General features: G+C 37.4%; 5 protein-coding genes and 1 long non-coding RNA gene across 18 annotated transcripts; 3 read left to right on the forward strand and 3 right to left on the reverse strand.

The window, feature by feature from the left end:
* The first annotated feature begins 9,984 nt into the window (after positions 1-9,984).
* Positions 9,985-33,091, forward strand: LOC110439447 (NLR family CARD domain-containing protein 3-like). 5 transcript variants are annotated; one of them, XR_015942020.1, is made up of 11 exons: positions 9,985-10,054; positions 10,479-10,573; positions 11,142-11,255; positions 14,779-16,806; positions 18,639-18,812; positions 19,294-19,467; positions 23,482-23,655; positions 26,202-26,248; positions 26,336-26,960; positions 31,129-31,285; positions 31,327-33,091. XR_015942020.1 is itself a non-coding variant. In NM_001445112.1 (10 exon segments), coding segments are annotated over 8 exon segments (3,285 nt in total). In that variant the 5' UTR covers positions 10,003-10,054; positions 10,479-10,523; the 3' UTR covers positions 26,860-26,959; positions 31,127-33,084.
* A 10,866-nt stretch (positions 33,092-43,957) lies between these two features.
* On the forward strand, positions 43,958-62,378 carry LOC103910470 (uncharacterized). 6 transcript variants are annotated; one of them, XM_087248857.2, is made up of 5 exons: positions 43,958-44,013; positions 44,441-44,590; positions 51,908-52,029; positions 53,059-54,685; positions 55,936-60,818. In XM_087248857.2, exon 5 carries the CDS (start codon positions 56,028-56,030, stop codon positions 57,138-57,140), a length of 1,113 nt encoding a protein of 370 aa, XP_087104983.1. In that variant the 5' UTR covers positions 43,958-44,013; positions 44,441-44,590; positions 51,908-52,029; positions 53,059-54,685; positions 55,936-56,027; the 3' UTR covers positions 57,141-60,818. The 6 variants fall into 6 exon arrangements, 5 of the variants coding, with proteins under 5 accessions (XP_087104983.1, XP_087104981.1, XP_087104982.1 ...); XM_087248855.2 differs by having other exon boundaries at positions 53,059-54,543; XR_015942473.1 differs by lacking the exons at positions 51,908-52,029; positions 53,059-54,685 and adding an exon at positions 61,060-62,378 and having other exon boundaries at positions 55,936-58,577.
* On the reverse strand, positions 54,779-62,448 carry LOC148680258 (uncharacterized). Its single transcript, XR_015942511.1, has 3 exons — positions 61,053-62,448; positions 56,619-58,566; positions 54,779-56,115 (listed from the first exon to the last, which is right to left on the reverse strand). It is a non-coding gene; the product is annotated as an uncharacterized LOC148680258 (long non-coding RNA).
* A 5,242-nt stretch (positions 62,449-67,690) lies between these two features.
* Positions 67,691-75,204, reverse strand: LOC101886275 (uncharacterized). Its single transcript, XM_088649876.1, is given in 6 exon segments — positions 67,691-69,734; positions 69,847-70,025; positions 70,104-70,252; positions 70,339-70,431; positions 70,509-70,936; positions 75,189-75,204. Coding segments are annotated over 6 exon segments (1,206 nt in total). The 3' UTR covers positions 67,691-69,393.
* Positions 74,712-87,471, reverse strand: znf1119 (zinc finger protein 1119). Of its 4 annotated transcripts, none has more exons than XM_087245739.2 (3): positions 87,330-87,471; positions 83,416-83,566; positions 74,712-76,530 (listed from the first exon to the last, which is right to left on the reverse strand). In XM_087245739.2, the coding sequence occupies exons 2-3, from the start codon at positions 83,498-83,500 to the stop codon at positions 75,797-75,799; spliced, it is 819 nt and encodes a 272-aa protein (XP_087101865.2). In that variant the 5' UTR covers positions 83,501-83,566; positions 87,330-87,471; the 3' UTR covers positions 74,712-75,796.
* Positions 86,836-106,084, forward strand: LOC137490874 (uncharacterized). The gene is made up of 3 exons (XM_087249200.2): positions 86,836-86,891; positions 88,743-88,892; positions 101,440-106,084. The coding sequence occupies exons 2-3, from the start codon at positions 88,808-88,810 to the stop codon at positions 102,393-102,395; spliced, it is 1,041 nt and encodes a 346-aa protein (XP_087105326.2). The 5' UTR covers positions 86,836-86,891; positions 88,743-88,807; the 3' UTR covers positions 102,396-106,084.
* Positions 106,085-111,057: the final 4,973 nt, after the last annotated feature.

The raw sequence follows: 111,057 nt of genomic DNA on the forward strand, positions 1-111,057 counted from the left end.
CCACTTCTTTGCACTGAACAAAAAAAAATCACTTGTCCACTTTTGAATAAGTACCCTGCACTCAGAATCAACCTTTCTCTTTCCCAACCGTTTGGCCATTTTGCTGTCGCTTTGAGTTTTCCTGCTTGCTCATCACCTGATTGATCTCAACAAAACAATGTTGAACTTACCATTCTATTGGTAGGTGAACTTATTAAATCATTAGGCTACATTAATAACTAGGATTATTTTTAGTTTGAAAGCCAATTTTTTTATCAAATATTTTTGATAAAAATAAACCATTTTTTATCAAGGGCCGGACCAAACGTGGCCTTAGTTTGGGGACCCCTGCTCTAAGATATACTCAGTAGGTTCAATTACAGTGTAATTTGTTTTATAAAATGCTAACCTTTTATGATTTGCGCTCAATGAACCTTTCCCTGAAAGTGAATCAAATGGATTTGTTTTCTGAATAATTTCAGACACTAAAGTCAAAGCAGTGCTATCAGGATTGCAGTTGTGCTGTTGTAGAACTTGGCTAATTTCCCTCTTGGAGGAATCTTGAGCTAAAAGACAGCTAAAAACTATCTCTTGAATAGCAGATTTAGATACATGCAAGACAGTTTGCATTCGCAAGAGCAATGATGCAAGACTTTGTTTAACTGAATCCTCATTGACATCATCATTATCAAAATCACTCTCCTCTTTCAAAAATGACTCCGAATGAAGTACAGGGTGTTCAGCCTCTACAATGCTACTGGGTCTGACCAATTGGGGTTCACAACGAAAAAGTTCATCTCGTATGTCTTGTACACCAGATGTACAATGATACCTACTTTTGTGAGCTTTAAAAGTATTATACACACTTGATTTGAAACAACACTGTTTAAAAGGTCAGACAACAGTTTCCTTGTTCTTTGTGTGTTTTCCCAGGTGAATGAAGTACTTAGTTAAATTAAAGGGCTCACAAAAATTACATAACTCACAGATAAGTTGGGTGTTTACTAGCCTGGTATCTGAATGTCTTTTATGGTGAGACAATAAGTGACGTTTTAAGGCCACATGAGTACTAAACGAACAAGGGCATTCTGAGTATATACAAAAGATCCGGCACAACCTTCCATATAGTCCATGCCTAACTTTTTGATGTCTGAGAAGAATCCTTTGATTTCCTGAAGTGAATGTACAAAACTTTCAGCTCCAAACCATAAACATGTCCAGTGTAAACACCCTTTCTGCAAAAAAAAAAAAAAGAAAAAAAAAAGATAAGACCGTGTTTTTAATAGTTTACTTATGTATTATTAAATAGTACTTTTTACTGTATTTTTAACATTAGGCAAATGTTCCTTGTGAAAGCTAACAAAATGTTATACAAAAATCTTAAAATAAATGTGAATGTAAAATGAAACTATTTACACCACGACATTGAAATTAAGATTGATAAAGGCCTGTTCCTGCCATGGATAATAACTATAAAGAAGTAGTTCTAAAAACATTCAAATGATAAAATAACAGTTCACACACCAACTATACAACAACGATTAATGATACAGAAGACCAATATCATTTTCAAAAATCACTTTCAAAAACTTTTTTTCCAGCTGATGAAAGATATAAAAGATGACCATCAGAATGCATTCTTTTCTAAAGGATTCACACATGTAAAATTACTAAAGACACTGCAGAAAGACTAATCACGGGGGAAATCCCAGTACTTCTCGAATAATACAGTAATCAAAATTATGTATGCGTATACACAGACAAAGGAATTCTTACATTGAAGAAACCAGAGCTGGACAAAATCTTAACAAATCTATAGACGAAATACTAATGTAGATTAGAGAAGCGGAAGGTGATGAACAGATACTGTATACCCTAAGACATCCTGATCCTGACAGGCAGCAGCACATGAGAATTAAAGAGAATTATAAGTAAATGTCATGTTTTTTAATACATTTTTTAGCAAGAGGCATCATTTACATTATATTGGGGCATACAAGTCTTGACAACCAGGGTTCTCTTTAAGCTGAATGACGTCCTATCACCAGGAAACAACTTTTGTGATGTCAAAGTTACAGAAAAATCATAATAATATTAAGTATAAAACAACAAATGAATAATAAAATAAATAAGGCACATACTCTTAAGATTTCTGAAAGATAAAGACATTAAATTTATTACTTAACATAAAATTTCTTTCTGCAGAAACACTGAAATCAGCAAACGGCTTCAAAAAGTCTGAAATGTCACATTAAAAGATTTGTTTGAATACTTATTGTTTCCAGAGCATCACTGTAACAAATCAATGGGCTATATGCACATAAGTGTTTTTCAGCCACCGGTAAACAATCAGCGACAACGTTATGTGACTGGCTTCAATTTCAAATGGTTTAACAACGTCAGTAATGTCATTTAATAATAACAAAAAAATAGTAAGTTAAATTGACCTAAGAGTTTTTTTGCTAGTTTAAGCATAACATTTTATCTGAGACCATTTAAAATTAACTACTATGAGGAGAAGCAGCTGAGGGAAAATACTGGGTAATACTGGGGTAAAAAAAATCATATTTTAAAATTAAGGTGTGGAAAATTTTTAACTAAATGCAGTGCTACTAGACAGGTCTGGCATCACTGTTGGGATACACCTTAGATTGGATCTTTAAAAAAAGAAATATATCAAAACTCTTTAGTCTTTTTTAGCAAGATGGTAATAGTCCAATCCGATTCAATAATCTATGCTGAGAAATAAAACAACAACTCAAGGCTGTATCTATCTAATAAAATGTAAAATGACACCAAGAAGATCATAATACTTACACCAAGATATCTGAACCCTGATTCCGATGCTTCTGTAACATGGAACACACTACTGGACACGATTATTCACATGAACGTGTCTGAGCTGTTACTAGATAAGTGCACACTTCACTCAAGCACGATAGTTTACATGTTAAATATCTTATGTTTATTATTTAGTAGATGTGTTGCAGTTTTGGCTTTGGTACTGACTAACTGAATGTATCTACTGAAATATTATTGTATATCAGCCAATAAATTTATTAAAAGATTTAAAGAGTGTACACAAAAGTAACCAACAACAAATAATTTCATTCTCCGTGTACGTGACAATCTCTCGCGTTCTATCTGCATGTAACCACGGAGCATTCAGTCAATAGTTGACGGGTCTGCAAGAGTATCCTGATCCGCTTAGAATTCTCTGATATTAACGGTGCTGTCAAGAAACGGACAGTGAATCAGTCAAGTTATAATGTATGTGCGCCGAACTTTTTCTAAACCAACGGTCCTACAGACTTTATCTAAACTCAGTCGTCAGCAGTAAAAATCTAACTTCAAAAATGTTGCGCTTTTACTTAGCAAACGCCATTTCTAAGCTTGCCCGCGCTTTATGTCCAAAGACATGTGGTATAGGTGAATTGGGTAGGCTAAATTGTCTGTATACCTTTGTGAATGAGTGTGTAAGGATGTTTCACAGTGATGGGTTGCGGCTGGAAGGCCATTCACTGCGTAAGACATAATGCTGGATAAGTTGGCGTTTCATTCCACGGTGGCGACCCCTGAAGAATAAAGGGATTAAGCCGAAAAGAAAATGAATGAAAGAATGAATGCTCAAAAATGACAGTAAATGATCAATATAGTTAAGACGCAGTGAAGAAAAAGTAACTGTTGGACCAATCTATAAAAAATCCACTTTCTCACATTAAAGTTTTGATTCCCATAATACATATACATTCATTTATTTATTCATTCATTTGTTTTCCTTCAGCTTAGTCCCTTTATTCATCAGTGGTCCCCACAGTGAATTGAACCGCCAATTTATCCAGCACATTTTACACAGCTGATGGTCATTGAAACCAGAGCACCCAAAGCAAACCCACGCCAACAGGGGGAGAACATACAAACTCCACACAGAAACACCAACTGACCCAACAGGACTCAAACCAGGGACCTTATTGCTGTGAGGCGACAGTGCTAACCACTGAGCCACCCTCACATATTTATTTATTTATTTTATTTAGAAAGGAATGTCGTGAAATGAGGAATACTGGCAGTAAAAAATACAACTAATTCAAAATAATACAAAATGGAGGAAATATGTATTGGAACAAATTGTCATGTTTTTTTCTTGGTACATGGAGTTGAACTTAATTTTGGCAAAATCCCAAACAGTACAAACTAAAAAATATATTATAAGCTAAATAAATATATAATAGCTATTTGTAATAACAAAGAAATGACACAATGAGAAAGTACTGAACTAATGAAATGTATTTATCACTTTTTATGTAAAATGCTTTTTTGGTGATGGTGTCGTAAATATTGACTTCTCATCAATTAGAAATTATCAGACCAGAGGTTTTGAATATCAGAAAATAGACTTTATTCTCCATAATAAAGCCGAGAAAGAGCAGAGCAGACCCAAGAGCATTCTGAAGTCTCTCCTGGACACCTTCTGAAGTCTCTCCTGCACCTTCTGAAGTCTCTCCTGCACCTTCTCCTTTATTTATGTTTTTGACACACCCCTATGTGTCTCTTTTTAACTTTTGACCATTTTTGAATAGGTTTTCTAGTCTAAGGGGTCCTGCTTTTCTTGGCTCTCAGCCCACTAGCTCATGTCAACAGAGATGTTACAGGTCTATGTCAGCAAAGTATAGATGCAACTTATGCAAAGGAACTAAGTGTTTACATACATTGTTATGATAGGATAATAACTTGATAATATGTTACTCATTCTAACTTCTGACACATATAGCTTCATACAAGTATTTAACATATATGATCAGTGCTTTACATATTCAGTTATTCTACACAATCAGTCACTCAGCCTTCTCCTAGTGTTGCTCCTGTGCAGGCATACTCAGCTTACACAGACATATCACTGTATTTTTAACACAGGCTGGCATGTTTGCTGCAAACACTTCATACATTTTGTGAAGAGAAAATTAACTGCTTTACACTTAGAAAATACTTTACACTGAGAGAATAAAAATCTTCTTCAATGGCAGCTTAAAGACACCTCTCATATGGAGAATAAAGTCAAATGCATTGCTCACATGGGATTTTTTTTTTCAGACCTCAAAAGAGTGTAAAAATGATGATGGTCCTGTGGGTCTCGTCTATCAAATCTGAGCTTTAATTTGTATTTTATATTGGATTGGAGTCAGGTGATTGGCTGGGCCATTCTACAGCTTGATTTTCTTTCTCTGATAGAATTTGAAAGTCTCCTTGGCTGTATTTTGGATCATTGTGTTGCTGAAATGTCCACTTTGGTTTCATCTTCCTGCTAATGTAGATGTTGGACTGAAGCAGCTGATCTTCATTTACACTGAGGAAGGGCAGAGGGTTGCAGAAAAACTACTGGAGTGATTTTTGCTGCTGTCTGGGCTTTCATAACCTTTCTACACCTCCCTTCATAAGTCATTTTATTTTATTACACATAACTTCATTTGTAAACTAATTTGTTTAGTTTTCTTTGCATATTAGGGTTTCTTTGGTAGTAAGTCAACAGCAGCTTTAAAAATATAATTTCTGAAAAAAAATGGTGACATGTTCAATACTTATTTCGCACACTGTGTGTATACAGTTGAAGTCAGAATTAATAGCCCCCTGAATTTTTAGCCCCCCTATTTATTTCCTCCCCCCATTTACTGTTTAACGGAGAGAAGTTTTTTTTTCTGACACATTTCTGAACATTTTAGTAACTCATTTCTAATAACTGATTTACTTTATCTTTGCCATGATGACAGTAAATAATATTTGACTAGATATTCTTCAAGACACTAGTATTCAGCTTAAAGAGACATTTAAAGGCTTAACTAGGTTAATTGGGTTAACTAGGCAGATTAGGGTGATAAGGCAAATCATTGTATGTAGATGGTTTGTTTTGCAGGCATTTGAAATAATATAGACATAGCTTAAAAGGACCTTGAAAAATTAAAAACTGCTCTTATTCTAGCCAAAATAAAACAAATAAGACTTTCACCAGAAGAAAAAATATTATCGGATATACTGTGACTTATTTTCCTTGCTCTGTTAAACATATTTTGGAAATTATAAAAAAAAAAGAAGAAAAAAATTCAGTTGGGGGCTAATAATTATAACTTGTATATGTAAACCTGCAAACTCTTTTTAAATACTCAGAGGTGTGCATCACAAGCCCTCGTGATCATGCTCTCATTTTAGTGCTCTGTATGTTTTCAGCTGTGTCCTTTATCTCGTGAGACCACTTTTATCAATTTGGCTGCTTCTCAATTGTATCAAGTTGTCTCAATCCTGTCTACTGCCTCGAGTAGGGCTTGGGAATCTTGGGAATTATGCTATATGTGATATTGTTGTTGAACAATGCGATAACTATATTTCTTGCAATAGCATTTCCCTAGAGTATGCAATTTTTGTTAGATTACAAAAAAATCATATATGGGTAATGATACACTTAAATATTTCAAACATATAAAATGTTAATTATACTAATGTTTTCAACTAATTTCTTCTAAATCGGTCCCACTTTATATTAAGTGTCTTTAACTACTATGTACTTACATCAAAAAATAAATACAATGTACTTACTGTGTTTGTAATGTATTTGAGAACACGTGGTGCTTTTGAGTTGGGATAGAGGTTGGGTTGGGGTGGGTTGAGGTGTAAGGCATGGTCAACAGTGTATTTAAAAATGTAATTACAAAAGTTAATTACAGATGTAATTACATGCATGAATTTAATCAAGCATAAGTACACAGTAAATACATTATTTACACAATAAGTACATTGTAACAAACTATTAATTCCTGTGTAAGTACATATTAGTTAAGGCCACTTAATATAAAGTGGGACCTCTAAATCTAATTCAAGCTAAAACAAAAAAAAGCTGTCAAGGAAGGTGCAAACATTTTGATTTTAAAACACAATGAATGACTAAAACCCTTGATAAACCCTAGATATTCTGATTTGGTTTTACCATAGACATGTAAACACAAAATGCATTAATCTCATAGATGGTTTTTATTCATATGGTACCACCTAGCATCTTAAAACTGGAGCATCTTTTAAGCAAAGTATTTCCTTGCCTGTCTTCATAAATAAAATATATGAATAAACAATTATAAGGAACAAATTAACAACACAAGTCAAATAATCTAAAATTATATTGATGCATCCCTAAATGTTAATAATGTTTACATGTTAATTCCTAACTATATTATTTAAGTGGTTGTTGACAAGATGTCAGTACTGTATATCCATACCAATTATTTAAAGGCTGTAAACTTTTTACAATTTATTCATAAAGACCTGCAAGGAAATATGTTGCTTAAAGATGGTAATTTTTAAAAAATTATTTGAGATAAATACATTTTGTGTTTAGATGTCTATGGTAAAGACAAACCAGAAATCAAAATATCTACCAAGGTTTTTAGTCATTCATTGTGTTTTAAAGTCAAAACATTTGCACCTTCCTGGACAGATTTGAATTAGATTTAAGATAATTTTAATATGTTGAATATTTTATGTGTTTAAAATATCTTTGTATGATCCCAACACAGATGATTTCCTTTACATTTCTCTATGTTATAGCAAAAAAATTCTTGTTGCAATATTCAACAACAATATTGCATATTTTCCCAATATTGTGCAGCCCTAATGTGTGTGTGTGTGTGTGTGTGTGTGTGTGTGTGTGTGTGTGTGTGTGTGTTAGGGGTGGGAATTAGTAGTGGGATAAATTCTTACATACAGTGCAGTGCGGACATTGACAATGATAATTATGACAATATGAAAATACATTTTTGACTTAAATAAATGCAAAAGGTGAAATTCTAAAGCAGGGGTCAACAATCCCGTTCCTGGACGTCCGGTGCCCTGCAGGGTTTAGCTCCAACTTACCTCAACACACCTGCCTGGGTGTTTCAAGTATACCTAAGATCTTGACTAGCAGGTGGGTTTTGATTAGAGTCGCAGCTAAAATCTGCAGGACACCGGCCCTCCAGGAACAAGTTTGGTGATCCCTGCTCTAAAGCATGATAGAAATACAAACCCATGCTCTGGATTTTGTTTGCAGTCATAAGTTTAAGACATATTTTATTATATTCATTTGTTAAATACTAAGTGTGCAGTTTTTGTTTGTTTGTTTATCAGAAGAATTCTGTAGCTAGTGTTTTGTTAGTGATGCAGATTATGGATCATATAACAAAATAAAAACTAAACGATTTAACAAGCTATTGGTGAAACAAAATATGATAACCTTGTCGCCTACTATTAAATTATTTTTTAATCGAATTTGCAGTTAAAATGTAAAGTGAAATAAAACAGGTTTTTATTTTAATTGTTGCCTTATGTTAGTTCAGACCTACTATTATATTGAGTTCACTCTTTGTGTCAGCTTTTTTAATTTAATAAATTTGTATTTTTGGAGCTTTGGTGTGGCCGCCTTTGATGAATATTTCATTTGCACCTTTTGCGTTTTTTGGCTGAGCACCCATAAGAGGGATGTGCGTGCTTTTGTACAGTTTTTCATTTCCTACAATGTATGTCAATGGCTAGTGGTATAGTCTTTCTTTAAAATATCTTTCTTTATGATCAAAAAATGAAAGAATTTATAACGGCTTATAACCACTTGATGTGAGTAAATACACTGTAAAAATATATGTTAATTAACAGTTTCTGTATTTTGCATTTTGTGTTTATTAACGGTTATTGCATTATGGGATTTTGATCTCTGCTCTGTCAACTTTTGATGTTGAAAATTCAACTCTACATTTTATGCAAAACTGACTCTTGACATTTTAGTAGTTTGAAATAATATAATATGTTTAAGAAATAATATATAGAGAAATAAGTCTGTAAAGTAGCAGGAAATGTACTGGCTGTTTATTACAAGGTGTTTGTTGCATAATATACAACACCAACATAGAGAATATTGACTTGACACTATTAAAAATGTTAATAAATGTTAAACTTTTTTAAGGATAAAAGTTGTCAAGTGAAAGATCAATGTCTCATACTGCGATTCAAAAGCATAATAAATGGGGGGGAAAAAAACATCACAAAATAGTAATCTGCTAATTTACTGATATGTTTGTATTGAGTACATTTTCATCTTTGAGTGAACTATGCACATAATGATGATGCCTTTTTCACTTGGTCTCATATCACATAATTGTGAATCTAGTACATTCTACGTCACTTGCGGGGTGTGGTACATTCCCTTTCCGCAGGGAATCTGTAATTGTAAATTTGTTTCGGGATTTGTAAAAGTGTTTTGAGTCTTGTTAATTTGTTTTCTAAAATGTAAATTAGTTTCGTCCTTTGTAAAATTGTTTTCCTATGTAATTGTGTCTGATGATAAGTAAAAATGTTTTTCAAAATGTACATTTGTCATGAGCTTTGTAAAAGTGTTTCAAATTTTGTAATGTTGTTTTGCACTTCCCGGCCACCGTAATACATGAATGCCACAGCATACTGTAGTATAGTAAACTGACTAACTGTAATAAATACTGCAGTGTAAACTGCATTGTATTGTTATGGTTTATGATTATAGCATAGCTTTCGATGTGTAATTTTGAGCATGAAATTAACCGTTTTGACAAATTTGTGAGGTGTGTTGCAGCTTTATGATTTTGGAACACTTATTATATGTATTGAAAAAAACTGTCATAGACATTGTAAAAAAATTCTAATAACAGCTATGCGCTGTAGTTTTGAAGGAATGGACACAACTTTAAAATCAAATGCTATCTGCTATAGCTGCGTTAATGAAACTCATCTTAAAACATTCCTTTAGGGGCCAGCACACACCTTGTGAAGTTGTGATGTAAAGCTGTAAGCATAAAAAATACTCTACATATATTTTATAACCACATCTTATTATTACATTTGTATCTTTAAACTTTTTTGATAATTGTGAATTTCATGGGTTTGAGAACATTTTGTGAGTCAACCCAGTGGATGGAACAATTGTGTTTACGCTTGTCGTTTAGTAGCTACTTTGTTGACGGTCCCTATCTGCGTATTTTCATTACAAAGTAGGTTGCCTTTCAAAGAAGCAGATTGACACAGAAACTACGCGGTGTGTTCTCTTGTGCATTTTCAAACACGCAACACAACCAGTTTTTATTCATATTGTGATTTTTTCTGGCTCTATTAGACTGTTTTAAAACTGATTCAACTTTACATCGGTGGTTTACCGTGTTTGTGACGACCGTTTATCACTGAACTCGCGATGTGCTGCTGCCTTTATAAACGAAAGTGAAAGTGTTTAGTTTTTGTCTCACCATTTTAAACATATTCCATCATTTACAATACAGCTTTAAATCTTTAATGTCTTGAGAAAATGAGTAAGGTTTATGTGATGCATTATATATTTTTCATCCTAAACAAACTGATGATGGCTGGATTTCAATGATTTTAGTGTCACAGCTGCTGAACTATTCCTGCATTCAGCTTAATTATGAAGGCTGCTCAAAGACTGGATATCTGTGATTGTTTATCAGTGTCTTCTAGAGTTTTTGCTGGAGATCAAACTCTTCAGATCCATCATGGAAGACCAACACACTTCTGGAGATCAGAATTTGCTTCCAGAATGCAGGTATTAGACCTAATCATTACCTTCTCACATTATTATTATTATTATTATTATTATTATTGTTGTTATTATTATTTGTTAGATTTATTTTAGTTTTTTTACAGAAGTGATTTTTTGATACTTGTTTGTGGCAAAATGTATTTTCATGATAATGTAACACAACCAGAAAGTTTTACAAATATAAACTAAACAATTATAAAGTGCAGTTTGAATTGATTTTAAATAATGACTGTATAACTGGTGTGTTTACATGGAGGTAAAGTGGGTTTTATATTCACACATTCGTTCATTTAGAGGTCTCTATATTGTTTACCATGTTATTTGAATATTCGATTGGAATTAGCATGCAGTGACTTGATAACAACATTAACACTGTTGATTTTAATGGGGACAATGTTTTACTTTGATAGTCATTGGCTGCTAATATGATTTCACTGAGTTTGCAAATAATACTTTCATAAAATTATATTTTTAAGGGGAAAGTCTGAATGTGCGAATATAAAACTAACTTTACCTCTATTGTGTTTACTCCAGTGTGCGCAGTGCTGAACGGTTATCTTTTCTGTTTTAGTTTAGTTCATCAGAAGAGAGCAGAAGCAGAGGCCAGCTGTGTATCTCTGAAGAGTGAGAGATCTATGGATCCACTAACTAATTTTAGGAGTGAAAACACACAACCAGCTCTCAGGTAAATCATCTCCTTTAGGTCTCCAACTAATGATTATTTTTATAATAAATAAATCAAGCAAGTGATTTGTTATTTAATTCATTGGATTTAAATGGTTAGAGCTTGTATCTGAGCTCTGCAGGATAGTGGGTCTCCAGGGTTAAAAAATCTTTTGCCATAAAGGACTTTTCCCTGCTGTTTCTCTGGTACTGATTAGATTTTTCTGATATGAGTCTTTCACTGAATCGCAGTCGTCAAACATGTTGTGTTTTGCTCATATGCCAGTTGATCATTCAGTTTTTATGAATAATATTTCACAAGTTCATTCACTTTTATTTAATCTTGCTCATTCAGTCATGATAGATGATGGTAAACAAATGTGTCTTGCTGTCCTCAAAGTCTAGAATTGAGGTACTGTATGCAGACAAGACCACAATAAGTGAACTTCTGAAGACTGAGTGATTAGAAGGACTGTACTGTCACTGCCAGATAGCAAAGGTAATACCGTTGTAAATTACCCTTGACTATGTTCCTGAAAATATCGCTCTGCTCATTCCTGAGTGTCAAGGATTTACTCACCATTATGACTGAAGCACAGACTCTTGTTCAGATTTGACTTAACTTTAAAAGTGAACTTTTAAAACCTGTGAAATCTGACATTAAATGCCAAACTTATGAGCGCACTCAACTTCAGGAGGGGCTGGAAGGACATCTTTCACTGTTTTAAAGAAAAATCTGTCATAAAGTCTCTTGGGTTTTTGTCCTCAATCCAAGACACCAAATCATCGACAACAGAGCCAAGCGTTTTGTAAAATCCAAAGCTACTGTTAGTTCGGCCTTTAAAGAAATAACATTATTTTTCTATCTCAGTAATCTTTTCACTGTGATCAGAGAGGGCCTTTTCCATCTCAGAGATAGTAGTGGTAAGAGAAGCCAGAGTGCTGTGGATGGACAAAGAAGAATTCAGAAAATTAGTAAAGTCCTCTGTTGAACTTCGCCTTGACTTAACAAACCCTGACACAAGCACCTTCTGCCATTAAAGGAGTAGATGGTGGCATTGCCTCCATGTCAGACACCTCAGGTTCTTTACCTGAAGTTTCCTGATTTTTACCACTACCAGGTTTAGTAGTCTTGACTATACCTTTTATTCATTTGCTCCCTGATCACTCAATCCAGGGGTCACCAATCTTGGTCCTGGAGGGCCGGTGTCCCTCCAGGGTTTAGCTCCAACTTGCCTCAACACACCTGCTTGGTTGTTTCAAGTATACCTAGTAAAGCCTGATTTATACTTCTGCGTCAGGTGACCGGCGTAACCCACGGCGCAGGCAACGCGCGTGGCTGTGCATTTATACTTCTGCGCGCTGTCTCTGCCGGTCTGCATTAACACTTCCGAAACGCTAGTTGGCAGTGAGGTGTTAATGTTCCTCTGTGTCAAGTTTCTTCGCTACTTTTTTGCATTTCCTGAACACTTCCGGGATGTACAAGTGGCTCAAACTCGCTCATTTTGAGGCAGGAACCGGCGGACGTGCAACAACTTTAACTATGAGGTAAACACAAAACAAAACTTTCCATCCGGAGCTCCTTCACGGGACTCCACACTTGTAAACAATCGCTCGCGCGGCGTCGCGCCATTCGCGCGCCTCTCGGTCCCGCCCAGACTCGTCAGCGCTACCAAGCCGACCAATCACAGAGCTTATGCTACGCGTCGTTGCGACGTGTAGTTACATTTTTTGAGAGGTGCACGTCAGTGACGGCGATGGCCACGGCGAAGGGCTATGCGTCAGCGCCGTAGCATACGCCGGTGTTTGACGCAGAAGTATAAATCAGGCTTAAGGCCTTGATTAGCTTATTCAGCTGTGCTTGATTAGGGTTGGAACTAAAATCTGCAGAACACCAGCCCTCCAGGAACAAGTTTGGTGACCACTGACTTAATCGTTCAGTGAGACAAAGGGTGCTTTCACACTTGGTTCAATACCTGGACTGAACCCAAGTTTGATTGTGTTCCCTTGCCATTTTCTCAGCTGGTTTGTGTTCACATTGTGATTTTTCCTTCTGAAACCTGATATGCTTGTGTCATCAAGCTGCTTTTGTGTGTCAGCTGTTGCTAGGTGACACCCACAAAGCCATCGCGCCAAAATGGAAAGACTTATGCACATCGCAGTCGATCAGCTTTATCGAATCTTTTGGTTTTGGTAACATACAGAGAGCCACTTGTATCTATCTGCTGCAAACATATTAAAACATTCAGAACATAACGCAATGTCTGCAGAAGTCATTTTTGGAGGAGACAAGCAGACATTATTACTGCATTTGCACTGGGTCAGTCCTGCTTGCCAGCAAGGCAACTTTAGGTGGTACACAAACAAGCACACACAGAAGAACATTGTGAAAATTAAAGTTTGTTGTATAGTTGGCAGTTCACATTCGTTGTTTGGTACGATTACATTAATTTCAGAAGTGAACAGAACCAGAGTTTGTGCAAGGCATTCCTCAGATCACATGTTTCAGGCAGACTTGGGGATGGTTTGTTGGTAGGTACCCGAGTTCAGAAGACAGCGTTCACACTAGCTAAACGCACTGAACTCTGACATCAAACAAACCCGGGTAAAGACCAAGCGAATATGAAAGCACCCAAAGAGTGAGAAGTGAGACAGCATTTCACCTCATAAATAATTATGGCCTCAACAGTTATTGATTTAAAATGGAACTATTTCAAAATCTTTGATTATTATCATATAATGCATTATGGGGAAGAAAGAATATGATGAACACAGCAGCAGTATTACAGTATATTAATGCTGAAGTTTGACTGAATCTGCTCGCTCTGACCATGAATTGTAAATATTCAACATGTTGAACATTTAATCAGAAATTCTAATCCTAAGAGTAAATGCTTGTATGATCTGGAGATTATTATATGAAACTAAAACGATATTCAGTCAGAAAGTGAGCTGACAGAAGCAGGACAAACACAGTCATGGTGAAGCACTGAAAGATTCAGACAGCAGAGATGGCAAATAATTATTATTTTCTCATTGATGGCAAAACATTTAACAAGGATATGATCATAACAACTTTGAAAACTCCAGATAGCAAAATGCAAGATATAGTGCAACATGAAAACAGGAAATCATACAATAACATATAATAGTATCAAAAGAATGATTTTTGTCCCCATATTGGAGGTCCCACATTTTCATCTTAAATGATTTTAAATGTCTTTTTTTGTGCATCCAGCATAATTGTAATCATCTTCTCTCAGGATATCAAATGATTCATTGGTTACATTTAACAAATTACAAATACTGTTACACATTTTACACCATTTTGACCAATAGATGTTTAGAACTGTAGATTTTGACCATCAGTTTAAAGTGCTTCACGGTAGAGCTATGTCATTTGAAGTTTGAAACCGGTTCTGGGACAGTTTCTGCATTATTATAGTTTGGTTCTGAATTATATCTGTGTATTTTGTCTCACAAAAACCAAACATGGCTTTACCAGAAGATCTTTCCCCCCATACTTTGTGTTGTTGTTCCTGCAGTGTGGATATAGATGATCAGACTGGAGACCTGCAGCAGGATTTACTCCAACCAGAACATGATGAACTGCAGAGAGTCAAAGAGCAGCACAAAACCAGCATGAAGAACAAGTATGAGAGATTATTTGAGGGAATCAACCATGGAGAGACTCAAACCCTCCTGAACAGGATCTACACACAGCTCTACATCATAGAAGGAGAGGTTGAAGGAGTGAATGAAGAACATGAGGTTTTACAGATGGAGAAAACAACCAGAACAAAACCCTCACAACACACTTCAGTCTACTGCAATGACATCTTTAAAGCCTCAGCTGGAGCAGCACTTAAGAAGAAAACAAGCAGAAGAAGAAACAAGAAGAAAACAAACCGGGATGTATCACAGATCAAGACTGTTCTCACTAAAGGCATCGCTGGAATCGGGAAAACCGTCTCTGTGCAGAAGTTCATTCTGGACTGGGCCGAGGGAAAAGCCAATCAGGATGTAGATTTCATGTTTGTGCTTCCATTTCGAGAGCTGAACTTGATCAGAGATCATCAGTACAGTCTTCACAGACTTCTGCTGGACTTTCATCCTGAACTTGAAGATCTGGAGCCCAAGATTTATGAGCAGTGTAGAGTTGTGTTCATCTTTGATGGTCTGGATGAAAGCAGAATCACACTCAACTTTTCAGATGAGGAGAAAGTTTGTGCTGTGACTGAATCTTCATCAGTGGCTGTGTTGATGTGGAGTCTCCTGAAAGGAGATCTGCTTCCCTCTGCTCTCATCTGGATCACCTCCAGACCAGCAGCAGCCCATCAGATCCCCTCCAGATACATCAAGCGTCTGACAGAAATTCAGGGATTCACTGAGCCTCAGAAGGAGGAATATTTCAGGAAGAAAATCAGCGACGAGCATCAAGCCAGCAGAATCATCTCCCACATCAGAAGAGCAAGAAGCCTCCAGATCATGTGCCACATACCCGTCTTCTGCTGGATCTCCTCCACTGTGCTTCAGAAGCTGCTGGAAGAGGATGTGAGTGCAGAAATCCCTCAAACTCTGACTGAGATGTACATCCACTTCCTGCTGATTCAGATCAACATGAGGAAGCAGAAGTATGACGAGAGAGATCCAGAGAAACTCCTGCAGTCCAACAGAGGAGTGATCCTCAAACTTGCTGAAGTGGCTTTCAGACAGCTGATGAAGGGCAATGTGATGTTCTATGAGGAGGACCTGATTGAGAGCGGCGTAGACGTCACTGATGCCTCAGTGTATTCTGGGATCTGCACTGAGATCTTCAAGGAGGAATCTGTGATTCATCAGAGGAAAGTCTACAGCTTCATCCATCTCAGCTTTCAGGAGTTTCTTACTACTTTTTATGTGTTTTACTGCCATTTAACAAAGAAGACAGAACAGCTGAAGTTGATTTTTGACACAGAATATTCTTATAATCAATATCTACAGGCCAACTCTCTATATGAGCCACTGACGTTGATTAATGAGAGAAAATATACAGATGAGGAAGATGAGTGTATGGATGGCATTGAATATGAAAATGAACATGAATCGTCAAGGCCCGAGATTGCTCTGTATGAACTGCTCAGATTGGCAGTAGATAAAGCTGTCAGGAGTAGTAATGGTCATCTGGATCTGTTCCTGCGGTTCCTGCTGGGCGTCTCACTAGAGTCCAATCAGAGACTCTTCCAGGATCTGCTGAGACACACAGAGGAGAGCTCAGAGAGCATCAGCAGAATCACACTGTACATTAAGGAAAAGATTAAAAGAGATTACCATCTCTCAGCTGAAAGATCCATCAATCTGTTCCTCTGTCTGCTGGAGGTGAAAGATCAGACTCTGGCCAGAGAGATTCAGGAGTTTGTGAAATCAGACAAACACTCAGAGGAGGAACTCTCTCCTGCTCACTGCTCAACAATTTCCTACATGATTGAGATGTCAGAGGAGCCGCTGGATGAGTTTGAGCTGCAGAAATTCAACACATCAGATGAGGGAAGATGGAGACTGATAGCAGCTGTGAGAAACTGCAGAAGAGCTCTGTGAGTATTCATTCATTGATCACAGAACACACACATCAGTTTGCAATGAAGATCAGTTTAGGTCAGGGGTCTCAAACTCAGTTCACCTGAGGGCTACTGGAGGCAGAGTCTGGGTGAGGCTGTCACATAAGGTTTTCTAAGAATTTTTTTTTTATTAATTATATTATTAAGTTTTGATCTCTATTTTTTTTTTCATTTTATTTTGTGTTAAAAAATAATAAAAGATTTGAGAAGATTGTAATTTTTTAAAACAAAGTAAAATGAACAAAATATAAAAAATTAACAAGAAAATAATTCAATTAGTATAAATAGTAACAATAATATTAATTAGATTTACTGTTATCTGCTGTGTTGTTAAAAAAAAGCAACACTGTGTTGTTGTTATTTGTTTTCACTACTTTTACATCATATAGAAGTATATGTTATGTTCATTGTGTGAGGCAATGAAAATACAATACAGGTAGTGATGCAAATGACCCACAAATAACGGTGCGACTCTGTAATTAGTCCGAATATCATAGACTCTTATTGAAGATGGAAGGGTGATGATATGTGACTGCAGACTACTACATTAGGCTGCATTGGGTTTCTTACTTTTCTTTTGTCATTGTATGCATCACTTTGATTTATTTTGTCTGAGAGAGAGAGAGAGAGAACTCACATTAAGTCTCTAAGTGCCATTTCAGTTCACTTCCAAGTTAAAAATTGTACTGACTCTCTTTGTCTAATCTTCAAGAAGAGCCCACAGTAGCTTCTCCATCATGTTCTGTAGCTGACTTGACCCGCGTTGCTTCTGTATCCCGCTATTCAGATTTAGGGAGGCAGTTCCAGCTTCTCGAGATCTCTTTTGATCAACCTCATTATTAGATTTACTTGTGGTTTTGAAAAAATGAAAATAAATTTGATTGCCTTTTTGCAATTTTGAAAATACTATTTGAAGATATTATATATCTTATTTAGGTAGGACGCTATGTCATTATTTATCTTCGCTGCTCACTGCGTGCGAAACAATGACCACCAACCAATGAGAGTGATTGTAAACATTAGAAAGATGACTGGCTAAAAATATTGTTCAGGACCAACAATTAGACGTGCCTTTTGCTTTAACATGGTGACTACCATTATGCGTGCACGCACACACAATCAGCCTTCGCATACACTCTCTCTCTCTCACACACACACACACGCATGCAGGTATTCACCACACTCAATTTACAGCTAAATCAATTAAAATAAATAGCGGAAAGCAAAACACGAATGGTAGGTTCATTCAGCCCTGCACACAACAAAGTAAAGCGCCATCCATATTAAACTCGTGGGCCGCACTGACATTAAATGTTTAAAATAAGGCGGGGGCCACAAACTATTGTCTGCGAGTTTGAGATCCCTGGTTTAGATCAAATTACTGTCCTGCTTTATAAGATTCATTCAAACACTGTTTATTTCTCATGTAAATATTGAAACAGACAGAAGAAGTTGAAAGCACTCTGGACAACAGACAGTAGAATCACCGCTGTGTGTGTGTGTGTTTAACATATTTTATGCTTGAATGACAAAATGGGACTCAATAGCAGCTGTCAAGAACATCTTTTTTAAAAAAAAAATTATTACTAAACATTGATTCTGTGATTCTGACATCTCTCACTTGTTCACTAGTCTCTATGTAGTTTGCATCAGTTAAGTGCACAATAGTAGCAAGTGATAAAATTCATTTTAAAATGTAAAATATTAAACCTTCTAAGTTACGTTATTACTGTATATTTTTCTCTATTGTTTCTTTTAACACTGCTGATTTTAAGCATAAATTGTTCCTTGTTGTGTCCTCTACACAGGCTACAGCGCTGTAATCTCAACGTTCAGTCCTGTGAGAGTTTGTCTTCAGCTCTACAATCCTCAAACTGTGTCCTGAGAGAGCTGGACCTGAGCAACAATGACCTGCAGGATTCAGGAGTGAAGCTTCTCTCTGATGCACTAAAGAGTCAACACTGTAAACTGGAGACGCTGAGGTCTGAGTTTAAGCACATGATTGGTTATTTAATTTATTTATTTAATTGTTTACATCAGATGAATTACTAAAAACGGTAACACAGTGGCGCAGTAGTTAGTGCTGTCGCCCTACAGCAAGAAGGTCGCTGGTTCGAGCCTTGGCTGGGGTCAGTTGGCGTTTCTGTGTGGAGTTTGCAGGTTCTCCCTGCATTCGCGTGGTTTCCCCCACAGTCCAAAGACATGTGGTACAGATTAATTGGGTAGGCTAAATTGTCCGTAGTGCATGAGCGTGAATGAGTGTGTATGGATTTTTCCCAGCGATGGGTTGCAGCTGGAAGGGCATCCGCTGCGAGAAAAACATATGCTAGATAAGTTGGTGGTTCATTCCGCTGTGGCGACCCCAGATTAATTAAGGGACTAATCTGAAAAGAAAATGAATGAATGAATGAATTACTAAAAACCACACTTGATGTAATTTGTGTTTCTTTTCTTCTTTTTCAGAATCGTTACATGTAAACTCACTGCCAAGTCTTGTCAGAGTTTGTCTTCAGCTCTACAATCCTCAAACTGTGTCCTGAGAGAGCTGGACCTGAGTAACAATGACCTGCAGGATTCAGGAGTGAAGTTTCTCTCTGATGGACTGAAGAGTCCAAACTGTAAACTGGAGACGCTGAGGTAAAAAAAAAAAACATATACATATACATAGAACAGTTCTGTCTGGTTCTTGAATCTGATTGGCTGATAGCCGTGCAATATTTTGCCAGTAACATCACACAAAGGCCTCTTCACTGTGTATTACTCTGCCCATATACAGCCAGCAACAAGCAGATGCTACAGTTTGATAAATATTACTGTTGTTAGACTACAAAATGTACTTTTGAGGCTTTTTTAGTCGAAAATGTAGTTGTTTAGATTGCAACTATGCAGCTAATTTGTAAGAATAGTGCCTATAAAGTATTTACAATTACTGAGAGACAGCTCGTTGGCGGCCAAAGACAGTTGACATTGTCTATCCAAAAGATGGCGCCAGGACCGCATACTAAGCCCTTGCTTGGTGTGTTTTCCTGAGCGCGAATAAGTTGAAAAACAGAAGCGTCGTGGTTTTTAAGGTGGACTGGATAGAGTCAATAAGAAGCTGTGAAAAAGAAGCTGAATTCAGCCTCGTTCCTCCTTATCGCAAACACAACAGCAGTCTGGTAGGTTAGTGATTGCTCTGTTTTTTTCAAGGTTAATTATTGTGATATTGTAACGATCGCTTAATATTCGATATGCAATGTGTATAAATGTCCAATTTAAGAGGACTATTCCTGTGGTTATTTTACCTTTTAGATGTAACCACACATGTATAGGAGCTTAGTTCAGTTCAGTGAGCTCTGAGGAAAAGTGTGATGGTCACTCTACTGCTGTATCATTCTTTTTTTCAATAATGTAACATTTTATTTTGCGACGGATGTTTGAGTGTATTTTTATTTTCCTTTTGCCTACTCATCGACATTGACTGGCATGTATGTAGTCGACAGCACTTGGGAGAAACGCATAAAGGCCAATATGAAGAGTGAAATAGTTTCTAGTCACAATACCGACAGCAACAGAGAAATACTGTAGACTGTATTAGATTGTAAGGAGAAATCTGTGTTGACGGATGGCATTTCGTGTAACGTTCAGCCTTATAATCTTAAAATGTGAGCAAAATCAGTTGTTTTGTCATCACCTTAAGGAGGTCACACACCAGAAGCGCCGCTTCACATTACGATATAGAGAGTCATTTAAATACTTGCTCTAAAGTGACGTTGGTGAATTAGTAATGGTTCTGCTGTTCTGACATCAGCTGCAGATGTAAATGAATGGCGGAAGAAAGCATTTCCTAATACAAAAGGGTTTTAGACTCTCTGTGTTTGATTTTCTTTTTTATGTACAAGACTGTAACGCAATATCACACAAGTAGCAGTGCGATATGGCTGTATATCAGCACTGGTGGGCGCTAAGGCACTCAGCCAACGCACTTCTCCCACCAGTGCTGATATTGCACTGCTACTTGTGTGATATTCCTCATATATATATATATATATATATATATATATATATATATATATATATATATATATATATATATATATATATTCAGTATGAGTGAGTATTAAGTGAAGTCAAATATGAGAAAATACTTTGTTTTAAGTAACTGTTTTTACATAATATACATATATAATTTTAATTAATTTACTGTTTTTACATTATATAATATTGCTCTTAAGTAACTGTGAAGCTTCTGCTCAAAATAATAATTTTCAGTTCAATACAAGGTTATTTGTATAGAGCTTTTAACAATAATGTTTGTTTCAAAGCAGCTTTACAAATGGTGCACATTATTGCATTTAAATCAAAATCAGAAAAGTCATTAGTTACCATAATTCTATTAGTTACTAATAACTTTAATTAACTAGTAACTATATCTTTTAACAGTTGATGCTATTATATATAAATATAGTTAACTTGCAGTTATAGAGTATATAGATGATGTCTGTGTACATGTTTAATGTGTTGTATTTTTGTATTATGTATATGTGTTGTCCGCGAAGTCTTCATTGGTTGGCATCATCTCTTCACAGGTCATGGATCTCATTAAGTGGCACTGCACAAGGCCTCGAGCTGGGTATCCCCAGGTGGAAATAGAGAATAAAGGAAATAATTAGCATAGTTGTTTTTCATAATGTATTTGAAAAAGAGATAAATGTTAAAGTGAAAATTAAGTGTTATAAATAAAAAAATGTGCCAACAAAGTGCCTAGCGTATTAAGATTGGAAGAGTGTGCCTTACAGGTAGTTTGTCAATACCACTCACTTGCATGGAGCACACTCATGTACCCCACAGTTATGTGATGCTTTGTGTGTATGCTTTACTAAAAAGATAGATTTTTAATCTTGTTTTAAACTAAGAGTGTGTCTGAGCCTCGTACATCATCAGAGAGGCTATTCTAAAGTTTAGGATCCACATATTAGAAGTTTCGACTTCCTTTAGTAAACTTCCTTGGGATTTTTGGAGCATGTCTAAAAAAAGCTATTTGGACTGAAATGTTTTCATTTTGAACAAAATCTGGCTAAAAGTTATTTTTGAGTTTTTATTTGTTAAATTTGAAATGGCTCCCCCAAAAGTTCACTCTGGCTCCTAAACACTTTTGAGCTGCCACTGGTCTGCAGGGTATATGCGTAGATGTCTTCTGGAGCTCTGCCTTCTTTGACCTGCAATTCAGGTATAAATAATTGATCAACAAAACTGTGACCACTTCATACATTTCCTTTCATTCTTTTTGTGTTGTAGTGCCGTGCCTTTTAACGCTTTTTTAGATGTTCACACCCAAAAAGTTAAATAACAAATACAAAAGTAATATTTAAACAAAATAAATGTACATCTTCAAAAAATGGCAACAACATTGTTCGTCTCTCTCAGCTGCCATCATCGATGTGTTATACATTGTGACATATTTACAGTTCCACATACTGCAGCGCAGGGCTATAGGTGTTGGAAATTAGTATACCATCACTCAGCGTTTTCCAACTTCTTTTTGTTTTCTAAGAAAGAAATAGAATTGTGAAGTATATTCCGACCTCAATTTCTTTCAGCTTATTCACTGCTTTATCAGGGGTTGCCATAGTGGAATAAACCACTAATTACACTGAGATGTTTTATGCAGAACGCCCTTTCAGCCACAACACAGCGCTGACAGTAGTGTGTTAGTAGTATTGGTTTGTTTTCATTATGTATATTTCTGCAACACAGTCCACACCAGTCCTTAGCATAGTAGTTAGAGCGATGAATTTTATGTTATTAAACTTGAGTTGTAACCTCATGTAGATCGACAAGGGTGGATCACTTGGCTATGGCGAGCCCTGTATAGTAGAGATAAAGCCAAAGCAAGGTTGTATAATGTCATTTTTACCCACAATCTCTCTCAAATTTCACTCTCTGCAGCCTGTGACATAAAGTGTCCCCTGCCTTATTATACCTAAAACTCGGAACAAGGAAAGAGTTAAGTATCAATAGCTCAGTTTTGTCATTTCAAATGCAAATCTTTATGTATTTATTACAACTTGACATAAACAAATACATTATAACCATTATAAGTCTTAGTTGTTGTCTTAACAACTTGGCATTGTGGCATTACCAAGACGCCAAAAATTGTCATAAATCTGTTAAAAACATGCCTATCAAGAGGTCATTATATTATACATTATATGTGTCATGGATTTTATAACAGAGTTATTATGATTTGATTAAATATTTTTACAAATTTATAATGTTGTTATACATTTATTTTTAACTTTAATGACCAATTCAGTTTGTTCCACTGAGAGAAGTGATCAAAAATATATTCATGACACATTTTAGTTGCCAAATGACAATCATGTTTATGACATAAATCTTAAGTTATATTGGCTTAATAAAGTCACATTGTTATAACACAGACGTAACTGAGCTAATGACACTTAATGACAGTTTTCATAAGCCTTCATAAAATATCATCCATCATGACAAATCATGACATCATGACTGTCTTTTGAAGATCCCTTCAAGTGAAGTGTGACTTTTTTTCTTTTGTGACTGAAACTAGAGCAAATATCAGCTTTTGAACAGGTGACTGGGATGTTTGGCTGTCAATCTAATGTGACGTCGACTGTTTGTGTGGGTTTGTAGATTGTCTGGCTGTATGGTGACAGAGGAAGGCTGTGGTTTTCTGTCTTCAGCTCTGACTTCAAACCCCTCACACCTGAGAGAGCTGGATCTGAGCTACAATCATCCAGGAGATTCAGGAGTCAAGCTGCTCTCTGAACAACTGGAGGATCCAAACTACACACTGGATAAACTCAAGTATGTGGAGCATAAACATGTTTTAGTTATTGTTTAGTTCACTTCCAGATTAAAAAAAAAAAAAAAACATCCTGATAATTTACTCGCTCTCTTATCATCCAAGATGGCAAGGGTGCACATAACTGCTATGCAGGTGCGCATGTGTGATAAAAAAAAAAGTGGACTACGTATGGCAATAAAAAATTGTTTATGCGTATAAGATTTAATTAATTTGGATGTGATTCAAATGGCACAAGACATAGTGCTGATACATCTTTGCCATGCTTGTGGTTTGGAAGAAGAATGTAGAATAAAGTTGGTCAAATCAAACAAATCACTGATGAAAGCCGCTGTTAATCATGTATGAGCTGGTTTAAAAACTTGCTTGTCGTACATTTGTACATCATCTCCAAATCAGTGGAGCAACATGTTAAATATATAGAGGTGCTAAAAGAAACAAAGACACCAAGGTGGACAGAAAAAGACTTGTGTGTTAGATAAGACCTGATCCTCTACAGCACAGAACCCAATATGTTCCAGCCAGGATATTATGATCACTGATATCAAATGCAGATGTCAGATATAAAAGCATAATAACACTTTTAAAAGTGTTATTTCTGCAGAAGTGTAGCACTCGGACAAACTATGGTGTGTACAATAGTAGGGATGCATCGATATCATGTTTTTGGAACTGACCAGTTTTACCTATTAAAACATTTCCTTGCTTAAACTCACCCTGAGTGAGGATTGAGAAAATGAAAGCACATCACCACTGAGAAAAAGTCAAATGCTCAAGACATAATCTTTAAAACAATGACTTATATTAAAAAAATGTAGCAAATATATGACAAAGGTTTGTTTAAAACGATAGCAGTTTAGCATTAATTAAGTCTTTATATTTTATTGAGAGAAGCAAATCATCCATCCACACAGTTGTTTATTGTTTAACTGTTGGTCAGTTATCTACAAAAGAAACAAGAAGCCTAGTGCTTAGCGCGCCAACATATGGTGCAGTAGCACATCAGGGCGTCTTGAGTTGGAATCCCAGCTTGAGAACATTTCCCAATTTTACCCCGCTCTTTCTTTTTTCAACTTAGCTTCCTGTCTCATTACTGTCCTATCTAATAAAGGCAAAAAGGGCAAAAATCTAATGTTGAAGAATTATTAGCCCTCCTTTGATTTTTTTTTTCTTTTTGTAAATATTTTCCAAATAATGTTTGACAGAGCAAATAAATTTTCACCGTAAGTCTAAGAATATTTTTGTTCTTCTGGAGAAAGTCTTATTTGTTATATTTTAGCTAGAATAAAAGCAGTTTTTAATTTTTTAAACACCATTATAAGGACAAAATTGTTAGCGCCTTATTATTTTTCGATAGTCTACAGAACAAACCATCGTTATGCAATAACTTGCCTAATTCCCCTAACCTGCCTAGTCAACCTAATTAACCTAGTTAAGCCTTTAAATGTCACTTTAAGCTGTATAGAAGTGTCTTGAAAAATATCTAGTCAAATATTATTTACTGTCATCATGGCAAAGGTAAAATAAATCAGTTATAAGTACTTTTTTTGAGATTTTAAAGAATGTGTGTGCATTGAGCATCAGCTGTAATTGTGGGAAAACTGGATAATTTTGAGCTTTTGTCAGCTAATTTCAGCTTCTGGGTTTAAAATAATTTTAAAATAATTTTTGATAATTCAGGATCAAAATCGGTGACGGAGCGCAGAACTGCAAGTGCAAAGATGATGCGTCGGTTTCTCATTATTATTCTTTGGGTAGTTTTTTTATCCTATGAGAAGAGCCGGCTTCTTAATTATTCATGACTGCGCAGGCTTTCTGAAGGCAAGACACAGACCTGCCACTGCCAAGCTGTGAGACCCTATATTGATGACTGGGTGAGACTGGTTCCACGGACTCACGGCACACAGTATTTGGCTGTTCATGAATGGTTGTATGTGTTTGTTTCTATGATCGTCGGGGTTTGTTGCATGTTTTTCTTCGCAATCCTGTCAGGGCCGATACAGTAAAGCTGTTTGTGTGTAGCAAGCATACTACAGCACGTGCTCCTTCTGCACTAGTGGCGCTACTGCACTCCTCTGCGTTCGGTAGTGCTCACAACGCACTCTAAAGCACCTGACCTCCTTGGTTGTTTGTATACATCTGACAATTTTTTGTCAACTTTATCTGGAGTAGCTGGATAGTATGTCCTGCATGATACATATTTCTTCACCACTTTTTTCACAGTGCGAGTCTGTCTTAATTTTTTTCATAGTCCTCCTCATTGTCATTTTCAACATTAATTCTTCTGTATTTGACCATTACATAAGCTAATCTGGTCTTTGAGTTCCTTGAGTCATGAACACGTGTTGATGAGAAATTTAACCTCGCTGTCAACAAAGCAGCTTGAAGATCTTGTTTCCAGTTGTTTGGAGAGCAAAGAATTGTCATTTTGGAGAGGTTACACGTTGTGCTGCTGTTTTATTACAGCTGGATATGTGTGTGTGCGTATGTGTGTGTACATTTTATAAGCCAATGTTTCCTGACTGAATGTGAATTTGTGTGTTTACAGTCTGGACCATGGAGGAGAGAAGATGATTAAAGCAGGACCACGCAAATGTACGTCTACACACACACACACACACACACACAGAAAGAGAGCTTTAGTGAGTGTTGTGTAATAAATGTGTCTCTTCTTGTGCTCAGGGGCATGTTTTCTCACACTGGATCCAAACACAGCAAACGATGAACTCATTCTGTCTGAGGACGACAGAAAGGTGACAAAAGTGGAAGAGAAACAGTCGTATCCTGATCATCCAGACAGATTTGAGGATCATCCTCAGGTGTTGTGCAGAGAGAGTGTGTGTGGACGCTGTTACTGGGAGATTGACTGGAGTGGAGATTATGTGTCTATATCAGTGTCATATAAGAGCATCATAAGAAAGGGGTACAGTGAAGAGTGTTGGTTTGGACGTAATGATCAGTCCTGGAGTTTGAGTTTCTCTCCCTCCAGTTGCTCATTCAGACACAACAACACACAGATTCGTCTCCCTGTGAAGTCAATCAGCAGGAGAATAGGAGTGTTTGTGGATCACAGTGCAGGAACTCTGACCTTCTACAATATCTATAAAGACACAATGAGCCTCATCCACTCAGTCCAGACCACATTCACCCAGACTCTCTATCCTGGGTTTATTGTTTACTCTGGATCATCAGTGAAATTCTGGTGACATCATCTCTCTGAATGGCTATTTTATCGAGGTTTTTGCAAGACCAAGATTTACAATTTGAAGAAGAGACAAAAACCTTGTTTTCAGTAGCTTGCCTGAAAGTATCTGTCACGGTATGGGGGTGATGAAGAGGAGGCGAGGACCCAAATGCAGGGAATGAAGAGTTTAATGAAAAATAAAACAAAAACAAAACTCAAATCTCCCCACGTGGGGAAAAACACAACATCATATTACACACTCAACTAGACTAGGTCTGGAACTTGACAAGACAATACTTAAACCACTGTTGTAGACTAGAAATCAGCAGATACAACAGTGAAGGGAACAATCAACAACGGACCAGCCCGGAACAGAGCACACTAGGAGAATAAATAGGAAAGACAAACCAATAAACAGACAGGCGGACAGGTGAAAATAATAATTACAAACAAGGTAACAAGGTGGGTGGGACAAGACAATAGACGGGAGAGCGCATGACACAGAGAGACAATACAAGCCATGCGCTCACACAACACAACACTGAAGCACACGACAAAAGCACGTGACCACAATGTAAACACCGAGCCACGTGCTTTGACAAAAGACGCAAGACACGAGCACACGATGAATGAAAGCACTCACCGTGCGCACACACACGCAGCGTGCATGCTTCATCCCAGCGCCGACCAAAACCGAAACCAACAAGACTAAGACGCTGGGAATGAAACACCACGCCGCTGACAAACGAAAACACAAACACGAGTACAAGAGCGCACGCGTCTGAGTGACGCAGAGCGCGCGCGCGGCCGCGTCAAGCAGGAGCGCGCACACTCTACGTACACCCACGACGGCGCGCGCTCACACAGAGACAGAAACAGGACCCGACATGAGAAGTGTCAGAGCTCTGCCACCAAAACAAGAATTTACAAGACCAAAGTGGCAGAACCCTGACACTAGCCCCCCCCAAAAGGGACGCCACCTGGCGTCCCTAAAGGGAACATCCAACAAGGTACAAGACAGACAAGAAACACTAGAAGACAACAAAACAGGCAACATCAACAGACACAAGACAGGGGGGTGAACAGGCAAGACAACATGAAGGGAGGGAGGGAGGGAAGCCAAGCCAGACCCAACAAGACAAACAAGGGAGGGATGGGAGGGCAAGACCAGGGAGGATCAGGAGGGACAGTCCAGGGTGGATTCAGTGGGTCGGGGGCCCCGGCAGGGAGCCAGGGTGGAGCCGGAGGGTCCGTCCAGGGTGCAGAGAGGGAACACCAGGGAGGAGCAGGAGGGACGACCCAGGGAGAGTCTATCAGGGGAGACAAGGCAGGAGGTCGGTGGGGAGCCGGCTGGGCTGGAGGCCTGTGGGGAGCCGGCTGGGCTGGAGACCAGAGGGGAGCCGGCAGGGCAGGAGACCAGAGGGGAGCCGGCAGGGCAGGAGACCAGAGGGGAGCCGGCAGGGCGAGGCGCCGGGCTGGGACCGGCAGGACGAGACGTCTGGGTGGGGCCAGCAGGGCAGGGTGCCGAGCTGGGACCGGCTGGGCGAGACGTCTGAGTGGCGCCGGCAGGGCGAGACGTCTGGGTGGCGCCGGCAGGGCGAGACGTCTGGGTGGCGCCGGCAGGGCGAGACGTCTGGGTGGCGCCGGCAGGGCAAGGAGCCGGGCTGGGGCCGGCTGGGCAAGGCATCTGGGTGGCGCCGGCAGGGCAAGGAGCCGGGCTGGGGCCGGCAGGGCTTGACGTCTGGGTGGTGCCGGCAGGGAAAGGAGCCGGGCTGAAGCCGGCAGGGAAAGGAGCAGGGCTGGGGCCAGCTGGGCAAGACGTCTGGGTGGCGCCGGCAGAGCAAGACGTCTGGGTGGCGCCGGCAGGGCAAGACGTCTGGGTGGCGCCGGCAGGGCAAGACGTCTGGGTGGCGCCGGCAGGGCAAGGAGCCGGGCTGGTGCCGGCAGGGCTAGACGTCTGGTTGATGCCGGCAGAGCAAGGAGCCGGGCTGGGGCCGGCAGGGCAAGACGTCTGGGTGGCGCCGGCAGGGCAAGGAGCTGGGCTGGTGCCGACACTGGAGGGCGCTCAGGGGCTGGAGCCGACACTGGAGGGCGCTCAGGGGCTGGAGCCGACACTGGAGGGCGCTCAGGGGCTGGAGCCGACACTGGAGGGCGCTCAGGGGCTGGAGCCGACACTGGAGGGCGCTCAGGGGCTGGAGCCGACACTGGAGGGCGCTCAGGGGCTGGAGCCGACACTGGAGGGCGCTCAGGGGCTGGAGCCGACACTGGAGGGCGCTCTGGGGCTGGAGCCGACACTGGAGGGCGCTCTGGGGCTGGAGCCGACACTGGAGGGCGCTCTGGGGCTGGAGCCGACACTGGAGGGCGCTCTGGGGCTGGAGCCGACACTGGAGGGCGCTCTGGGGCTGGAGCCGACACTGGGGGGCGCTCTGGGGCTGGAGCCGACACTGGAGGGCGCTCTGGGGCTGGAGCCGACACTGGAGGGCGCTCTGGGGCTGGAGCCGACACTGCAGCAGAGGTCTTCCTCTTTAACCTCCGCTTCTGAGTGCGGGTCAGCCCTTGAGGGCTGGACATGGGCTGGGAGGCGGCACTGGTGGTGGTGGTGCGAGAGATCCTCTCCTCCTGAAGGATCCCTTTCTCCTGCTGCTGAACCATGTGCTCTATAAATTGCTGGTATGACCAGCCCACCATTCTCTGGATTTGCAGAGGAAGAAGGGGCTTGTCCAGAGCAAAATTTAGGTGGGTCATAAGCAGCCAGTCATTAAAATTCAGCCCCTCAGCTGCCTTGCGGAATTTCTCCGCAAACTCCTCCAAATTCAAGCCACATTGTTTCAGTGACTGCAAATGCAGCAACTTAGTAATGCGGCTGGCGAAGGAGCCATCTTCACTCCGCTGGGTCCTCATTCTGGCTGGTCCGTTCTGTCACGGTATGGGGGTGATGAAGAGGAGGCGAGGACCCAAATGCAGGGAATGAAGAGTTTAATGAAAAATAAAACAAAAACAAAACTCAAATCTCCCCACGTGGGGAAAAACACAACATCATATTACACACTCAACTAGACTAGGTCTGGAACTTGACAAGACAATACTTAAACCACTGTTGTAGACTAGAAATCAGCAGATACAACAGTGAAGGGAACAATCAACAACGGACCAGCCCGGAACAGAGCACACTAGGAGAATAAATAGGAAAGACAAACCAATAAACAGACAGGCGGACAGGTGAAAATAATAATTACAAACAAGGTAACAAGGTGGGTGGGACAAGACAATAGACGGGAGAGCGCATGACACAGAGAGACAATACAAGCCATGCGCTCACACAACACAACACTGAAGCACACGACAAAAGCACGTGACCACAATGTAAACACCGAGCCACGTGCTTTGACAAAAGACGCAAGACACGAGCACACGATGAATGAAAGCACTCACCGTGCGCACACACACGCAGCGTGCATGCTTCATCCCAGCGCCGACCAAAACCGAAACCAACAAGACTAAAGGCTGATTTATACTTCTGCGTCAAACACCGGCGTATGCTACGGCGCTGACGCATAGCCCATCGCCGTGGCCGTCGCCGTCACTGACGTGCACCTCTCAAAAATTGTAACTACACGTCGCAACAACGCGTAGCGCAAGCTCTGTGATTGGTCGGCTTGCTAGCGCCGACGAGTCTGGGCGGGACCGAGAGCCGCGCGAATGGCGCGAGCGATTGTTTACAAGTGTGGAGTCCCGTGAAGGAGCTCCGGATGGAAAGTTTTGTTCTTTGTTTACCTCATGGTTAAAGTTGTTGCACGTCCGCCGGTTCCTGCCTCAAAATGAGCGAGTTTGAGTCACTTGTACATCCAGGAAGTGTTCAGAATAGCAAAACAGAAGCGAAGAAACTCGACACAGAGGAACATTTACACCTCACTGCCCACTAGCGTTTCGGAAGTGTTAATGCAGACCAACGGAGACAGCGCGCAGAAGTATAAATGCCCAGCCACACGCGTTGCCTGCGCCGTGAGTTACGCCGGTCACTTGACGCAGAAGTATAAACCAGGCTTAAGACGCTGGGAATGAAACACCACGCCGCTGACAAACGAAAACACAAACACGAGTACAAGAGCGCACGCGTCTGAGTGACGCAGAGCGCGCGCGCGGCCGCGTCAAGCAGGAGCGCGCACACTCTACGTACACCCACGACGGCGCGCGCTCACACAGAGACAGAAACAGGACCCGACATGAGAAGTGTCAGAGCTCTGCCACCAAAACAAGAATTTACAAGACCAAAGTGGCAGAACCCTGACAGTATCACCCAGCCATTTGTTTGTCAAAGACACAGCCGGGCCTTGAACTGACAATATGCATTTCTTTGGAGACATGAAACTGTATTTGACAAATAGGCAGTGCCTAGGACTTATTATTTGCATTATATTGGATAAATAAGACTGTCCCTTGCACAAAGGGTTTCAAACCTGCTCCCTCAGAATGCATTCTGAGGGAGCAGGTTTGACATCCTGTGTGCATGAGACAGTATAATTTATCCAATGTAATGCATTTTACATTTTTAAAAAATTGGTAATCTTTCAGTCACTTGCTGGAGATTCCTCCCACCATAGATATTAGTATCGATAGATATAATCTGGTGACTGCCCCAAAACCACCTGGTAATAGGGAAGAAAGGCTGCAGTCAATAATAATAAAATTACACCACTACAAAATCAAACAAGCAAATATACTTAGGGCTAAATAGGTACTAAAACAGAAGCAGATAAGCTTCCAGATACCGTTCCCAGCTAAACTTAAGGTGTGCTATGATGACAGGACACAATTGTACCAGACAGCAGATCAGGGGACTTCAGATGTGAAAGACAGGGGACTTCCCATCACACCTAAAGAAAGCCTCGCTGAACAGCTGTCCTATATCACATAGCTTAATTCAGGGTCATTTGTTAGAGACCCCAGCCTTGGAGTCATACTGTTATTTGTTATTGTGCTCTATATATTTTCTAGTTCTTATTTGTTTTGGGAGTGAATCGTGTAAGTTTCCTATAGCCAAATTTATAAGCATACAGTTGAAGTCAGAATTAATAAACCACCTGAATTATTAGCCCCCCTGTTTATTTTTTTTCCCCAATTTCTGTTTAACGAAGATATATTTTTCTACACATTTCTAAACATAAGTGTTAATAGCTTATTTCTAATATCTGATTTATTTTATCTTTGCCATGATGACAGTACATATTTTACTAGATATTTTTCAAGACACTTCTATACAGCTTGAAGTGACATTTAAAGGCTTAACTAGGGTAATTAGGTTAACTAGGCAGGTCAGGGTAATTAGGCAAGTTATTGTATAACGATGGTTTGTTCTGTAGACTACTGAAAAAAATAAAGCTTAAAGGGGCTAATCATTTTGAACTTAAACTTTAACATTCTTAAATTCTTAAAGCTTTTAAACAATGAAAAACTTCTTTTATTCTAGTCAAAATAAAACAAATAAGACTTTCTCCAGAAAAAACAAAAATGTATTATTAGACATACTGTGAAAAATTCCTTGCTCTGTTAAACATCATTTGGGAAATATTTAAAGAAAAGAATAAAAATAAAGAGGGTTTAATAATTCTGACTTCAACTGTATAACCTTCAGATGATTATGGTGAGAGAGAAAGTTAAAATAATATCCTTTAATGTCAATGGGATGTTGAGTCCAATCAAGCGTAGCAAGATTCTATCAAAAAATGAAGGCACAAGCTTATTTAATACACCTACAGGAAACTCATTTAAATGATAAAGATTATGAAAAAAAGTTAGGCTTTTCAAATGTATTTTTCTCTTCACATAAAACAGGACATAGGAGAGGAGTTGCTATATTTTTTCTGAATAAGCACAATTTTGAAAAACTCTGAAGAGAAAGACAAGGTAAAAATTAAAATATACATGAACTCAGTTACTCTTTTTAATATATGTGCCTCTAGGAAGTGATAATAGTTTTTTAGAAAATCACTAATGCTGTGACCATAGACTGTAAAATATATGGATGTAGTATCCGTGTCATCACCCATAGGTTACTGAAGAGCGCAAATAAAGCTACAAGTAGGTGTGGCCAACCGTCACCATCAGTGGAGTTACAGATGCATGACAGCACTTTGCTTAGGCAGGCTTTTCTTTGAGAAACGTTTAATACTTCATTACCTGCGACTTGTTTGTGTTCTGAATATGTGTGCTTGGTTGTTTGCTTTATTAATAAAGTGCTTAGACTTTTAAAAACACTGTTGTAATACTTTGGACCACTTGTTTTTATGACGTTTTACTGCAGTAGGAAAACACATACATAACACTGTTTTTTTTTTTTTTTTAAACAGTTTTTCCCAGAAATCTCTTATATTTCAGACCCATCTCCCGTTTTGTTCTGTGTACCAGAAAACTTCACAGAAAAAGAATATCACGTCAGCACTGCACTCATAACCCCCCCTCCCTGCAGTTCACACACCCCCAAATTCTCCCCTCCCACAATATTCAGTTCGCAAATCCACCCATAATAGCCCACCATTACAGGTCTAAAGAATATAAATGATAATTAATCTTAAATACAACAAATACACTTATAGATATAGGATATAATTTCACCCCCCTGGGAAACAGAAGCAATTTGAATGGTTTGTGAACACAGAGTGCCACATTATCGGACAATTGTAGGAAATAATTCCAAAATGCAATGGACTGTGTAAAGCCACAAAACAAAAATACAAATGTACATGCCGAGTACAGTGGCTAATCAGCCGAGGTGAGATGACGGTGACCAACGAGGCCTAGCTGTCTCTTAAGTGGCTACGCGCCTACTTATGCAGACTTATAACTTTAATATAAATTAAACGGAGGAGTTATAAAAAAACATTCACCCCCCCCCCCCCCCCCCCCCCCCCCCCAGTTGTCATTAAGGAAATATTAGCTATATGCACCAAAAGCATCTTTTGTACCAGACTGTAAACATGTTTTTACCAGCTGTAAAATTGGCCAGGCGACGCAGTGGCGCAGTAGATAGTGCTGTCACCTCACAGCAAGATGGTCGCTGGTTCGAGCCTCGGCTGTGTCAGTTGGCATATCTGTGTTGAGTTTGCATGTTGTACGAGTGTGTGTGGATGTTTCCCAGAGATGGGTTGCTACTGGAAGGGCATCCTTGCCAGATAAGTTGGCGGTTCATTCCGCTGTTGTGACCCCAGATTAAAAAAAAGGGAGTAAGCCGGAAAGAAAATGATAAATAAAAATTGGCCAATTTACCATTGCAATCTGTGAACATCTGGACTTCCTCGAGCTAGCCCCTAAAGGCAAGCCGATGAGTTGCAGTTACTTCCTTTTTGGCTTCATGAGGGAGAGCGGGAGGTTTCTGCTTGGTCATGACAATAAAAATATAAGAATTGTTAATATGTGGGGGGATTTAAATATACACTTTAATCCAAAATTACACTCCTTAAATGGCAACATTGGTCTGATCGATACATGTACAGATTTCTATCCTAACAGAAGAGATTACCTTAAACTTTCTATACACCAGAATATACTATTTTTGTAACATACCAGACAGAATACCAGAGGTGTGGGAAAACAAGGACAGTTTATTAGGTATAGTTCAACTACGCAATACCCAGGCTGTGCACAGTACTGGATAACTCAAAGTTCTTCAGATGAAAACAGATGAGTCCCGTAAGAGAGGTCAGAGAAAGAGTAGAGGAGGAGAGCTGGCGTAAGCTGACAAACCCCGGCTCGGGACCAGATGCAGACACTTGAAGACTGGTTAAGCAGAGCGTAGGTGACCACACACACACACGCACACGCGCACGCGCACACGCACACGCACACGCACACACACACACACACACACACACACAACAATTGTATGCAGGATAGGACTTACTGGACTGGACTGGACTGGACTGGACTGGACTGGACTGGACAAACGTGTAGCGATCCACAAACTGCGAGGTGAAACACAGAAGCGATATAATAATCTGACACAGAAACAGAGAACATAGAGGATTAAGTAGGGATGCTAATAGGCAATAAGTGGTGACAGGTGCTAATGCAATGATAGTTAATGAGGAGAACCTGCAGCTGCGACACCAAAGAGGCAATACAGAGTGATAGAATTAACGAGATCAAACCTGACTCATTACAATTTTATAATGTTTGGAAAATATTAAGCTAAAATACATACTTGTGAAATCGGAACTATATATATATATACATATATATATATATATATATATATATATATATATATATATATATATATATATATATATATATGAATGTATAAATATATTGATTTTGACCTAAAACCAAAGAACAATGATGCTGCGTTCACACCAGACGCGGCACGCGCGTCAAGCGCAAGTGATTTACATGTTAAGTCAATGCAAACGCGTGAATATACATCCTGCGGCGCGAATGACGCAAATTGCGCGAATGGCGCGAATTGAGGGTTTTGTCATAGTTCTGAAGTGAATTTGACACGCGAATGAAGCGGGGTTTGACGCGCAAATTAAGCGAGTAACCTCAAATGTTTACGCGGCTATTTACGTGCGAATATCGCGATTTATCCGTGCGTTCCGCGTCTGGTGTGAAAACAGCATCACACAAGTATATTTAATGACCTCTGTTTCAAAGAACAAGCTAAAAAGGAAATTAGTGCCTATCTGGAATTTAATGATAATGGTGAGGCTTTACATCCTATTTTATGTGATACTAAGAAGGCTGGCATAAGAGATAAACTCCTACCAATATCTTATAATATAATAACAAACTTATTCCTGTCCTACTTCCTACATTAAATTGGTTTCTAAAAAAGGCACAGGCTCCACCTATCTGGAAGAAAGCAATACAATCAGTCATACCAAAAATATTAAATAGAATGTGGGTCATTTAGACCAATATCTGTTTTTAATATAGAAAACAGAATATTTACTTCTATCATGTCAAAGCCAGTGGAAGAGCTTAAGCTGATACATAATAACCAGGCCGGTTTTATAAGATATCAGCGAACACAAGACAATATAAGAAGGACACTAAATATAATGAACTATACACAAAATAAAAATAAAAAAAACATTAAATGAGTGATCAAGTAGTGATGCTGAAAAAACATTTGACTCTTTTCTTTTTTCTTAAAAAAGTAATGGACTCAGAACATGAACAAGAAAATAAACAATAAACAAATAAATCTGTCCTTGCTAACAAAATTTTCATTGTTACATATGTGTCTTTTGACTGCTCTCACTTCTGACAGTGCAGTGCCGGGGAACTCTGACATCACTGTGTCTACCACAAAAACAAAAAAATGACATGACATAATTCTTATTTGTAAAGCATATACATTCATTCAGAATAGACAACTAATGCTTACAATATGCAACTGTTTTGTACAGATGCTTGATAGAAGCTACAATGATTAAACATAAAAGGGTTGGGGTATTGAAGCTAGGAGAAATGGCTAAAAGAAAAAAGAAAAATTTTATACAAACCAATGAGTGCATTCACTTTCTCTGGGTCTAGCTGCTGTTTTTGCGACCCACTCCCAGTCAGAATTGATGATTCCAGAACATCCATCCCAAACAGAAATACAGCAAGTTCCTGTGTGAAGAGGGACATCCTGCTGCGGTTGAGTCATCTAAAGCAGCTTTTGCTGACTTGAACAGCGGTGTTACCCAGTGTAACCTGTGCCCACGAAACAAAAATAAAAATCTACATAAATATACAAATTATGAACTACAAAGAAACTGTGGAAAAGACACTACAGTAGGTACAAAATGAAAATAGTATAAAAAAATACTAAGTCCATATTTCTGTAATAGATTGTGTAGCTTCTGTACTAACCTGTACTTTCAAGTAAAAGTTGCAATTAAAGTAAAAGATACCTTAAAAAACAATATCTTTAAGTCAAGGTACTAGGTGCAAGCAGTACCGCTGCTCCATATACGCATAGGGCACCAACTCCGGAGGGGGGCACCATGTCAGTTGGCTTAAAAAAAAAAAATTTATTAAGTAATATTAACATAAACTGGGTGTAAAAAAATAGATATATTGATAATACATTGATACTGTATATACATTTTAAAAATGTACTATATGACAAACACAAAACAATATGACTTTTTTTTTCTGTGCACGCATGCAGTACGCACACCCGCACACTTGTCTTTGTGGCTGCTTGCAGCATATGATTATAATTTATCAGGCATGATACTACTTATTCCACCTGATAAAAAAACTACTAGTCAGTCAAAAATGTGAACTATTTTAGGACATTACATTATTTAAAAGCCTTCACCAGCTGTCAAAAAATTTGCCTTTGAAGAACCAGAGTGTAGAGAATTCATGACTCTGGCCAAACTTAGTAGAATGCCTGGTGCAGAGTGTAAGCATCTGATCAGAGTTTATTCTGCTCCACTGTACATTCCTCTTGAGCCTCTTAAAGAAGAGTCTTTAAAGACAATGCAGAAAAAAGGGTTGATGTCCACTAACAGTGTCAGAATGCCTAAATCACTAAATCGACATCAGGAGAGGGAAACTGCTCTGTTTTTCCCGTTTTTCCAGAGAAACACAGAAGAGTCTGGAAGATTTATATATTTTTAAGTTTATTTAGGTAAAAGGAAAGATGATGCCTCTTTGATCACACAAGAGTGTCATTATATACATTGTTGGGACAACGGTATTGTATTTGTAAAGGAACAAAGAAGCAATACAAAGTGTCTTCACATATACATGGCAATGTGGTGGACATTTCAAGAGAGAGAAGACGACGCAATTGAAGGATCAAGAGCAGACAGCAACTTGTCAGGAGACTCGTCTGAGACTGAAGAATTTGAAGTTGGTGTTGGTGGAGATGGACTGACAAAAAAAGCAACTGGTTGCAATGACTAATTTTCTGTGTCAAAACAAAAGAATTCCTGAATATTTGCCACAAGAACTAAGGACATTTCCTTACATTTGTAGACATCTTTAAACAAAACAGCAATGCCTCCACCTCTCCTATTAGCTCTAAAACTTTCATAAAATCAATGTTGGGAGTTGGGGCTGCCTAATTTAAGACTGCTACACTACAACTCATTTAGCCAAGATTAATTTAATGAAATCCAGGCAATTTGTGTTGATAAAACTGTTCACTAAATGTGACTTTTTGCTAAGTAATCAGATACTTAAAAGTGCTAACTTAGCAGTTTTAGCTACTTTCCCTACCATAGTCTAGGACAGTGGTGCACTACCCTATTCCTGGAGATCGACCTTCCAGCAAAGTTCAGCTCCAACCCTAATCAAACACACCTGAACCAATTAATTAGGACCTGAACAGCACTTGATAATTACAGGCAGGTGTGTTTGATATGGATTGCAACTGAAACCTGCAGGAAGGTCGATCTACAGCAGTGGTCACCAAACTCGTTCCTGGAGGACCGGTGCCCTGCAAATTTTAGCTCCAACCCTAATCAAACACACCTGAACAAGCTAATCAAGGTATACTTGAAACATCCAGGCAGGTTTGTTGAGGCAAGTTGGAGCTAAACCCTGCATGGACACCGGGCCTCCAGGACTGAGATTGGTGCCCCCTGATCTACAGGAACAGGGTCACACCTATGTAGATCTAGGATCTACATTTATTCATTCAATCATTTTCTTGTCGGCTTAGTCCCTTTATTAATCTGGGGTCGCCACAGCGGAAAAAAAAAAAAACTTATCCAGCATATGTTTTACATAGCATATGCCCTTCCAGCCGCTACCCATCTCTGGGAAACATCCATACACACTCATACACTACGGACAATTTAGCCTACCCTAATCCCCCAGTACCGCATGTCTTTGGACTGTGGGGGAAACTGGAGCACCCGAAGAAAACCCTTGTGAACGCAGGGAGAACATGCAAACTCCACACAGAAACGCCAACTGACCTAACTAAGGCTCGAACCGGCAACCTTCTTGCTGTGAGGCAACAGCACTACTTACTGCGCCACTGCATCGCCCCGGGTCTACATTTCATAGATACCATATTTGAATGACTTGTAATACAACTTAAAATCGCCCTTGATTTTCTGTCACATAATAAAACACTTATCTGTGTTGAAGAAAGCTACAGGCATGCTAGGTTCCCGCTTGTTCTGTAAACATTTGACAAAGATACTGTTATCTAAGACCGAGTTCAGAATGCATGATTTTTAAAGTAGTCGTGTCACAGATGTTTACACACTGCATGACTATCTGAGCTAGCATTTTGTCGCTGCTTTGTTTACACTGTAAGATGGATCGGCGACAGGGGCTTTCACATTGCATGAGATGTTGTAGAAGATCCGAGTTCCTGCACTGTGATCCACAAACACTCCTATTCTCCTGTTGATGTGCTTTACTGAGAGATCAGTGTGTATGTTATTGTATCTGAATGAGAAACCGGAGGAAGAGCAGATCAAACTCCAGGACTGAGCATTATACCCAAACACACACTCATGACCTCTTCTCTTCCTCCTGATGCTCTTATATGACACTGATATAAACACACTATGATTATCTCCACTCCAGTCAATCTCCCAGTAACATCGTCCACACACATTCTCTCTGCACAACACCTGAGGATAAATACCAAATCTCTCTGGATGATCAGGATACAACTGTTTCTTCCACACACACTTCACCTCTCTGTTCTTCTCAGACAGAATAAGTTCAGTGTGTGCTGTGTTTGGATCCAGTGTGAGAAAACGGGCATCTGAACACAACAAGAGACACATTTATAACACAACACTCACTACAGTTGTGTGTTTGTGTGTGTGTGTGTGTGTAGTCGTACATTTGCGTGGTCCTAATTAATATAAAGCTTATAATAGTTTATAAGCTGATTCTTGATGTCTGTGTGTCTTATAGGTGATGGAGGTCTGAAAGTTTTGGGCATCAAACCTTTTAGAATTCCCTCAAGATAGTTTACAGAATCCTCATGAAAGCTCTATCATATCATTGACCTAAACAATCCACACCAGATCAACTATAAATGACTCAAACAGCCTATAAGAGCTATTTGATCATGTGATAATTCAGCATGTACAAATTCTCTGAGCTGTTCTTGTCATAACTGATCCGCTTCACAAATACAGCTATAAACGCCAGAGAAACATTGATGTGAATGAGTAAAGGTTAAAACTTACTTTTACTTGTTTAAACAAAAAACAACAGTAGGAGAGATGGAAAAAAAGGAATGTGATGAACAAATAAACGAGGAAGAAATAAAAAGAGCAATTAACGAGTTAAATAAAAATAAAAGTCCAGGAATAGATGGGTTGGGGAATGAGTTTTATATAGTTTTTAAAGATATTTTATGGAATTTTAAAAGAGGTATATGAGGAGATTTTTAAGGAAGGAGAATTAAATGTAAGAATGGGAATGTGATTAATGGAATTGATATATAAAAGGAAAGGAGAAAAAACAGATTCAAAGAATTACAGACCAATAACAATGCTAAATACAGATTTAAAAATTTTATCTAAAGTTTTAGCCAACAGACTTAAAGAAATAATGCCAGGTATAATAAAAACAAACCAGGTATACGGAGCAAAGGGAAGAGATATAGCGGACACAACAATTAGCATTAAAGACACAATAAGATACATGAACGAAAAGAAAAAAAGAGGCTTTTTAATTAGCTTGGATTTTGAAAAGACATTCGATAGAGTTGAGCACAGTTTTTTTTTTTTTTTTGAGATTTTACAGAGTTTTGGATTAGAAAAAAATGGATTAGTATTTTATACAAAGGGGCAACAACAAGGATTAAATGTAATGGTTTTTTAACAAAATATGTAAACATCACACGATCGATCAGACAAGGGTGTCCGCTATCAGCTCTTTTATATTCATTAGTGGCAGAACCCTTGGGATTAATGATAAAACAAGATGAGGAGATAAAGGGAATAGGACTGGATGGACAAGAAACTAAAATATTCCAATACGCAGATGATACAACTCTTTTAATGAAAGATATCAGAAGTGTAAAGAAAGCGATGCAAATAGTGCAAAAATACTGTCGAGGATCAGGAGCAAAAATAAATGAAAGTAAAACGGAATACATGAGATTAGGAGAGGTAGGGAATTTAGCAGAGCTGTTCACTTTTAAAGAAACTAAAGAAATCAAGAGTTTAGGAGTTTTAATGGGGAAGGATGAAAAGAAAGCAGATTATACAATGTGGGAGGAAGTGCTTGGAGGGATTGAGAAAAGACTAGTATTCTGGAAAAACAGAACATTAACATTAAAAGGGTAATATTCTTTTTTTATATACTTTTTCATGATTACATAATATATTTCACATGTCTGTGCTGATCAGCATTGCATTTGCACCTAAAATATTACCAAATAAATGACTTTTTCCCTCCCAAGTTTTTATTGTTTTGAGGTTTATATGTTTGTTTCTATTTCCATAAGATATATTTAATTCATACATTTTATATTTTTTGTAAATATTTCCTGATTTGTGTGCGTCCCAGTTTGACTTATCACACTGTCACACTAACTTGTTTCATCTATAAAAGATGTACTTTTGCTTTAAATGACATCACAAAAACAGAATTGACATCATATGGGCCCTGCACCCTTTCAAGACTAAAAGCAGGGAATTACGGAAATTCATTTACATTTCCTTTTTTTTGTTTTTTCTTGTAAGACAGGATCTGTCAAGCTCAACCCAACCACTCCGTCACGCAAAATAGATAGGGTAAACCTATTAATTTTTTTACATTTATAAAGCAAAGAAGAGTACATTTTCTGATTGAATGAAGGTATGTTAGGAGAGGAACTTGACCACATGTGATATTTGCAGCCATTTTTGGATGCATTTAACCACCCTGTCACATTTTTTATTGTGATGGGGTGGTAAGGGATGTGATGGCGTGGTTCTGCGCCCTATTTGAATGTGAAGATGTATGAAATCAAATATTCTTTAGGGCTAATCAATTAATTTAGTAATTTTTAAATCTAACCCTGTTTGGTCTCTCACCCGCTTCATTACTTTCTCTTTCACACACTCATTTTTAGACATTCACTCATTATCCTTCACTGAAATATTCATAATTTATCTGTTTTTAATTAAAATTTTCACATCTTATTACATAATTGCAGACAGATATGTTTCTATCGAGAGTAGCACACAGTTCAGAATTAACATTACTGGACATACAGTGCTCAGCATTCATTCTTTTTTGGTTTAGTCCCATTATTATTCTTGGGTTACCACAGCAGAATGAACCACCAACTAATCCAGCATACTGTATGTTTTACGCAGCGGATACCCTTCCATCATGGGAAACACCCATTCTCATTCACACACATACATTAAGGACAATTAAGCTTACCCAATTCACCTATACCACATGTGTTTGGACTTGTTGGGGAAACCTACACCAACAAGGGAAGAACATGCAAACTCCACACACAGAAATGCCAACTGATCCAGCCGAGGTGTTCCATCTTACCTCAATGGTCTAATTTTACATACCTCAAAATAAAAACTATAATATTATATATATATATATATATATATATATATATATATATATATATATATATATATATATATTTATTTATTTATTTTTTTTTTTACTTCACAAATGACCTTGTTTAAAGGTTTACACTGGTTGAATTACTTTTAAATACATTGTCCTTACCACCTTGTCACAGTAAACAACCCTGTCAAAGCAGATACCACCCCGTCACACTGTCATTTTCTTACAGGTTTATGGAAAGAAAATAAAATGTTACATAAATGAATGTTGAATGGTGTTCTTTCTGTGTGGACTAAAATAATAATGAATAAAAATGTAACTTGATTTGTACTTTTTAAGTTAATCTGTTTTTTCAGTGAAAACAATGAGGCAATTGAGATGCCAAATTTATATTTCAAAGTTAAAAATGTAATAATAAAAAAAATTATTAAACTACAGACTTTCTATTGATAGCTGCATAAAAGATTATTTGGAAAACATTTAAAATTAAAAAGCAATTAGTTATTTTACTTCTGTAATATCATACATATTGCCCGTAACGGTGTGGTACAAGAGAGGCTCTCTTGCCTAAAGAAAAGCAATATAATTATAATTATATATTATTACTATAATTAGCTGTTTTGGAGGGTTAAGATATATTTCAAGTTGTAGTTTTTTTTTTTTTTTTTTAAGTTTGTACTAATGAGAATTTAGAAAATTGCAATGTGGAAATGGCACCCACTTCATATGAATTGTTGTCTCTTATTATCTGTATTCTATGTTTCTTGCCATTCTTTAGCAGTACAATAATAGTAATAATATTGAATTTACCTTCACTTACAGAAGCATTAAAGGGGTAGTTCACACAAAAAAATGACAATTCTGTCATTTACTCATCCTCTACTTGATCCAAAACTGTTTGAGTTTATTTTGTTGAATGCAAATGAAGATATACTGAAGAATACAGCGGCAAACAAATAGCCACTATGGTTCAATGGCACAAAGTGTTCTTGAGACTCAATTACAATTAATTGATGGATGAGGAGATTCCCCCTATGTGTAAAGAGCTTTGAGTGCCCAGTAAAGTGCTATATAAATGTAAATGTACGGAATTATTAAAACACTAAAGTCACATTGACTGTTTTGACAATGTTTTTGGTTCCTTTTCTGGACTTTAAGCATCTCGGGACTCTCAGATTTCATCTAAAGTGTCTTCATTCATGTTCTGTTCCCAGGGGATTGAAACAACAGGTTGTGGACAATGCCTGAGTGCCTAGTGTACACCCTAGACTGCACTAAAACCCTAGATATAGCCTATAAAGTTGTAGAAATAGGAAAGTAGATGTCATAATTACAAGGATGAGCTTTGCATATTAATAGTAATGTGGTTTAGAGTCAAGTGGATTAAAAAAGTTTTTCAAAATTGTTTTTTTTTTTTTAATGTTTAGATTAAAGGTTTTGATCAACTTCAAATACTGTTTATCTGTGCCTGTGTGTGTGTGTGTGTGTGTGTGAGAGAGAGAGAGCTAGAGAGAGAGTAGTTATAGTGGAAAGTGGAAAACGAGGGAGAAATGTATCAATATAACTGCTACATTATGGCAAAGAAAACTAAACAAAAAAGACTTTTATTTTGGCGTGGCGTGTGACGTCATAAGGCTGCGCCGCTCCGGCGCTGGGATTCAGCTAGAAAAAGGTTTGTGTTTAAAACTTTTACATTAAAATAAACCGATTGATTAAAGTTTCAGGCTTTTTACCCGATGCTAAATTATGAACCTGCTGTTGACAATATTATTTAACCCTTTATACAACGTAGTACTGTTTTACTCAGAGTACTGAGGGCTATTGTTTGAATAAGTTAACAGAAATGTGTGTAATAAGTGTTTTAATTTATTAAATAGCATAATGTCATTCCATTCAAAGTATACAAGAAATGGAGTACTAGTTTTAATCAGGTCATTGTTTCTTATTCAGACTTACTCTTTTACCTGATTTCTTTTTGTTGATTACTCTGATATAAAGAAACTGTTGAAGCAAGCGTTGAAGAGAAGTTATTTTGTTTCTGTTTTTTGTTTTATTAATTTTAAACAGGACATTTATATTGTTTTGTTCATTTTAAACAGGATAAAGTGTCCAAACGCAGAGAAAAACTCCTGCTGAAGCGACTGATCTCCACACTGTTATAAAGATGGCGTTTATTAAAGAGGAGAGTGAAGATGTGAAGATTGAAGAAACATTCACAGTCAAACAGGAAGATCTGCAGGAACAAACAGGTTAGTTTTCATTCTCAAAGACCAACTCAGTCATTTGATCCTCATTCAGATATATTTTAATAATAAGAATACTAAATTAAATCCATCTTGCAGCTCTGAGTGTGCTGCCTAGTTCTCCTAAACGCACATAAGCACTCATTGAAAGAGGAATGAGTTTGTTTCTTGTTACTTGTGTCTTTTGTCATTATTTTTTATGTATTATTAATCTCCCATTTTCTCTACCTTCTTAAGTTTATTGCTTTTCTAGTTCTCCTACTGTTTTTAAAGAGTTCTTGAGCATTGGCGCTACATAAAATAAATAAAAACAATAAATTAAAAAAGTTTAACTGAGCTGACAATATTTGACCTACAGTATTCTCATAGAAGATATCTGCTATTACAGTGATAGTGTTGGCTTAGTACTTTGTACTAATGTCACGGTAATCACAATTCCCTTTATTTCATCAACTTTATGGGTTTAAACTTGTTTCTAGTAGTTGTTACTAGTTCTCACAGATAGTATCTGAGTTAAAATTACATTATTATAATAACTAGTTACCAGGGCTATTGTGTTTAAACATTGTTTTCACAGGGTCTTAAAATGTTGTAAATTCCAAAATCTAAATTTTAGGCCTTAAAAAATCTTAAATTTACTGAAATATTGTGTTGTAGGTCTTAAATATTTTTTAAACAAGTCTTCATTTTTCTTTGTTCATGTTTTGCTATCCAATCTGGCCAAAACCCATACAATCACTAACAATCCATCTCAGAAAAACCTTAAACTTTTAATTCAAAAAGGTCATTTTAACTCTATTTATCATAATGGTTTAATTAATTTAACTTGGTGAAACCTGCAGAAACCCTGGTTTAAAATATGTCAAAAAACGTGGAAGTCCCCAATTTTAAATGTGCTAAATTTTCTAAGTTTGTATTGTTTTGATTTTGCTATTGCTATTATTTTCATTGTGTATTTACTTGAACTGATTGTTCTAGCTGTCCTGGGGTCCATTCTTCGTACGTGGATTACTCAGTTAGCTGGATTTGGATATTGACGATTTGACAAGAACCAGGATCGTTTCGTTCTTCAAAGCTGATCCGAGAGCTGTTGTCATAGCAACAGTTCTGCTAGGTCAAACCTGATCGGGAGCAGGTTCAATTCACATAAACAGAATTAGATCAGCTTAGTTCAAACAAAGATAAAACAGAAAGTATGTTCTGAATTCTGATATTTTCTTACAGTAGTAGTTATATACACTTGGGAAAATGCTACATATTTTTTAACTATATATATAAAGTTATAGTTATTAATAAAATAAATAAAGTTATACATATTAATAAAACTTATGCAATCTGCACCCTCGAAATGAAAGTACAAAGACTGTCACCTGGTGGTGCAAAGAGAAAACTTATTTATATGAACTTTTTAGATCGCTTTAGTACAAATTGTGTATAATAGAAATGCACAATATGTGACTTTTTTTTTTTAAGCAATAATACATTTATGCAGTCATAAACATGTTTTGATAGTTAATATGCCAGTGTTTTGATGCTTCACAAAAGTTGCAGAAGCCTTTACCAATATGAAATTGCTTTTGTAAACAACCAGTTATTCTTTACACCGAATAAAAAATCTTTTCTAAATGTAGAACTAAATACATTGATTTGCATTGAAATACATGATGAATACTCTTGACACATGAAAGTGGAAAGCCTGCAGCTCACGACAAATGTGGAAGGTTATCGCGTGTCATATTTAACAAATCGTTTACTGCTAATTTGATGTAATTTTGCTCACATGGACAATTGAATATTAATCAGATGATGTCATTACGCTGCTGTGCCTTCAGCCAATCGCTGCATTGCTGATCATGATTTCGAGGATCGATAGATCTGTCCTTCACAACACAAGCAGCGATCTCAGACCAGTTTATCCAGACATTCTAATCTGATTCGCGAACTCGTTTGAAGAACCAAATTAGCGAGAGATCAGTTATCAAGATTAAAAGATCCAGGATCTGCAAAATAAACTTAGATCATTTAAGCGAGGTAGGAAGACGGACCCCTGTACGGTGACCTTGAGTGTCATGAAAGGCCCCTTTAAATAAAATGCGTTATTATTTTCTGCAAGCATCAGTGTTTATTGAGATTAAAATAAGATTTAAAAAACAAACAAATTGAAAGTGAGGTAAAAAAACAAAAATACTGTGTATATATATATATATATATATATATATATATATATATATATATATATATATATATATATATATATATATATATATATTGTTTTAGCAACCCATGTGACTGCTTTGGGAAATAACCATCATTGTAGACATCACAGGATGACTGAATGTGAAGGAACGTGTAGTCTGGCACATTTGCTACCCACGACAAGTCAAGATTTAAAAAGAAAAAAAAATTATCTGACGTAGTGACTTTCATAAACGACAGTAAAAATCATGTGATCGATATGTTTAAGTTTGTCCTTTTGCTAAATGTTTGTCATTTCTTTTCTGCAAATTAGATTTTTTTTTAAATCTGCTTGATTCTTTTAAAACCAAAAGCAGTCCCCGTCAATTGGTGTTTTTTTTCCCATAAGATACACCTTTGTGACTGTTTTATTTTATGTGTATAGTCTTTAATGTGCTTTTTAATAATTTTATTCTTTTCAAAGCAGCACACAGACGCAAATTTATCCTTGAAAACGTGGCATGAGAGCAATGCACGTGCAATCAATTCCTGAGCCTTTGCATACATTTTTAAAACAAAAGACAAGATAATTTAATTACTTTCAATGTGCTAAATATTTGTTAAACGAATATTTAAAAAAAAAGATTAGTAGGCCGCCGTCGGTCAGTGTTGACCATGAATGACGTATCATAGCTCTTATCTTGACGCATGACTGATTGTCTGAGACGGCGTCGTTGGTGGCTGAAGAGACCAATACGGGAGAGGCATTCTTTACCGCAGCAGTCGCATTGATAGTGGCTCCCTGGCTGACGCACTGCACCTTTCAGTGAACTCGCTTGTCCTCTGATGCACGCATCATGTTCTTCTCACCTGACTTGAGTTGTTTGGTCAGGGTGCACCTCCATTTCAGGCGGTCTGCTGCGAGGTCTTCCCAGGACTTGATGTTTATGTCGAGGGCCTTCATGTCCCTCTTCACGACATCTTTTAAACTGTAAAACTGTCTGCGCCAAAAGCCTAGTGGTTAGTGTGTCGACACATAGCTCCAAGGTGCTCACGGCGACCGAGTTTGATTCCTGGCTTGTGGTCCTTTGCCGATCCTTTCCCTATCTCTGATTACCACACTTTCCTGTCTGTAAAATCTCCCACTGTCCTATCCAAATAAAGGTGAAAACCCCTAAAAAATTATTATATATATAAAAAAAACTGTAAAACTGACTAAAGTGCATGGTAATCGTAAATAAAGGAAATTAGTAAATTAATCTATATCATTATTTAATGCATAAAATAGGCAATGTTTTTATAAATTGAGGTAATTCTGAAACTTTTAATTGCATTTTCTTTTCTTATAAATAATAAAAGTTGCATCAGATTGCTGAAAACTAACCTGAAAACCTGCGTAAACAGGGCCACAGTGACTTTTTATTTTTCAGTGAAACAATTGTATAGTCTTCTGTCTACATGACTGGCAAATGCTTCAGGAAAAACCTGCTAAATATCTGCAAATATTTTGTTAACAAATGTTTAGTAATGTTAGTAATGCATAGAAAACTGCAAAACAGATTTGTCCTGAGCTCATTAACCTACTGATGACAGCCACTTTGTGATGGTTTTTAAGGTGGTTAATGAGATTTGTTGTGTTACCTTGGGAAGTTTAGACTGAACAGGAGCAAAGTCTACCTGATCAACATTACATTACTCGAAAAAAACACTTGCAATCTAGACGCAGTCACCTTGTTTTGCAGTACAATCCGTAAACTCCACTCATTAAAATAACGGCTTGGTTATACTGTAAAATCGTGACGATATTTAAATATTGGTTGTGGGCTACAAATATCGTTATTGTGATAATAATATAATTAATCGTGCAGCCCTACACTCTTCCAATATGTTCCTGGCTGTTTTTAACCCATTGACTTCTATTATAACCACATTTTTTACCACAAAGACAAGACACCAAATAATCATGCATTCTAGATTGTTGCCGTTTTCCCTGTTGGGAAGAGGTCAAATGTGTCATTTTTACTGTTGATCATCAGTTGGCAGCATTAACCCTTTAAATAGGCATGTTCAAAAAGTTTCTGTCTTTTATATGGAGTTCAGTGGAGTAAAACAGTAGATTATAGTGTGCATGCATAAATACACTTTGTAGGGGGACCAACAGTTTTATCCCAAAAATCAGATGAAGAAGAGCAGGAGTCAGAGAATAAATTAAAAGAAAGTTTACTGTAGATAGTTTGCAGTTTTATCAGCAGAAACCAGCTTCAACACTCGCAAAAAGTTTGTAGACCGCTCTACATACAATCTCAGAATAACAACAATTACACTCTTACATAAGGGGGTTGAAGACCGCGTGTACACATTTTTATGCGTCTTCTCCTCATAATGCCAAAAAGAACTTGAATTACACTTTTAGTTTTGATCGTACAGATCAGATCAATACATCAATCGAATCTGTTAAGTGTCTAGTTTTTATTGTGTACACTCACAGTGACAACAAACTTGTGTGCTTTTGCAAAATAAGGAGTATTAACAGTGTAGGCATTCTCTCTTTTCTCTCTCCGCGTACTGTTTTACAGGCTTTGTTATTACAATCGTCTGCAAGAGACGCACACAACATGTAGACTGTGGTCAGAAAAAACACGTCATTAAAATGAACAGAAACTCTGCAAATACTCAACAAAGAGGCATGAGAGATATATCTATAGAAAGCTTGATGTGTATAGTTTTGCATTAACCAATTCAAGTCAAAAACAAATAATCTCTTTTCATGTAATCCGTATAAAAGTAGGGACTGGTACAGATTCTCCTGTATCGCCTCATTACAGCTATTGTGATCCCGCACTCTGTGAGCGCGCTGTTCATATGGAAATAAACTGAGGTGAGCCTGGTAATAATGTACACGCTTCCCGAGACATGGCATAAAACGACAAGCTTTATCATAGATGCACATGTTAGACGAGTGAAGAAGCACTTCGGATGGACGTCGATGAAGAATTTACTTTCGCCTCAAAGGAAGAGCACGACTCTGATGACAAACACATACATTTTGAAGAACGTCTACACCCAGCGGAGGATAGAATTCATGTCGGGTAAGTCTTTTATTCTTACCTTCTTGTAGTTTCATTGCTGTACAAAGTGTATCCTATTACTTATATAGCATATAATGATAAACATAGGCCTATATAATAAAAATGTTATATGAATAACTATTGAATTAATTAAACAAATATTTTCAAGTATTTTACTATAGTATGGTTCAAAACAACTTAATTATTCACTATAAATTACTAATATTTTTTTTCATGCGAGTATGATAATCTTATTTGTGGTTAATTGTGTTAAAATATAGTTTCTTTGTTATTTGCATTCTGTTCTCTCATCAAGTATGCATATGCTAAGCTATTGTAAAAAAATATACTGACCGTTGTTTACAGAACAGAAGTTGTTTAGTTTGTAATTCCTATGTGGTAACTGAGTTTATTAGGTAGATTTAGTACTAGTATCAGTGAACATCACAAAAATGTTAATAATGTAGTTCATGTAATCAGATTGCTTTTTTTTTCAGATGTGGAAAAGAGTAAAAAAAAGAGACTGATGCTGACATGGCTCCTCAGGCTCTGAGATTCTTCATGAATCTGGACGTCAGCTAAGATCATGTTATGCTCACACTCAGCTTTTACAAACCTTACACCCTTTATTATCTCACACTCTTCATATTTACATTGTTGATTTGCTTTGAATGTGTCTTCTGTACACAATGTGTCGTGTAAATTCCAGCGCATGCCTTAAGTTATACGTAAAGTGTATTTATCAGTAGATTTGCTTTATGTAATTATATATATCTTACAGAGTTGTATACAGTTTACTGACTCTCACAAGTGTATCAAGTTGTTTTGTGTGATAGTTAAATATATTTTAACAAATAAAAAAATATATATATAAATAAACTTTTTTTTTTTCCCTCAGATTCTTTCTTGAAACTCTTCCCCCTTACTGTACGTTCACAACGAAAGTGGCGAGTGCGTCAAAGGTCGCTCTGGCCGCCCTGGTGACAACGCTGTCTGTCTTTAGCTCTGGATGCAAGAGCGTCAAAATTTGCTACATTGATCTCGTATTTAAAGGGGCCGTTGCAGCATATCTTATCAGTTACATTACTGCATAAAACCATACTTTCTAGCTTGAAAATGTTGCTCACTTATTATCAAATTTGTTTAACAATGAGAGATCAAGTTGCATGTGATGTGGATTTGCTTCACTCAATTATCCAGTGTGTCCATATGTCTAAAATATCCTGAAGCAGCAATACTGTTTTGTATTGTCGCATGATATTCACGCTTTTTTTTAAGAAAAAAACATATAACTTGCAACATTAATGCACGCCAGTAACTTTTTAAAATATGTTCCAGTAATGAAACATTGCAAATAATTAGAAATTCGGCGACCGGAATAATCAAACTCTTGGGAACAACTGTGGTCGGAACCAAAGTTCACAGGAGAACTGTGTTCTCTGGACTCCTCTCAAGCGGTGGACTTCTACATTCTGATTGCTTGCCGCCAAACCACGTCATAGCTCATTACCATAAAGCTGACTTGATTTCAACCCTCCTCGACGCCCACACCGGCAAAGACGTGCCACTCCTCGCTGCTTATCGCCGCCGGCTCTCATTGAAAATAATTGACTTAAGGCTACATTGACGCTCTCGCCGCTTTCGGTGTCACATACCTGTCTGATGGCTCATTATTAGGCCCACAATGAATCTGCGCACGCAGAATTCCGCAGATTTTTACCCCATCATTACTTGTTTATTTGCTTGAGTAAATGTGTGTAAATCTATATTTATTCAGCTTTTAAATTAAAACAGTAATATTATTGACTAATATGAAAATGTTCATTTAATTTATATACAATGCAGTTTAAAAAAATAAAATAAAATTCCACAGAAATCCGCAGATTTTTACCAAAATTCTCTCCAGAAATAGCAAAAAAAAATGTCCGCAGATTCCGTCTGGCCCTACTCATTATGTAGGTCTTTGTCTTCTCAAATGTGAATCATTGCATTAGTAATGATAGTTCATGCCTTCAAAACAAAATATATAAAATGAGAATTTGAGCAAAAAAAACTAAACTTTTGCTTCTTACCCACGGAGCGGAGGGGTCAAGGGAAATGAGTGGAGAATGGCGAATGTGGAGGTGTGGATGTGAAGATTGAGTGCGTTGACGAACCCAGCCGGTGAGCCGGCAGCTGACTCCATGCCAGCGAAATAAATCGGTAAGTTGATTGTGTTCAGGACTCACTGCGCTGAAGTCTTTGGTGATGCACTCGTTCACAGACGTCACGAGCACGTTTACACTGCTCGTCTCGACCCGTGTCATTACTCGTTTCACCGCACTGCAACAGTTGTCAACTTCTATTTCTTACGCACACCACATAATGCTGCCCTCTTCAACTCTCCTCTTCTTCCTTTATACCAGTGGTCACCAAACTTGTTCCTGAAGGGCCCGTGTCCTGCAGATTTTAGCTCCAACACTGATCAAACACACCTGAACAAGCTAATCAAGGTCTTACTAGGTATACTTGAAACATTCAGGCAGGTGTGTTGAGGCAAGATGGAGCTAAACCCTGCAGGGACACCGGCCCTCCAGGACCAGGATTGGTGACCCCTGCTTTATACTCTCACCCAGGGGCAGACTGGGACAAAAATTCAGCCCTGGCACTGCAGCCACATCAGCCCACATTACCACACAGACTCACCCATTTGCCTTTTTGCCATCCCATGGGTAAAGACCAATGAAACAATGTTGACTGTCATCACAGAAAACACCAACAATTGTTAATGCATGATTATATGCTGTCATGGCTTTGCAATAAAACAATGTTATAATAGAGGCCAATTGAGAAAAAACTGCCAAGAATATAACGAAAAGGGAGTAAATTTGCCCAGAGTGTATTGAGGTTTTTTATTTATTTTTTATTTCAAAGCATTTTCCCAGAATATGTCGAAATAAGAAGTCCCCAAATATCGGTTCGTTTGCTGAAACACAGAGAAAGTTTCAATATACAATAACTTCTGTTAAGCAGCTTTGACACAATTTACATTGTAAAAGCACTAGATAAATAAAGATGAATTGAATCTGCTTAAATGTGTACACGTTAATAGACCAAACTAAATATGATCAGATTCATTTTACATTTAATGTGCATGAAAATTACGTGTGTAGTCAATGTGTCTTTACACGTTTAAGCTCTTGATGAGAGTTTTTAAGACTTCATGAAAAATAATGTTTTTTTTTATTTCAGACCTATTTGAAGAGTATGAGGGGAGTAAAGAGGAGGAACATCATGTCAAAATTGAGGAAAAAACTCATTTACAGACTGATGGTAGTTTGAAAAGGAGAGACAAGAATCGTTTCACCTACACTCAGTGTGGAAAGAGTTTGGCAAGCAATAGCAAACTTAAGATTCACATGAGGATCCACACTGGAGAGAGACCATTTAATTTCACTCAGTGTGGGAAGAATTTCAGCCAATCAGCATACCTTAATCAACACATGAGGATCAACACTGGAGAGAAACCATTTAATTTCACTCAGTGTGGGAAGAATTTCAGCCAATCAGCATACCTTAATCAACACATGAGGATCAACACTGGAGAGAAACTATTCAGATGCCCTCAGTGTGGGAAGAGTTTCAATTGCTTAGCACACCTTAATAAACACATGAGGATCCACACTGGAGAGAAACCATTCACATGCCCTCAATGCGGGAAGAGTTTCAGCCAATCGTCATTCCTTAATCACCACATGAGGATCAACACTGGAGAGAAACTTGCACTTAAGCCGTGGTCACACTGGACTTTTCTCCCCATAGACTTCTATTCATACGCACGAGAATGTGTCAAACTGGAAACGCAAGTTTGTGCGTCAAGTTTCGCAGTTCACTCCATTGCAAAGTTCAAGCTTGGTGAACTCTGACCTTCAAAATTGCATCACTTGACTGTGTGAGACCAATCGAAGATCAAAACATAACCTCTCTGGACAGAAATGTAAAATATGGACCAATCACTCACTTTTTTTAATGCCCAATCATGTTTTTTAATCCCGCCCCTTTTAGCAGCTCCATACAACATAATTTTGAATGCTCAAACTCTTGTGTGACCGCAGCTTCGGTGTGGGATAAGTTTCAGCAACTCATCAGACCTTAATAAACACATGAGGATCAACACTTGGAAACCATTCACATGAACTTAATGTGGGAAGAGTTTCAACCAATCAGCAAACCTTAATGAACACATGAAGATTCATACTGGTGTGAAAGAGTATGTGTGCTTGAGTGTGAGAAGACTTTTTTACAGCTCCAAAATTGAAACTGCACCAGATGATTCACACTGTTACAAGAGGTTTAATCAGTTAACAAATCTGAAAACACAAAAGGGGATTCACACTGGAGAGAAACCGTACAGATCTGATCAGTGTCTACAGAGTTTTGCTCACTCAGCGCAGCTTAAGAAACACATAGACAAAAAGTTGCACACATGACATGAACGCAGCAAAACATTTTCTCATGTGCAAAGGATGTGTCATGTCTGAATAATGTTTGAAAAGGCTGAGTGAAGGTGTACTGTTTTCCAACACTCCTACACTGCAGTAGGTGAGGTTGGAAATGTGTTGCGCTCCTCACGTTTACCGTAAACACAATGATGACGGCTGAGAGAAAAACAGTTTCATAAACATCTGGCAAACAGTGCCTCTGCAGCTTAAAATCTCTTTGCAAGTGATTGTACAGGTGCGGATACATTTGTACTCTACTCTCCAGTGTATTCATATAGCTAGTGTTGTTTTGGATGATGTTCTCTGTCTGACTCCCTGAATAAGAAACAAATCACTGGAAAGACACTGCACATCAAAGAAGGTGGAGCTTCAGGATGGTTAGTTTGCAATATACCAGGGCCTCAAGTTTAGAAAGCCCATTCAATTGTCCTGTGTTGCAGCTTTTTTTTAGTAAAGTTTCTTTACTTTTAGGTTCAAGATTCTTTCTGGTTTACTACATTTACTTTTTTGAGTAGAATACAAACTTGATGAATATTTGATGATTTAGGCAGAGCGACAGGTATTAAGTTTTACAATATTAATACACTGTGATGATCCCAAGACTCCTGATTGGAGTATGTGGTAAATCCTGATTGGAGTATGTGGAGTATCCTGTTTGGATGCCTGCATTACTCATTAATGGGTATATAAAAGTTGTTATGCTAGCTACCCTAGGACACTGTGGCCCCTTGGGAGTCCTCATGTCAAGACCTACCATCTCATTGTTTCTTTAATCTCATGGTTTTGTTTTGCATTACTTATATCATGTAGTTAAAGTGTTGTTGTGATTATATCCTGCTTTCGAGGCTCTTTTGGTCTACTTCACTTTGTCAGACAGGTCCTATTTAGGTGATTTCTTGATTGCGAACACATGTGTGGTAGTAATCAGGTCTGGGTGTGGCTAGAGAACTTGAAGCCAGTGTGGTAAATTAAATTTTTGTTTTAATAAGAAAAAAACATTTTAACATAGGTAGTATTTTGTCTTCCTGTTAATAATAAAAACCTTAATTTAAAAACTGCACAATGTGATTATGTTATCTTTGCATAATATTTACATTTGTTTAATGATCTGAAACCGTAGTGTTAGATTTCTTCATTGCATTTGTTACATGCACATTACTAAACCAGAGAACATTTGTCATTTTAAGGTGCAGATTTAAGGCTTTATGCAGATATGTCTCATGTCTGTGAGGCAAATATTCACAGAGATTCAGCAGTTTTTCTGACAGATTTACTAGTCAGGCACCGAATGAAAAACATTCCCTGTCTGCTTTACAAGTTTTACAAAAACATGTTGTTTTGTTGTGATTACAAAACTGGCCATTTACAGCTTTCAAATTTGTCTCATCAATATGACCAAAATTAATCTGGGATCAATCATATAAGAATCCGCTTAAATGTGTATGTGTGTAATGAACCCCAGGAGGTTGAAATGACGAGATCAATCTAAATATGATCTGCTATGTTTTTACATTTAATGTGCATACAAAATAAAGGTTTGTGTAGCCTTTGTTTTAGTGGCTTTTCACTTCAGCTTTTGATGAGAGTTTTAATGATTTACTAAAAACTGAACTTTTTTTTATTTCAGATCTAATTAACGAATATGAGAGGAGTAAAGAGGAGGAACATCGTGTCAAAATTGAGGACAAAACTCATTTAGAGACTGATGGTGTTTTAAAAATGAGAGACAAGAGTTGTTTTACCTGCACTCAGTGTGGAAAGAATTTGGCAAGCAAAAGCAAACTTAAGATTCACATGATGATCCACACTGGAGAGAAACCATTCACATGCACTCAGTGTGGGAAGAGTTTCAGCCAATCATCATCACTTAATAAACACATAAGGATCCACACTGGAGAGAAACCATTCACATGCACTCTGTGTGGGAAGAGTTTCAGCCAATCACCATCCCTTAAACTACACATGAGGATCCACACTGGAGAGAAACCATTCACATGCACTCAGTGTGGGAAGAGTTTCCGCCAATCACCATCCCTTTATTTACACATGAGGATCCACACTGGAGAGAAACCATTCACATGCACTCTGTGTGGGAAGAGTTTCAGCCAATCACCATCCCTTAATCAACACATGAGGATCCATACTGGAGAAAAACCATTCACATGCACTCAGTGTGGGAAGAGTTTCAGCCAATCGTCATACCTTAATCAACACATGAGGATCCACACTGGAGAGAAACCATTTGCATGCACTCTGTGTGGAAAGAGTTTCAGCCAATCACCATCCCTCGTTCTACACATGCGGATGCACACTGGAGAGAAACCATTCACTTGCACTCAGTGTGGGAAGAGTTTCATCCACTCATCACACCTTAATCAACACATGATGATCCACACTGGAGAGAAACCATTCACATGCCCTCAGTGTGGGAAGAGTTTCAGCAAATCATCATCCCTTAATCAACACATGATGATCCACACTGGAGAGAAACCATTCACATGCACTCAGTGTGGGATGAGTTTCAACCAATCATCAAACCTTAATAAACACATGAGGATCCACACTGGAGAGAGACCATTCACATGCACTCAGTGTGGGAAGAGTTTCATCCACTCATCATACCTTAAAATACACATGAAGATCCACACTGGTGTGAGAGAGTATATGTGCTTGGAATGTAAGAAGACTTTTATCACAGCTGCAGAATTGAAACGGCACCAGAGGATTCACACTAGAGAAAAACCGTACAAGTGTTCACACTGCAGTAAGATGTTTACTCACTCACGAACCCTGAAAACACATGAGAAAATTCACACTGGAGAGAAACCGTAGACATGATCAGTGTGTACAGAGTTTCACTCATTCGGGGCAGCTTAAGAAACCTATGGGATGGTACGTGCATGGCTTCGACACATGTAGCAGCATAGAAAGAGCGCTCCCATACACACTGGTATTAATCCTCCTTTTTACATCATATATGATAACCTAGACCATGTTTAAATAACACGGAGGGGGACAAAAACAAAAAGGCTAGAACAAAACAACCATTGAAACCTGAAAAAAAACGAGAAATCAACAGATGAAAAATCCGAGACAGACGGGGTAGCTAATAGCCTGTCAGCTAGCATTGCAGCAATACATACGGACATCAAAACTTTCTGGATGGATAATAAATCTGATTTAACCACCTTTCAAGATTCTCTCACAAAAGACATGAAAATGGAACTAAGTAACTTTAAACAAGAAGTCAATCAAAAACTGGATGGCCTTATTATGGACCTAAACGCAACAGCAGAAAAGGTCAACAAAGCGGAGCAGCGAGTTGGAGAATTGGAGGAGAACGTTGGTGAGATTTAATAAATGCTCGATCAAACCATCCAAATTTAAGAAAATTTACAAGAAAAACTGTTAGATCTAGAAACACGCTCCCTTAGAAATAATATTCTGATCTTTGGAATCCCGGAAGGAAGCGAAGGGAATGATATCCAAGACTTGGTGGAAACGATTATCAAACCGGAGCTGGACCCTAAAATCCAACGGTGTCACCCGGCAATCGGTCCAAAACCACCTGCTGACGCACATCCTAGATCAGCGATGGTATTCTTCCTGGAATACAAAACGAAGGACCTGTGGCCTCATGTATCAACGCTGCATACACACAAAAAAATTGCGTACGCCAGGTTTCACATTCACGTTTGGATTTACTAACGATGAAATGAACGCGAGAGTGTGTGTTGGTCCACGCCAACTTCATGCCTTGCATACGTGCATTTCTTGTGTGTGTTTATTTTATTTCCATTGGCAACTCCTAGAGGCAATTGTGTTAAATTGCACACTACAAATGGGGCGAGATCATCCGCATGTCTAGCAGGTATATAAGGTTTCCATACCATACAGTTGACTAGCCAAACATTGAAGCGTAACTTGAAGCGATTGTCGATTTTCCCAATGTAATCGGAGCGATCTACTGCACACACATTACTATAAAGGCACCATCTAAAGACGAATTTGCATACGTGAATCAGAAACATTTCTATTCAATAAATGTGCAGATAATATGTGATGCTCAAACGCCCTTAACATAATACACACACTTCCTACTTGTGTTCCTCGTGATGAAGAGTAGGCAAAATCTGATATGGAATGGGGAAAAAAGAATGAGTTCATCAGAGACTGGATTTGAACCGCAGAATGACAGTGTCAAAACATGTTGCCCTGCGTTTTACGAGCTACACCACTCACGCTGCTGATGTCCACCCTATTTACACTGTTAAAAATTGTCCCGTTAAAAAACAGTAAAATACTGGCAGCTGCAGTTGCCAGCAATGTACTGTTATTTTACAGTATGTTGCTGTAAAAATACATGGACTACATTGATTTACACAATACTCAAGTGAACTCATTTTGCTCACTGAAAGCAACTGCCTCAACTTGGTCAACTGCTGAATGAGTTTATGAAGTAATGTGCTATATATGCTTAGAAGCATACTTATAATGATAACTTATTTTAGTTAATTAGAAAAGTTCGGTTTAACTCTAATGTCTTATTTTTCACAACAGCACACATACATGTAAATCTGGATTCACCAGAGAGATTCTGACTGCATCAGCCACTAAACAGCCGCTATCTTTAAATAGAGAAACATGCAGAATAACATCAGCAGTTCATTGTTCATCTTTAACTCATACACTAGCTCTACTCTCCTCCACAACGGTGACACACAGAAGAAATTAGCTTCAGGTTTTACAGTAAAATACTGTTTTTTTCCTTGATTTAACGGTAATCTACTGGCAGCTGTGGTTGCCAGCAATATACTGTTTTTTTACAGTCTACTTCCGTAGTGTAAATTAACAGTATATTACTGTTAAAATACATTTTTACACTGTGTTTTTACCTCTCACACCTTTAACCCTTTAAACCCCAGAGCCTATACTTCAGTTTTAATTGAAGTGTCCACACTACTGAGTGTTCAAGAAACATGGAGCAAAGCTGAAGTAAATTCATTAATTAACTGACTAATTAAATGATAATTGAGGATTAACAATGAACAAATGAAGAAATACTGAAGGGAAAAAACAAGAACAGAACATACAAAACTTTAGTCACAGTTTTATAATAAAATAACCTGAAGAACAACAAATGATTAAATCATTTAAATGATCAGCGGATGATTAAACAACTCTACAAACATCATCACCAGCTACACTTATTACTTAATACATGTATTTTTGTATAACATCTACTAAAGTTCTTCTTGAGAAAAAGGTGAAAGTTTTACGTCACCATCATGGAGAACAGAGTTTGCTTTAGTTGGGCTCTTAGCCCTGTCATTTTTAACATTTATATATCTTGGCTGCTGCAATTGTTAAGAACTTTGTTTAAAAAGCTCCTTTGTTGAGGCAAGCCAGCCAAAAACCTAAATAAGATCTGGTGATGTTCATGTTGCTATTAAATGGCAGAGTCTGTTCTCATTTAGTATTATAAAATTTACTGCTCCTATTCAATGTTAAATCTATTGTTTTACATTATATGTATATATATATTGCAATGATTTCTGGAAGTTTTTAAGAATATCTTGGACAATAACACTGCTCTATGGTGTAAATCGCACTCAAAGAGACATCAATAATCAGCATATGAACCTCAATAATGGTGACAACAAATTTAACAAAATTAACAGTTTAACTCACAAACAGGCAACTGAAAGTCTAAACATAAACAACAGCAGAATCAAACACAAATAAAGAAAAGTGTAAGACCATTATACAACATTTATTTATACCGCAATGCATGCTGGGATATTTGTACAGTGCCACTCCCAGCATGCATTGCAGCATGAAACATTTGAGATGTTACCATTGTTGAGATACAAGGTCAGATTCATGAGGTCTGAGTGTGTATTTGTCATAACTGAACTGTTTTTGTATGTTATTTTTTAACTGTTAAGTAATTTCAGAGGTATCTTTTCTGTTTCCACTTCTCTTTAATTAAATTAATACCTGCAACTAAGCATAAAATCTATTGCATGAGGCCCTTCATCCAGATTTATACCAAAATATTTATCAGAACTGATTTCAGATAAATAGATTTCTCTATGTATTGACTTCCCAACTTTATTGCTATAGTACAAACATTTTGTAAACTCTGTATTAGAGCAGTTGGAAAGTCTTCTTAAATGAGTTCAAGGGTGAAGAACCCAACTAAATCAGCCCCTCACTCCATTACGGTGACACAAAAAACACCTTAATTTCTGTTGGATCTCAATGAGAATTGTATGGACATCAAATCAGTCAGTAATAAGTGTGTCTGCTGTTGTTTGTGAAGTTGTTTAATGATCCTCTGCTGAGACTGAAGCTGTTTTATTTTACTTGATTTTATTTAATGTTGTAACTCAAGTCACTGTTTGTGTTTCTTGTTTATTTTCTTCAGTAATTGTAATTATTAACAGCAGGTGTTCATCAGTGTCTGAATTCACTCGTTAGTGTTCATTAAAACTGTCTGGTGAACTATATTAGTTAACTAGTGTATGAAATAGTGAACAAGGACACAAAGCGTGATTTCAAACACAGACTTCAAAACATCGAATCTGAACTCTGTTAGCTCACAGTTTTCTGCAGTTGGTTACTTTCTCGAAAACAAAAATGTTACCCAGAAAGCACTGTTTTTAACAGAATATTACTGTTTTAGTGAAAAAACATTATTTTATCGTAGAATCTGACCGTTTTTTAACAGCAATTTTTTACAGTGTAGCTTTGTTGTCTCTGTCAATCAAACGGGTGGAAATCACTCAACTAGCTCATTCCAACGAAAAACTTGCAAATAACACCGTTTTTCTATAGTCTACCTCCGATAGCACATTCTGTCCAAAGTTTGTCTTCTTGCTTGCTTTTGCCATTGCTTTTTCGTTTGGTTTTACCAAAGTAGAGTCATTAGCATATTCATACGGGGGAGGAGGCAGGGAGGGGTTTTGCGCTTGTGCACATGCGCTCAGTTTCACGTTTCGGATGTACAAAGTGCGTACGCCAAATATTTCATACATCTGAATATTTTACTGCGTACGCACATTTACAGTGTGTACGCACATTTACATTTTACTTTGTGGGTATGCAATGTTTTAGTATGATTTCAACGCAAGTCTTCGTATATGAGGGCGCTGGAAAGTAATACACTGGAACGAAAAAAGGATTTTCTTTGACCAAGACTACCAACCTGAGATCCACCAGAAAAGATGGGCGTTTGTACCAATAAGAAAAATTCTGAAAGAAAAGGGAATAAAGTTCTAAACACCAACGCCGCCGAAACTTAGAATCTTTCTGGAAAACGGGCCTGTCATGTACATTTCGATGACGGGGGCATCATGAGATCTAAAAAAAAAAGGACTGATAAACAGCGAAGAAGAAACTATTATGGGAATCTCTGGGAAAGTGAAACCTTGGCAAAAGGTTGGAGTGACATTGAAGAAAAGTAAGGAAAAACAAGCAAAAATCCGAGAAGAACTACGGGAATTTGAAAGGGACAACACTAGCTGTGTTCGAAAGAAGGGTAAAACCTGACAGATCCTAACAAAGAACTCTGAGAGACTGGTAAAACTTCTTGACTTGATTCACCGATGATGGACATTTAAATCATTTGAAGGAAGAACGACACAAGATGAACGATTAAAGCACACCAAGACTCAAGTCATTGAGTAACATACTGGTAGGAAGACATAAAGGGATTCTAATTTATACACTTAAAATCCCTTGCTATAATTAGTAGAAATATTCAACTTGAAAACCTAGCCAGAAATACAAGAATATAATATTGGCAGATATGGGCGCTGAATATATGTTAGTTGAATTTTTTTGTGCAATAGGCACAGCAAGGAGGGGCCCTTTAGAGAAGGAAGAGCTTTCCCCTCACATTAAGAAGTTATTAAGACTTTAAGGTTTGGAGACCTTTTTCGTTTTTTTTTTTTTTTTTTTTTTTTTTTTTTTTTTTGTGGTTCAGGATATTCATATTTGTGTTTTTTTTTATGTTCCGTTCACCGTGATCTTCGCAATGACATCTGATTATAGTATATGCAAAAACAGGAATATAGAGTATTTACTTTGAATATTAATGGGTTACTAAATCCAATTAAAAGAAGCAAACTCATAGATAAAATGAAAAGAGAAAAGCAACAGATAATCTTCTAGCAAGAGGCACATCTTTCTGATACATAACATAAGAAATTAGGTAAAATGGGATTTAAGTAGGGATGTAACGGTATCAGAATTTCACGGTACGGTAATACCTCGGTATGAATGGCACGGTACGGTATTTATTAAATCATTTACAGGAAAAACAAAACTAATGAAAATACCCCCAAAAAGTGCCAAAAGTGTCAATGACATACAAATTAGCCATCTATCTGTAAGCTTTAAAACAGGAACTTCAATTTTTCCATTTTAATAACAAAAAATTATTAAACCATGTAAAAAAAATAAAGTTTCAATTTAGTATTGTTGAAAACTCATCACATTCAACATTTAATCACTCACTCACTTAGATAGAGATGGGTTTTTTAAGGAAAATTATATAACTATAATCTGGTAAAAGCTAGTATCTCTGGGTATTTACAATGTCCCCTGCAACAGAAAAAAACCCTCTCATTTGAGACTGAGGTTTCTGGGACAGAGATATGACTTGGCCCAGGTTGACAGCAGTGGGTAACGTTGTGCATTGTCTTTCCCCCACCTGAGAGGACAAGCCATGAGTGAGATAGAGGTCTCTTTGCGGTACAAGTCAATGTCTTCATCAATCTGAACAGTGTGCTGTATTCTGCAGTCCCCATGACTGTTATTAGTCGTATTCCCCAACTTGCAGGCAAGTGCACACATAGGGCTCAACCTGTGCAGTGCACATGCCCTTTTTAGTCTTGGATAGAAAGTGCCCTTCCAAAATGATCAAAAGTGCCCCTGCGACGCGACACACCCTCCGTCCCGCCCGACGTGACAACGCCGCTATTCAGTGCGCGCGCGGCATCAACAACAACACCCCCAACCGAAATGCTTCCACACATCCAATTTAAAACCCACTTTAGGTTCCATCAATTCCAGCTCTTTTTCATCCCCGCTACTAGCAGCACACTCCATTTCCGCATTACTGGATCTGTAGCGACAACAGATCATCAGATGATGATCAAAGGATGATGGCCACGCCTGGGATGATGGGAATTGTACTTTTCGCTACCTCCCGTTCGCTTCATTCGCCTGAGCAAATTTTCTCGGAAGACCTATAGTTTTACCGAGTCATGCGACTACGGTAATATTTAAAAAATTGCTATTGCGGTATGACGGTATTTACAATACCATTACATCCCTAGATTTAAGGTTTTCTTTTCCTCTTATAATAATGGTCGTAAACGAGGAGTAATGACATTAATCTCAAATAAAATCAACTTCCAATTAATTTCTAAGATTACTGATATAAAAGGACGACATAACCTAATTAAAGGAATTATCGACCAAAATGAAGTCACATTAGTTAATATATATATATATATATATATATATATATATATATATATATATATATATATATATATATATATATATATATAGACCACCTGAAAAAGACAAAGCTTTTCTTAAAAAATAAGGAGGTGTCAGGTATGTTCATCTGTGGAGAGACTGGAATGTACAACTTCAGCCTAAATTGGACTCATCTTCTAATAAGCAAATTAGTCAAGAAACTAGACAAATAAGATATATGATGAAAGAATTAGGCTTAATAGATGTATGGAGACACATATTTCCTCTTGAAAAAGAATATACTTTCTTCTATTCTGCCCATGTCTCATTCTAGAATTGATTATTTTTTTATGTTTGGGTCAGATCACCATAAATAAAAGACTGTAAAATAGGAACAAGGGACATCTCAGACCATGCAGGAGTATATTTGACAATCGTCCTGGACAATAAACCCAAAAAGACATTTTGGCGATTTAACCCTAATTATTTGAATGATTTAACATGTAGAATATGTTAAAAAAGAACTATTAGAATATTTAAAACATAATGATAATGCAGAGGTGTCACCTAGTATCCTTTGGGACGCAGCTAAAGCTCTTATGCGAGGTAAACTTATAATGTGGGGATCAAGGGAAAAAACTGAATTACATGAATAATCTGAATCTATACAACTTGAAGAATTAGAGACTAAATATGGTAATAAAGAAGATCCAGATATTTTTAATAAGATCAAAGAAGTTAAAGCATAACTCAATAAAAAATTTGATGAGCAAGTACTATTAAAACTTAAATTTTTTAATTTTATGAAAATGGTCCAGAAGCAAAAAAAAAAAAAAAACTCCTGGCATAGAAAATAAGGAAACAACAGGCAGAGAGGAGAATTTGAAAATCAAAAATCCCAAAACTAAAAAGATATGTCATAACTTTGGAGGACATACAACAGGCTTTTTTAAGGAATATATACCTTAAAAGATTGAACTTGCAAACATGCACACATTTTTACACACATTAGATTTACCATCAATTGGATCAATACAAAATATCCTAACTCAAAAAACAACCATAGAAGAAATAAGCAACGCTATACTTCAAACATCTGAAGTACCAGGCATAGACAGCTTCTCTGCAAAATGGTATATAATATTTAAAGAGCAATTGATGTCAATGCTTTTTAAATGATTTAATGGTCACACTTTACAATAAGGTTCATCAGTTAATGTTAAGTAATGCTTTTGATAACATGAACAAACAAGGAACAATACATTTACTACAGTATTTATGTACATAAACGTTAGTTAATGAAAATACAGTTGTTCATTGTTAGTTCATGTTAACTCATGGTGCTTTAATGTTAACAAGCATGAACTTGAATGTTAATAATGCATTAGTAAATGTTCAATTATGATTAATAAATGCTGTACAAGTGTTGTTTATGATTAGTTCATGTTAGTAAATGCATTAACTAATGAACCTTATTGTAAAGTGTTACCGATTTAATCATACCTTACATGAGGGCGACCCCTCGAGATCCTGGAGAGAAGCTGTCATATCTGTGATTCCAAAAGAAGGAAAAGAGAGTGTAATTCATATCTATTTCAGTCCTAAATATTGACTATAGACTCTATATACATCTATATTTAGCTGAATGATTAGAGGACATTCTTCCAGACCTAATAGATACTGATCAAACAGGTTTTATAAAACAAAGACAAGCATATGATAATATATGGCGAGCCCTTCACGTAATAGATTATATAGCTCAAAACAAGATTAGCACTCCTAATTAGTCTAGACACAGAAAAAGCCTTCGATTCAGTGAGTTGGGATTTTTTAATATTTATTTCTGCAACGATTTGGATTTGAGAATGACACTATAACATTTTTAAAATCTTTATATTTAGTATTGAACTCCTACAGCTACAATTAAAATGAATACAGATATTTCGAAGTATATTATATTGGAAAGAGGATGCCGACAAGGGTGCCCATTAAGTCCTTCCTTATTTGCGTTATTTATTGAAGCATTGGCACAACTAATCAGAGATGATACAGAAATAAGGGAAGTGAAAAATAAAGATGTAGAACATAAAATTGGTTCATATACTGATGATGTGTTACTGTTTCTTACATACCCAGAATTTATTTTACCCAAGGTGATGTATTCTCTTGAAAAATTTAGATTATATTCAGGATAAAGATTAAATATACTTAAAACACAAACTCGTATGTAACGATAATCCAGAAAATGTAATCCAGGTTCTTTATAACACCTAAAATAAAATACTTTCAAACTAGAGATCAAAAAATGGTGAATGCTGGAGAAAATGTTGAAATGTATTGGCAGATCATTTCCAAATATTTCGGGACAGTAATATTATACACACCTATCGGCAAGATTAAAATAATAAAGAGATAAATGCAATAATGCGATTGAATCAGGAATGTAATTTTAAAACTGAGAATTTATTCAGGTATTACTGTGTATCTTCTGAAAACACCACTAACAACTAGCAAAAAGGCCATTACAAAGAAATGAGTCAAGGAAGATCCTCCATCATAGGCGAATGGTATGATATTGTTAAAGAGGTATTTGACATGGAAGTATTGACATTTACCTTGAGACAACAAGCCTATAAAATCTCTGCATACTGGGGTAAATGGTTGAGAAGAAAAGTCCTGTTTTAATTTCATTGTGGTGCTTTTATTTTATATATGTTTGGAGCCTGTTGATCTTTGACAGGTAACCCTTACGAATGTAAATAAGATTGTATTCTGTGACCTTTGAAACTTGTATGTCTTTTTTGTTTCCATTTTCCTTTAAAAATGTCTGTTAGTTTGCTTGTTTTTATTTTTTGTTGCTGTTTTGTTCTAAACTGTTTTGAAAAATAAAAAAATAAAAGTCGGCTCATGTATCATCATCATCCTGACGCAAGCTCACAGCGTTCAGCGTGTAGTTTCGCTGCTGTTAGATCAAAAACAACAGCTGCCATTCATGTTCAAACACTCTAAAAATAATTCTATAGGCCTATCTGTCTTTATAAATAATGTCTTACATTTTACAATGAATTCCGTCCCAAATAGATTGACTTTTTTTTCTCTTTGCTAAAATAAATTATTATTGTGTTTGACTTTATCTTTTTTTAATTAGGCTAGCATCCTTATTCTCTTCAAAGAGCAGCTCTCATACAGAGACCATTATTTCAGTGTTTTTTCCAGGATCTTGTGGATATTTTTGGATTCCTTCTCTTTTTTTTGTCCTCAGCTGATCACATGGAAAAAGGAAAATAACTTTTCCTGGTCAATTTCTTTTTTTTTTTTCTTTTTTGGTTTTTAAACTATCACATCACTTTTCAGGTGAAGGGGGAAAAGTGTTGCACTTATCTGAAAAAGCTTCATATGTTTTAAATAATGAAATGTATTTTTTTTTTAAGTATTAAATTATGAAATGTTTGAAATAATTATAAAAATTACAGTATGAAAATGTTTAAATGATTTATAGGCGAGGCAGTGGCGCAGTGGGCAGCACGTTCGCCTCACAGCAGGAAGGTTGCTGATTCGAACCTTGGCTCAGTTGGCGTTTCTGTGTGGAGTTTGCATGTTCTCTCTGCCTTTGCGTGGGTTTCCTCCAGGTGCTCTGATTTCCCCCACAGTCCAAAGACATGCGGTACAGGTGAATTGGGTAAGCTAAATTGTCCGTAGGGTATGAGTGCGTGTGTGGATGTTTCCCAGAGATGGGTTGCGGCTGGAAGGGCATCCGCTGCTTAAAAAACTTGCTGGATAAGTTGGCGGTTCATTCCACTGTGGCGACCCTGGATTAATAAAGGGACTAAGCCGACAAGAAAATGAATGAATGAATGATTTGTTAAACATATGCCAAACACTGTGTCTTAGTTATTTTATTACTTTTATTTAATAAAAATTTGTTTAAAAAGCATAATATGAATCCACTGAAACAGAACTTTGTGACTCTGGGTCATTTCTGCAACTTTTTAAGAAGTATGTGAAATAACGGCACAGTAGAAGACTGTATATGTAGCATTCCCAGCTGAACAGATGCACTTTACTCTCAGGGACTGATGTTTATATAGTTTTTAATCTTCAAAATAAATAATCGTAAGAGCTGAATAAAAGAAACAAATAATATTCATTACACATATCCTTGAAATTGCATTAAACAAATGCTCATAACTAGCCAATAAACTGATAAATACACATTTACAGTCTCAAATTAACTGTACAGGCATAAAATATAAATGTATTTACCTGTATTGTGATAAGTCTAAATAATTTGAATTGCATAACACTAACAATGGCAACAAACTATAAACTTTCAAGATAAACAGTCTTTTTAAATTTCACTGATTAACATATAAACTACCTTGTGCCCTTCATCAGCCAGGAGCTAAATGTGAGAAAAACCTTTTTGACTGCCTTTACGATAGTTTTAACAGAGAGCACTCCAAAGTCCTTTCCTTTTCTAGCGCTAAACCTTCACCAAAAACTTCTTTAATATGTACACTACGGCCTGTTTTAAGACAACAGCACCCTCTACTGGATGGAGGTAGAAGTGTCCGTGATTGAACAATTTAAAGGTCATCTACATATAATAGTAATATCAAATAATTACACTAAAGAAACTAAATTACTTCCAGTACATACAAGTGCAAACAAATGAACAAAATCTGAACATTAATCAAACAACATAAAGACAACATAGGTGATGTCTTAAATGAAAAATAGCAGTGAATCCTAGGATGAATATACTATAGCTTGCTTTGAAGAATTAACAGTCCTGGTTAATTCTCAGCATTGAGGTCCTTGGTTGCTGACCTTAAAAGCCTCGGTAATCTGAAACAAAAAGAAGACGACAACCAGAAAGTGCACAATAATGTGGTTGAAACTTGAAGATGGATGGAAGGGAGGGTTAAGAGCAGTTTAAGCATACTTACCAGGCTGTAATTCCACATGTTGTACAGAATCCAGAGAGAGAGGAGAGAATATGGAGTAGCCTACTCACACTCTCACTATTCCATAAGGAAAACTTTTAAGAAAAAAAAGAGTGCAAAAAAAGCCAGTAAGAGAAAATACAATTCTCTGGAAGAAAAGGTGAATGGTTTGTAAGGCCCACTCATTCAGCCTATTACAACCAAGTTTCTATTTGGAGAGCAGTGTTGGTGCTTGGCAGTGCAGAAAGAGTACTTCAGGGTGAGAAGAGCAGTAATGGTTGTCCAGAGTCCAGAGAGAGAGGAGAGAACATGGCCACAGGTGGAAACTTGGGAGTTGGACATGTTAGAAGTGAGTGAGTATGGGGAATGGAAAGATGTTGTTTCACATCCAGTCCAATTCCAGTCCTTTCCCGGCAAAAGATCTCCTCTTTGAGCCATAATCATAGAGTAACTCCTCATCACTCATAATGTCTTTTGTAGCAATGAAGAGAATGATGTCTCTATCATTAAGGACATACAGCCTGGGCCGGATATTGGCTCTTTTGCTGGAGTGACGTATCAGGCGACCATAATTGAACTTCATGGGATGGCACTGGCAACTTTCTTCATGTGCGTCAATGCACATGGCTTCATGTTGCTTGTTCTTATAAAAAAACAAATTGCCAGCTCTGATGCCACTTATCGAAGCAATTGCCATGGCTAACCAGCTGGCCGTGGTATTCACAGACAACCTCCCTGATCTGAAAGGGTCTTTTGGTGAAAACACCATCGCTCTTGTCAGGGACGGGCCTGACAGTCAGTCCTTTCCAGCGTTGAGACAAAATCATTTTTTTCACAAAGCTGCTGTCGATGACCAAGTCCAACCTGGCAACGAGCTTCCACTGCTTCAGAACCACTGCAGCCTGTGGGACGTTTGAAGTCCAACCTTGTTTGTCCATCCAGCAGTTTATTTTGGACTCTAATGGCTGCTGTCCAGCAAAGTGTTCTAGAAACAAAAAACACATCAGTATAGTAAAAATAAATATTGAAGGAAGGAAAGGCAAGGCTGTGGGTTGCAAATTTAAAAATAAGGATAATCTCAGTTGTTAGATGCTTACGTTTTTTTTCCCCAGCGAGCTGATCTAGCACACTAAGAGCCAGAAACGGATCTGAAGATGTTCTCCTCATGTAGTTCCTTTCAGCTACCACCACATTTCTCTTCACTTCTGACAGGTTTTGTGCTGCTGCCTCAAATGCTCTCTGGGCATCACCACACATCACACTGGGGAGACTGTATCTGAAACACAAGGCATCGTAAGAAGGCAAAATGTGGACGGATGAACATTTAGAGTTAGACAGATGTAATGTTGCTTACTTGTCATGTAGTCTTTTTAAGTCGTTGGAGGAATCATAAATGGATCTCCAACTACTTGACACAAAAAATTAATCAGCTGCCACATCGTCACCAGTGCGGTTTTCTTGCAGTATTACTGGCCGCACCTCATTGAAGAACAAGTCGAACCACTAATTAGAGAAAGGGACAAATATAAGTCTAAATTTGACAAAATATATTTATTGATGTTATGATATAAAAGACAATATAAACGTACAAGTTCCTGTTCGTGTGACAACGGTACTTTGTGCTCCTTCACTGCAACACAGACACCATTCTCTATCCGGCTTCTCCCCTCCCAATCCTCAACCTGCAAACAGACAGTTTTGCACATTGATGAAGCATATAAGAACAAAGAAGACAATGTAGGGAAAAACAAACACTTACAGTCATGTGTGTCACTACTCCAGGCCGCTGGACTAGCTTTAGCATGATAACAGCCTCCAGGTAGTACAGGATGAGCAGCCGTTCATTTTTAGTCAAACAGTCCCCTGTGATGGCTCCTGGACCCTGAATTTTGCATATCACGGCCTGGAAATATTTGAATGCAGCCTCCAAAATAGCAAGGCAGTCCTTTGGCAAAACTTCTTTGCCACAACCAAACTCTGATTTTGTTGCTGTGACCTCCATGCTCACTTTTTTGGACATGCCACTATGTATTCCATACAGCGCATCCATAAAACTCTCACAGTCCTGGAACAGACATGGATTGTTGATGATTGTCAGATGATCTAAAACTCTCAGTGCGGTCCAGACAAATATGCAAAGCGAGAACTGGAAAAAGTAGGAATAGGGCCGGGGGCAGCACTTGCAGGCTCACTACCTGGTCTTTAACGGTGTGGTAGGAACCTTGGGCACATATCCTGGGCGGGGTCTCAGGAACGTGAGAGTAAGCCAGCCCGAATTATAGGCACGAGTCACTGACCAAAAAATGCCTCCAGGTCCCCGTCCTTCTAAATCGATATCAACACGACCAGAAGAGCTGTCTTCAAGGACAGAAATCTTAAAGATACTGAGTCGAGGATAGAAGGGATCTGATGCAGGCTTGTGAGAACGAGGGCGAGATCCTAAGAGGGCCTGAGAGGGGGGCGGGGTGGATTAATTCGCCTAGCGCCTCTGAGGAACCGGATGATGAGGTTATGCCTTCCCACAGTGCTGCCAGCCACCGTGTCATGAGAGCGGAGATGACAGGCACGTAACCTTGAGTGTGGAGGGCGACAGCCTGCTCTCCAGCTTCTCTCGGGATAAAGAAAGCACAACGCTGATCTGGTTATTTTCGTGGGTCTTCTCTGCGAGATACGCACCATTCAGTGAATAGACTCCATTTCAGGGCATGGGCGTGCTCGAGCAGTGGGCTCTAGCCCGAGTGACGGTATTAACCACCGCAATCGGTAGGTTACCCAAGTCTTCCTTGCGTCTAATGACCACACGTGGAGGATCCAAAGATCGAGGCGATGGTACCAGATGGTGCTCTGTCCCTGAGAGAGTAGGTGCTCTCTCAATGGGATCAGCCAGGGAGGACCATCGCGAGGAGGGAGAGCTCAGACATCCAGGTCCGGTTGGGCCAGAGGAGCGCAACCAACAACCTGTTCCTCGTCCTCCCTGACCTTGCACAGTAGCTGTGCGAGCAGGCTCACTGGGGGAAACGCATATTTGCGCATGCCAAGAGGCCAGCTGTGGGCCAGTGCATCCGTGCTGAGAGAGCCCTCGGTCAGGGAAAAGAACAACTGGCAATGAGCGATCTCGGGGGAAGCAAACAGTTCGATCTGGGCTTCCCCGAATCGCGCCCATATCAGCTGAACAGACTCGGGTGGAGTCTCCATTCTCCAGAACGTAAAGGCTGCCGTGAGAGCGCATCGGCTGCACGGTTGCCTGAAATGTGAATGGCGTGCAGCGATTTCAGCCGCGGATGACTCCAGAGGAGCAGACGGCTGGCGAGCTGAGACATGCGGTGAGAGCGAATACCCCCCATGCGGTTGAAATGCGCCACCGCTGCTGTGCTGTCCGTCCTGACCAGCACAAGATGCTGCCCCAACACCTGAAAAAAAAAAAAAGTGGTGGAGAGCGAGGAACACTGCCAACAGCTCCAGGCGATTGATATGCCAATGCAACTGGGTTCCTTTCCACAGGCCGAAGCTGCATGCCCACAGCACACAGCCTCCCTGCCCGTGCTGGAAGCATTTGTTGAAACAACAACATGACTGGACGCCTGTCCTAGAGGCACTCCGGCCTGTAGGAACGAGGGGTCATTCCAAGGGCTGAGGGCGTGGTGACACAGCCCAGTAACAGAGACTCGGTGAGCGCGTGCCATGTGCGTCTGGGGACTCAATCGTGAAGCCAGTGCTGGAGTGGTCTCATATGGAGTAATTCGAGTGGCGTGACAACGGCTGCGGATGCCATATGCCCCAGGAGCCTCTGAAACAATTTCAGTGGGACTACTTTTTTGCTGTCGAGCTCTCTCAGACAGTTCAGCATCAGCTCCATCAACTCTGGAGAGGCGCGCTGCCATGGTGACCGAGTCCAGCTCCAGCCCGAGAAAAGAGATCCTCTGCACGGGGGGTGAGTTTGCTGTTTTCTCGGTTGACCTGAAGCCCCAACAGGTGGAAGTGCCGGAGCACCTTGTCTCTATGCATAATCAATTGCGAGAGTGGGCTAAAATCAGCCAGTCGTCGAGATAATTGAGTATGCGGATGCCCGCGAGCCAAAGGGGCCATCGCATCAGACTGCTCTCTCACCGCCTTGAATTCCTGGGTGAATTCACAGACGGTGTCGCCGAACAGGCCAGCTTGGGACACGCAGCGGACTTAATGGTCCGAAGAGCATAGTCGGATGCGGTGCAAAGCTCACAAGCCTGGGTTAGACCCACCCTCGTGCAGCTCGGCCAGCGCCTGCGCTTGGTAGCGCTGGTAGGTGGCCATCGCGTGCCAGGCGGAAGCAGCCTGGCCCGCAGCCTTGTAAGCTCTAGCTCCGAGGGAGGCAGATAACCTACAGGCTTTGGACAGGAGACGAGGCGGACCCCGCCAAGAAGAGGCGCCATGCGGACAAAGACTGACCACAATCGCACGCTCGACCTGAGGAATCGCCACATACCCCCTAGCCGCTCCACCGTCAAGAGTGGTGAGGGCGGAGGGACACGCAGCACGGGCAGAAAAAATTGCCCTCCAAGACTGGGTGAGCCTATTGTGCACCTCCAGGAAGAAGGGGACGAGAGGCTTCGAAGGCTTAGCCCTCTGGTCCTCTACGTAGCACCCATCTAGTCGGTCCGGCCGCGGAGCCGGGGGACAAACCATCTCCAACCCACAGCCGAAGCAGCCCGCGAAAGCACGGCTAACATGTCCGTTTCAGTATCCATTTTGACAGCACTCACCTGCTCATAGGACAATGAAAGCCCACCCTCCGATGTAGCAGTGGACGTCTGGTCCCCGGTGTCATCTAACGTAAGGCTACCATCTGTTTAGACGGATCGCTTCCTCCGCTCGAAGCTTGGATGGAACGCTTGGAGGAGCGGGAGGTCCGCGGGCCCGGAGGTGACAGATTACCTCCCACTGGAACCCTCAGATCTGCCCGAGTGCCCACTGCAGTGCAGAGGACAGCTGGGGTGGCTCGCCCTTTTGTAAAGGCTAGCCGCGATCTTAACCGCGCAACAGTCATGGCATCGCAATGATGACATGAACTGCCCGCGAGCACCGCATTAACATGCTGGAACCCCAGACATGCAACGCAGTGCTCGTGCCCATCATCCGGGGACAGGAAACCACTGCATCCAGAAACTCACGGTCGGAGCCCCATCCTGAAAAGGACATGCTGCACGACTGTGTTGCTCTTTTTGTGAAGTTGCAACTTTATACGCACCGCTCTGGAGGACTGGACCCAAGGAACGCCAGGCAAGGGAGAAACCCAGCTCGACCATCTGCCGCTGTGTGCACACACTCTGGACCGGGAGAATGCTCTTGTTCGCTCGAAATCGCTGGATCACAGCAGGAGGAACCCTCATCGACTCTCTCAGAAGGCTGTAATAGTCTCTGAAGCGAAAAGGATGGCGTTTCCTTGCTTTCCCTGTGCTTATATGTGGAGATAATTGGCAATAAGCTTCAGGTGCACAAGCTTACGCTGCCAACTCATTTGGCATTTCATTGGCCCGTTATATACTCTTTCATACAATTGGCTTTCTAAAACGAAATCCCCCTTTCATGGATTAAAATCCACTTATAACATTGAAGTTTCCCATCCGAAGGGGAACCATGCTGCTTGACTTGAAAAAGGTGGCCATCTTTAGTTTGGAGGAGAGTCCTTACCCCAAATGGAGTTAAAGTACCTGTGTTTTTTTTTTTTCATGAGGAATGGAGAATGTGAGATTTAAAGATGGATCAGTGCAGCGGCAGCAGTAATGCAGTAGATATGGTTGTCTGTTGTGGTGAAGGAGCAGAGACGAATGGCAATGTTCTCAATTTACTGCTCAGTCTAGGTTCCTACTCGCACCTATGGTCATGACTGAAAGGACAAGATCTCGGATACAACTGGACACATTTTACAAAGTGTTATGACCCGCTTGTTTGAGTCGCAACATAAAAGAAAGATGAGCCAACAAAATAGCCTAAATGCTAATTATTTATTATAAAATGTAACTCATAGAACAATCAATCAAAGCAACCAACAAATGTCTAGGGATAATAACTTGAAACTACATGATATAAGTAATGCAAAACAAAGCCATAATGTTAAAGAGTCAATGGGATGGCAGGTCTTGACATGAAGACTCCTGAGTAGCCACAGCATCCTGGGGTAGCTAGCATAACAACTTTTATATACCCATTGATGAGTAATACAGGCATCCAATCTTGAGTCATGGGATTATCACAGTATATTAATATTGTAAAACTTAATACCTGTTGCTCTGCCTAAATCATCAAATATTCATCAAGTTTGTATTCTACTCCAAAAAGTAAATGTAGTAAACTAGAAAGAATCTTGAACCTAAAAATAAAGAAACTTTATTAATAAAAGCTGCAACACAGGACAATTGAATGGGCTTTCTAAACTTGAGGCCCTGGTATACATCAAACTAACTCTCCTGGAGCTCCATCTTCATTGATGTGCGGTGTCCTCCCAGTGATGTTTCTTATTCAGGGAGTAAAACAGAGATCATCCAAAACAACACTAGCTACATGAATACACTGGAGAGTAGAGTACAGAAGTATTCGCACTTGCAAAGAGATTTTAAGCTGCAGAGGTGCTGTTGGCCAGATGTTTATGAAACTGTTCTTATCTCAGCCGCCAATATTGTGTTTACGGTAAATGAGAGGAGCGCAACACACTCACAACCCCACCTACTGCAGTGTAGGAGTGTTGGAAAACAGTATACGTCACTCAGCCCTTTCAAACATTATTCAGAAATGAGCAAAACTCTGTAGACACTGACGAGATCTGTACAGTTTCTCTCAAGTGTGAATCCACTTTTGTGTTTTCAGAGGTGTTAACTGATTAAACCTCTTGTCACATTGTGAACACTTGTACAGTCTCTCCAATGTGAATCATCTGGTCCAATTTCAATTTTGGAGCTGTAGGAAAAGTCTTCTCACACTCAAGCACATATACTCTTTCACACCAGTGTGGATCTTCATGTGTTCATTAAGGTTTGAGGAGTTGCTGATACTCATCCCACACAGAAGCTGCGGTCACACTAGAGTTTGAGCATGCAAAATTCTGTTGTTAGGTTTCTCTCCAGTGTGCATCCTCAAGTGTACATTGCGGGATGATGATTGGCTGAAACTCTTCCCACACTGAGAGCATGTGAATGGTTTCTCTCCAGTGTGGATCCTCATGTGTTTATTAAGGTGTGATGATTGGCTGAAACTCTTCCCACACTGAGTGCATGTGAATGGTTTCTCTCCACTGTGGATCCTCGTGTGTTTATTAAGGTATGATGACTGCCTGAAACTCTTCCCACACTGAATGCATGTGAATGGTTTCTCTCCAGTGTGGATCCTCGTGTGTTTATTAAGGGATGATGAGCAGCTGAAACTTCTCCCACACTGAGTGCATGTGAATGGTTTCTCTCCAGTGTGGATCATCATGTGGTGATTAAGGGATGATGATTGGCTGAAACTCTTCCCACACTGAGTGCATGAGAATGGTTTCTCTCCAGTGTGGATCCTCATGTGTTGAGTAAGGTGTGATGATAGGCTGAAACTCTTCCCACACTGAGTGCATGTGAATGGTTTCTCTCCAGTGTGAATCATCATGTGAATCTTAAGATTGCTTTTTTTCTTAAAACTCTTTCCACACTGAGTGCAGATGAAACGATTCTTGTCTCTCCTTTTCAAAATACCATCAGTCTTTACATGAGTTTTTTCCTCAATTTTGACATGATGTTCCTCCTCTTTACTCCCTTCAATTTCTTCAATTAGGTCTGAAATATATAATTCAAAAAAATAAAAAAACATTCGTTTTCATTAAGTCTTAAAAACTCATCAAAAGCTGAAAAGTGAAAAGACACAGGAAACATTGGCTACACACACTGTAATTTTGAAGCACATTAAATGTAAAATAAATCAGATCATATTGTTTGGTCCACATTTAAGCAGATAGAATTCAATTCATCTTTATTTATCTAGTGCTGTCACAATGTAAATTGTGTCAAAGACGCTTAACATAGAATTTATAGTAATTTGAAACTGTGTCAGTCCAGTTTTCAGAGTTTCTTACATAATTGATCATAAAAGTCATTTTGGTCATATTGATAACAGAGATTTTAAAGCTGTAAATGGCCTGTTTTAAATCGTATTTATTCATAATTACAACAAAATGTTTTTCCAAAATTTGTAAAGCAGACAGGGAATACTTGTTCATTCTGTGCCTGACTGGTAAACGCATCAGAAAAAAGTTAAGGGGTGACAGCTTAACAAACAGCTAAATATTTGTCACACAGACATGAGACATACCTGTACAGCATCTGCATAAAGGCTGAAAATGCACCTTGGGTTATTTTCATCCATTTTGAGGGCCAAAACTTTCACTGTTCCAGCAAATAGACTGATATTTGGGGACATCTTATTCTGACATATTATGGGAAAATGCTTTGAAATAACACAAAAAAAAAAAAAAATCAATACACTCTGGGCAAATTTACTCCCTTTTTGTTATATTCATGGCTGTTTTTTCGCCATTGGGCTCTATTATAACAACATTTTTTTGATTGCAAAGCCATGACAGCATATAATCATGCATTTATGATTGTGGTGTTTTCTGTGATGACACTCCACATTGTTTAATTGGTCTCTACCCATGGGATGGCAAAAAGGAAATGGGTGAGAGTATAAAGGAAGAGGAGAAGAGTTAAAGAGGGCAGCATGATGTGGTGTGCGGAAGAAAGAGAAGTTGACTGAACTGTAGTGCGGGAAAACGAGTAGAGAAACCGGGTCAAGACGAGCAATGTAAACTTAATGACTGGCTTTGAGAAACAAAAAGCAAAAGTATGTATTGAAGCAACAGGGCAAAGACTGCTGTCTTATTACTGAAGTGCTTGTGACGTCGGCAAAGTCTTCAGTGCAGTGTGTCCTGAACAAAATTAACTTACCAATTTATCTCACTGGCATGGAGTCAGCTGCGACTCACCGGCTAAGTTTGTTGACGCCCTCAACTTTCACATCCACACCTCTACATTTGCCAATTTCCCTTGACCCCTCCGCTCAGTCGGTAAGAAGCAAAAGTTTTTGTTTTCTTTGCCCAGATTCTTATTTTGTTTCTCTTGTTAAGTTTTCTCCCCGTACTATTATTATCAGTATTATTTTACCCCGTTTTCAAATCTGACGGCCTGAAATAAATTGCAATTTTTCCTTTTGATGCGAATGTTGTGGTGTGAATGGCTCAATACACGTAAATAACGCGGTGCAAATTGAGCGTTTTGCGCGTTTCATGCGAAATCCTCAAGTTCAAAAATGTGAACATCTATATGCATCTCATGTTTTTGTGTTTTGTTTTCGTGAAGTTTCAGTGCAATTTACTGACACATTTCCAAAAACAGTTCGCAGAGAAAGAAAAGACAGAATGCCTACACTGTTTATTATCCTTATTTTGCAAAAGCACACACGTTTGTTGTCATTGTAAATGTGCACAACAAAAACTAGACACTTAACAGATTCAATTGACATATTGATCTTATCTGTACGATCAAAACTGAAAGTGTAATTTAAGTTCTTTTTGGCGTTATGAGAAGATGCATCAAAAACGTGCATACGTGTTCTTCGACCCTTGGGGGTTAAACACCTATTGGCCCGTTTCCACTGAGTGGTACGGTTCGGTTTGGTACGCTTTTATGGCCGTTTCCACTGTCAAAAGGCGTACCGAACCGTACTATACCACTTTTTTGGCACGTTTTCGAAAGGGTACCAAACATGAGAAAGGGTACCATAAGGCGGAGCTAGACCCGCAACTGAACACTATTGGTTTACAGATACGTCATTCACTTAAGCAACAAGCCAGAATAAAACAAAACACCCACCACGTTTAAAATACATAGTTGACGAGCTAAGAAATTACAGTGGAGTTATACATTCATATAATATTGAGCCATGGTCGATCCAGGCTCAAACAAACCTAGTCATCATCTTGATGAACAGCCACAAAGCCATGGAGTAGAGCAGAATCTATGTGCCTCGTAGTTTTTTACATGCCAGTTTGAAGCACGAGCGGTTTTGCTTTCTTGCTTGCGTTTAACGCGCGTCTATATTTAAAATATCAAACTTCTTGAGCTTGTGATAATAACGTGTGCTTGATTATTGACGTGCTTTTAAAACCCGATCCTGTCAGACACTGACAAACGCCAGAGTGAAGCTCGAAAAAAAGGAGAAGTGGGGAAAAAAGGAGCACATTATTTCTTCAGCATGGGTGAACAAACTGTCTTATTTCAATTTTTATCTTCACCTTTTGGACTAATATGAACTGGGAATGATGGAATTACTCTCTAACAGAGGCTACACGTGCTGCTGAGGATTACAGACACAGATGAGAGGTTTTCTCTGACTGTGGGCTATATTTTATGTTGTTTTAAACCTAAATAAGGATGAAATGTCTGCTGTGTGGAGTTGTTCTGTAGTTTGTAACACATCAGAGATTGTGAGGGGTTGTATGTGTTCATATATATTCATTTATTTAATATAATTACAGATGTTACAGTAGGCTATTTCGCACTGATCATTGATCTGCAGTTATAATCAAATCCTGTTCATAGAAAAGTTAGTAATAAACATTTATACAGAAGTATTTATGTGTGTAAAGCGTCTGTTTTGCAAGAAGTGGTTTTCATATGATATGTAAGCGACCCGTACAGCTTTACTGAAGACATTTCCGAGGTATGCAAAGGATCAGGAATGGATTGCGCTAAAAAAAAAAAATGCAATCATCTAACACGTGCATCGCTCTCATGCCATGTTTTCAAATATAAATTCGCATCTGAATGCTGCTTTGAAAATAATAAAATTATTAAAAAGCACATTAAAGACTATACACATAAAATAAAATATTGACAAAGGTGTATCTTATGGAAAAACACCAACTGATAGGCGCTGCTTTCGTGTTTTAAAGGGCACCAAGGTTACCTCTATTTTCAGATTTAAGATGAGTCTTATGCGCCTCTAGATTGTAACTGTAAAGTTTTATCTCAAAACACCCTTTAGGTTTTTTAATACACCTTTTATAGAATTCTATCTCATACCGTTTTGCACCAGGTGGCGGTTTTGGGGTACTGTGCCTTTAAGGCTAGTCCTCCCTGCCCACCATTTCTACGTGCCTTAATCTCCCTCGGCTGCGTCACAAGACAGGCGTAACATAATTGTTCTGACATGCGGCTGTGGTGATATAGTGAAGCTGAAATAAATCACTGTAATTCATTAGACACGTGCACTGTTTTAAAACATTTTAAACTTGTAAAAATCACTCTTCTTGATCACAATAGATGATGATTGATGATCCAAGCAAACTGAACGGATCGTTTATTCCCGGTTGCTTTGCGCTCATCCTGACTTGTTAATTTGATTATACACGTGACTCCTAGAACATGTTAATATACAGCTGTCAATCAATTCGGTGGGCGGGGGAACCGCACTCCTACGTAAAGTTGCGGTCAGTCTGAAAACCGCTCCAATTGGTCCACTGTTTTTATGTTGTTAAATAAAAAAAAAAGGACTGGGTGTGTTTATATCACCCCAATATGACGGTCTATACACTATACCTACACACGTCTGTCCAAACAGTTTGAAAACTAGATTTTTCACCATGTGTGGCCTTTTAAAAGAATCAAGCTAAATTATATATATATATATATATATATATATATATATATATATATATATATATATATATATATATATATATATATATATATATAATTTGCAGAAGAGAAATTACAAAAAAATGCAAAAGAAAAAGATTAAACATATCGGGACTGTTAAAAGAACATTCTACTTCATATTTCGACTCCAATATAACAGCTAAGATTATGAATGACAGAGTGTAAAGCTGTCTCTTCTGCGTGCTTTAGCAGCGCGTCCCGCTGTTTATGAATGAGGAGGCGGACAGAATGAAAAGTTTAGTTTCACCTCAAGATATTGAAATAAAAAATAACACCGAGCTGCTCATCACGCTCAAAACGTTGAACTAAAATGTACAACTGTTGTTAGTTGCACCTGCGGGAAGCACAATGTATCAAGCACACCATTCTTTTAATTCGATATTCGTGAAGTATGTGAACCAAGTATGTGATGCTTTGTCATGTTGGTCGCGACACTAACTTATTAGTTTATTACAATATTTACATTTAGCGTTGCCATCATTCTTCACCACATGTAGCCACTCTGTTGAGCACATCTTGCGGTGCATCTCTAAACAAATGTTGATATTATTATTGAAAGTGCTCTCCAGCAGCAAAGTTCATGGCAGTATAACAAGTATGGGATTCTTTGTATCTAATCCCCACCCAGTTGTATTATTTTATTAAGTAGTGTTTTTTTTTATAGTTGTGGCTTTAATCATTTAGATTAAATTACACTTAAAATCCTGCTCATTTAAGGCATAATTTTCAGCAAATTATTGTTATAATAAAATAAATGAAGTAGCCTATCCAGTATAAAACAACAGTAGCAGACCTAACTTTATAGCTACAGCCCGGCAGATTCAACACGGGTATAAAAACAGGCGGTTTTATTCTTAATGTGAATATTTATTGTTGTCAAACTTCACCTTCTCATAAATACACCTGAATGAATCAATCAAAACTCACAGCTGATCAGAACAGCCTGTGTGTGTAGCATGATCTGTCAGATTATACGGAACTGTCAGTCAAAATCTGAGGTAAATCTTAAATGAAGCAAGACAAGACTGCCTGAGTCTCTTGTGTGTGTAGTTACAATAGCAACCCATTGTTCTCCTCAGAAGCTTACTTTAATAAGAAATTAAAGCCTGTAACAAACATGAAGTACAATTGTGGTGCAGCGATGAGACGAATGTGTTGAGTGACTGACAGGAGCTGTGGCTATGCAGGACCACAGTGTGTGTGTGTGTAAACGTTATTGTTCCACTATAATTTATTTGTTTTATCTCATGTCGTCCCACATCATATAGCTTAGATTACTGTACAATGTTTTATAACAATTAATTATTTTAGTGTACATTTCATTCAGCATATTTAATATTGGATACATCCACGTTTTTTGACATACTTTAAACCAGAGTTTCTGCAGGTTTCACAAAGTTTAATGTAATGCTGTGTTCATACCAGGCGTAGAATGTGCGGATAAATTGTGCTATTTGGGTGTAAATAGACGCTTGAACATTTGTCAAATTCACTTCAGAGCAAATGTGGATTCGTGTCATGGGCACGGCTTCTGTCTGCCCGGTAAATGTAGCTTCATTGCTAAATGGCTAAAATGGATTTTATTGAAAGTATAGTTTAATGTGCTTTATGAAGGCTGAAAAACAGCGTTGATTTGTTTGGAGCAGTGTCTGAGTGCACTAGATCCTTTCAGTGGTGAAAATCCGGTTTAAACACAATAGCCTTGGTAAATTAGTTATTATAATAGCGATGTAATTCTAACTCTGATACAATCTGTGAGAAAACAACTACAAAAATCAAGTTTAAACCCATAAAGAAGTTGATCGAAAAAGGGAATTGTGATCAAGGTTACATATGCAAGTGGAAAGTACTAAGCCAACACCATCACTGTAATAGCAGATATCTTCTATGAGAATACTGTAGGTCAAATATTGTCAGCTCAGTTAAACTTTTTTTATTTTTTATTTTTATTTTTATTTAAGGTGACGCAGTGGCACAGTAGGTAGTGCTGTCGCCTCACAGTAAGAAGGTCACTGGTTCAAGCCTCGGCTGGGTCAATTGGCATTTCTGTGTGGAGTTTGCATGTTCTCCCTGCATTCGCGTGGGTTTCCCCCACAGTCCAAAGACATGCAGTACAGGTGATTTGGGTTGGCTAAATTGTCTGTAGTGTATGAGTGTGCATGGATGTTTCCCAGTGATGGTTGCGCCTGGAAGGGCATTTGCTGCGTAAAACATGTGCTGGATAAGTTTGCAGTCCATTCCACTGTGGCAACCCCAGATTAATAAAGGAACTAAGCTGAAAAGAAAATGAATGAATGTTTTTACTTTTTTTATATAGTGCCAGTGGGCGAAGCAGTGGCACAGTAGGTAGTGCTGTCGCCTCACAGCAAGAAGGTTCGAACCTCGGCTCAGTTGGCGTTTCTGAGTTTGCATGTTCTCCCTGCGATAGTGTGAGTTTCCTCTGGTTGCTTCGGTTTCCTCCACAGTCCAAAGACATGCAGTAAAGGTGCATTGGGTAGGCTAAATTGTCCATAGTGTATGAGTGTGTGTGTGTGTGTGATGGGTTGCGGCTGGAAGGGCATCGACTGTGTAAAAACCTGCTGGATAAGTTAGCGGTTCACTCCGCGGTGGTGACCCCGGATTAATAAAAGGGACTAAGCAAGAAAATGAATGAATATAGTGCCAGTGCTCAAGGACGCAACAAACAGTTGGAGAATAAGAAAAGCAATAACCTTAAGCAAGAAGAGAAAATGGGAGACTAATAATACATAAATTAATGACAAAAGACATGAGAACAAGTAACAAGAAATAAACTCATTCCTGTCTTTCATTGAGTGCTTATGTGCATTTAGGAGAACTAGGCAGCACACTCAGGGCTGCAAGATGGATTTAATTTAGCATTTATTATTAAAATATATCTGGATGAGGATCAGATGACTAAGTTGGTCTCTGAGAATGAAAACCAACCTGTTTGTTCCTGCAGATCTTCCTGTTTGACTGTGAATGTTTCTTCAATCTTCACATCTTCACTCTCCTCTTTAATAAACGCCATCTTTATAACAGTGTGGAGATCAGTCGCTTCAGCAGGAGTTTTTCCTCTGTGTTTGGACACTCTATCCTGTTTAAAATGAACAAAACAATATAAATGTTAATATAATAAATGTTAACAATATAAATATAAATATAAATGTTAAAATAAATAAAATAATAAACAAAAACAAAATAAGTTATCTTCAACACTTGCTTCAACAGTTTCTTTCTATGAGTGATTAACAAAAAGAAATCAGGTAAGTCAAAGCAAGAAACAATAGCCACAAAGGAGCTGATTAAAACTAGTAACATAACTACATTTCTTATATATAGTGATGTATACTTAGAATGGAATGACATCATGCTATTTAATAAATTAAACCTTCATTAAAACACTTACAGACTTTTCTGTTGCTTTATTCAAACAATAGCTCTTATTACTGTGAGTAAAATTAGTACTACGTTGTATAAAGAGTTAAAATAATATTGTCAACAGCAGGTACGTAATTTAGCATCGGATGAAAACCTGAAACTTTAATCCATCGCTTTATATGTATGTAAAAGCTTTAAAACAAACCTTTCTCCAGTTGAATCACAGCGCAGGAGCACCCTTATGACGTCACGTCATGTCAAAATAAAAGTCTTTTTGTTTAGCCTTTTTTTGCCACTTACTGTTGCAGTCAGTTTCTCCCTCGTTTTCCACTTTCTCACGTACTCGAACACACATATATTCAGCATTTGGAGTTGATCAAAATATGTACGCTGCACATTTTAAAGACATATTTGAAAAACATTTTTAATCCACGACTAGTGTTAAAAGCAGAAAATCTCAACATTCTAAAAGGTATAATTAATTATATGGGTTCTAAGCTGAAACTTTACAGACACATTCTGGAGACACAATACTTATCTTAAATCCTGAAAAAGGGGTAAAATATGTGCCCTTTAAGTAAAAAGTACCCTTTACTACTACATGTTTTAGTTTCACTAGCAGGGTCATTATCACTATAAAGTGCGTGTCTTTGATGTCCCACAAGATTGAATCAGTCCTATACAGAATAGAGGTAAAGTTGGTTTTATATTCGCACATTCGTTCATTTAGAAGTGTCTATATTGTTTACCATGTTACTTTGAATATTCAATCTGAGTTGGCATGCAAGTGTGGCTTGAAAACAACATTAACACTGTTTATTGGATTGTTAACAATGTTGTTCTTTGATAGTCATTGAGTGCTAATATGATTTCGCTATTTAGAGTTTGAAAATAATACTTTAAAGAAATTATATTATTAAGGGGAAAGTCTGAATGTGTGAATATAAAACCAACTTTACCTCTATCTATACAGACACACTGCTCAGACAACTTGAGTGAGTCTAAAAAGTAAGTAAATTAGATCAAATTAAAAAAGTTTTTAAATATTCTTATAATCTTTATAGTTTAGAATCTTAGAATCTATAGTTTAGAATATAGTATAGAATTTAATATAACTTTAATCTTTAAAGTTATTTTAAAGAGAGGTCATTTTAATAACTTTTACTTTGTTTTAATAATATCATTAATCAATTTGCATGTGTCCTTGAAATCACTGCCCTGTCTTGATGTTGTAAATGCCCCTTTAAGACCCCTCTGATGTACTCATTGGCATTCTCATGCCCAGTTTGCCTTTCTTCAGAGGAGGTTAAAACATCTGATGTGCACAAAGTAACTATCTACACTTATGACTTATGTTTCCTATTTTTCCTCATGTTGTGTTTGAAACTGAATGTTGTCAAGCTTAAGATGCCCACCCAGTCATAGTGATATATATATATATATATATATATATATATATATATATATATATATATATATATATATATATATGTATATATATATATATATGTGTGTGTGTATATATATATATATATATATATATATATATATATATATATATATATATGTATATATATGTATATATATATATATATATATATATATATATATATATATATATATATATATATTAAATCAGAGATTAAAATATAGCTTTTAAACTGTGTACTAAGAGCTTAAATAGGGAACACTTGATCAGCTGCAGATACAACATGTGTTGAATAAATGCTAACTAGCCAAAATGTCCTCCCTGTCATTGTCACAAATCCTTCATAGACAGGGTGGACTTATATGCATTATTATTGAAACTTTATTTTCATTCTTTAATATTTTATTGTTGATTAGTTCATATTTTTATGCTACAACACTTGTACACACACACCAGTAGATGCATGAGTGGACTATACAAACCTTTTGGCAATATCTGTCTCAGTCTAAATAAAGGATATCCTTTTAAAGTCCATATAATGAAGCTCATTGACTGTTTGAAATAAAAATACAGCCCAAAGTATATGTACATTTATGTGAAGATCTGTAATCTAATTATTTACCTTATTCTGAAAAAAAAAATAAATAAATTAAACAGTATTATTAAAGTGTTTAACTTAAGTTGTCTCCAACATTCCCTTCACTCCTCCAATACAATGTCCAATGTAAAGATTTACATTCATTAGCAAATTTGAATTTGAAGGTCAATAATTGTTTATTTTTTCATTAATTTGCATATTGATAAAACTTAAAGGTTGTTTTATAATCGCACATTCGGACTTTCCCCTTAATAATATAATTTCATAAAAGTATTATTTGCAAACTCTAAATAGCGAAATCAAATTAGCAGCCAATGACTATCAAAGTACAACATTGTTCAGAGTCTAATAAACAGTGTTAATGTTGTTTTTAAGTCATACTTGCATGCTAATTCCAATCGAATATTCAAAGTAACATGGTAAACAATATAGAGACTTCTAAATGAACGAATGTCCGAATATAAAACCAACTTTACCTCTATCACAAACCACTGGAGTTGAAGATCTGTGCAGTTTCGGTAAGCACAAGTGTGTTGAAGGAAGATTTAGAGAAGGTATTAAATCTGAGAGCTCTCTGAAGAAAACAAATGAGGATTGGAGTTATAAAATAAGAAAATAGATAACATTATGGATCTCTATATGAATACAGCACTACAGCCTACGGTCTAATTAATACAACAACTTTGTGGTTAAATTAAAAATCTTAAACTTTTTTTTTTTTTAATTTTGATGTCTCAAAGGCACTTTTTAGTGATAATGACCCTAAACGTTTTTCAAAGTTGTCTTAAAATGTTTAGATTAAAGGTTTTTATCAACTTCAAATACTGCATAGCTGTGTCTGTGTGTGAAAGAGTGAGAAAGTAGAAAACGATCGAGATATGTAATAATAAGTCATGACTGCAACAGTAAGTGGCAAAAAAAAGCTAAACAAAAGAAAAGACTTTTATGTTGGCGTGGCGGGTGACGTCATAAGGCGGCGCCGCCGCTCCTGCGCTGTGATTCAACTGGAGAAAGGTTTGTGTTTTAAAACGTTTACATAAATATAAAGCGATTGATTAAAGTTTCAGGTTTTCATCCGATGCTAAATTATGTACCTGCTGTTGATATTATTTTGATACTTTACACTGCAAAATACTATTTTAATCACAGTAATGAGGGCTATTGTTTGAATAAAGTAACAGAAATGTGAGTAAAGTGTTTTAATGAAGGTTTCCTTTATTAAATAGCATAATGTCATACCATTCTATGTATACATCATATATAAGAAATTGAGTACTAGTTTTAATCAGCTCATTGTTTTTTGCTCAGACTTACCTGATTTCTGTTAGTAGGCTAATCGGCTGCTAGCATAAAACTGGTTCCCTCCTGAAAATCCCTATAGGATTTTCCCATAGGCTTTTCGAAGATTGCAAATAATAAGCTCTGTGTTCAGACACTGTTCATTACACTTACATGTTTTGTCGAGCCGGATAATCCTCACACGAAAATACAACTTTGAGCACTTTTGGATCTTAAATGCAAACACAAGAGTTGAAAAGTTAACATTAGGCTATTAACGGACTACAGAGCCCTCGGGGCCCTCGTCTGTGACGTCAGCCCCACCCTGCAACAGACGACTTTTCAAGTTTATTTTTAGAAATAATGTCCATGATAAAGAGTTATTCTCTCGGTTTATTATATTATAATCCACGGTATATATTAATAATATATATATATATATATATATATATATATATATATATATATATATATATATATATATATATATAATAAGCGTTTTTACGTGGGAAATACATCTGTTTTGCTTTATGGTTGTTCCAAAAGTTATAAAACTGCGTGTATAAATCTGCCTATATAGTATTATCATAAGACATATTTAAATAAGTGTATCACTCGCGTGCAAACAGCTCGCTTACCTTAAAAGACGACAGAAATAAGGCGTAAGGAGGAACAATTAAATGCCTGCAAGTTCCATCATGGACACAGAGCAACATTCAATATTCTTTTTATCTCACGACGTACAGCGAAAAGCAGCTCATACAGTCACATCTGCTATACATTTCATGGAGGAGTGTAAATATTGCAGTTATGACGGAGTTAAATGTGTTCAGATGCAGAAAAAAAGACGACTAAAATCTCTTGATCACGTTAAAAAAACTGTTAAATGCATGTATTTTTACACATTTATTCACACGTTTGCATTACTGAGAGCAGGACAGAGACAGGCAGCACTAGTAAGCATCTTCAATATATCGTTTAATTAAAATAAATGATCAACAAATGAATGTGTCTCGACAGTCTTTACAAGTGAAGGAATTATCTACACACAATCTGAATTCCCATTTAGAAAAACACAACAAAATATAAAATACTCTTTATGAAAATAACTAAATAAAATCCAAATGGCCAGCACAAGCGAGCTGCGCTCCAGACCAGATCAGCTTGATGACGTATAATGTCTCCGACACCGCATGTAGTCCCATTTAGCAACTTGATAGCAACCGTCTTTTTAAAGAAGCATAATTTATTTAAAAATCCAAAAGTGTGCTGTAACTGATGTGTTTTATGTCGTAGAACAAAACGTGAAAGTATCTTGAATTTGTGTTTTCCACAGACCTTATTTAAGTGATTTTACTGAAACCCCATACAAAAAACCCATTGACTTTGGGACGAGGGAACCGGAAGCGCTAAAATGCCAACTCGCTTCCGGGTTTTGCATACAATTGACGTCATAGTTCCTCCACTCTATTACTCTCATGTAAATAAACTGTTGAAGAACGTGTTGAAGAGAAGTTATTTTGTTTCTGTTCATTGTTTTATTAATTTTAAACAGGACATTTTTATTGTTTTGTTCATTTTAAACAGGATAAAGTGTCCAAACGCAGAGAAAAACTCCTGCTGAAGCGACTGATCTCCACACTGTTATAAAGATGGCGTTTATTAAAGAGGAGAGTGAAGATGTGAAGATTGAAGAAACATTCACAGTCAAACAGGAAGATCTGCAGGAACAAACAGGTTGGTTTTCATTCTCAAACACCAACTTAGTAATTTGATCCTCATTCAGATATATTTTAATAATAAATGCTAAATTAAATCCGTCTTGCAACCCTGAGTGTGCTGCCTAGTTCTCCTAAATGCACAAAAGCACCCATTGAAAAACAGGAATGAGTTTCTTTCTTGTTGTTTGTTCTCAAGTCTTTTGTCCTTATTTTATGTATTATTAGTCTCCCATTTTCTCTTCTTGCTTAAGGTTATTGCTTTTCTTGTTCTCCTACTGTCTGTAAAGCATCCTTGAGCACTGGCGCTATATAAAATAAATAAAAACAATAAATTAAAAAAGTTTAACTGAGCTGACGATATTTGACCTACAGTATAATCATAGAAGATATCTGCTCTTACAGTCATAATGTTGGTTTAGTACTTTCCATTTGCATGTCACGTTGAACACAATTACCCTTTTTTCATCAACTTCTTTATGGGTTTAATCTTGTTTCTAATAGTTGTTACTAGTTCTCACAGACAGTATCTGAGTTAGAACTATATTATTATAATAACTAATTACCAGGACTATTGTATTTAAACAGGGTTTAAATACAATAAAAAGTCTTAAATTTACTAAAATATTTGTGTTGTAGGTCTTAAATCTTTATAAACAAGTTTTTGTTTTCGTTGTTCGTGTTTTGTTACCCAAACTTGCCAAAACCCACACAATTAACAAAAATACATCTCAATAAAACTTTCGACTTTTTAATTAAAAAAGGATATATATATATGAATATGAGCAATTCCATGAAAATGTCAACCTTATCATGAAAAAATTTTAATTTGCTCATTAAGGTCTATATTTTATTGTTATGATGTGCTCTTGTTGAATTTTTATGGAAATTGGTTTGTTTTTCCATGAAATATGTGGATTGTGCCAATGGTAAATTTCTTTATCATCCAACCACATTTCGTGCTTTCAAAAAAGTGGTTAAAGACTCACCTTTTCCATGCTTTATGTTAACGGTAATCATTCTGCAGAAGGATTGGAGTCTGTAGTATAAATAATTACCCTTACTTTTTTCATAACATTACTGCCCTTTTAATTTATGAGCTACATATTTAAGACATCACGCAGCTTCGATCACGTGTCACTTCCGTTACGATTTAATGAAAAAGTTTATATTGTGGAATAAATATTATCACAAATAAAATGAAATTTTGTATACAAAGCCAAAATATGTCCACGCTAATTGTGATCGCCAACTCATCTCAGGTCTTTGCTCTAAACAACCACAATTTTGCGTCACGGACCAGACCATTTTTGAACTACTTATTAATATAAGCCATTGACTAGTGCATATTTGTTCATTATAATGCTGCATTACAATTACTGACTTACATAATATCCATATGTTATATCAAGAACTGAACATTACAGTTAAATATAAACAACTTTAGTAACATTTCAGAAATAAATGTTTAATAAAGAGAACATAACAATTTATATATTGCCTAATCTTGGCGCATAATCTTGGCGTTTTGGAGATGCAGCACCTTGTATTAAAGCACTTTTTGTTTATTTTGTAGATAGGCTAACTGACCATCAAATAATACATCAAATAGTTAAGATACAATTTATGCTAAACTAGGAATGCTGATTTCAATTAATTTTGCCAACCGACAACCGTTAACAAATTATGTCAAAATATTCTTTAATAAAAAAATGACATGGCTATTTTGTGACACATTAAATATTGCATTTTAAAATATTGATTTAGGCTATTTTAACATGCGAACAGCATACAGAACATAATCAGATCTCTTTACGCACATGCAGTGTTTTTATTTTTTTTCATATAAAAACAATAAACTAACAAAAAGAATAAATAAATCCTGCTCTGGATCTTTTTCACTTAAATGACAAATTTAGATTACAAAATGAAAACACAGACTGAATCCTTTTTAAGAACCGGAATAGGCTGTTTGTCCAATCATGTTTTTTTCTTCCGTCAAATAAAAATATTAGGCTACTTCAAAAAGATTGCTTTATGGAAAATATGCATTTTATTAATGCTCCGCTGTTTTAATATTACAAAACCTGTTAACATTTTTCATAGAAGTCATTAGTTTAAAGATTATGTCTTAATTATGATTACAACTATTTTCTCTTCTCACTTGCGGTTCATGTGCGCGCACGCTGCGTGTATAATGAAAGACAATGACAATGAACCATAAGGCTTTGAACCTATACTTTTTGTAAAGTATAGGCTAATACATAGCATATAACAAGTTTGTTATTTACATGTGATACTGCATGAATTTGCATACATGTTTTATAAGCTGTAAATTGAAAGCCTCAGTTTGGTGCGAAGTTATTCTAAAATATTTGGAATTTTTTTATTCGTAGATTAGGTTATGTAGGCTATTTAAAAATGTATATTATATAAGAACTATTATTAACTGTAATTTTCCAAATGGAAAAAGGTTGGTTTGTTGGTTGCAGTCTGCACTAAATCATCAATAGGCCTAGCCTAGTTGAGTTTATGACGCGGCTCCAGGCAGCACAGGCGATCAGCATCAGCGCTGGTTTGTCAACTCCTCTGTGGAATATGCTTTCATTTTGCTTCTTTGGCAATATACATCTGTAAGCATGTGTGTTGGAATGTGTTACTGTCCTGCGAGTTAACAAATATGTGATGCACATCAGGGGCCGATCACAGCGAACACGCTTTTCCATTCCAGAAACGTGAGGCGCACCGCACTGCCTTGTGTTGACAAGAAAAAAAGAAGCGTGGTGCTCTTTTGTATGTCACTATAGGAAATGACTGAATCAGCTGAGCCGTATTGTGCATGAGTGTTGCTGTCAATGTTGTCGTAGTTATGACATTACATTCATATTCAAGCATAACATTATGATATTCAAGATTTGTAGGCATACAACTCTGGATGACTTGAATCAGCGACCACAAGTCTGTACTCCATCATTGAAAGTTCGCCGTAGTCATCTTGACAACACACTGCTGTCACTTGCTGGAGTTTAGAAACCCTGCCTCTGATTTCATTTGATTGAAGAATGAAAAAGACTGAGGTAACATGGTTGCATATGCAGTTGAAGTCAGAATTATTAGCCCCCTTTTTTCTCTTTTAAATATTTTCCAAATGATTTTTAACAGAGCAAGGACATTTTCACAGTATGTCTGATAATATTTTTTTCTTATGGAGAAAGTCTTATTTGTTTTATTTTGGCTAGAATGAAAGCAGTTTTTAATTTTTTTAATCCATTTTGGGACAAAATTATTAACCCCTTTAAGTTTTTTTTTTTCGATAATCTTCAGAACAAACCATCGTTATACAATAACATGCCTAATTACCCTAACCTGCCTAGTTCACCTTATTAACCTAGTTAAGCCTTTAAATGTCACTTTAAGCTGTATAGAAGTGTCTTGAAAAATATCAAGTAAAATATTATTTACTGTCATCATGACAAAGATAAAATAAATCAGTTCTTAGAAATAAGTTTTTAAAACTATTATGATTAGAAATGTGCTAAAACAATCTTCCCTCCATTAAACAAAAACTGGGGGAAAAAATAAACAGGGGTGCTAATAATTCAGGGGGGCTAATAATTCTGACTGCAACTGTATGAGCAATTCCCATGAAAATGTCAACCTTATCATGAAAAAATTAACTTTTGACCAAAATAACAAAACCAATTTAAATTTGCTCATTAAGGTCTATATTTTATTGTTATGATGTGCTCTTGTCGCATTTTTAAGAAAATTGCTTTGTTTTTCTATTAAATATGAGAATTGTGCCATTGGTAAATTTTATTTTCATCCAACTACATTTCGTGCTTTCAATAAAGGGGTTAAAAACTCACCCTTTCTATGCTTTATGTTAACAGTAAGCGTTCTGCAGAAGGATTTGGGTCTGTAGTATAAATAATGCATCTATATAAATATTCATCTTGACAACACACTGCTTTCACCTCAAAGGAAATCCCGCCTCTGCTTTCATTTGATTGAAGAATGAAAAAGACGGGACTGAGGTAACATGCTTTTTCCTTTGGAGCGCACTGGCAAAACGCGAGGCGCGCAGGGTGTATAATCAATAACCTCCATGCATTTGGTCTTTTTCCACTGCCCAAAATGCGCACGCGCGGGTCAGGCTGCAAGCACTTACGCAGGCTACAGCGGAGTTTTCATTTCATGCAGAGCATAAATATGTTTGTATTTTATTCATTAAATAACTATTTCTAAATATAAATTATCAAAGCAATACAATTCATTTTCCAAGCACTTTATCCAAAATCTAGGCACTTTTTAAACCTTGAAAATAGGCTATAGCCTACATTTAAAATGAAAACATTTTCAAAGATTTCCAGCACCCGGCAATTGCACTTGAGTGCTCATTAAAATGATTTTACAGACGGCAAAATAAGAATAAAATCTTGATATTGATCTAAGATTTAACTACATTATAGGAGTATTATATTTGTTAGAAAATCGATAGCGCCTGCAGCTGTAAATATTTCACACAATCGGTTATAAACTACAGCCTTAAAATATAAACATTATTGTCATACATCGTACATGCCTACAACCAATGGCTATTTTCTATGTTTGTTTAACATAGCCTACACAAAACTTTACATAATAAAGCTTACTTTCTCACCCTGGTCCTCTGTATGAACTTTTTGCAACCTGACATGACTGCCAATGAGAAAAAGAAAGCAAGCGCGAGTGGACAAATTAAACTATATTTTGTCGTCTAACACATTAACTAGAATAAACTTTGTAATCAAATAAAATATTGCCATAACTGTGACACAACTAGATTTTGAATATTCTCCAAGTAGACACGGTCTTGCGCACTAACAGTCGGGCAATGATTCAATTCAAGTTCGCCTGGAAACACTAACATCATAAGCTCGATAAACATAGGTCTATTATAACTGATTATGTTTATTATCAATTCTATATTATTCTTGGTATAAAAGCACCATGCAACATTGTTTCCGAATTGAGTTTGAACATTTGAACACGCGTTAACCTTAAACAATACACATGCCCTAATACAAATTAAATATAACAAGGTTATATCTATTTAAGTTTGATTAATTGTGCAACCTCACCATTTAGATGTTTAGGTTAAAGTTTGTTGGTGTTCACACCCAACAGATATCCAGAATTAGGTCTTTGTTAAAGTTTTGAAGTCACGGGCAGTCATGTCCGTAATGAAGACAAATAACGTTCGTAACGAAAACAAGTCACGTTCGTAATGAAGACAAGTCATGTCCGTAACGATAGTTTTACCTCCTTAATGCAAAAATTAAAAACTAAATAAAACAAATTACACATATTCCATGCAGAGCCAACCCTTATCCTTTTAAGTGTTATATATTTTTTCTTCTGCATTTTTTTTTCATAGAATTTCCACAAAGCATGTCAGCTCGCAAAACTTGTGTCCTTTTTTTTTGTCACGTCCGTAACGCATTAATTTTGCCCTCATTTTAAATATAAAACCCCTGTATAGACTGATAATTTTTATGCCTCAACTCCATGGTTAAGGGGTAAGTAAAGTATAAACGGATAATTCAATATACTGTTAACATATATCTTCTCTAAGTATATGTTTTAGTTTTTTACTGCAAATGTCACATCCGTAATATATATTTGCGGTATCGGTCGAGTTTGGGGTCAGTTTTATAAAAAAAATTTTTTAAGGAAAATGATTCAAGACTACATTTTAATAAATGTAAAAAAAATTTAATTGTTAAATATTTATTAAAATTTTAAATAACTGCTTTCTTATTGTATGTAGTTTCATAAAAAAAAATTCAGACATTATTGCTTTTTATTACTATTACCATTAATTACAATATTATTAATAATAATAACAACAACAATAATAATAATTAATAATAATGATTCTGAAGGATCAGGTGACTGAAGACTGCAGTAATAGAAGGTGAAAATTCATCTATAATATCCCTTGTAAAAAATATTAAATTAAATGATAAACTACTTTTGATTATAGTGCAACATTTCACAATTTTGCTGTTTTTATGATGAAATAAATGCAGCCTTGGTGAGCAGGAGAAGCTTATTTTAACATATTTAACAATCATACTGACCCCAAACCTTTGACCAGTTGTGTATAGAATATTTTATAAGCGAAAATGTGCACTCTATGTGCACATAATCACCAAATATAAATCAGAGAGGTCAGACTTTCTCATACAGAGCCTCATTTCAGTTGTCAGGTTTTGTAAAAATTTATCTATCTATTGAATTAATCAATCTATTAAAAAACATTGGCTAGAATTCTGTATTATAGGCTTAAATTATAGAGAGACAGCATAGGCTATAACCGAGACTGCATCAGATTATGAAGCAGATTTTATACTAAATTAATCACCCATAATAATTCCAATAATTCAATTATTCTGAACACAATGCATTTAAAACTTTATTTTCTCTAATTGAACATTTGTTTCACAAAGAATGGTCTTTTAAAAAGAAAACACGTTGTTCAAATTAGCATTAACACATTAAAAATGTGTAAAATTAAAGACTATCAATTTTTTAATCATATTTACATAACCAAATATAAAAATGCCATTTTTATTCTAAAAAAAAACTTACTCTCAAATTCACTTATCACAGTCAAAAACATTTGCTTTATAATCTGAACATCAAGCTGGTGATATTACATACAAACAGTTTGGATGATATTAACTGATTAATATTAGTTAAATATGAAAAGCATCCTTTTTTACAAAGCATTTCCCTCAAATTCATGTGAAATATAACACTTTCTTTTAGGGCTGTAACGATACACGATATGAAATCGAAATCGCGACACTCCGATCTACGATCCTGTGTCGCGGTGTGATAAGGGAGAATCGCGACACACCCCGTGACTTCCAATAACGTCACGCGTGCCTGCAAAAGTTGAGCTAATTAAAGAAGAACGTGAAGAAACACTTTTTTTTCGCTCGACATTACGAGCACTGATCCATTTAAGCCCTCGCAATATGCATTTAGCCGGGAGAGCTCGCACGAAGCTCTTAGTAAGGGACAGTCTGAATGTGTCAGGAATATCAAAAACAAAACCAACTTAACCCCGCTTGACAACAGACAACGGCAGAAACATTGCCAATGCTGTCAAAGCGGCCGGCCTTTCACCGCATATATGATGCTTTGCTCACACTGTTAATGTGGCTGCGCAGAGAGGGATGGGCGTTCACCAGATGCCCCGACTCCTGCAGAGTAAGGAAAGTTGTCACGTTTTTTCACTGCAATGTTGACATGATGATGTTTCTGAAGAATTTTCAACTCCCTTAAATCAAACGAGTTTGGTTTTCTTGAGAGAAATAAGTTGTTTATTTGTTTAATGTTTACTTGATTTGTGGTTTGCAGCACAGGCATTAAGCCTCAGTGTGAAACAGTAGCCAAAAGGTAAGTGAATTATAACAGCGCAAACTTTTCTGTAACCGTGCTGTGCGCTTTCTGTTTGAACCTTTGGGAGTTAACGTTACGTGCTGACTGACAGGTGCGCGATGCGTGAGGTCAGGAAACATGACGAAGCTTTCAGTTAAGATGAACACAGTTTCTTTAGCTATACTTTATTTAGAGATAAAGGTATATGGCTTTGCATATAATCACTCTATCTTGCTGGAGTTTATAGCCATTTCGCATTACTTCAGGACGCATTAATGCCGCTCTGAAGGTCTAATCGCTGTTTTAAGTTATCTATAGCTGGATGAATGTACAAATCTTGAATATCACAATAGTATTAAATATTATAATCGTAACAACACAGACAGCAACACTTTTGCACAATCGATACCCAGCTGATTTAGTCGTTTCATAAGAGGACCGCGCTCCTTCTCTTTTTTCCTTGTCAACATAAAGGCAGTGAGATGAGCCTTGTTTTCGGCCCCTTGTTCATCTAAAGGCATACTTAACTTGCGGGATGATAACGTATAACCCGTGCCTACAGACACGTTTGCCAAAGAAGCAAAATGGAAGAAGAATATTGCTGTTTGAAACAGATGTGTTATGCTAACCAGCGCTGATGTTGACCTGGATCTGCGTAATAAACACAACAAATAGGCTTTACTTTTTATTTAACAGCTTATAAAGCATGTATGCACGTTAATGCAATATCATATTTAAACAACAAAACTGTTTACAAAAAGTTCACATATGCGCACGTTGTTGTTGTCTTTTCATCACGCAGCGCGCACTTGAACCGCGAGGGAGAGAGAGGAAACCATATAGCAAGACATAATCTTTAAAATAATGATTTCTATTAAAAATGTAAAGGTTTTGTGATTATAATAATAACAACAGTGGGACATTAAATAAATGCATATTTTCCATGGAGCGGGCAATTTGAGAAAGTCTGCGATTTTTATTTGACGGAAGAAAAAAAACACATGATTGGAAAAAAACAGCCTATGCCGGTTATTAAAAAGAATCAGTCAGTATTTTCGTTTTGTAATATAAATTAATTATTTAAGTGAAAATAATTTAGGGCAGTCCTATTTATTTTATTCATTTTATTTAGATTATTCTGCTCTTCTGTGCTAAACACTGCAGGTGCGTGAAAATGCTCTGTTGTTCTATTCTGTTATTAATATGATGGCATTTAAAAATAAACCAGCATTTTAAAAATCCAATATTTAATGTGTTAGACACAAAATAGACACGTCAATTTGTTTAATATAAAATTAATAGTAATCTGACCAGTTAACCGTTTATAATCGATTAATGAGAGGCGGTTGTCCGTTAGCAAAATTAAGCAAAATGAGCATCCCTAGTAGCCATTTAATTTACTTTTTCTATGTAAGAGAACTTGATTGAAAAATTATTTTCAACATGCTTTAACCATCTACACAATGGAGTATAGTTCTGTTTGGTTTTTCAACAGTATTTTGTTACAAAGAAAACAAAAGTGATATTTGGCCATTTATTTTATTATTTATTTATTTTAGATATGGCTGTTTATGTTGTTAATAATTTGCATAGTTAATATTGTTCTTTGATGTTCAGTTTATAAAGATTTTTCAAATGTTATTTAATAAAACATAGTTTTAAAAATCTTTTTTTTTTCCCACCCCTCACAAAAAAAAATTAAAATCGTGATACGAACCGAATCATGGGTCTAAAATGGTGATACGAACCGAATCGTGGGTTTGGTGTATCGTTACAACCCTACTTTCTTTACAATAAAGCAAGTTTTATAACTGTCAAACATTTTAATCTGAACTTTTTGATGAAATTCACTAAAGACTAATTGGATCATAAAGCATTTCTCACAATCATTTAGAATTTCCCTCAAAAAAGTTAATGTCTCTGCATCATAGAACAGCAAACTTCTTAGGTGACATCAACATTAACAATTCTGAACATCTGCTCACAACATCTCATTAAATTCTCTTATTTAAGTGTAAGGGGTAAGTACTTCTTCACAAATAACAGCATTTCAGCTTTATCGCTGCTTAAACAATTTATTTTCTCATTTAGGATATTAGATGCTGAGCTAAAAGGTTCTTTCACTATCGACGTTCGTATAAGGAGCGGACAGGTATTTCTTTTGGGACTTGTGCAACTTCTGGCAGACGGGCCTGATTAGCAACCCAGTACGTTAGTGCGCTCTCGTGCCTGGGGACCAGCGGCTCTGCTAGGTAAATGCTAACTTGCGTTGACACACTCGCATTCTCCACCACAGTCCCGTTTTCATGAACTATTTCATTGAATATAGCAGAGATAGATTCTGTTGAAGATTCTTTTGCTTCTATGTGAGCCCTCTTTTGTTGAATGATAACTAAAAAATTATCAGACGTTTTAAAAACGAGAATGATTGAAAAGCCTATTTTATAGCTTATTATTATATTTTATATTGAACTTACCTTCTAGATTCTGCATACATGTCCCTGTCTCTAGGATGTCCGAGTTTTTTAATCCCCTCAACTATTAATTCATGCATCTGCCGTATCATGTCAGTTTAAAAAAAACTTGTTCTTATATTGCGGGTCAAGGATGGTTGCGATACTGCACATGTGGTTTTAAGTGGTGTTTCTAAAGTGTTTTTGCACTGAATCCAGCAATGCTTTTTTTCATTGTTTTAACTCCGGGTACACTGTCGGCTTCTTTGATGAGTAACCTTTGTAAAAACCTTTGTAAAGTCTCGAGAATGGGGATAATATCAGCAGCAGACGCATCCTCTTTGCTAATCTCTTTAGTTATTTGTTCAAAAGGAGAGAAGTGCAGTAACACTTTCCATCAGTGCCCACTGCTGCACAGTGAGAGTGACTGGTAGCTCGTAATCTGCAGCATAAGCAGCAGTCGCTCTTTTCTGCTCCAAAAGACTTTGCATCATTTAAAAGGTGCTATTCCACCTCGTATTTACATCCTGTTTAAGTCTCTTTAGTGGAAGATCCTATTGTGACTGAACAGACTGTATACGTGAAGAAGCAAGCTTTTAGTGCTTAAAGTGACCTACAATCTTTCGGCGCATACAGACCAATTCTGTCACACTTCTTTGGCTTAAAATGCCTTCGTTGACAGCCAACTGGAGGGAATGCACCATGCAGGGCAAACTCATAAGCTCACGGTCTGTCATGGCTTTAGCCATGTTCCACCACAGAGTGCACTCTTTATCTGTCAATTTTTCATTTTCGTAACATGTCAGTGAAAGCTTGAGAGATCGGCATTGCAGTGTGAGATCCAGTAAATTCTTGTAAATGAAGCAAGACTTTAAGTTAAAATCACAATCAATCCACTGCGCAGTGTCACCAAGCATACTAGTAGGGCTTACATCTGAAGACCAAATATCTGGTGAAACTCCTCTCGGAGTCGTTATGAAGGAGCTTGTGAGCGTGATCTGCCACGTGGCTGCATATCTCAGGTAAGCAGATGTCGACGAAATAACGCGGACTTGATAATGTGTATCGAGGCTCAAGATGTCTTACCAGTCACTGAAGACCAGTGTCTTCCTCTACAGAGAATAGCTGGTCGTCAAGCGTAATAAATTTCTTTACTTTGGGAGTAATTTCACTCGCTTTCGTGGTGTCGGATTTTAATTTTCGGGCGCTGTCAAACACTTGCGTAATAGAGGGAGTTTGGCATTTAACTTTTGCAGCTAAAGCGGCCACTGCTTTAGCTTTAAGGAGCTCTTCATATTCCTTCGCATGTCAGCATTTAAGGTGTGTAATCAAATTAGTTGTGTTAAAATGTTTAACTGAAGTTCCACCTCGCTAAATTTTTGCTGTGCGTAGCTTACAAATTGCAGTTTTGTCCTCATTGTGACCTTCTTCAAAGTAATTCCAGACAAGAGACATCTTTACACACAGCGCATCACATTCCCACCCAACTTGATTGACAGGATATATCGGCACTGATCATCAGATATTTTAAAAAAATCGGCCGATTGCGGGGGAAAAAGCTTATATCGACCGATACCGGTTGTTGTTCGATACATCGGTGCATCTCTAAAATAAACAAATAAATAAACAAATAAATTAAATAACAAACAGTGAGAACCAGAAAAGGTTTGTCTTAGACAATAATAATAATATAAATTATAATAAACACTTATCAGTATCAACAACGCAGTAACGCAGTATCAACGCAAGTATTTAACGCAGTATCAACAACAAAACAAACAATATAACAATAATCACAATGAAACACAAATCCCTCAGCACTAACTACTTGAGAAAACAAAACAAGAGACACAAAATGAGAATCCTCTTTCTTTATACTCTCACCCATTTCCTTTTTTGCCATGCCATGGGTGGAGACCAATGAGACAATGTTGACTGTCATCACAGAAAACCCCAACAATCATAAATGAATGATTATATGCTGTCATTGCTTTGCAATAAACAAAATGTTGTTATAATAGAGGCCAATAGAAGAAAACAGCCATAAATATATAACGAAAAGTAAATATGCCCAGATTGAATTGAGTTTTGGCCAAATTAAGCCTCAAAATCACCACAGAATGGATAAAAATGACCCAACAGCAGGGGAAAGGTGTACATTCCAGCCTTTATGCAGATGCTGTACAGGTATGTCTCATGTCTGAGAGGCAAATATTCAGCTGTTTGTTAAGCTGTTACCCCAGAACTTTTTTTTCTGATGTGTTTACGAGTCAGGCACAGAATGAACAAGTATTCCCTGTCTGCTTTACAAGTTTTAGAAAAAACATTTAGTTGTAATTATGAATATATACGAATAAAAATAGGCCATTTACAGCTTTCAAATCTGTGTCTTATCAATATGACCAAATATGTTTCAATTTACTATAACTTCTATGTTAAGCGTCTTTGACACCGTTTGCATTGTAAAAGCACTAGATAAATAAAGATGAATTGAATTGAATCTGCTTAAATGTGTACACGTTAATGGATTAAACAAAATATGATCTGATTTATATTACATTTAATGTGCATCAAAATTACAGTGTGTGTAGCCAATATTTCCAGTGTCTTTTCACCTTTACGCTTTTGATGAGATTTTTAAGACTAAATGAAAAGTGATGTTTTTTTTATTTATTTCAGATCTAATTGAACAGAATGAGGAGAGTAAAGAGGAGGAACATCATGTCAAAATTGAGGAAAAAAATCATTTACAGACTGATGGTATTTTGAAAAGGAGAGACAAGAATTGTTTCACCTGCACTCAGTGTGGAAAGAGTTTTGGAAGAAAAGGCAATCTTAAGATTCACATGAGGATCCACACTGGAGAGAAAACATTCACTTGCATTCAGTGTGGGAAGAGTTTCAGCCAATCATCACACCTTAATCTACACATGAGGATCCACACTGGAGAGAGATCATTCACATGCACTCAGTGTGGGAAGAGTTTTAGCAAATCATCACACCTTAATCAACACATGAGGGTCCACACTGGAGAGAAACCATTTACATGCACTCAATGTGGGAAGAGTTTCAGCCAATCATCATCCCTTAATAAACACATAAGGAACCACACTAAAGAGAAACCATTCACATGCACTCAGTGTGGGAAGAGTTTTAGCCAATCATCATTCTTTAATCTACACATGATGATCCACACTGGAGAGAAACCATTCACATGCAATCAGTGTGGGAAGAGTTTCAGACGATCATCATCCCTTAATAAACACATGATGATCCACACTGGAGAGAAACCATTCACATGCACTCAGTGTGGGAAGAGTTTCATCCACTCATCATCCCTTAATCAACACATGAGGATCCATACTGGAGAGAAATCATTCACATGCACTCAGTGTGGGAAGTGTTTTGACTGCTCATCACACCTTAATAAACACATGAGGGTCCACACTGGAGAGAAACCATTCACATGCAGTCAGTGTGGGAAGAATTTCAGCCAATCATCATCCCTTAATAAACACACGAGGATCCACACTGAAGAAAAAATTCACATGCACTCAGTGAGTTTCAGCCAATCATCATCCCTTAATCTACACATAAAGAGCCACACTGGAGAGAAACCATTCACTTGCACTTAAGCCGCGGTCACACTGGACTTTTCTTCCTATAGACTTCCTCTCATACGAACGCGAATGCTTCAGACTGGAAATACAATTTTGTGCGTCAAGTTTCGCAGTTCACTGCCTTACAAAGTTCAAGCTTGGTGAACTCTGACCTGCAAAATCGCATCACCTGACTGTGTAGGACCAATTGAAGATCAAAACATGACCTCTCTGGACAGAAATTTAAAATATGGACCAATCGCTCACTTTTTTTAATGTCTAATCATCTTGTTTAATCCCGCCCCTTTTTGCAGTGCTGTACAACAGAATTTTGCATGCTCAAACTCTAGTGTGACCGCAGCTTCGGTGTGGGATGAGTTTCAGCAACTTCTCAGACCTTAATCAGAATTAGACTGAGCTTTATTGCCAGGTATGTTCGCACATACCAGGAATTTATTTTCATGACAGAGCTTCTACAGTGCAACAGAATCATAGAGACAGGACAATAAGCGGATAATAAATATATAAAAAAAACAGTAAGTAGTTAATGCCAATATTCAAATAGACAAGTTTATGTAGAGCTATATTACTATTACTATATTCCTATATACAACGTTACATGTGCAACTGTTATGTGCAAATTGGCATGTAAAGTGTGTTGTTAAAAAAGTGTATATGTGTATAAGAGTGTATAGAGAGTAGTGATGTTGGTTCCACAGTTATTAATATTATCAAGTGTTCATGAGATGGATTGCCTGAGGGAAGAAACTGTTTCTGGGTCGAGCTGTTCTGGTGCGCATTGCTTTGTAGCGTCGACCAGATGTTAAAAGTTCAAAGAGGCAGTGTGCTGGGAGTGAGGGGTCCAGGGTAATTTTTGCAGCCCTTTTGCTCGCTCTGGATAAGTACAGTTCTTGGGGAGTAGGGAGGGTTGTGCAAGTGATTCGCTCAGCAGTCCGAGCATTGATTGGTTCAATGATGGAGGTGTCAGCAGCTCCTTTAGGAGGTTGAACTTCCTCAGCTGATGAAGAAAGTACATCCTCTGTTGAGCTTTTTTGACAATGGAGTCAATGTGAGTGTCCCACTTCAGGTCCTGAGAGATAGTGGTGCCCAGGAACCCGAATGTCTCCACTGCTGCCACAATGCTGTCTATTATGCTCAGTGGGGGAAGAGCAGGGAGGTTTCTCCTGAAGTCCACTATCATCTCCACTGTTTTGAGCGTGTTGAGCTACAAGTTGTTGTGACCACACCAGACAGCCATGTCCTTAACCTCCTGTCTGTAAGCAGACTCATCACTGTCCTGAAAGAGGCCAATAAGTGTAGTGTCATCTGCAAACTTCAGGAGTTTGACAGAGGAGTCCTTTGAAGTGCAGTCATTTGTGTACAGGGAGAGAAGCAATGGGGAAAGAACACACCCCTGGGGGGTGCCAGTGCTGATTGTGCAGATACTGGATGAGAATTTTCCCAGCTTCACCAGCTGCTGCCTGTCTGTTAGGAAGCTGTTGATCCACTGACAAACAGAGGTGGGCACAGAAAGCTGAGTTATTTTGGGCAGGATAAGTTTTGGAAAGATAGTGTTAAAAGCTGAGCTGAAGTCAACAAACAAGATCCTCACATAGGTCCCTGGCCTGTCTAGAAGTTGCAGAACATAATGCAGTCATATATTGACTGCATCATCCACAGACCTGTTTGCTCTGTAGTCAAACTGAACTGAGTCCAGTGAGGGTCCAGTGAGGGTTCAGTGATGTCCTTCAGGTGGGCTAGCACTAGTTTTTCAAAAGACTTCATGACCACCGATGTCAGCGCCACCAGTCTGTAGACATTTAGTCCTCTAAGTTTAGGTTTCTTTGGGATGGGGATGATGGTGGAGCGTTTGAGGCAGGAGAGCACATCACACACCTCAAGTGATCTCTGTTGAAGATCAGGGTGAAGATGGGGGCCAGTTGGTCAGCACAGGATTTTAAACAGGCTGGTGTTATAAAATCTGGGCCTGGTGCTTCTTTCCTCTTGTTTCCGGAAGACCTGGCACACATCATCTTTACTGATCTGAAGTGCAGGTATAGGGGAGGCGGAGGTGATGGAGGTGTTAATGGTGGAATGAAGAGCAGTTCAGAGTGGGTATGGGGTTTTTTCTTAAACCAGCAGTAAAACTCATTCAGGTCGTTTGCAAGTCATTTGTTGTCTACAGTGCTGGGGGATGGTGTCTTGTAGTTTGTGATGTTTTTTAAGCTTTTCCACACGAATGCTGAGTCGCTGGAAGAGAACTGTCTCCTTAGTTTCTCAGAATAGCTCCTTTTTGCGACTCTCATTTCCTTTTCCAGTGTGTATCAGACCTGCTTATACAAGGCCCTCTCCCCATTCCTGTAAGCAACCTCCTTGGCCTGACGTGGCTGTCTAACTTTTACAGTGAACCACGGTTTGTCGGTGTTTGCGAGTTGAGTCCAGGGAGGAATACACAGGTCTTCACAGAAAATGATATAAGATGTTACAGTCTCTGTGAGCTCATCCAGATAGCTTGCAGCAGCTTGAAAAACACTCCAGTCAGTGAGGTCGAAATAAACACATAAAGATCCACACTGGTGTGAGAGTATATGTGCTTGGGTGTGAGAAAACTTTTATTACAGCTCCAAATTTAAAACCACACCAGACGATTCACACTGGAGAGACCGTACAAGTGTTCAAACTGTGACAAAAGGTTTAATCAGTTAACACATCTGAAAACACAAAAGAGGATTCACACTGGAGAGAAACCGTACAGATCTGATCAGTGTCTACAGAGTTTCGCTCATTCAAAGAAACACATGGACAAAAAGTTTCACACATGACATGAATGCAGCAAAACATTTTCTCATGACACAGGATGTTTCATGTCTGAATAATGTTTAAAAAGGCTGAGTGACGGTATACTGTTTTCCAACACTGCAGTAGGTGAGGTTGTAAATTTGTTGGGCTCCTCGAGTTTACTGTAAACACAATTATGGCGCCTAAGAGAAGAACAGTTTCATAAACATCTGGCAAACAGCACCTCTGCGGCTTAAAATCTCTTTGCAAGTGATTGTACAGGTGCGAATACATCTGTACTCTACTCTCCAGTATATTTATGTAGCTAGTGTTGGTTTGGATGATGTTCTTTGTCTGACTCCCTAATTGAGAAACAAATCACTGGAAAGACACTGCACATCAAAAAAGGTGGAGCTTCAGGACGGTTAGTTTGCAGTATACCAGGGCCTCAAGTTTAAAAAGCCCATTCAATTGTCCTGAGTTGCATCTTTTAATAGTAAAGTTTCTTTACTTTTAGGTTCAAGATTCTTTCTAGTTTACTACATTTACTTTGAGTAGAATACAAACTTGATTAATATTTTATGATTCAGGCAGAGCGACAGGTATTAAGTTGTATAATTTTAAGACACTTTGATGATCCAAGGATTCCAGATTGAAGTATGTGGTAAATCCTGATTGGATGCCTGCATTACCCATCAATGGGTATAAAAAAAGTTGTTATGCTAGGACGTTGTGGCTACTCAGAAGTCCTCATGTCAACAAGACCTGCCATCTCATTGTTTCTTTAACCTTATGGTTTTGTTTTGCATTACTTATATCATGTAGTTAAATTGTTGTGATTTATATCCTAAGTTCTTTATCTTCATTATTATCCCTAGACATTTGTTGGTTGCTTTGATTGATTGTTCTGAGTTACATTTTATAATAAATAATTTGCATTTAGGCTATTTTGTTGGCTCATCTCTCTTATCCTTTATGACTCATGTCGGGTCATAACACTTTGTAAAATGTGTCCGGTTGTATCTGAGATCCTGTTCTTTCAGTGATGACCATAGGTGTTAGTAGAAACGTAGATTGAACAGTAAATTGAGAATATTGCCCCTCGTCTCAGCTCTTTCACCACAACAAACAATCACATCAAATGCATTACTGCTGCCGCTGCACTGATTCATCTTTTAATCTCACATTCCATTCCTCATAAAAAGGACTCTCCTTCAAACAAGATGGCCACCTTTTTCCAGTCAAGTTCTGACTTAGAGGTTCTGACAGAGGCCGCGGTCTTAACTTTGGCCCGACACGCCACCGCTCCTCCAGACGCCGAGGACGAGCTTCCATCCAACCGCAGCATAGCCTGCAACAAACTCGAACCGCGCCCTAGATTCGGCAACATCGTGAGCACATCTAGCTACGGCCCCTGCTCTCTGTTTAGTTTTTTTCCAACTCAAAAAAATATTTAGTACTTCTTTCTCCTTCCACAATATGTTTTGCTCAGCTCCTAATCATTGCTCCCTTACATTTTTCTTCTTCTATTATCCTCAATGCTTCCTGTAATTCAATTATCTTTTCTATATTTTCCTTATTTACTTTACTCATTTCTTCATCCCTTTCTTTTCTAATTTTTGTTTCTTTTATTTTATTTTTCGCTCTTTGTATTTTTTAGACAAATTAATTGAATATTTTTTATTACATTCTTTAAATTTTCCCACCAAAAACTTTTATCCATTTCAAATATTTCATCTTTCACACTATTAATTATTATGCTTTCTATTTCTGTTTTATACATTTCTAGTTTTAGTAATTCCATGTTTGATATCCACACTCCTGGTCCCCTTTCAATCTCTCTAAAATTCATCATTATCCATGATCACTCTCACTATACATTTGATATGACGCCTTTGTGACATTTTTCTTCTGTTTTTTTTTACATAAAAACGGGTCAATTATACTTTGTTTTAAAATCCCGTTTGCAATTTGTCTCCTTGAATAATCTCTTTTCATCCCATTCATTTCTCTCCACTTATCCACCAAATTGTGTTTACTCATTTTCTGTAGTTCACTTCTCCCTCTATCTGTTCTAAAATCCATTGAATCTTCTATATCTATTTTTTGCTTTGCAATATTGAAATCTCCTAAAATGTACATATTTTCTTTCTCCTCCATTAACCTTTCCGTTTCCTCAAAGAATTTGTAGTTTTCTTTTTCCTCATTTGGTGCTTGTATGAGTACAAACACATTAATCTTTCAAACTTTTGACATTTGGATACTCCTCTTATGTTCAACGAAGCAAAACATACTGTACTAATTAGGATTATTATTGGATGAACCAAAAACCATATCTTAATCTGTCTCATCACTACTAAAAAGTTTGCTTCTTGCTCCACCTTTGTCAATTTTTTCCCCTCCAGTCTTCCTTTTATCTCCTCTCTTCAGAATTTTTGCTGTTTTAATACTTGTTCAATATTTAAATGACTTGTGTTTCTATTTTTTGCCCCCTTGGTCCGTCTTTCCTTGCCCAGTCTGTAGTTCATTTCTCCAATATCCATACCTCTTACCTACTAATTCTACATTCCATTGTCTTCAATCTTTTTTTTTATGTCCTTTTTCTTTGTCCAGTCCTATATAGTCCATCTCTTCTTGTTCATCAGAATTTTCATTGTTAGTTTAAGTCTGCTCCTTATTTGCTTCTTCTCTCATTTCCATTCCTCTTCTTTTTTGCTCATTTCTGTCATCCTCCTGAAGTGTACTGTTGTCTTCTGTTCTTTCATCTTCTTTCCTTTCTATTGTAATATTTTCATCAGTTTGTTGTATTTCCATATTTTCATTCTCTTTCCCCTCCTTATTTGTACAGATGCATCTCCGTTTTGCCTTCTCACAGCTTTGGCACCACAGGACTTCACAGTCCTGTGCATAATGCCCTTTGCTGAAGACATTCTCTGCACTTAAAGTTTGGACAGTCTTTCTTCTCGTGTTCTGTGCTAAAACAGATCCTACACGTTTTTACTTGGTTGACATGTATAACTCGAAAGTAATGCATCCCTTCTTCTGTCATGAATTTGACAGTATAAGGTAAAGATTTGACTTCCTTAGGGAACTTTACCTTGACAAATCTTGTTCCATCTGCCACCAATGTCCCAGGATAACACCGTCTTCTGATTGGCAGTAGGCCATTCCTTGTTCGTTTTCCATAAAGTCCATTGTTTAAGTGTCCAAACCCCAAACAGTTGACACTGTCTACTGCCACCTCAGACTTCCTTCTGTGCAACAAACCAAAATCACACTAGAGGGCGTGCTCAGGGTGGTATGGTCGTAAACAAGAACAGCTGTCAAGAGTTGGCTATTAAAAACAGGTGCAGCACCAGGAGCCAGCTCAGCTTGGCTTGCATTGACACAGCACCGACAGAAACAACGCCCGTGTGCCCCTCAATTGTTTACCTTTGTTTACCTCTCCCAAATACAATATATACGATAAACAATACTAGACACAAATGAAGGAATTCAAAAAGCTTACAGCACCTGGTATCCCCACGCGGTCTCCCATCCAAGTACTAACCAGGCCCAAACCTGCTTCCGAGTTTTTTTTTTTTTTTTTTTTCAAAAGATCATCACATTACATTAACATTTAAAAAAACTTCAGACATTTCACGAAACAAATACATTAAAATAAACATTCTTCATAGAATAACATCCTCTTTGGGCATCTTCCACTTTAAACCATTTAAAACATTATACACTTCATCATTAAACACATCATAAAAGCTTGGTAATGTATCTTCTCCTTTAAAATACCAGTACAGTCTTTCTATGTAACTTTCCATTTTTCGTTTTAGTACATTCCACACATTTAAAACAACTTTTTCCTGTTTTGCTACATTTCTTCTTTCCCACACACATTTTTTAATCATCATTATAAGAAGATTTACAAACTTTTTGTTTTTGTTTTCCATATTCCATCCGAACATCACCAGAGTATTCCATTCCAATTGTTCTTCATCCCAATCTTTCAATAAATCTTTTAGCATTTTTTGGCATTTCATTTTCATAAAAATCTTCTAATTCTTTACAGTATAAAAACAGGTGTGAAATTCCTTCATCTTCTTGAAAACATACCTTACATGTTGCATTTTGTTCTCTCTGTATCTTTGTTAAATGCACTCAGTAAAATTGCCTTGTGTCTTATAAAATATTCAAAACATTCCAATCTTGTTTCTATTATTTTCCCTCTCATGTTTTTCCATGTATTTTCCTTTTCCACATTTTTCAGTCTTTGTACCCAAAAGTTATTTGCTATAGGTTCTTGAAATACACTATCTCTAAAATACACATAATAGTCTTTCAGTAAACAATCTTTAAAATCACAAAGCTTTCCTTTTAAATAGACATGTATGACTTTTTCATTCCCACCTTCTTCCATATTTTCTATTCTTGTAATCCATTCTTTTGGTATGGCACCTTTGACTGTTTCAAGTTTATTTTCTATTTCCTTTTCACTGTATTCCTCTTTAGCTTCTTCCATTAAGTCTACTATATATTGCTTAGTTAAAAATCCTTTTTTGAATTCATAAAGAACATCCCTTATTCTTAAAATCCCGACATCCATCCATTTTTTAAAAAATAGTTCCTTCCCTTCTTTTAAAATACTTTTATTTAAAAACAAAGGTTGATTTAACAAGTTTTCTCTTCCCTTTACTTGGTAAAATACTCCATCTAAAAATTTCCCCCATGCACTTAAAATTTCTTGATAAAACCCTGGTAACTTTTCCGTCATCCAGTTTTTTGTTTTTAACCAAAGAATATCTTCTCCTAAGTTAAAATTGCGAACTTTGTTTAAAAAATATTTCATGACATTTTTCCATTCTGTTGAGTTCTCCTCTTGTAAAAGCTTTTTAACCATTTTGACTCTTAGACAATTCTTCCTTTGTTTAATATCAATCAATTCTATCCCTCCTTCTTTGGTTGCTCCTCTTAGAGTATTGTAAGCAATTCTTGGGGGTTTCCCCTCCCATAAAAATCTTTATGGCACTTTTTTAATCTCCCTTCTATCCAACATGGCATTTCTGTTATATTTAATTTATACCATAGCTTTGATGTCATTAAAACATTTAATATTAAGGCTTTCCCCTTTATGCAAAGTTCTCTCATCCTCCAGAAATTTAATCTTGATTCTATTCCTCTTATTAGATCATCCCACATCTTTTCTGTTCCTTTTCTTTCATTTTTTCCAATTAAAATTCCTAAAATTTTCATTTATTCTATTTATCTAAATTGGAAACAATCTGTTAAAATATCTGCTTTACCAAACCTCATATATTGTGTTTTATTTTCATTTATTTTGCTTCCTGTACCCTTACAAAACTCTTGTACTTTTTTCATGGCTTCTTTTACACTCTTTTTCAACTTCACTATTATTGTTGTATCATCAGCATACTGGTATATTTTTCCTTCGTCCTCCTCTTCTTCTATTTTTATTCCTTTAATTTTAGTTTCTTGTTTTATTGCTAACCCTAAAGGTTCTGCGACTAGGGAATATAATAGTGCTGAAAGAGGACATCCTTGTCTAATTGATCTTGTAATTTTAAAACAATCTGTTAAAAAACCATTACATTTTACTTTTGTTAAAGACCCTTTTTATAAAATTTTAATGTAATTAATAAAATTCTCTCCAAATCTATATGTTTTGAGTACATCAAATAAATAAGTATGCTCTACCCTGTCAAAAGCCTTTTCGAAATCTAACCAAATTAAATAACCATTCATCTTCTTTTCTTGTAAATATTCTATTGTGCTTTTAATGCTCATTGTTATATCATATATGTGTATGTGTGCTGTCTGGGTTAGTAATGAATACTTTTTGCTTGAAGGGCACCTATTTTTCTAAGTCTTTTATTTCTGTAAAGTTTCGGCTCGAAACACTCATCAGATT

The sequence above is a fragment of the Danio rerio genome, chromosome 4, assembly GCF_052040795.2.
Source record: "Danio rerio strain M-AB ecotype USA chromosome 4, GRCz13ab, whole genome shotgun sequence".
NCBI classification, from domain to species: domain Eukaryota; kingdom Metazoa; phylum Chordata; class Actinopteri; order Cypriniformes; family Danionidae; genus Danio; species Danio rerio.

Excerpts from the sequence above, each read along its gene's own strand:
- LOC137490874 (XM_087249200.2), top strand. The coding sequence starts at position 88,808 with ATGGCGTTTATTAAAGAGGAGAGTGAAGATGTGAAGATTGAAGAAACA. Across the intron at positions 88,893-101,439 it reads AGATCTGCAGGAACAAACAG|ATCTAATTGAACAGAATGAG; the intron begins GTTGGTTTTCAT and ends TATTTATTTCAG.
- LOC110439447 (XM_088649682.1), top strand. The coding sequence starts at position 10,524 with ATGGAAGACCAACACACTTCTGGAGATCAGAATTTGCTTCCAGAATGC. Across the intron at positions 10,574-11,141 it reads AATTTGCTTCCAGAATGCAG|TTTAGTTCATCAGAAGAGAG; the intron begins GTATTAGACCTA and ends TTTCTGTTTTAG. Across the intron at positions 26,249-26,335 it reads TAAAGCAGGACCACGCAAAT|GGGCATGTTTTCTCACACTG; the intron begins GTACGTCTACAC and ends TCTTGTGCTCAG.
- LOC103910470 (XM_087248854.2), top strand. The coding sequence starts at position 44,506 with ATGGCGTTTATTAAAGAGGAGAGTGAAGATGTGAAGATTGAAGAAACA. Across the intron at positions 44,591-55,935 it reads AGATCTGCAGGAACAAACAG|ATCTAATTAACGAATATGAG; the intron begins GTTAGTTTTCAT and ends TTTTTATTTCAG.
- znf1119 (XM_087245739.2), bottom strand. The coding sequence starts at position 83,500 with ATGGCGTTTATTAAAGAGGAGAGTGAAGATGTGAAGATTGAAGAAACA. Across the intron at positions 76,531-83,415 it reads AGATCTGCAGGAACAAACAG|ACCTAATTGAAGAAATTGAA; the intron begins GTTGGTTTTCAT and ends TATATATTTCAG.